This window comes from Bufo gargarizans, chromosome 6 (assembly GCF_014858855.1).
Source record: "Bufo gargarizans isolate SCDJY-AF-19 chromosome 6, ASM1485885v1, whole genome shotgun sequence".
Taxonomy (NCBI): Eukaryota; Metazoa; Chordata; class Amphibia; order Anura; family Bufonidae; genus Bufo; species Bufo gargarizans.
Window position 1 is genome coordinate 324,278,777 of NC_058085.1, and position 144,179 is coordinate 324,422,955.

At 44.4% G+C, this 144,179-nt stretch overlaps 3 protein-coding genes across 8 annotated transcripts in view; 2 read left to right on the forward strand and 1 right to left on the reverse strand.

Moving 5' to 3' along the window:
• Nucleotides 1-68,190: 68,190 nt before the first annotated feature.
• LOC122941383 (graves disease carrier protein-like) lies at nt 68,191-96,101 on the reverse strand. Of its 2 annotated transcripts, none has more exons than XM_044298598.1 (10): nt 95,950-96,101; nt 92,062-92,177; nt 90,544-90,636; nt 90,256-90,389; nt 85,002-85,065; nt 81,948-82,069; nt 79,514-79,580; nt 71,301-71,463; nt 70,280-70,348; nt 68,191-69,025 (listed from the first exon to the last, which is right to left on the reverse strand). In XM_044298598.1, exons 2-10 carry the CDS (start codon nt 92,153-92,155, stop codon nt 68,860-68,862), a joined length of 972 nt encoding a protein of 323 aa, XP_044154533.1. In that variant the 5' UTR covers nt 92,156-92,177; nt 95,950-96,101; the 3' UTR covers nt 68,191-68,859. The 2 variants fall into 2 exon arrangements, with proteins under 2 accessions (XP_044154533.1, XP_044154532.1); XM_044298597.1 differs by having other exon boundaries at nt 92,062-92,191; nt 95,950-96,088.
• On the forward strand, nt 96,016-118,335 carry LOC122941384 (biogenesis of lysosome-related organelles complex 1 subunit 2-like). Of its 4 annotated transcripts, none has more exons than XM_044298601.1 (6): nt 96,016-96,134; nt 106,964-107,092; nt 109,372-109,488; nt 115,001-115,120; nt 115,378-115,482; nt 118,186-118,335. In XM_044298601.1, exons 2-6 carry the CDS (start codon nt 107,005-107,007, stop codon nt 118,215-118,217), a joined length of 462 nt encoding a protein of 153 aa, XP_044154536.1. In that variant the 5' UTR covers nt 96,016-96,134; nt 106,964-107,004; the 3' UTR covers nt 118,218-118,335. The 4 variants fall into 4 exon arrangements, with proteins under 4 accessions (XP_044154536.1, XP_044154535.1, XP_044154537.1 ...); XM_044298600.1 differs by lacking the exon at nt 96,016-96,134 and adding an exon at nt 96,259-96,353; XM_044298602.1 differs by lacking the exon at nt 96,016-96,134 and adding an exon at nt 96,387-96,483.
• A 21,138-nt stretch (nt 118,336-139,473) lies between these two features.
• Nucleotides 139,474-144,179, forward strand: part of LOC122941461 (heterogeneous nuclear ribonucleoprotein H3-like) — a 6,454-nt gene continuing 1,748 nt past the window's right edge. Inside the window, exons 1-9 of one of the 2 annotated variants that reach the window (XM_044298729.1) lie at nt 139,474-139,616; nt 139,807-139,947; nt 140,501-140,639; nt 140,965-141,155; nt 141,316-141,402; nt 142,542-142,654; nt 142,800-142,935; nt 143,044-143,172; nt 143,284-143,387. In XM_044298729.1, coding sequence (XP_044154664.1) covers nt 139,595-139,616; nt 139,807-139,947; nt 140,501-140,639; nt 140,965-141,155; nt 141,316-141,402; nt 142,542-142,654; nt 142,800-142,935; nt 143,044-143,172; nt 143,284-143,384 — 1,059 coding nt within the window. In that variant the 5' untranslated portion in view covers nt 139,474-139,594 and the 3' untranslated portion in view covers nt 143,385-143,387. The remainder of the gene's footprint in view (nt 139,617-139,806; nt 139,948-140,500; nt 140,640-140,964; nt 141,156-141,315; nt 141,403-142,541; nt 142,655-142,799; nt 142,936-143,043; nt 143,173-143,283; nt 143,388-144,179) is intronic. The other variant, XM_044298728.1, reaches the window with a different exon arrangement.

Here is a 144,179-nt window from a genome sequence, read left to right on the forward strand (position 1 = left end):
ATTATGATGTCTTAATGTATCCGGAATTCCATTATGATGTCACAATTAGAGTTGAGCGGACACCTGGATGTTCGGGTTCGAGAAGTTCGGCCGAACCCGAACCGAACTTCATCCCGAACCCGAACCCCATTGAAGTCAATGGGGACCCGAACTTTTCGGCACTAAAAAGGCTGTAAAACAGCCCAGGTAAGGGCTAGAGGGCTGCTTAAGGCAGCAACATGTAGGTAAATCCCCTGCAAACAAATGTGGATAAGAAATGAATTAAAATAAAAATTAAATAAATAAAAATTAACCAAAATCAATTGGAGAGAGGTCCCGTAACAGAGAATCTGGCTTCATGTCAGCAGAGAATTAGTCTGCATGTCATAGCAGAGAATCAGGCTTCACGTCACCCACCACTGTAACAGTCCATTTTCATAAATTTAGGCCCAGCACCCAGGCAGAGGAGAGAGGTCCCGTAACAGACAATCTGGCTTCATGTCAGCAGAGAATCAGTCTTCATATCATAGCAGAGAATCAGGCTTCACGTCATCCACCACTGCAACAGTCCATTGTCATATATTTAGGCCCAGCACCCAGGCAGAGGAGAGAGGTCCCTTAACAGAGAATCTGGCTTCATGTCAGCAGAGAATCAGTCTTCATGTCATAGCAGAGAATCAGGCTTCACGCCACCCACCACTGTAACAGTCCATTTTCATAAATTTAGGCCCAGCACCCAGGCAGAGGAGAGAGGTCCCGTAACAGACAATCTGGCTTCATGTCAGCAGAGAATCAGTCTGCATGTCATAGCAGAGAATCAGGCTTCACGTCACCCACCACTGTAACAGTCCATTGTCATAAATTTAGGCCCTGGCACCCAGGCAGAGGAGAGAGTTCCCGTAACAGACAATCTGGCTTCATGTCAGCAGAGAATCAGTCTGCATGTCATAGCAGAGAATCAGGCTTCACGTCACCCACCACTGTAACAGTCCATTTTCATAAATTTAGGCCCAGCACCCAGGCAGAGGAGAGAGGTTCCGTAACACAGAATCTGGCTTCATGTCACCAGAGAATCAGTCTTCATGTCATAGCAGAGAGTCAGGCTTCACGTCACCCACCACTGTAACAGTCCATTTTCATAAATTTAGGCCCAGCACCCAGGCAGAGGAGAGAGGTCCCATAACAGACAATCTGGCTTCATGTCGGCAGAGAATCAGTCTGCATGTCATAGCAGAGAATCAGGCTTCACGTCACCCAACATTGGAACAGTCCATTGGCATATATTTAGGCCCCGGCACCCAGACAGAGGAGAGGTTCATTCAACTTTGGGTAGCCTCGCAATATAATGGCAAAATGAAAATAAAAATAGGATTGAATGAGGAAGTGCCCTGGAGTCCAATAATATATGGTTATGGGGAGGTAGTTAATGTCTAATCTGCACAAGGGATGGACAGGTCCTGTGGGATCCATGCCTGGTTCATTTTTATGAAAGTCAGCTTGTCCACATTGGCTGTAGACAGGCGGCTGCGTTTGTCTGTAATGACGCCTCCTGCCGTGCTGAATACACGTTCAGACAAAACGCTGGCCGCCGGGCAGGCCAGCACCTCCAAGGCATAAAAGGCTAGCTCTGGCCACGTAGACAATTTAGAGACCCAGAAGTTGAATGGGGCCGAACCATCAGTCAGTACGTGGAGGGGTGTGCACACGTACTGTTCCACCATGTTAGTGAAATGTTGCCTCCTGCTAACACGTTGCGTATCAGGTGGTGGTGCAGTTAGCTGTGGCGTGTTGACAAAACTTTTCCACATCTCTGCCATGCTAACCCTGCCCTCAGAGGAGCTGGCCGTGACACAGCTGCCTTGGCGACCTCTTGCTCCTCCTCTGCCTTGGCCTTGGGCTTCCACTTGTTCCCCTGTGACATTTGGGAATGCTCTCAGTAGCGCGTCTACCAACGTGCGCTTGTACTCGCGCATCTTCTTATCACGCTCCAGTGCAGGAAGTAAGGTGGGCACATTGTCTTTGTAACGTGGATCCAGCAGGGTGGCAACCCAGTAGTCCGCACACGTTAAAATGTGGGCAACTCTGCTGTCGTTGCGCAGGCACTGCAGCATGTAGTCGCTCATGTGTGCCAGGCTGCCCAGGGGTAAGGACAAGCTGTCCTCTGTGGGAGGCGTATCGTCATCGTCCTGCCTTTCCCCCCAGCCACGCACCAATGATGGGCCCGAGCTGCGTTGGGTGCCACCCCGCTGTGACCATGCTTCATCCTCATCCTCCTCCATCTCATCCTCCAGTAGTGGGCCCTTGCTGGCCACATTTGTACCTGGCCTCTGCTGTTGAAATAAACCTCCCTCTGAGTCACTTCGAAGAGACTGGCCTGAAAGTGCTAAAAATGACCCCTCTTCCTCCTCCTCCTCCTCCTCCTGGGCCACCTCCTCTTCCATCATCGCCCTAAGTGTTTTCTCAAGGAGACATAGAAGTGGTATTGTAACGCTGATAACGGCGTCATCGCCACTGGCCATGTTGGTGGAGTACTCGAAACAGCGCAACAGGGCACACAGGTCTCGCATGGAGGCCCAGTCATTGGTGGTAAAGTGGTGCTGTTCCGTAGTGCGACTGACCCGTGAGTGCTGCAGCTGAAACTCCACTATGGCCTGCTGCTGCTCGCACAGTCTGTCCAGCATGTGCAAGGTGGAGTTCCACCTGGTGGGCACGTCGCATATGAGGTGGTGAGCGGGAAGGCCGAAGTTACGCTGTATCGCAGACAGGCGAGCAGCGGCAGGATGTGAACGCCGGAAGCGCGCACAGACGGCCCGCACTTTATGCAGCAGCTCTGACATGTCGGGGTAGTTGTGAATTAACTTCTGCACCACCAAATTCAGCACATGCGCCAAGCAAGGGATGTGCGTCAAACCGGCTAGTCCCAGAGCTGCAACGAGATTTCGCCCATTATCGCACACCACCAGGCCGGGCTTGAGGCTCACCGGCAGCAACCACTCGTCGGTCTGTTGTTCTATACCCCGCCACAACTCCTGTGCGGTGTGGGGCCTGTCCCCCAAACATATGAGTTTCAGAATGGCCTGCTGACGTTTACCCCGGGCTGTGCTGAAGTTGGTGGTGAAGGTGTGTGGCTGACTGGATGAGCAGGTGGAAGAAGAGGAGGAGGAAGCTGAGTAGGAGGAGGTGGCAACAGGAGGCAAAGAATGTTTCCCTGTGATCCTTGGCGGCGGAAGGACGTGCGCCAAACAGCTCTCCGCCTGGGGCCCAGCTGCCACTACATTTACCCAGTGTGCAGTTAGGGAGATATAGCGTCCCTGGCCGTGCTTACTGGTCCATGTATCTGTGGTTAGGTGGACCTTGCCACAGATGGCGTTGCGCAGTGCACACTTGATTTTATTGGATACTTGGTTGTGCAGGGAAGGCACGGCTCTCTTGGAGAAGTAGTGGCGGCTGGGAACAACATACTGTGGGACAGCAAGCGACATGAGCTGTTTGAAGCTGTCTGTGTCCACCAGCCTAAATGACAGCATTTCATAGGCCAGTAGTTTAGAAATGCTGGCATTCAGGGCCAGGGATCGAGGGTGGCTAGGTGGGAATTTACGCTTTCTCTCAAATGTTTGTGAGATGGAGAGCTGAACGCTGCCGTGTGACATGGTTGAGATGCTTGGTGACGGAGGTGGTGGTGGTGTTGGTGGTACATCCCCTGTTTGCTGGGCGGCAGGTGCCAACGTTCCTCCAGAGGCGGAGGAAGAGGCCGAGGCGGCAGCAGCAGAAGAGGCCGAGGCGGCAGCAGCAGAAGAGGTAGCAGGGGGAGCCTGAGTGACTTCCTTGGTTTTAAGGTGTTTACTCCACTGCAGTTCATGCTTTGCATGCAGGTGCCTGGTCATGCAGGTTGTGCTAAGGTTCAGAACGTTAATGCCTCGCTTCAGGCTCTGATGGCACAGCGTGCAAACCACTCGGGTCTTGTCGTCAGCACATTGTTTGAAGAAGTGCCATGCCAGGGAACTCCTTGAAGCTGCCTTTGGGGTGCTCGGTCCCAGATGGCGGCGGTCAGTAGCAGGCGGAGTCTCTTGGCGGCGGGTGTTCTGCTTTTGCCCACTGCTCCCTCTTTTGCTACGCTGTTGGCTCGGTCTCACCACTGCCTCTTCCTCCGAACTGTGAAAGTCAGTGGCACGACCTTCATTCCATGTGTTGTCTAGGACCTCATCGTCCCCTGCATTGTCTTCCACCCAGTCTTGATCCCTGACCTCCTGTTCAGTCTGCACACTGCAGAAAGACGCAGCAGTTGGCACCTGTGTTTCGTCATCATCAGAGACTTGCTGAGGTGGTATTCCCATGTCCTCATCATCAGTAAACATAAGTGGTTGTGCATCAGTGCATTCTATGTCTTCCACCGCTGGGGAAGGGCTAGGTGGATGCCCTTGGGAAACCCTGCCAGCAGAGTCTTCAAACAGCATAAGAGACTGCTGCATAACTTGAGGCTCAGACAGTTTCCCTGATATGCATGGGGGTGATGTGACAGACTGATGGGGTTGGTTTTCAGGCGCCATCTGTGCGCTTTCTGCAGAAGACTGGGTGGGAGATAATGTGAACGTGCTGGATCCACTGTCGGCCACCCAATTGACTAATGCCTGTACCTGCTCAGGCCTTATCATCCTTAGAACGGCATTGGGCCCCACCATATATCGCTGTAAATTCTGGCGGCTACTGGGACCTGAGGTAGTTGGTACACTAGGACGTGTGGATGTGGCAGAACGGCCACGTCCTCTCCCAGCACCAGAGGGTCCACTAACACCACCACGACCATGTCCACGTTCGCGTCCCTTACTAGATGTTTTCCTAATTGTTATCGTTCACCACAACAACAAAAATATTATTTGGCCCAATGTATTGTATTCAAATTCAGCTGGATATAAATTTGAGGCCTAGTATTTAGGCACTGGGTGACAGGTATGGGTTTAGTGACAGAATTAGACTTGGAAATGCACAGTAGCGTGTGTGTGAAGTTATTCTGAATGACCCTATGTGCACCTTCAATATGATCTACCTTTTTAGGGATAGATTTCAAATAGCTCTGATACAGCAGAAACCACTAAATTTTTAAATTGGGAATTGTATTTCAACCCAGAACAAGAAATGTGCTTGAACGGACACTAAATAACTCGCCCAGCTACAGCACTAACGACAGATTTAGCTGGATATAAATTTGAGGCCTAGTATTTAGGCGCTGGGTGACAGGTATGGGTTTACTGACAGAATTAGACTTGGAAATGCACAGTAGCGGGTGTGTGAAGTTATTCTGAATGTCCCTATGTGCACCTTCAATATGATCTACCCTTTTAGGGATAGATTTCAAATAGCTCTGATACAGCAGAAACCACTAAATTTTTAAATTGCTAAATTGGGAATTGTATTTCAACCCAGAACAAGAAATGTGCTTGAACGGACACTAAATAACTCGCCCAGCTACAGCACTAACGACAGATTTAGCTGGATATAAATTTGAGGCCTAGTATTTAGGCGCTGGGTGACAGGTATAGATTTACTGACGGAATTAGACTTGGAAATGCACAGTAGCGTGTGTGTGAAGTTATTCTGAATGACCCTATGTGCACCTTGAATATTATATACCCTTTTAGGGATAGATTTCAAATAGCTCTGATACAGCAGAAACCACTAAATTAGGAAATTGCTAAATTGGGAATTGTATTTCAACCCAGAACAAAAAATGTGCTTTGACGGACACTAAATAACTTGCCCAGCCACAACAGTACAGCGGTAACGACAGATTTAGCGGGATATAAATTTGAGGCCTAGTATTTAGGCGCTGGGTGACCGGTATGGATTTACTGACAGAATTAGACTTGGAAATGCACAGTAGCGTGTGTGTGAAGTTATTCTGAATGACCCTATGTGCACCTTGAATATTATATACCCTTTTAGGGATAGATTTCAAATAGCTCTGATATAGCAGAAACCACTAAATTATGAAATTGCTAAATTGGGAATTGTATTTCAACCCAGAACAAAAAATGTGCTTTGACGGACACTAAATAACTTGCCCAGCCACAACAGTACAGCGGTAACGACAGATTTAGCGGGATATAAATTTGAGGCCTAGTATTTAGGCGCTGGGTGACCGGTATGGATTTACTGACAGAATTAGACTTGGAAATGCACAGTAGCGTGTGTGTGAAGTTATTCTGAATGACCCTATGTGCACCTTGAATATTATATAACCTTTTAGGGATAGATTTCAAATAGTTCTGATACAGCAGAAACCACTAAATTATGAAATTGCTAAATTGGGAATTGTATTTCAACCCAGAACAAAAAATGTGCTTTGACGGACACTAAATAACTTGCCCAGCCACAACAGTACAGCGGTAACGAGAGATTTAGCGGGATATAAATTTGAGGCCTAGTATTTAGGCGCTGGGTGACAGGTATAGATTTACTGACAGAATTAGACTGGGATATGGCCAAAAAATAACCACACTATTGCTGGTTAAATGCACTTGGTATGACAGCTTGACCAACCACACTACTGAGGGTTAAATGCACTTGATGACAGGCGCAGCTTGCCCCTGATGTAGTATATGGCCAGAAAATGAACAGACTATTGCTGGTTAAATGCACTTGGTGTGACAGCTTGACCAACCACACTACTGAGGGTTAAATGCAATTGGTGACGGGCGCAGCTTGCCCCTGATGTAGTATATGGCCAAAAAATAAACAGACTATTGCTGGTTAAATGCACTTGGTGTGACAGCTTCACCCTGATGTAGGCTTTAGCCAAAAAACAACCACACCATTGAGGGTTAAATGCACTTGGTGACAGGCGCAGCTTGCCCCTGATGTAGTATATGGCCAAAAAATAAACAGACTATTGCTGGTTAAATGCACTTGGTGTGACAGCTTCACCCTGATGTAGGCTTTAGCCAAAAAACAACCACACCATTGAGGGTTAAATGCACTTGGTCGCAGCTTGTGCTGGCGCACCACAAGACACAAAATGGCCGCCGATCACCCCAGAAAAAAGTGACTGACAAACGGTCTGGGCAGCCTAAAAACAGTGAGCAATTGAGTATCAGCAGCTCAATGACCCACAGCTGCAGATCGATCAATAATCAAGTCCTTTGGAGGAGTAAGGCCTCGTTCACACTTCAGTGTTTGGTCAGTGATTTCCATCAGTGATTTGTGAGCCAAAACCAGAAGTGGAGCCTCCATAGACATGAGGTAGAAGGGAAAGATCTGCTCCTGTTCTGTGTTTAGAGTTGCACCTGGTTTTGGCTCACAAATCACTGATGGAAATCACTGACCAAACACTGAAGTGTGAACGAGGCCTTAATCTGCCTAATCTCGCCCTACTGTCGCAGCCGCAACCTCTCCCTACGCTAATCAGAGCAGAGTGACGGGCGGCGCTATGTGACTCCAGCTTAAATAGAGGCTGGGTCACATGGTGCTCTGGCCAATCACAGCCATGCCAATAGTAGGCATGGCTGTGATGGCCTCTTGGGGCAAGTAGTATGACGCTTGTTGATTGGCTGCTTTGCAGCCTTTCAAAAAGCGCCAAGAAAGCGTCACAAAAGCGCCAAGAAAGCGACGAACACCGAACCCGGACTTTTACGAAAATGTTCGGGTCCGTGTCACGGACACCCCAAAATTCGGTACGAACCCGAACTATACAGTCCGGGTTCGCTCATCCCTAGTCACAATGTATGGTCATTAGATAGTATCTAGGATTCAATTATGATGTCACAATGTATTGTCAGCAGATAATAGTATCCGGGATTCCATTATGATGTCACAATGTATGGTCAGCAGATAATAGTATCCAGGATTCCATTATGATGTCACAATGCATGGTCAGCAGATAATCGTATCCAGAATTCCACTATGATGTCACAATGTATGGTCAGCAGATAATAGTATCTTGGATTCCATTATGATGTCATAATGTATTGTCAGCAGATAATAGTATCCAGAATTCCATTATGATGTCACAATGTATTGTCAGCATATAATAGTATCCAGTATTGCATTATGATGTCACAATGTATGGTCAGCAGATGATAGTATCCAGGATTCCATTATGATGTCACAATGTATACTCAGCAGATAATAGTATCCAGAATTCCATTATGATGTCACAATGTATGGTCAGCAGATAGTAGTATCCAGGATTCAATTATGATGTCACAATGTATACTTAGCAGATGATAGTATCCAGGATTCCATTATGATGTCACAATTTATACTTAGCAGATGATAGTATCCAGGATTCCATTATGATGTCACAATGTATGGTCAGCTGATAATAGTATCCAGTATTCCATTATGATGTCACAATATATGGTCAGCAGATAATAGTATCCAGGATTCCATTATGATGTCACAATGTAGGGTCCGCAGATAATAGTGTCCAGAATTCCATTATGATGTCACAATATATGGTCAGCAGATAATAGTATCCAGAATTCCATTATGATGTCACAATGTATGGTCAGCAGATAATAGTATTCAGGATTCTATTATAATGTCACAATGTATGGTCAGCAGATAATAGTATCCAGGATTCCTTTATGATGTCACAATGTATTGTCAGCGGATAATAGTATCCAGGATTCCATTATGATGTCACAATGTATGGTCAGCAGATAATAGTATCCAGGATTCCATTATGATGTCACAATGTATAGTCAGCAGATAATAGTATCCACGGTTCCATTATGATGTCACAATGTATAGTAATCAGATGATAGTATCCAGAATTAAATTATGATGTCAAATAGTATCCGGGATTCCATTATAATGTCACAATGTATGGTCAGCAGGTGATAGCATCTAGGTTTACATTATGATGTCATAATGTGTCCGGGATTCCATTACGATGTCACAATGTATGGTCAGTAGATAATAGTATTCAGGATTCCATTATGATGTCACAGTGTATGGTCAGCAGATGATGGTATCCAGAATTTCATTATGATGTGATGATGTATATAGAGAAGTAAGGGCCCCATAGCAAGGATCTAACCAGGCCCCCCACATAGGATAGTAGGGTTTCTGTGTTACCCTTGGACAATTTTTCCACTGCCTCATTTGCTGAAAGTTGTTCCTTTAGAGGGTAAAGTCCTGAACAAGTTTTCACCTCCAGTAGAATTAAAGATAATCCCAACTAAGACTGGGCCCCCTCTTGCCCTGGGCCCCACAGCAGTCACTTGGTCTGCTGCTATGGTAGTTACCATCGTTGCACCTAGCCTTTCTGCTGCCTTAGGCAAAAACTGAAATGATGCCCCCCCCCATGCCAAATTCTCAACCTAACCCCTTCCCTCCAGCCCTACTGTTGAAGGCATACTTGGAAAACATTATGTATAATGCTACAAAACATACTGGTTAATATAGCAATACAGTTGAATATGCAGAGATGAACGCTTCCACAATGAAAGCACTGATTGCCTAATGTCTTTCTGTTGCCCCCTACCTGGTACCTCCTGAGGCAGTCGCCTTACCTTGCCTCATTGTTGATGCACCCCTGGTAGTTACGCCCCTGGTGATTGTCCACTGACAGGGTAACTGCTCACATGCAGGGTACTAATCCAGTGTCCAGCACCAGTATAACTGACTAGTAATTAATAATTGGAATATCCATTCATATTCAATTTTTGTTAGAACTAATAGTTTCATGTAAAATAGACAAAACTGATTATCATTGTGAGAATGAACCCAGAAAAAAAAAATGCTGTACCTAATGTCTATCTGTAGAGCTGCACGTGCATTACCAGAAAATACCACTAGATGGACACATAGTTCTGACTTCTGAACCAATGTTTCCCCAAAAGGGTTCCTGGAATGGGGGATCCAGGGAAGTCACTTAAAGTTCTCTCTTTTAATATACCTGCACACATTGCAGATTACTCATGTTTTACACAGCGTAATACAGTACCATCAATGTGAATGAGACTGACCTGCCATGCAGATTTCGAGATCCACAGCATGTTATTTGTTTGTGCAATTTTTGGTGTGGATTTCACCTTTTGTGGCAAAACCACATACAATCTGCAAAAAAAACTGCAAGTAACATAGTAAAGTAGTTTGTTAGAATAAAAAAAGACATCTGTCCATCCAGTTCGGCCTGTTATGCTGCAAGTTGATCCAGAGGAAGGCAAAAAAAACCACTGTGAAGTAGAAGCCAATTTTCCTCATTTTAGAGGAAAATAATTCCTTCCCGACTCCAATCAGGCAATCAGAATAACTCCCTGGATCAACGATATATCTCTAGTAGCTATAGCCTGTAATATTATTACGCTCCAGAAATACATCCAGGCCCCTCTTGAATTCCTTTATTGTACTCACCATCACCACCTCCTCAGGCAGAGAGTTCCATAGTCTCACTGCTCTTACCGTAAAGAATCCTCTTCTATGTGTACAAACCTTCTTTCCTCCAGGCGCAGAGGATGTCCCCTCGTCACAGTCACCGTCCTGGGGATAAATAGATGATGGGAGAGATCTCTGTGCTGACCCCTGATATACTTATACATAGTAATTAGATCTCCCCTCAGTTGTCTTTTTTCTAAAGTGATTAGCCCTAATTTTGATAATCTTTCAGGGTACTGTAGTCCACCCTTTGCAGTTATTACTTTAGTTGCCCTCCTCTGAACCCTCTCCAGCTCTGCTATGTCTGCCTTGTTCACAGGGGCCCGGAACTGTACACAGCAGTGGCGCACCGACAGGGTTGGTCCAGCGGGTCTGGACCAGTCCCCCCCCCTCGAACAACCAGCGAATATTTGTATATATTTTTTTTATCCCGCAGGGCTGCACCGCCGATCACCACAGGTGGCGCGGCACTGGTTCTAGTTGCCGGCAGATGGCTGTGCTGCGGCGGGGCAGGGGAGGGAGAGGCGTCTCCCTTCCCTGTTCTTCTGATTGGCCGCAGGCACTAATACCGCCTGAGCCGGGCAGCACACAGCGGGGGACACAGGCCGGGAGAGGCCTGCATCGCTGCCGATGAAGGTAAGTATTAGTGTTTTTTTGTTTTTGTTTGGGGGGGGGGGGAGCTGGCACTATGGGGGGCATCTGGCATTTCTTACAGCCCTATTTTATTGGGGGGTGGCACTCTGGGGGTATTTATTTCTTGCCCATTTTGGGGGGGCACCATGGGGGAGAGGAGCACTATGGGGGCATCTGGGGGTTCTAAAGGGGCTTTTTTTTTAAATTGGCACATTATGGGGGCACTATAGGGGAGAGCGGCACTATGGGGCATCTGGTGGCACTATAGTGGTATTATTTGGGGGCACTTTTGGGAAGTGTGTGCTCTAAAGGGGCCTTTTTTATTGGCACATTATGAGGGGCATTATGGCATCTGGTGGCCCTAAGGGGGCATTTTTTACTGGCACATTATGGGAGGCACTATAGGGGAGAGCGGACTATGGGGCATTATTTGGGGGCACTATGGGGGAGAGGAGCATTATTGGGGCATCTTCTGGGGGCAATAAGAAGCAGCATTTTTTTACTGGCCTATTATCGGGGACACTATGGGGAAGAAGGAGAGGAGCACTATGAGGGTATTTTATACTGGCATACATTATGGGGACATTAGCTCAACTGCAAGCACTAAGCGGGGGTATTTCATGTACTGTCATATTATAAGGAGAATTATTACTACTAGGGGGTATTATGGGGAGCTTTACTACTACTGGGGGCTATGAGGAACATGATTACTAGTATGGGCACCATAGGTGACATCACTGGATGTAAGAGGTATGTGGTGCTATGTAGGAGAGGAGATGCTCCGGCTCCTCCCCCTGCCATTTGCAGAAGGAGGATTCAGAGCTGGGTGAGGACAGCCAAGGTGGGCAGCAGGCCACGGGGGAACCACAAGCCTTGAGCAGGATCTGGGGAGGGAGGAGAGCGGAGGAGCTTCCTGGCTGTAGCCAGCTGTTTATTGTATGATGTGAAGCAGGCAGTGCAGCCAGGACAGGCCTCCCTCTCCGTATGATGTGTAGACACAGGCCGCCTCAACAATAGAATTTCAGCTGTGCAGTGTTTGTTGGGAGTGGCCTTTTATATGTAGGAGGAGCTTTTAATTGGCAGGGCTAAAAAATGGCCAGGCTAAAGAATCAGTGCAGCACGCTACACGCGCCACATTTTTAATTATGAAGGGGGCTTTGAAAAATGGGCGGGCAAAAGAATTGGCACAGCACGCTACACGTGCCACATTTTTTGCCTTTCGGACCCCCCCTAGACAAAATTCCTGGGTGCTCCCCTGGTACACAGTACTCCATGTGTGGTCTGACTAGTGATTTGTAAAGTGGCAGGACTATGTTCTCATCACGGGCATCTATGCCCCATTATCTTATTGGCCTTGGCAGCAGCTGCCTGACGCTAGTTTCTACAGCTTAGTTTACTGTCCACTAAAATTCCTAGTCCTTTTCCATGTCAGTGTTACCCAGTGTTTTACCATTTAGTATGTACTGGTGACTTGCATTATTCCTTCCCATGTGCATAACCTTACAGTTGTCGGTGTTAAACATCACCTGCCACTTATCTGCTCAAGCCTCCAATCTATCCAGATCCCTCTGTAGTAGTATACTGTCCGCTTCAGTGTTAATTACTTTACACAGTTTAGTGTCATCTGCGAAAATTGATATCTTACTGTGCAGATGTGGATTTTGGTGAGAAATTCAGAGAAATTTGCACGAAAATCCACGTAGATATTCCATTTGTAAACCCGCACCTGTGTGCAGGTAGCCTAAGGGTCCATTCACACGTCCGTTTTTTCTTTCCTGATCTGTTCCGTTTTTTGCGGAACAGATCAGGACCAGATCTGGACCCATTCATTTTCAATGGGTCCTGGAAAAAATCCTATTCTTTTCCGCAAAATTCGGATCCTGGTACAATACAAAGTCAATGGATCCGCAAAAAACGGAAGATATTCGGATGTCATTACGTATGTCATCCGTTTTATGCGGATTCCGTTCCTGGAAATTAAATCCTGCCCACAGAAACCAAAGGGGAAGGGCTTTGCAGAGCTGGATCCTGTTTTTTGAAAATCAGACTGGATTAAAAGTTGTCAGGATGCCACTCTATGATGTGGAGAAATTGATTACGCTAATTGAAGAGCGTCCCAACCTATGGGATACCCGACTGGACTCCTACCATGACCGAGTCCAGAAGGAAAGGTCATGGGAAGAGATTGCCCAAGAAATAGATGGGGCTGAATTTGCTAAAGCAGACTCCAAGAAGCGTCACATCATCAGTGAGTAATTTATATATGTATATATGTCTGGTCATATTTCTTGGATGAAATGCATGTATTCAGGAATGTGATAACTATGACTCTCCAAACTACTACTCCTCCTATGACGTGCTGTCTAGAGTAGTAGTTTTTCAGCATTTGGAGAGCAGCAGGCTGACCATGCATTCCATATAGCATAAAGATCCAGCTGCATATTCATGTTTTTTTTTGCTTTGCAAACTTTTATAATCCTTACGTAAGAATTTAACTTTGCAAACCTGTGCATAGCAAGGCATTACTATACATCTGCATATGCATGCTTTTTTACTGGTTTGCAAACATTTAACCCCCCCCCCCCCCCCTCCAAGATTTTTACTTTGCAAACCTGTGCATAGCAAGGCATTAATATAACCTGTACATCTGCATATGCATGCTTTTTGACTGGTTTGCAAACATTTTAAGCCCCCAGTCCAAGATTTATACTTTGCAAACCTGTGCATAGCAAGGCATTATTATACAGCTGCATATGGCAACTTTTTTTTTTAGGCCTTGTAAACATGTTAACTCCTTATAGCATGGCTGCTCAAGCTGTGGCCATCCAGCTTTGGACAATCTACAACACCTAACATGCCATCCTATAGGCTGATAGCTGTCGCCTGTGCAGAAATGCTGGGAGTTGTAGTTTGGAAACAGCATGAGGGCCTGAGGTAGTGCATGCCTGCCTTACAGCTAATACAGTAAATTGAGTAGATTAGTGTTTGAATAGTGTGTAAATCTCAGATATGTTGGTTTTTTATAATTATGGAAAATTTAAAATATATGTCTGTTTTTTCTTCTTTTTTTTTTTTAACCTAGTCAGCAAAATAAAAAAACGCTGGTATTCGTGTCGGGACCAGTTCAAGCGGGAAATAGACCTGAGGCAAAAAAGCGGCGACGGATCTTTGGCCACAAAAGCCATACTTATATACAGCCAATTTACAATTTTTAAGGCCATTAATGGAAACTCGACCGTAAGTAATGTTTTATTAAGATTATATTTCAATGTCATCTTGATGATTATAGTTTGGTACCTTTCAGACTGGCGTTTCTAGGTCGACCTGTGAAATCAGTTTTAAGGCTCTCGCAAGCGGCTCAAGAATGATCAGTTCTGGACCTATGCATTCTGATTGGATATGGTTCCATTTAGAATGCATAAATTTGGCGCCATCATGCCTCTTTTCCGCTCAGGAGGCGGGCATCTAAATGATGTATGAAGAATTTAGGTGTGCTCCAGGAGGTGCCGAACCAAAGGGATCCGTCCTGAGGTACAATGTAAGTAAATGTGTACGGATCCTTTTGCAGTTACACAATATGGTGCAATTGTAAACGGATCCATTTCACATCGCCTTTCAATGTAAAGTCAGGAGTCCCTATTAATATACCATTGGATCAGAGTTTTCTCCAATCCAATGGTATTTTTTAACTTGAAGCATCCCCATCACCATGAGAACGCCTCTATGTTATAATATACCAGGCATGCTCAACCTGCGGCCCTCCAGCTGTTGCCAAACTACAACTACCAGCATGCCCGAACAGCATACAGCTATCAGCTTACAGCAGGCCAACGTGGGAGCTTTAGTTGGACAACAGTTTGAGGGCCGCTGGTTGAGCATGCCTAGAATATACCATTGGATGTAAGTTTGTTTGTAATAACTCAGATCCAACAGTATATGCACCCACAGAGGCGTTCCCATGGTGATGGGACCACTTCTAGTTCTATTATACTAAGAACAGTGTACATAACCGCACCAGAGTGATTAATTGTGGGGATCATAGCACCCTGTAACAGATAGGGTGTTGCCAGGCAGGCAAGGGTCAGTATGTACATTGTTCTTTTTATATTCCAAATTGAAGCGTCCCTATCGCCACGGGAAGGCCTCTGTGTTAGATTATACTGATGGACCTGAGTTTGAGCCTTCAAACTGAAATTCGATTGTATATTCTAACATAGAGGTTTTCTCATGGTGAGAGGGATGTTTTTATTTTATTTTTAATTTTTTGTCTTAAATTTTTAGTTTATAATAAAAATGTTACACTCATTGAGTGAGGAATCCCGTGGGTTTAGTTGAACTAGTTAGTCAATCTATCCGGACAGAATCAGTTATTCTCGTCTGCAAGGGGCCTATGGTATTTTCATATCCAATAGCTTGGCTAGTGACCCTGCGTCATTCTTAAAACAGATGGCAAATAGCAACTCCCACAATGGTCCTAATAAGAGGATTTCTGTATGCCGTTCTGAAATGATGGGAAATGTAGTTTTGAAACTGCTTGACGTTTCCCGGATCAGCATGTCTGTCAAATAATAATCAATTTTGATTTTTAATTTTTCTTGAATAATTAACTTTAATAATACTTTTGAAAATATTTTACAGGACCGTTGATAACCTCAGCCAAGACCCGAATGAAGTCGAAGCAGCATCTGGACCATCTTCGATTGACAATACATCTGCCCCTCCATTCACGGAAGAAAATCCACCTTTGCAAACGGTCTCTGAGGATGTCCCGGAAAATATCGCAGTGCCACAGCAGATAAACACCCAGTGTCGTTCTTCTGGTAGACGTAGGGGTCCCCCTCCCCACGATTCTGCTTTAGATACTCGAACCATTGTTGAATCAAGGGTTATGGAGTATCTAAACCAGAATCACGGTGAGAGTCCGGACGAAACCATGGTAAAAAGTTTGGTGCCCTTACTTAAAAAAATACCTGAGGAACGAAAAGCTCGGTGTCTATCTGCTGTGGCACTTTTAATGGACCTATTTGCAGGTCCCCACGAACCCATTGAAACCGTTCACAATTTGGAGCGCGATAGAGATGCAATGCTCAATTGGAGGCCTTTTGGGCAAACTTATTCCCACAATCCACCACCATCTCGGTCCTATCGTGGAGAAACCTCTACCCAGGGGAGTTATCAATATGAACATGGACACCCCAGGTCTTCAGAGGGAACTCGTCTCCCCAGTTCCAATCCCGGCCCTTTTACAAGGGAACTTTTTGATCTTTAATTTTTTCTTTAAAAAAAATATGTTTACTATAATAAATGAAATTTTTCATTAAAATATGTCTATTAATTTTTATTTAGACAATTAAAGTTAATAACATATAAATAATTAAAAAAAACTTTTGAGGTTACAAAAACACATTTCAACCAATTTTTCTTAAATGTTATTTTGAGGTATTTGAAGGTATTTAATAAAAAAAAATGTAAAAAATTTTTAAACACTATCACCAAAATCGGATATAATGATAGTCATTTGTCAAATAGTAAATACCTCAGCTCGCAAGCCCACGTCAAGGGTCCTCATTATATTGCGAGTCCCTAAACTAACAACAGGGGATCTAACTAAACTAAGAAAATGTAAATTTGTATAGTAATGTCACGGACGGTGTACAGGAAACAAGGCAAAGCAACATGTATAAACGACTCGCTGGATCCAAAAACTAAGGAACCAAGGGAGACCCCTGCAGAAGACCTGGCACTTTCCCTGGCTGCTCAGCCTATGCAAAGATCCGAATGGTGGAGGTTTGCATATCCACGAACCTTGACTATAAAGCCCTGAGCACCCTACAATAGTGAGGGGACACGACCACCGGCTCCCTACACAAGATACGGAGGGAGTCAGGGTCACCTGGGATCCAGCAAACAGAAAATAACAGATAAAGGTACAACACTTAGCTTTGAAGCAAACAGGAGGACAGAGTCAGCGTGCACACACACTCCAGGAAGTAGTATAAGCCGCCCAGAAAAGCCTTCTGGGGAAGAATTTAAAGGGAAGCAATTAGTCCAACACATGACAGCTGAGAGAGGCTAACGAGAGGAGGAGCTGAATACCACAACACAGAAACTCAAGGAGGAGGTTCTGAAAGGCCTCTGTCAGAGCTTCTCAGCTGTCTGGTTGTGACAAGTAATTTGGAAACCAGATTCAAGCTGAAATCAACGACTTCCACGGATGGCTTCCAATTGCCACGGTAATGCCCCCTCTGGACTGCTGAAAAAGTCGGCATAGAATTCCCGAACAGCTAGCCCAGCTGTTCCCGGTGGTCGAGTCCGACTCAGATCAAAATTGACAGAAGATCTGCGAATTTGCTGATATTATTGGTGATTGCTGGTGGATACCTCTGAGCCCTGGGGCTATCGTCTGTTTTATTTTCTGGTCGTTGGAATTGGAGGTTGTGTTTTCAGGAGAACTGCCCCCCCTCCCTCTCTCTATGGGATACGATAGGATGAACTGGCCCTCCTACAGCCAAAGCGTCAGTTGGAAAATCCTTGGGGCGCTCCGATATTGCTTCTGAGAGGGGAAAAATCCAAACTTTGGTGTCTGCAGACTGAAATTTAGAAGATGTGCTTATTGGGCACCCAGCAGGAAATATACTCTTCAAAGCAGAGTCTTGATAATATGTCTGGACTGTAACTGGGGTGTGTTTTATTATCACGATCGGCGTGACTATCACATACGTGACACAGAGGGAGGGAAAGAGGAAGGCCCTGCCCAAGTGAGAGGGAAGGTGGTGACCCCTGACTCACCTTGCGGCTGGCACCTGGCTGCCCTGACGTCCCTAGACGGGTTCCTCACCCGTACGCCGATCACGTGCCTAAACCCCTGGCTTTCCCTAAGATGAGCCCTAGATAGTGAACAGGGCGGTGGGAACACTAGTCCGCACCACTAGCTCTAAAGGAAAACACCAAGGGGAGGACAGACAATACAGACTAAACATATAATCCCAGGTGGGCGACAACAGGAGACAACAAAAATCCCAACAGGGATCCGGAGGGAAGCACTCTGGAACAACAACCAGGATTCACAGCTCCAGTGGGTCAGTATAGATGTCCAGGCAGGAAGCTCTATAACTGGCAACTAGAGAAGTGTGAGAGGAGAATATAAGGAGGTTGGGAGTGGCAGACAAGAAACAGCTGAGGAGGAGAAGCTACGGATCCCTGAGTGAGACAAAAAGGATTGCAAGGCAAACACAGAAAACAATCACTAAGAAACAACGTGATCTTTAGACATAGAGCGCGCAGCCACCCGCTGCGACTTCCTGACCCCGGGTATAACGGAGTCAGACGTGGCTCTTGACACCCTCGTGACAGTACCCCCCCTTTCACGAGGGGCCTCCGGACACTCAGGACCAGGTCTCTCAGGATGAGAGGCATGGAAAGCCTGAATTAACCTGTTGGCGTTTACCTCTGACGCTGGAACCCACATTCTTTCCTCGGGACCGTAACCCCTCCAATGCACCAGATACTGAAGAGAGCGGTGGACCCGACGAGAATCAACAATTCTGGATATTTGAAACTCCAGATTACCATCCACAATAACAGGAGGAGGTGGCAGCGGTGATGGTTCTAGAGGTGGAACATACTTCTTGAGTAACGACTTATGGAAGACGTTATGGATCTTAAAAGTCTGAGGTAGCTCCAGGTGAAAAGCCACAGGGTTAATGACGGCTACTATTTTATAAGGACCAATGAACCTAGGACCCAGTTTCCAAGAGGGAACCTTCAACTTAATATTCCTAGTAGACAACCACACATAGTCATTCACTCCTAGGTCCGGACCTGGCGACCGTTTCTTATCGGCCATGCATTTATATTTACCACTCATATTTTTCAAGTTAGCTTGCACCTTCTGCCATACCGAAGAAAGAGATGAAGAAAACCGTTCCTCTTCGGGAACCCCAGAAGACCCCCCCTCTTTGAAAGTACAAAATTGGGGATGAAAACCATATGCACCAAGAAATGGTGACTTGCCAGTGGATTCCTGACAGCGATTATTTATGGCAAACTCGGCTAACGGTAAATATGATGTCCACACCTCTTGGTTTTCAGACACAAAACACCTTAAATATGTTTCTAGGTTTTGGTTGGTACGCTCAGTCTGTCCATTCGACTGAGGATGGAAAGCTGAGGAAAAGGACAAGTGTACCCCCAAACGGGAACAAAAAGCTTTCCAAAACTTAGAAATAAACTGGGTTCCCCTATCCGAAACCACATCGGAAGGGACCCCGTGAAGCTTCACGATTTCACTGATAAACACCTGAGCAAGAGTCTTAGCATTAGGAAGTGCGGGTAGCGCAATAAAGTGTACCATTTTGCTAAACCTGTCTACTACTACCAAGATAACTGTTTTACCCGCAGACAAAGGTAAGTCAGTGATGAAATCCATTGATAGATGTGTCCATGGCCTATTGGGGATGAAAAGTGGCAATAAAGACCCTGCTGGACGTGTATGAGAGACTTTCGCGCGTGCACAAGTAGAACAAGTAGACACGAAATCCATTACATCCTGACGCAACCTTGGCCACCAAAAACGACGAGACAATAGCTCCAAGGTTGCTTTACTACCCGGGTGCCCAGCAAGTGCCGAATTATGATGTTCCTTTAATAGTTCAAGACGCAGGTTTAACGGTACAAACAATTTCTCTGAGGGGCAAGAGGCCGGGGCGTCCCCCTGGGCCTCTAACACCTTTCCCTCTAGAACAGAGTGTACAGCAGAGACAACCACTCCTCTTTGTAAAATAGGTACCGGATCACTAACATTACCCCCTCCAGGGAAACTACGAGATAATGCGTCTGCCTTGGTATTTTTTGCCCCAGGACGATGGGTGATTACAAAGTTAAATCTGGTAAAGAATAGCGACCACCTAGCTTGTCTAGGGGTGAGACGCTTAGCCGATTCTAGGTACAGAAGGTTTTTGTGATCCGTAATCACCGTGACGGGTGGATTGCTCCCTCTAAGAAGTGACGCCACTCTTCAAATGCCAGTTTAATCGCCAACAGTTCCCTATTTCCAATATCATAGTTCTTTTCTGCTGTAGATAACTTTTTGGAAAAGAAAGCGCAAGGACGCCATTTGCCAGGAGACGGACCCTGAGACAATACAGCCCCCACTCCCACCTCTGACGCATCTACTTCAACAATAAAAGGCTGGGAGACATCAGGTTAAATTAGAACAGGTGCCGAGGTAAATCTCTCTTTTAGAGAGGAAAATGCAATTTTAGCGGCGTCAGACCATTTAGAAAAATCAGTCCCCTTTCTAGTCATGTCAGTAAGGGGTTTAACGATCACTGAATAATTTTTTATGAACTTTCTATAGAAATTTGCGAAACCCAAAAACCGTTGTAGAGCTTTAAGGTTCTCAGGAAGATCCCAATCTAAAATTGCCTGGACCTTCCTAGGATCCATACGGAAACCTGAAGCGGATAATAGATATCCCAGGAACTGTATTTCCTGAACGGCGAAGACACATTTTTCAATTTTCGCATATAATTTATTCGTCCGTAGGACCTGCAGTACTTGCCTGACATGTACTTCATGTGTTTTCAGATCAGCCGAATAAATTAAGATATCATCTAGGTATATGACTACAAACCTGCCGATGAGATGACTAAAAATATCATTAACGAAATGTTGGAAGACAGCAGGGGCATTGGTCAGACCGAAAGGCATGACTAAATTTTCATAATGCCCCTCAGGGGTGTTAAAAGCTGTCTTCCACTCATCCCCTTCCTTGATACGAATCAGATTGTAGGCCCCCCTAAGATCAAGTTTGGAGAACCACCTAGCACCCGCAATCTGAATAAAAAGGTCAGGAATGAGAGGAAGAGGGTATGGGTCTCGGATAGTTATCCGGTTTAGCTCACGGAAATCTAGGCAAGGACGCAGGCCCCCATCTTTCTTTTTAACAAAGAAAAACCCTGCAGCCACGGGTGAAGAAGAGGGTCTGATGTGTCCCTTAGCCAGACTCTCGGAGATATAATCTTTCATGGCTTGTCTCTCAGGACCCGAAAGATTATACAACCTGGACTTGGGTAATTTTGCACCGGAAAATCGGGTTAACCGGGCAATCATAAGGACGATGAGGTGGTAGCTTCTGACAACCCTTTTCAGAAAAAACGTCCTCAAAGTCCGAAATAAATGTAGGTAGGGAAGCCATGGAGGCGATTAAGCAATTGTTATTTAAGCAATTCTCTCTGCAATGCTCACTCCACTCCAATATCTCCCTGGCCTGCCAATCCACCACTGGATTGTGCGCTACCAACCAAGGAAGACCCAATACCACAGGAGAGGGAAGGCCCTCCAGAACGTAACATGAAAGATACTCATTATGGTGGTCCCCTACCCGAAGGTGTAAGTTATGGACAATGTGAGTGAGGTTTCTCTGAGACAGAGGAGCAGAATCAATAGCGAATATGGGAATAGGTCTCTGCAGCGTACAGAGAGACAAACCCATAGTGCGGGCAAAATGGGCATCTATCAAATTTACCCCTGCTCCACTGTCTAGAAAAAAAGAAATAGACTCCGTCTTCACACCAAAAACAATAACCGCTGGCAACACAAATTGAGATGTTCGTATGGAGGAAACGTATACCCCCCGGCTGACATCCTCCGCACAGCCTGGGGTTAGTAGTTTTCCGACGGTCTTTTGTTTTTGAGAAAGGAGGGACAGACATTAATGAAATGACCCCTCCCCCCACAGAAAAAACAAGCCCCCCACCTACGGCGAACCTCAGGAGGACGGACCTGACGAGAAGTTCCTCCTAGCTGCATAGGCTCATCTAAGTCAGTACAGACTAACTGCTGCTTGGGAGAGGTTACCGATTGCTCAGGAATTTTCGATCTCTCCCTAAGACGTCTATCTATTCTGATAGAGAGGGACATAACAGCATCAAGGGAAAGGGGGGTCTCATACAGCGCCAGCGCATCCTTAACCCTTTCAGATAACCCAGAGCAGAACTGACTCCTGAGAGCCGGGTCGTTCCACTGAGTATCCGTAGCCCACCTACGGAACTCTGAGCAATATTCCTCTGCTGGCCGATCTCCCTGTAGGAGTCTCCGTAACTTCGACTCAGCCAGGGCGACTCGGTCAGGGTCATCATATATGAGACCCAAAGCCCCATAAAATCCCTCCACTGACCGGAGAGCCTGGGAACCAGGGGGTAACGAGAACGCCCAGGATTGCGGGTCCCTCTGAAGCAGGGAAATAACAATCCCCACCCGCTGTTCTTCATTACCTGAGGAGTAAGGGCGCAGCTTAAAATATAATTTGCAGGCCTCACGGAACGTCACAAATTTGTCCCTTCCCCCAGAAAATCTGTCAGGAAGAACAACCTTGGGTTCTGTAACAACCTGGTTACCCATAGCAACCGCTGGACTTGCGGTCTGCTGCATTTGCTGCTGTTGTTGGAGGACAGACGCCTTCAATCCTGCCACCTCCAAAGACAGGCCTTGAAGCTGTTTTGCCAAAGCAGCAATAGGATCCATATTGGATTCTAAGTAGAGAAAAAAAAAATTATTTTTTTTTTTCCTCAAAAAATAAGGGTCAGTTATAATATCACGATCGGCGTGACTATCACATACGTGACACAGAGGGAGGGAAAGAGGAAGGCCCTGCCCAAGTGAGAGGGAAGGTGGTGACCCCTGACTCACCTTGCGGCTGGCACCTGGCTGCCCTGACGTCCCTAGACGGGTTCCTCACCCGTACGCCGATCACGTGCCTAAACCCCTGGCTTTCCCTAAGATGAGCCCTAGATAGTGAACAGGGCGGTGGGAACACTAGTCCGCACCACTAGCTCTAAAGGAAAACACCAAGGGGAGGACAGACAATACAGACTAAACATATAATCCCAGGTGGGCGACAACAGGAGACAACAAAAATCCCAACAGGGATCCGGAGGGAAGCACTCTGGAACAACAACCAGGATTCACAGCTCCAGTGGGTCAGTATAGATGTCCAGGCAGGAAGCTCTATAACTGGCAACTAGAGAAGTGTGAGAGGAGAATATAAGGAGGTTGGGAGTGGCAGACAAGAAACAGCTGAGGAGGAGAAGCTACGGATCCCTGAGTGAGACAAAAAGGATTGCAAGGCAAACACAGAAAACAATCACTAAGAAACAACGTGATCTTTAGACATAGAGCGCGCAGCCACCCGCTGCGACTTCCTGACCCCGGGTATAACGGAGTCAGACGTGGCTCTTGACACCCTCGTGACATTTATCTATACTTGTATTACCGCTATATATCGGTTGGTAATTAAATTTTACTCTGTTACTTGGGGGGAGTAACCAGATAGTTTGTACGGCCCAAGGGCTCCGGCTTTTTGCACTGTCTTGGCACTCATTTCTCTGTCTGTCTTGTATAGTTGATAAGTATCTGACTCTCCTAACTTTGAAGGGTGGGGCTCTGTAATTATATATATGAGATATTGCTGTTTGGGAATTCTTTATGTGGTAGCAATATACTGTCAGAGATAGAAATGCCACCAAAATATCGTAAATCTGCTGGACTGACCTCCCCAAAAGGTGGATCTGGGGGGAGCCCACAGGCTCGATTAGATAAATTTTTGAAGTCACCACCACCCAAAACTAGAGGAGGGGTACAGAGGTCGGTTCCTCAGGTGGAGGCAGGCTCAGACAATATGGATCGACCAGAACAGGTATTATTAAAGACCAGATCCCCCCATAGTGAAGGCTTTGAGAGCATTAATAATAAATTGCAGGATATACTGGGAGTGGTAAACGCTACTAGTACTTCGGTTGCAGACCTGGCCTCTTCCCTCGCAGTGGTACAAGGGGACGTCACTATAATAAGAGACGAAATGACGAAGCTGAGGTTAAAGGTTAAGGAATTGGAAACTACAGTTAACTCTGTTACGGTAGAGAATGGGGTATTAAAGAACAGACTAGAAGAGGTTGATGAAGATCGTGCTTGGTTAAGAAGGAAAGTGGTAGAGCTGGAGGATAGGTCTCGCAGATATAATCTGAGATTAGTAGGTTTCCCAGAAGGGGTAGAACAGGATAACCCGCCGAACTTTGTTCAGAAGTGGTTGGTAGAAAGTTTGGGTTCAGACTATGACGTATCCTCCTTTTGTATAGAAAGGGCCCATAGAATTCCTTTTAAACCCACCCACCCCCCCAGGTGCCCCCGCTAGAGCAATTTTAGCAAAATTTGTTTGTTCTAAGGATCGTGATTGGGTTCTTAGACGCAAAAGAGAAATTTCAGAATTGTATTTTGATAGTAATCTGATATCAATATTTCCGGACTTCTCCCGAGAGACCCAAAACAAAAGAAGAACCTTCTTTGAAGTTAAAAAAAGATTGATTTCAGCTAAGATTAAGTATTCAATGTTATATCCTGCTAAATTAAGAGTGGTACATAATGATACTGTTCATTTTTTTATTACACAGGCGGAGGTGGCGCAATGGTTGGATTCTAGGGGTCTGTGAAATAGTAGGAAGAGGGGGGGAGGAGGGGGGGTAGTGGGGGGAGGTGGTGGGGGGGAGGTTTGGTGGTAGGTGAGAGGTTGATGGGTATTGTAAAATGCCTTGTCAACCATGCAGGGGGGGGTTTGGGGGTGGGTTTTAGGGAGGGATTGGCTGCTGTTCTCTGTTATGTGGTTTTGCGTGCCTCTCCGTTGAGATTAGTGATACCTCTACTCATATCATATGCCGTGTAATATCTTATGTTGGAATGTGAGAGGGCTGGGAGACAGAGTGAAGAGGACGGTGGTCTTTGACCTTGTGGTCCGCCATTTGCCCGCAATTGTGGCACTAATAGAGACCCATGCTACAGCTGATAGGATTTATACATTGAAAAGGAAATGGGCCTCTTTGGAGTACCACGCTTGTTATTCCTCTTATGCAAGAGGTGTTAGTGTGTATATTCATCGAGGGATGGAGTTCCAGCCGCTAGATAGTTCCATTGATAAAGAAGGGCGATATGTATTTTTACATGGTTATTGGAAAAGACAGGAGGTAATATTGGCGTTTATTTACATTCCCCCTCCATTTAAAGCAACGGTCCTTTCTCATTTAGGTCAATATATAGCTACCAAAAATCAATGTTCTTTACTGGTGGTGGGGGATTTTAATGCAGTCCCGGACCCTGAGTTGGATCGGTTCTCTTCACTCTCTGGGCACGGTCGCAGTGGGTCCCCGCTAACTGCTGTGTGCCAGGAGCTGGCGCTGGTAGATATCTGGCGCTACCTATATGGCAATAAGAATTTTTTTTCATGTTTTAGCCAGTCATACGGGTCCATGTCCCGTATTGATTTGGCTTTTGCAAGCCGGGACCTGTGCGGTCGGATCCGGAGGATGAGGTATGAACCCCATGGAATCTCGGATCATTCTCCAGTTTTGATTGTGTTTGTGGAGGCTCCATCCGTAGGAAGAACTTTTAAATTGAATTCGCATTGGCTCGAGGTGATTGGGGAGCAATCCCGAATAGACCAGGATATTCAGGAATTTTGGGGCTTCAACGTAGGTTCAACTCATATTCATTATGTATGGGACGCGTTGAAGGCCCATATTAGGGGGTTGTATTTTAACAAAATTCATAGATTCAGAAAGGAAACACGACAGAGGGAAAATCAATTGACAGACACAGTAAGGAGTTTACGGGGCGCATTGATTGACAGTCATAATGAACATTTCATCACTCAATTAAAGGAGGCTAACTCTCAGCTTAAGACACTTTTATATAAAAAAGCACACCACAAGTTGTTATTTCAGGGCCAGAATCGTTTTTGCGAGTCTGGTAAAATGGGTAGGTTTTTGGCTCGTTTGGTGGCCAATCAGAGAGAGGACACTAGTATAAAAGAAATTAGGAACCTACAGGGAATTGGAGTGAGATCTGCAGAAGAGATTAGAGAAGAATTTGTGAAATATTATTCTACCCTCTATGAATCTGAGTCTATGTTTAGTCGTACTGATATGGATCAATATCTCCAACAACTGGCGCTTCCCCAATTAACTATTCAGGATAGAGAAATACTGGACTCCCCCATCCTTCTGGAGGAACTCCAAGCGGTTCTTCCATCCTTAAAGTATAGTTCCTCTCCAGGACTAGATGGATTACCTTTCGAAATCTATAGGTACCATGCCAGGTCTCTCCTTCCAATCCTTCTTCGGGTCTTCAATGAATCCTGCGTACTTGGCTCTCTACCGCCATCATTCAGAGAGGCAGTGATGGTTTTGGTCCTAAAGAAGGATAAGGATCCATGCGATGTGGGGTCATATAGACCTATATCGCTTTTAAATACGGACTACAAGATTTTCGCCAAAATTCTTGCTTGTCGATTGAAGAGGGTTATAGCTGATCTGGTCCACCCTGACCAGACGGGTTTTATCCCGGGCCGCCATATTCAGTCTAGTATATATAGGGTGTTTTTGAATTTGTCTGTGGGGGGTGGTGTGGACCACTCCATCCTGTCATTAGACGCCGCGAAGGCGTTTGACAGGATGGAGTGGTCTTTTTTGTGGGCTACAATGTCTCATTTTGGTCTTGGGAACTCATTCTTGGGAATGACTCAAATGTTATATGAACAGCCGGCTGCATATATTAATATCAATGGTATTACTACTTCTCCTGTTATGATGCGGAGAGGGATGAGACAGGGTTGTCCCCTGTCTCCCCTCCTCTTCGCCCTCTTTATAGAACCGTTGGCTTGTCAGATCCGATTAGAGAGGGGTATAGACGGCTTTGGGGTGGCGGGAGTCAGCGATAAAATAAGCCTTTATGCAGATGACGTGATCCTGTTTTTAGATCAGGGTTGGAAAATCCTTCCGTATGTTATGGAGGTAATAGAATACTATGGTAAATTATCAGGATATATGATTAATTGGGCAAAGTCATCGCTCCTCCCGCTGAAGCGGAAAGCCGTAGATGTAGAGAGCCGAGTTCGTGTTTTGGCCCCCAATGATACCTTAGATTATTTGGGGATTAAGATAGGGCTTCCCATAAGTAGATATTGTGAGCTCAATCTTGCCCCAGCGCTGGATAGGGTGAGGACTAAGGTTGGCGCCTGGCGGAAATTGATACTGGCACAGATAGACCGAATCGCACTGATCAGGATGGTTATTTTGCCCATGGTTTTGTTTCCGATGTGTGCTTCTCCCATTTGGATAGAGGATATTTTTTTTTAGAGATTGGAGACTTTGATTAATGATCTAATTTGGGGCAGGAAGAGGGTACGTATAAAGCAGAGATATCTATGGTTGTCGGAGGTAGATGGTGGGCTGTCACTTCCTTTTTTTCAAGGTTATTATTTTTGCACACAGATTCAGCGGTGTTGTAACTGGAAAGAGAGTTTACTTTTACGGTATTTGAATAAAGTCATGGACAAACCAATAGAAAATATTTTTTCATGTTTAGAAACTGGGTCTATGGGAATGAGAAGAACCTTGTTGATCCCTTTCTCAATACAGAGGGTGTGGAATAGGCTGAAGGAGCTTCTTAAAGTTTCCGGCCCATTTGTTTTCACCCCTCTGTGTGGGAATGGGGAGCTGGAGGAATTTTCTAAAATTACAGAGTTTGGTTACTGGACACGTAATGGCATCAATAGGGTGTCTCACCTATTTTATTTAGGTCGATTTAAATCACCTTCGGAATTTGGGTTGGTTGATGCTTCACCATTAGATTTATTCATGTATGCACGTTTGAAACATGTATTTGAAGCCTCTAGGAATAGGGGCCGTATATTTCCACAAGAGAATACTTTTTTTGATTATTGTGACGCTCAGAAGGTGAAACTATCTCGACTATATGCTAAACTCCGAATGGCACTGGCTACTGTAACACCTTTTAAGGCCCCAGGTAAATGGGAGCAAGAGTTGAATTGCCCCTCTTTGCAGTGGCCTACTATCTGCAGGAATGTGAGAAAGGCGTCAGTATCCAGTGCTCATAGATTGATCCAATTTAAGATCCTTCATAGACTGTATTATACGCCCAAAACCCAAGGAAAGTTCCCCCAAAACAGGGATCGGGACTGTTGTTGCCCTAAATGTGGTTACGTGAATGCTGATTTTGCACATATGCTTTGGAGTTGTAGTAAAATAAGAAAATATTGGGAAGAGGTTTTCTTTGCTTTACAAAAGGAATCCTCTATGAATTATAATCCGGGGATCCTGATAGTGATCTTCGGAGACTATACTTCGGAAACGGAAGTTCCCCATCAGGTTAGGCGGATTTGGATGAGGGGATTGATGGTAGCGAAAGCTATAGTGGTCAGGTATTGGGGCTCTGCTTCCCAGCCCTCGTCTAAGGAGTGGGGTGCATACTTTCAACAAATTAAAATTTATGAGGATAGTGAAAGGAATCGGAGAGTTGCACGCAGAGCCACATAGAAATATCTAATGTATGTGTTGTATGTTGTATTTTACTGAATTGAGGGGAACAGCAGCCAATGGGGGGGGAAGGTTATTTATGATTCGTATATTTTATACATAGATGCGATGGATATGATGTTTATTGGTATAATTTTTATACTAGTGTGATTGATATTGGTCTATGTATTAACCTTATGTTTTTGCAAAACAAAATAAAGATTAAATAAAATTAAAAAAAATAAAAAAAATTGACAGAAGATGGCTCATTTTGACCAATATCTGCATCAGCAGAGGCATCATGTATCCTGGTGAAGTTGTGCAGCAGTACACAAGCCTGAATCACCAGGGTAGCATTGTCCGGATTCATCTGTATGGATGACATGAATACTCTCCACTTACTGGACAGTATTCCAAAAGCGCACTCCACATACCGACGGGCGCGAGTCAATCGATAATTGAAGATGCGCTTCCTGTCATCAAGATCGCGTCTAGGGAAGGGCCGCATCAGGTGGTGTGACAATGCGAATCCTTCGTCTGCCACGATCACAAATGGAGCCGGCGGACCTGCAGATCCGGGTAGTCTTCTTGGCTCTGGCAGGGCAAGCTGGTTTTCACGAAGCCGTTCACCCATTCTGGAAACACTAAAGATGCGGCTGTCTGAAGTGCTCCCGTAGGCCCCGATATCCACAATTACAAACTTGTAGTTACTGTCAACCAAGGCCATCAGCACTACAGAAAAATATTGCTTGTAATTGAAGTACCGGGACCCTGAGTGAGGCGGCTTCTTCACACGTATGTGCTTTCCGTCCAGTGCCCCAATGCAGTTTGGAAACTGCGCTGATTGGTAAAATCCCTCGGCGATACGAAGCCAATCTTCCGCCTTGGGGGTGGGCATCACCGCATCTCTGAGTCGCTGCCATATGACTTGACACTTATGGCAGACAATCCCAGAGATTGTTAAGATCCCAAGCAAAAATTCAAAGTGCAGCGATGCAAACGAATTTCCAGTTGCAAGGAATCTGTGGGAAAAAGAAAAAAATTATTATTTTTATTTTTATTTTAATAAAAAACCACAAAATATTCACATTACAAAAAAAACCTTACCTCAACGTGACAATAAGCCTTTGTTCAGCAGAGATGCTGCGCCGCATGCTAGTGTCCATGAAGTTAAGGTCTGGATGGAGAAACGACAAAAGGTGATCAAATGACTCCATGGACATACGGCAAAAATTTTGAAACTTGAAGGGGTCTTGACGCAGATCGTTATAAAGAGTATGAAATTGTCCCTTCTGATGTCTCTGCGCAACAATGGGATGAATCCACTGTCTCCTCCTCTTCGGTTCTTCTTCCAACATTGCTGCTTGATGTCCAAATAAACGAAATAGGACCCAATGGAACAGAACTCCAGAAATATCCTTCGGCATGTTATCGCAGTAGAGTTTGCACGGAAAAATGGCTAAACAGCAAAATTTCCACACAGAGCTCTTTACCTCACGATGAACCAAACAAAATGGCACCTGAGGTAACACATAACTAGACTTTTATTCACTTTTTTTTTTCTTTTTTTTTTTCAAAGAAATCCAAACAACTTTATTTGCTTTGTGAAATTTATACATGTTTGCGGATCCGCAAAAAACGGATGACATACGGAAACATTTTCAGGAACAACGGATCCGCAAAAAACGGACCGAAATTCGGGATATAGAAAAATACTGACGTGTGAATGTAGCCTTACAGTAAGCTTGATTTCAGCCTGCTTAAAGAGTTTTGAATGCTGTATTTGCTCCTACGCCAACTTTCTTTGAATTGAAAATATATTCCCTGTAAATAAATTAAGAAACACTGGAGTAGATTTGCTGATACTACGCTGAAGGCTAGACTACACAGTCTGAAATGGCAGATTTATCACATTGGCTGATGGTGGATCTGGCATACTTTTATGGTTCAATCAAATTTTATTGAAGCAAAAATGAAAAGGAGTTACAAAGTCACGTAAGTGAGGAAAAGGGCAATATGGCCTGAGCCCAATTATGAAGGAAACATGACTATCATAAATATGCCAATAAGTGTGACGACTCCGAACAAATAAGACCACGACAAGGGCTGAGAAACAGGGGGTAAGGAGATACAGGGGAGGGGGGGGGGGGGGACGAGGGTATGTGAAGAAAAGAAACCTGAACTCACCGGATACAACAACCAGTTTCTAGCCAAGTGTGAAATCGAGGAGAGCTTCTGAATTGCAGCCAAGGGTCCCATGTTTGCGAGTATGAACGCGCCTGATTGTGGGCCTCAGCTCTCAGCTCCTCCATCCGGACCAGAGTGTCCATAGCGTGGACCCAGGTAGATCTCCTCAGGCTATCTGCTGATTTCCACTTATGCGGTATGATCTGCCTTACAGCCTGCACAAACAGCCTAAGGGCACCTTTCTTAACAAGTTGAATTCTACCCGAGTAGATAGAGAGTAGGGCTATCTGAGGAGACGGTGCTATAGAGGTCCGGTACAAAGCGTTATGCAGAGCAAAAACATCCTGCCACAGAGGGGCGACCCCAGGACAGTCCCACCAGATGTGGAGCATGGAGCCCACTGCATCGTGGCATCGCCAACATGTATTGGGAACAGAAGGATAAAACTGATGTAGCTTGACCGGAGTCCTATACCACCGTGTAAGGATTTTATAGTTTAACTCTTGTAGGCGGCAAGAAACCGTCAACTTATGAGTGAACAAAAGGGAGCGATTCCATTGTTCAGCGGAAATGGTAACCGCTAATTCACCCTCCCAACCAGACACAAACCCCACATCCTTCAACTGTTCGGCTAATGTGCCATCCCCTACCTCCCCGGCACCGATCAGACCGTATATCAAAGATATGCCATGACAGGGTCCTGATGCTGCTGTGCAGAGTTTTTCGAAGTTAGTCAGAGGGGCGGATAGTTGCGAACCGGGAGCCAAGGAGCTTACAAAATTGCGGAGTTGAAGGTATCTGAACCAACGACCCGGGGAGTCAGAAGAGATATGCGATAGGTCACTGAAGGGTAGAAGGGTTGAGTCCCTGAATATGTCTTTAATTAAGATCTGTGAAGGGGAGGAAATCTGAAAAGCCGGCAAGGACCTAATATAAGAAGGTAGGCCAGGATGTATGGCAATAACCGTGAGAGGGCCTGGTATTGTGGCTAGTGCGGTTTTAGAAGCAAATTTACCCCAGGAATACACCAATGTCTGAAGCAATGGTGATTGCAGGGTCTGCGTAACAGTGCCATTTGCGCCGTCAGGGAGCCAAAATATCCCAGGTAAAAGGTGAGGAGCCAGGGTATGCTCAATGTCAACCCACAACTTTGAAGCCCGGTTGTGGATTAGATCTAGTATGCAATTTGCTATGGACGCCCTGTAATAGGACTGAAAATTGGGAAGGCCTGCCCCCCCCAATTGTTTTGTCCTAGAGAGAATTTTATAACTAATCCTAGCTCTGGGGCCGTTCCAAATAAAACGAGACGCTATGGATCGCAGTTGAGCAAAAAATCTATTAGGAATATTGCACGGTACCGTTTGGAACAGATAAAGTAGTTTGGGTAAGGTGTCCATCTTTAGGGCGTTTATCTTACCGAACCAGGATATATGGAGAGGCGACCACTTCTGGAGGTCCGACTCAATAGACCTAAGAAGTGGTGTATAATTAAGTTTAAAAAGGTGACTAGGGTTGGAAGGAAGAGCAATACCTAAATGTCGGATTGAATCTTTTGCAATCTTAAACGAAAACGAGTCTCGAATGTGAACCACTTCCCGTTGCTTGAGCGATATGTTCAGGATTTCAGATTTTTGGATATTTACTTTGAAGTTGCTTAACTTCCCAAATATCTCAAATTCCCGAAGGACCGAAGGGAGTCCAATCCTCGGGGAGGAGAGATAAAGGAGCAGGTCGTCCGCAAAAAGGGAAAGTTTATGTTCTACTGAGCCAACAGTTACTCCTTTTATAGACGGATTATTCCTTAGAGCATTAGCAAGGGACTCCATGGTTAGGATATAAAGGAAAGGGGAGAGAGGACACCCCTGGCGCGTTCCGTTTTTTATGGCAAAGGGCTGCGACAAGAGGCCATTGACACGGACCTGAGCTGAGGGAGAAGAATATAAGGCCATGATGCGGTTGAGCATTTTGGGGCCAAGACCTATATGTTCTAAAGTCTCTGGCATACTTTTAGACTGTCTAGTATTGGGCTTCGTGCACACAGTTGTGTCCGTAATTTAGATTTTCAAGCAACGGATCCGTAAAATACATATACCTTCTGAGTGCACGTCACATGTTTCTCACTCCCTTCACTAGAAATGACTATTTTCATCTGCAATACAGACAGGAATAAGACATTCTATCATTTTCAGAATGGCCACACAGATCTGCCAAAAATACGGATGTGTGCATGGCCCCACAGAAATGAATGGTTCAGTGTGCTATCCTCAATAAACGCGGATAAGCACACGGATGAAAAATACGGTTATGCTCATGAACCCTAAGGGTGACTTTATTACTGATTTTAAACCAGTTTTTAAGGAAAAAATTAGTTTGTTTTTTTGTAGTGCAGTTTTTTTACCCTTGAGGGGGGGGGGGGTATATAATTTTCCCCAAAAAATAAAATAATGGTAGGCATGCAAAAAATGGCAGGTGATAAAACACTTGAAAACACCTAAATAAAGGGAAAAATTATCATTTTGCCCCAAAAACGCCAAGATCGAAAAATGGTATACATACAGGTTTAAGGGCATGTCGCCACATACCACTATGTCAAAGGGTCGGCAGCTGTCCATATGCAGTTGTAAGCAGAGTCCTCTGATGTCTCTGGCATCTCTATATGTTCCTCTAACCAAATACTTTTTTAATGTGTAAATGACTCCCTAGGTGCAAGGAGAGCGATACAGTTGCACCCAGAGGCTCCCCTCCTCTGTGACGGACAGGACAGACAGTCCCTGAAGTCTCACTGGATCACGTGGAACTTAAAGGGATTCTGTCACCAGGTTTCACCCCTGTCAGCTAAACATATGCTGATGTGCAGGGCCTCATCACGATTCCTAATGTGGGCTTCTAAATGTGATCTGTAGCCTTATTTTGCTAAAAAACTGCTTTTACTAACCTGTCACTCAAATAAATAAGGTGCCCAAGGGGATGTCAAGGGACCCAAGCTGCCGGCCGCATCCGCCGCCGTTCGTGCCCAGCGCCGCCTTTCCAGACTTCTGCGCCGCCTCCTAATCCTCTGTGCCGCCTCTCGCTCTCCCTCCCTCCCCCCTCCTCCTGCTGTAAGATCTCGCGCATACAGGGGTTAAGCAAAGTGCTGGCGCATGCGCACTTCGCTGTAAGAAGCCAAATGGAGAAGTCCGCATAGGCTCATCAGGCAGAGCCCTGTGCGCACGCGCGAGATCTTAACAGCATGAGGAGGGGGGAGGGAGGGAGAGCGAGAGGCGGCACAGATGATTAGGAGGCGGCGCAGAAGTCTGGAAAGGCGGCGGCGGGTGTGGCCAGCAGCTTGGATCCCTTGACACCCCCTTGGGCACCTTATTTCTTTGAGTGACAGGTTAGTAAAAGCTGTTTTTTTAGCAAAATAAGGCTACAGATCACATTTAGAAGCCCACATTAGGAATCGTGATGAGGCCCTGAACATCAGCATATGTTTAGCTGACAGGGGTGAAACCTGGTGACAGAATCCCTTTAAAGAGACACTGTCACCACAGAGTATACTAAGTTATATTACAGTAGGGAGGAGGCACAAATAATGAAAAACACAAGAAGATACATTTGGAAGCATAACGACAGTAAATTCAGTCATTGTGTTATGAGAGAAAACAGCTCCTGCAGCCATCATGTGACTGGCAGTTCAGTGTGCTGTGTGCATACAGGATGTGCCTCAACATCCCAGGCCTGTGAGCCCTGTGTCACAGCAGTCAGAGCCTCCCGTCAGTGTTACTGCTCACAGCCACCCCTGTATATAACAGCATGATAATTCAGGTAGGCTTAGATATACTGGATAAGTGGCCCTATTCTGCTGCTAGTATCATGTATTTGATGAAGAGCTGTTTATTCAGTGTATCTAAGGGCCCTTTCACACCTGCGTTATAGTCTTCCGGCATAGAGTTCCGTCGTCGGGGCTCTATGCCGGAAGAATACTGATCAGGATTATCCTAATGCATTCTGAATGGACAGTCCGTCCTTCAGGATGCATCAGGATGTCTTCCGTTCCGGAACGGAACGTTTTTTGGCCGCAGCAAATAGCGCAGCATGCTGCGCTTTTTGCTCCGGCCAAAAATCCGGAACACTTGCCGCAAGGCCGGATCCGGAATGAATGCCCATTGAAAAGCATTGATCCGGATCCAGCCTTAAGCTAAACGTCGTTTCGGCGCATTGCCGGATGCGACGTTTAGCTTTTTCTCAATGGTTACCATGGCTGCCGGGACGCTAAAGTCCTGGCAGCCATGGTAAACTGTAGTGGGGAGCGGGGAGCAGCATACTTACCATCCGTGCGGCTCCCGGGGCGCTCCAGAGTGACGTCAGGGCGCCCCAGGCGCATGGATGACGTGATCGCATGGATCACATGATCCATGCGCATGGGGCGCTCTGACGTCATTCTGGAGCGCCCCGGGAGCCGCACGGACTGTAAGTATACCGCTCCCCCGCTCCCCACTACTACTATGGCAACCAGGACTTTAATAGCGTCCTGGGTGCCATAGTAACACTGAAAGCATTTTGAAGACGGATCCGTCTTCAAATGCTTTCCGTACACTTGCGTTTTTCCGGATCCGGCGTGTAATTCCGGCAAGTGGAGTACACGCCGGATCCGGACAACGCAAGTGTGAAAGAGGCCTAAGGCTATAATGTGTAATACTAAGCTGCAAAGCCAATGGGGGACATTTATGGCATTAAAAAGTCACCCAATAAGGCGCACAGCATCTGTACATCTTAATTTGTGACGTTTTGAGCTTCTCGGCACAGTGGTGAGGAAAAGAGGGCATGGCTTCGCTACTGCATTTACTATAACTTTTGTCAGAAAATGGCAGGAGTTATAGCTGAAGTCTACGTCAGCCTGTAGCCGGCGTAAAGTTCACTTTCTGGCGCACAGCAGGGCAGGTGCACCTGATTTTTTATTTTTTTTTAAGAGGCTTCTGCTTCTTAACAAAATCAGGCACATTTCACACCAGTGCAGGGATCTCAGATGGAAATGGCTCAGTAATGTGCATAAGTGATGCGCAGGATCCTTTTTTTTTTTTTTTTTTACAGGATCCTTTTTTTTTTTTGTTCTTATGGCAGATCAGAAAAGCAGAAAACGAAACGGTGATGTGAAACGCTGCCTTAGATAAAGGTCTTTACAAAATTTAAAACACAGGCCACTCAAGTGTTTTTCTTTTGCGATTTTGTTTATTAGGTGGCATTTTTTGTCTTTGGTTTCTTTTCAAAAACTCAGTGGGGGAGATATATCAAGACTGGCACATCCATACGTCAGTCTGAATCTCCCTGTGCTGGCGTGAGAGGCGCCTAACTTATTAAGAGGCAGATACCTCTTAACAAATCAGGCGCATCTCTGCCGTGCGCCAGAAATTTTAGCTGTAACTTACAACACTTTTACAAGTTATAGTAAATAATGCAGACGGCCTGAAGCCCCATCACTTCTGCTGAGCCCCGCCTCTTTTTTGCCACTTTGAAAAAGCGGCAGGAAGCCTAAAAAGTTGCAAATCATGGTGCACATAGTGGTATAATTAGCTTAATAAAATGTCCCTCAGTGTGCTTGAGCTTTTGCCATTTTTTCAGGCGTTTTGACATCACTTCCTCTATACAAGAAAAACACCAGGGCAGGATAGATTATCAATCGGCAGAGGTTCAACACCCGGCACATCTGCCGATCAGCTGTATGAGGAGACGGCGAGCGCAGTGTGCATGTGCCGTATCACTTCCTGCTGCTGTTGTCTATGGCAAAGCAGCAGCGGGCAGGAAGGGTGATGGCGCATGCACACTGCACGCGCTATCTCCTTATGCAGCTGATCCTACTATCTGATTTTAACTAAATCAAATTTTTGGTGACACATTTCCTTTAAGGACCAGGCCAAATTTTGGAAATCTGACATGTCACTTTATGTAGTAATAACTTTGGAACGCTTTTACTTATTGAAGCCATTCTGAGATATTCTTGTGACACATTGTACTTCATGACAGTGGTAAGTATGTTTGAGTCTATATATTTCACCTTCATTTTAAAAAAATCTTAAATTTACAAAAAAAAGAATAACAATTCGCAATTTTCTAAGTTTCAATTTATCTGCTTTTAAGACAGATAGTAAAATAGTTATTACTTTATATTACCTATATGTCTACTGTGACACAGTGAGGGGTTGTCTGGCAAGGCAGGTATTTTCCTCCCAGCATGTGCGGCTTGGCTGATTTCCAGCCAGTTGAGGTCAAATACTGGACCGGAGCTTAAGTGCCGATCCGGGTTTTGGCAGCACCTGGCTGTCCTTAAATAGGCAGCTGGGCTCAACAGAGATGTCTCTGTTTTTTGGGATCTGAGGCGTTGTGCCGTGCTGGAGGGCTGAGAGCCGCACGCTGGGGAAACAGGCCCCCTAAAGCCTGTGGATGTCACGGACGGTGTACAGGAAACAAGACAATGCAACATGCATATATATATGGATCCAAAGCTAAGGAACCAAAAGGGAGACCACTGCACAAGAGCTGGCACTTTCCCTGGCTGCTCAGCCTATGCAAAAATCCCAAAGGTGGATGGTTGCATATCCACGTACCTCGACTATATAACACCTGAACACCCTACAATAGTGAGGGGACACGACCACCGGCTCCCTACACCAGACACGGAGGGAGTCAGGGTCACCTGGGATCCAGCAAACAGAAAATAACAGATAAATGTACAGCACTTAACTTAGTAGCAGACTGGGAAATAGGATCAGCATGCACACACACTCCAGGAAAAGTATAAGCCGCCCAGTAAAGCATTATGGGGAGGAATTTAAAGGGAAGCAATCAGTCCAACTACATGACAGCTGAGAGAGGCTAACGAGATGAGGAACTGAATACCACAACAAAGAAAACTCAAGGAGGAGGTTCTGAAAGGCCTCTGTCAGAGCTTCTCAGCTGTCTGGTTGTGACAGTACCCCTCCCTCTACGAGTGGACTCCGGACACTCAGAACCCACCTTCTCAGGATGGGACCTATGGAAAGCCCTGATGAGACGAGAGGCCTTAATGTCCGTCACTGGGACCCACATCCTCTCCTCAGGACCATAACCCTCCCAATGAACAAGGTACTGAAGAGAACCGCGGACAAGACGAGAATCCACAATCCTAGAGACCTGAAATTCAAGATTCCCATCAACCATAATCGGAGGAGGAGGCAAAGGCGAGGGTACAATGGGTTGAACATAAGGTTTCAATAAGGACTTATGAAAAACATTATGGATCTTCCAAGTCTGAGGAAGATCAAGACGGTAGGCAACAGGATTGATGACAGACAGGATTTTGTAAGGCCCAATAAACCTAGGACCCAACTTCCAGGAGGGAACCTTCAATTTGATATTCTTGGTAGACAACCACACCAGATCACCAACATTCAGGTCTGGACCAAGCACACGTCTCTTATCTGCCACACGCTTATATCTCTCACTCATGCTCTTTAGATTATCCTGAATCTTTTGCCAAATAGATGACAAAGACGAGGAGAATCTGTCCTCATCAGGTAAACCAGAAGACCCCTCTCCCGAGAAAGTCCCAAACTGCGGATGAAACCCATATGCACCAAAAAATGGTGACTTATCAGAGGACTCCTGACGACGGTTATTTAAAGCAAACTCAGCAAGGGACAAAAAAGAACACCAATCCTCTTGATTCTCCGCCACAAAACAGCGCAGATATGTCTCCAGATTCTGATTGACGCGCTCTGTCTGGCCATTCGACTGCGGGTGGAAAGCAGAAGAGAATGACAACCGAACCCCCAAGCGAGAACAGAAAGCCTTCCAGAATCTGGAAACAAACTGCGTGCCCCTATCAGAGACTATGTCTGAAGGAATACCGTGCAATTTGACAATGTGATCAATAAATGCCTGCGCCAGCGTCTTAGCATTGGGCAAACCAGGAAAAGGGATGAAATGCACCATTTTGCTAAAACGGTCCACCACCACCAGAATCACAGTCTTCCCCGAGGAACGAGGCAGGTCCGTTATGAAGTCCATGGACAGATGTGTCCAAGGACGGGAAGGAATGGGTAAGGGAAGGAGAGGACCTGATGGCCATGAATGAGGGACTTTGGCACGAGCGCAAGTCTCGCTGGCTGCCACAAAACCCTCAACCGACTTACGAAGCGCAGGCCACCAGAATCTCCGAGCGATGAGATCCAGTGTGGCTCTTGCCCCCGGGTGCCCAGCAAGGACCGTATCGTGGTGTTCCTCAAAAATCTTGTGTCTTAAAGCGAGAGGCACAAACAACCTCCCAGAAATACAAAGATCAGGAGCCTCTGACTGGGCTGCCTGCACCTGTGCCTCCAATTCAGAAAAAAGAGCAGAGACCACCACACCTTCAGCCAAAATGGGACCCGGGTCTTCAAAATTCCCGCCTCCCGGAAAACAACGTGACAGGGCATCTGCCTTCACATTCTTAACTCCAGGGCGGAACGTGACAACAAAATTAAACCTAGAAAAGAACAAAGACCATCTGGCCTGTCTCGGGTTCAGACGCTTGGCTGACTCCAAGTAGGCCAGATTTTTATGGTCAGTAAATACGGTAATAGGGTGTCTGGCTCCCTCTAGCCAATGGCGCCATTCCTCAAAAGCCAACTTGATGGCCAACAATTCCCTATCTCCCACATCGTAATTTCTCTCTGCGGAGGAGAGTTTTTTCGAGAAAAAGGCACACGGTCGCCATTTGGCAGGAGAGGAACCCTGAGACAAGACCGCCCCCACACCCACCTCAGAAGCATCAACCTCAACTATGAAGGGTAAAGAAATATCAGGTTGCACCAAGATGGAAGCAAAACTCTCCTTGATATTAGAAAAAGCCTTACGCGCCTCTACTGACCAAGAAGAAAAATCTACCCCCTTTCTGGTCATATCAGTGAGTGGTTTAACAATAGAGGAATAATTCAAAATAAACTTCCTGTAATAATTGGCAAAGCCCAAAAAACGCATCAGCGCCTTATGATTCTCAGGAAGCTCCCAGTAAAGCACAGCGCGGGCCTTCTCGGGGTCCATGCGAAAACCAGAAGCGGAGAGAAGAAACCCCAGAAATTGAATTTCTGGAACCGCAAACACACATTTTTCCAGTTTCGCATATAATTTATTCTCCCGCAGGATGAGCAAGACCTGACGTAAATGTTCCTTATGAGTTTTGAAATCAGGAGAAAAAATCAAAATGTCATCCAAATACACTAATACAAATTTTCCCATCAAATGATAAAAAATGCTGTTCGCGAAATGCTTAAAAACGGCTGGGGCATTCATCAAACCAAAAGGCATAACCAAATTCTCAAAATGGCCCTCAGGGGTATTGAAGGCTCCTTCTCTGACCCTGACCAGGTTGTATGCCCCTCTTAGATCTAATTTGGAAAAGACTTTAGCCCCAACAACCTGGTTAAACAGGTCCGGGATCAGAGGAAGCGGATAAGGGTCACGAATAGTGATACTGTTCAGCTCCCTGAAATCCAGACAAGGTCTTAAAGGGAGTCTGTCACCACATTTTAGCATGTTAGACCGTTAAAATAGGGTTATGTGATCCAGCCAGAACATAAAAACGGTACCTTTGTGGTAGAAAACTGACTTTTCTTTTTGCCGAAAATGAACTTATAAGATTATGTTCTGAGCCCTCTCAAGTGCCCAGGGCGGTCTCTCAATCCTCGGAGCCCCAGGCAGGCACCTCCTAAACGGCTCATAACCCCGCCCTCCGTGTGCCTCTGCCGCCCGTTTACTCCCTCCCTGTCCTTTTCCACTGCGGCTGTGCGGTCCAAATCGTAGCGGGCGCATGCCCAATGCGATGCCCGCTCCTGGCAGGGCATTGCATTACCTACTGCGCATGCGCCCGCTACGATTTGGACCGCACAGCGGCAGTGGAAAAGGACAGGGGAGGGGAGTAAACGGGCGGGCAGAGGCGCACGGAGGGCGGGGTTATGAGCCGTTTAGGAGGTGCCTGCCTGGGGCTCCGAGGATTGAGAGACCGCCCTGGGCACTTGAGAGGGCTCAGAACATAATCTTATAAGTTCATTTTCGGCAAAAAGAAAAGTCAGTTTTCTACCACAAAAGGTACAGTTTTTATGTTCTGGCTGGATCACATAACCCTATTTTAACGGTCTAACATGCTAAAATGTGGTGACAGACTCCCTTTAAAGAACCATCTTTTTTCTTAACAAAGAAAAAACCAGCGGCAACAGGTGACTTCGAGGGTCGTATGTGTCCTTTTCTCAGACTCTCAGAGATATAAGCACGCATAGCGATCCTCTCAGGTTGGGAAAGATTGTATAAACGAGATTTAGGCAGCTTGGCGCCTGGGATGAGATTAATAGGGCAATCGTACTCCCTGTGCGGGGGCGAATCCTGAACTCCACTCTCAGAGAAGACATCCGAAAATTCAGAGAGAAAAGATGGTACAGTCTTAGTAGCAACCTCAGAAACAGATGTCGTGAGGCAATTCTCTCTGCAAAAGTCACTCCAACCATTTATTTGCCTCGCTTGCCAATCAATGGTGGGGTTATGTTTAGTGAGCCAGGGTAGCCCCAACACTAGAGGAGTAGGCAAACCGCTAAGGACGAAACATGACACATCCTCAACATGAGCATCACTCACAATTAAACGGATATTGTGAACTATGCCCTTTAATGATTTCTGAGAAAGTGGAGCGGAATCAATAGCAAAAACAGGAATATCCTTTCCCAAAGTGCGCACCTGGAAACCATGAGTTATTGCAAATTGATTATCAATGAGATTGACAGCTGCTCCACTATCCACAAAAATCTCACAAAAAATGCTCTTGCTCTCTAGCGCCACCCTAGCAGGCAGGACCAAACGGGAACTACAAGCAAACGGAAAACCTTCAATTTCCGCCTCAACCCTGCCAATAGTAACAGACGGAACATTTTTAAAAGATTTTTTCCTGTTTGTTTCTTTATTACTCCCAGAAAACTGCCTGAATCTCCTAGAGGGACAAACATTTGCCATGCGAGCTGAATCTTCTATTGTCAGAAGCAATCAACCCCAGCTGCATGGGCTCCTGCTCAGAAGGGGCTGATAGCGACCGAGACCCCTGCGCACAGAATGAGACCGCTGCACTGTCCTGGGACTGAGTATGACAGGAAGGAGATATCTCTCCTCTCTCTCTAAGACGCCTGTCAATACGAACGGCCTGAGACATAGCAGAGTCCAAGGAAATAGGCCTCTCATGAAAGGCAAATGCATCTTTCAATCCCTCTGAAAGACCATGGCAAAATTGACTTCGGAGTGCAGCATCATTCCAACCAGTATCAGCTGCCCATCTCCGAAATTCTGAGCAGTATATCTCTGCGGATTGTTTACCCTGGCATAATAGACGTAGTCTAGACTCAGCCAGAGCAATACGATCCGGATCATCATATATCTGACCCTGGGCTAAAAAGAATTCATCCACTGAACGGAGAGGCCGTGCCCCCTCCGGCAGCGAAAAGGCCCAAGACTGAGCGTTACCCCTGAGCAGCGATATAATGATCCCCACCCTCCGTTCCTCATCACCAGAGGAATGGGGAAGAAGGCGAAAATGGAGTTTGCAAGCCTCTCTAAAACGCACAAAATTCTCACTACCCCCGGAGAACGTATCCGGGAGCGAGATCTTAGGCTCAGAACAAACTCCATGAACGCAAGCTGAAACGGTCACTTGAAGCTGAGAAAAAGTCTTACGGAGATCAGCTACCTCCAATGAAAGACCCTGGAAGCGTTCAGCCAAAAGTGAAACCGGATCCATGCTTGAGACGGTTTTGGCGGCTTATAATGTCACGGACGGTGTACAGGAAACAAGACAATGCAACATGCATAAATGACTTGCTGGATCCAAAGCTAAGGAACCAAAAGGGAGACCCCTGCACAAGAGCTGGTACTTTCCCTGGCTGCTCAGCCTATGCAAAAATCCCAAAAGGTGGATGGTTGCATATCCACGTACCTCAACTATATAACACCTGAACACCCTACAATAGTGAGGGGACACGACCACCGGCTCCCTACACCAGACACGGAGGGAGTCAGGGTCACCTGGGATCCAGCAAACAGAAAATAACAGATAAATGTACAGCACTTAACTTAGTAGCAGACTGGGAAATAGGATCAGCATGCACACACACTCCAGGAAGAAGTATAAGCCGCCCAGTAAAGCATTATGGGGAGGAATTTAAAGGGAAGCAATCAGTCCAACTACATGACAGCTGAGAGAGGCTAACGAGATGAGGAACTAAATACCACAACAAAGAAAACTCAAGGAGGAGGTTCTGAAAGGCCTCTGTCAGAGCTTCTCAGCTGTCTGGTTGTGACAGTGAACTACTGGAGTTAGAACTGCTAGCAAGGTGACTTGTGTTATATAAACTTTCCATTGTGTGTGAATTAACACCAAGACTGCAAAGTTACTTGTTCTTTTGTGCAATTGCATCAAGTGTGAACTTGTATTTTGCCTCTGTACTGCGCCCGCCTACCCCATTTACCAGCGAAACCCCACACTACTTTAAATGGAGTACAATTTTAGACGCAATTTTTAGAAAATTTCCAAAACGAGCTTTTTAAAAGGAACAATTCAGTTATTAAGTCACTTTGTGGGGGCTTACATAATAGAAACTACCTATATATTACCCCATTTTAGAAACTACACCCCTCAAGTTATTCAAATATGATTTTACAAAGTTTAGGCGTTCCAGAAGAATTAAAGAAAAATAAAGGAAAAATTTCAAAATGTCACTTCTTTTTGCAGATTTTCCATTTTTAGGCCTCTTTCACACGGCCGTAGTTCTCCCGTGGCCGTATTGCAGGCCGCATACGGCGGTTCCGCAATACACGGGTCACCAGCCATATGCATTCCGCATCACGGAATAGGTCCGAAAATCCGGAGGTGCGGAACGGAAGAACGGAACTCCATGGAAGCACTACGAAGTGCTTCCGTGGTGTTCCGTTCCTTAAAAATATAGAACGTGTTCTATCTTTTTGGGGAACGGGCAGATCGTGGACCCCATTCGAGTGAATGCGGCTGCCCCACAGTCGGTGCCCTGCATTGCGGACGGCAATTTGAGGTCAACAGCATGGGCCTGGCCAGCACACGGCCATGTGAAAGAAGCCTTATCCATTGGTTCCTGCATGGCAGTATAGTTAACAGCAAAACAAAATTCAATATTTATTACCCTGATTCTGCAGTTTACAGAAACACCCTATATGTGGTCGTACACTGCTGTATGGCACATGGCAGGGTGCAGAAGGAAAGGAGCAACATATGGATTTTGGAGGGCAGATTTCGCTGGGCTAATTTTAAGTTGCCATGTTGTATTTGAAGACCCCCTGATGCACCCCTACAGTAGGAACTCCCAAAAAGTGACCCCATTTTGGAAACTACAGGAAAAAATGACAGTTTTCTTGATACTATTTTGGGTTACGTATGATTTTTTATTTTATTTTTTATTATATTTATTTATCATTTTCTTCTTCACAATAAAACAAGACAAAAGACAAGCAGATAGGGGGTAGACATTACAAATATACAAATATTCACCATCGTAAATTACAAAGGTGCACCAAGACAGTTTTTTCCCCCCCATCCAGTTTACTTTTGCTTCACAATAAATACTAAGAACCAGAAAAAGAAAAAAAAACTTTTCCCCCCCACCCTCCCCACCACCCTCTTGGTTGTCTTGGGAGTGTCCTCAAGGCGTTTCCTTTCCATGACCTCTTTTCAAGCACTTAAGTTCTCCCCTTCTTACTCCTTATTACCCATCAGTTTCACCTGGCTACTTTTCTCATATCTATACACCCTTTCAGATAGGTTTTTCCACTCTACAAAACTTGGCGGACTGTCCGCTCCCCATCCTCTAGCCAATACAACACGTGCCAACATCAACCCCTTTGCCCATTTCCTTTCGCTTACTTTATCCACCCCTATTCTTCCAGTATCTCCCAGCACTGCTATACTGATCTCCAGAGGTGCAGATTTCCCAATCTCTCTCCCGAGGTCCTGAAAGACTTGAGTCCAGTACTCCTGTACAATCGAACAAAACCAGATCAAATGCACAAAATCGGCCCTCTCCTCTCCACACTTCCAACATTTTGCCTCCCCTGTTTTGTACATCTTACTCAGAACCCTAGGGGTGATATAGGTCCGGTGGAGGATAAAAAACTGCGTCAGTCGAAAACTACTAGAGATGGTACTCTTTTTTACATTTTTATAGATACTTCTCCAGTCCAAAATTAAGGGTTCCACCTCTTGTGCCCATTTCTTTTCACTATTAAATCTGATCACCCCCCCCCCCAACCCCTTCTTTATTTTTTTATAAATCTGTGAAATTGATACTTTACTCCCTATTCCTTGAAAACAGAATTCAACAAAATCCGAGTGTTTCGTATTAAAATATTCTCTATTCTCCGTTTTATCAAATGCATGTTTTAATCTAGCATATCTAAACCAGGTGAGGCAATCTTTCTCCGTGTTTAAACCCATTTCCTCTATTGTCTTCAGCTGTCCTTCCACCACCATCTGAGACACAAACCTAATACCCTTTTTATCCCAAAATACAAAATCTTCAAACTTCTAAAATTCTTTTAAATTTAAATTTCCCCAAATAGGGGAAAACTTTAGTGAGTAATTTATTCCTAGTAGTTTTTTAACATTAACCCAAACTAAGTGTATCATATTGCTAATTGGGCACTGCCTACCCTTTATTTTTATCACCTCAGTTTCTAAAGTGCTAATGATATTATATTGGAGACCTCCTAGTTCCCCTTCCAAGTAACAACGCAGTCTATCATCCTCCATCATTAACCACTGAAGCTGAGATGCATAGTAATAACGCCGAAAACATGGTACGGACAGACCGCCATCTTCCTCATCTAGCCATAGGTATTTTTGTTTCAACCTAACCCTTTTTCTCCCCCAGATAAGGTAATTTATCACTCCTTCTAGTGCATTAAAAAAATGGTCCCCTATCCAGACTGGGCAAGAGGAGATAACATACAAAATCTGTGGTAACAACACCATCTTTATTATCGCAATTCGGTCCACTTGTCGGATTAAAAGTTTTTGCCAGATACTGTTTTTTCCCCGGACCCTTTTTAAAAGAGGATCTATATTGAGATCTAGATACTCCTGTATCCTCGAACTAACTTTAATACCCAGATATTCAAACGACTCCGTGGGTTTCAAAACTTTGACGTTTATCTCCTCCGGCCCAATTTCCTGGCCAATTGGGAGCAATACCGACTTTGTCCAGTTCACCCTAAAGCCGGAGATAGAACCAAACTGATTTACTATTTCCATCAGGTACAGTACCGCTGGTACCCCCCCATCCACAAAAAACAAAATATCATCAGCATAAAGGCATATCTTATCCTGTACACCATTTCCCCCAAACCCCCTTATTTTATCATCTGCTCGAACCTTACAAGCCAACTGCTCAACAAATATAGCGAACAATAATGGGAAGAGTGGGCACCCCTGTCGGGTTCCCCTCTGCAAAGGTATCGATTCTGATATTACTCCATTTATTTTTACCCTAACTTTTGAGTTATTATATAAAAGCTGAACCCATCCAATGAATTTTTCTCCCAAATTAAACTCATACATAACCTTCCAAAGGTATGCCCATTCCACCCTATCAAACGCTTTCTCGGCGTCTAATGACAGGATGGAATGGGCACCCTCCCCACCCATCTGCACATTCAGTAATGTCCGTCGAATATTCGTCTGGGCTTGACGTTTAGGTACGAACCCCGTCTGATCCGGGTGTATTAGCTTCTCAATAACTTTTCTTAGGCGATTTGCAAGTAATTTGGCACATATTTTAAAATCAGTATTGAGGAGGGAGATGGGGCGATATGATTCCACCTTTTTCTCATCCTTACCCTTTTTACATATCAAACTTATTACAGCTTCCGAGAGGGAAGACGGGAGTTCGCCCCTATCCATTGAATCATTTAAAACCTGCACTAACACTGGAAGAATGACATCTCCATATCTTCTGTATATCTCAAAAGGGAGGCCATCCAACCCGGGACTGGAGTTCCCCTGAATAGTTTTCAATGTCTCCCGTAATTCCTCCACTTCAATGGGGCCGTTCAACCAGTCCCTCTCCTCCTCCGAGAGTCTGGGGATCGGTACTCCCTCCAGGAAGAGTCTAAATTCTTCAGGCCCCCCCCCCCCCTCCCTCCGAGGAGTAGAGGTCCCCATAATATTCCATAAATTCGAACTCTATCTCTCCCTGGCTGGATGCCATCCCCCCATCTCTTCTTTCAACCCTATCAATCCTATTACCCCCCCTTTGATTCTGTATAAGTGTGGACAGCAATCTACCCGACTTCCCTTATTCCCTAAAATATCGTTCCCCCTCAAAAAATACTTTTTGTTGTGCCTTTTCCATCAGATAGTTCCTTAGTGCACTTTTGGCATGATCCAATTGGCCTATTAATTCAGCAATTTTCTTATTCATAAGTTCTACTTCTATTTCTTTTATCCTATCTTTTAGCTCTCTCTCCTGTTTTGCAAATCCCCTTTTCAAGCCCTTTATTTTACTTACCAAAATGCCACGTAGGAATGCTTTAAAAGCATCCCAAACATACCCTGAACCTGCTGACCCCAAATTATATTTCCAGAACTCCTCTATATCAACCCTTATATCATCTTCCTCCTTAATTAAATTCAGCCAATGTGGATTCAAACGAAACTCACGGCTTGTTCGTCTTAAGTTTGTTTTAAACAGCAGGCAAACGGGGGAATGGTCTGAAATGCTATTTACTTCATACCTCATGCCGGATATTTTATTTACTAGTTCTGCACTAACTAATGCCAAATCTATTCTAGACATTATTTTATTTCCCCGACTAAAACAGAAAAACCCAGGCTTATCATCATAGAGGTGTCTCCATACATCTATTAGTGAGAGTTCCTGCGATATTTTCCATAACATTGATTGTCGCCCAATCATATGTTTATCCTTTGGGATCACAGAATATCTGTCTAACTCATCATTCATAACATTATTAAGGTCCCCCATTATTATTATGGGGCATTTACCCCTTAAGTCTACATATTCCATCAATCTATGAATAACCGTTAAGGAAAAGGGGGGGGGGGTATATACACAAAAGCCAAAATACAAATTATACCATTCCACTGGCAGTGAAGAAATACATATCTACCCCTCTCATCTATTTTCTGGTCAAATGGAAGATAATCAACTTTGTGGTGAATGTATACACTAACTCCAGATGAGTATATGGAAAAATATGAGTGGTATTCGTACCGGGCCCATTTCTTCTTTAAACAGTTTATCTTTTCTTTTGTACTATGTGTTTCCATTAATCTCACTATAGCCGGGAGATGTCTAGTGACATTATCAAAGACCATTACCCTTTTGACCCTATCTCCAAGGCCCCGTACATTCCATGTCATAATACTACTCATTCGAATCTATCACTTGCTTTTCCTTCACTTTAAACCCTGCTAGACCTCCCAAGACAACCATTCCCCCCCTTACCCCTCCCCTTCCCCTTTTTCCCTCCCCCCCACTATCTGGTCGGTAGAAATCAAACATTTCCCCCCACCTCTTACACACGACCCCTTCCCACCCCTACCCCATACCCCCCTGAACCAATCTGGTGCCTATCATGTTCCTATTCCTTTAGCATCCAACCACTCCACTGCCTCCTCTGGAGAGCCAAAAAACCTAGCCTGATCCGGGTATATTATACGGAGCTTAGTAGGATACAACAGGGAATACTGTATCTGAGCATCGGCTAACCTCTTCTTCACTTCTTTGAACTCACGCCTTTTTGTCTCGGTGGCTCTAGAGTAATCAGGATATATCGCTATATTATTTCCGTTAAACTCAATTTTAAAACATGACAGGAGGCTTCCTATTTTGCATTAACTCTCTTTACTAACTCCACAGCAGTAAAGAAAAATGTAAAGAGTAACAAGTAGATCACTGCGCAGCATAGTATATAAGGGTCATGCTGCCTGTACACTTCCTCTTTCTTTACTGCTCCATCACAGACAGGTCAGACTTTTTGCTCCCCTGGAGCTATATTACTTCTTGTACATTTATTCTTACTATATTGTATTATTATCATTTACCTCGGGTTCCTCAGGTCCCCCTCTAGCCTGGAGTGCCTCCTGGCTTCCTCCTTTTAGCGCCATTTCCGCGGCCGTTTTCGCGCCATTTTCGCGGCCGTTTTCCCGCCGTTTTTGCAGCCGCTTTTCGTGCCGGCCCACTTCCAAATCACGGCTGGCCTCAAAAATTTAGTCCCCGGCTTACGGCCATCTTAATTTTACCTCATAACATCTCATTGGGGATTCAGTGTGACTGTACTAATTAGCTGTTACTCCTTCATTACTGGTTTTCACCCCTGTGCCTATCTCAGACTACTATTCAGTTCTCTCTGTGCCTCATGTGGCTGGGTCAGTCAGGTCAGTGCTGCTGCCTGTTTATTATTGTGACCTGCATTTAAGGGTTTCAACCCTGTGCGACCGGGGTGAGCCCCCACTATTAATACGCTGCTTATTGGGAGACTAGCTGTTGCAGTTCTCTCTAACTGGGTGAGCCCCAGTTTATAAGGTCACTACTTTACCCTGCTGGGGTTTATACTGGGCTTTGTTCCCATACTATTAAAACTGACCATACGCCTGTTCTCAAGACCTGGGTGCCCGTTTATTACTGTACCTTTCAGTGACATACCAGCCGACCCTTATCATGGAGAATTCCCAGAATGTCCCTGTAGACTTCCAGGCTATGATTAATGCAGCTGTCGCTGCCTCTGTGGAGAAGGCACTCTCCAAGGCCCGAGCTTCGGCTCCTGACGTACCTAAAACTCGCAGACGTCCACGGCACGAGTCGGACTCCGACCTGTCCGACTATCAGACAGGGGATGAATCCCGCCCTACGAAACGCCATGACAAAGGCGAGGACTATACACCCAAAACACCCAAGGGTAAGGCACCTGCCAAGCGTAAACCTGCCAAACTTCACACTCCAGCCCCGCGTCAGGAGTACTCTTCAGAAGAAGAACAGGACCCTACCCACTCCATGTCAGTGCTAGATGAGTGGCAAGCTGACGCTTCAGAGTCGGATTACGACGCATGGGGCTCGGACGAGAAGTCTGTTTCCGCTTTCATGCAGGAGACTCTCCTGGGTGCAGCCCAGGCAAGAGGTATCGAAGACACTGCTGACGCAGAACCTCCTCTTGACTCAAACACCATTATGGACCCCTCAGGTCAGGCGATGTTCGATCCTTGCAACATACGACACCCCAGATCGGGTGAATGGTCGCCTCCAGAACACCTTTCCAGGTTCATGCACCTGTGGCTCCGCAAACCTCTGGAGAAAGAGGTCCGCAACCGACTCAGGTCTGAATGCCCACGCCCTTCCCTGCCGGATAAGGTCGCTCAGACCCCAGAATTTGACAAAGTTATGACGACCTTTATGATGCGCAGTGGCAGAGACCCTCGACGGGGGGTAGAGAAAGGCCTATGGGGCGCCCAAGATAACCTACTGGATTCCGTAGGCCCCCTGGCTCGCATTATGTATCTGGCGGATGATGCCTACGCCAAAGCCGATTCCTTCTCCACCGAGGACTTCAGGGAATGGGCACATGACATTCGTGAGTGGGCACAACGTTGTTTTTGTTTCATCAGAAACGCCAATGTTACGCTCTCTTCGGAGAGACGAAAAGCAGCGTTATTCCGTATTAACGGTAAATTGGCAGACCTTGGCACAAAAGAGATTGGGCCCCAGGCACAAGGAAAACTTTTCGGTGAACCATTCCTCAAGGAATTAAACAAACATGTCAACGTGTTCACCTCCCTTAATAAGGCGCAATCCTCAATGCGCAGTGTCTTCAGGAGCAACCCTACCAGAGGGGTTTTTGGAAGGGCTGGCCGGCAACGGGGCCGTGCCGCCAGCCGATTTTGGCCTTCAGGCCGCCCTTGTGGCAGAGTCAACCATGGTTCCTGGACCTCCTGGCCTCCTCCTACATGGATCCTCTCCTCCTTCCATCCTTCCAGGACCTGCTCACGGATCCCAAAGGATGTCTCCACCCGCTCATCTTGGAAGATCGACTACCCCTGGTGGCTTGGTCTCTTTCCGGGGTTCCTGGCGAGTCAGCGGACTATCGCAGACTGCTAGGGACCTCTTATGGGACTCATGGGCCCCGGGAACTAGACGCTGCTACCTTTCAGCTTGGGCCTCCTGGTCTACTTGGTGCATGGAACGAGACTCCGATCCATTTACGGCACCTGTTCCCATGAGTCTCAATTTTCTTTCCTCCTTGTTTTCTTCTGGCCGCTCTTATCGCTCTATCAACGTCGTTCGCTCCGCGATTTCGGCAGCCCATACTCCCGTCGGGGACCTCCCGGTTGGCAAAGATCCTCTGGTCTGTCGCCTACTCCGGGGCATGCGGCTCCGCCGCCCCCCAGCCCCCAAATACCATCACCTATGGGACGTGGGACTGGTTCTTCGTTTTTTCAGGGATTGGCCTCCGAATGACCGCCTCTCCCTTCGCCAACTATCCGCTAAGTGCGCTTTTCTCCTTTGTCTTGTGTCTTTCCGACGGGTGTCGGACGTTCGGGCCTTCGATGTCGATGCCTTTGAGGTGACCCCTGAAGGAGTCACATTCCATATCTCTCGTCGCACTAAATCAGGTTCGACGTCGGTCTCTTATCCCTTTTTTCCAGACGACCCGCAGCTCTGTGTTGTTTCCACCCTTCGCAGTTATGTTTCGGTTACCTCCTCACTCCGTTCCTCTACGTCGGGTCAACTCCTAGTTTCCTACGTGCGCCCTTACGCCCCAGTCTCTGTCACCACGCTGGCCCGTTGGATCCGCTGGATCCTTTCCCTCACAGGTATAGACCCCGCTTTCGGCGCCCACTCCGTTCGCGGAGCGGTGGCTTCATCAGCCCTAATGGCAGGGGCGTCCCTTTCGGATATTCTCCGAACGGCGGACTGGTCTAGGGAATCTACTTTCCGTACCTTTTATTTTCGCACCCCCTTCTGCTGGGACATCTCTTCTTCAGCGTTAAAATTGCAAAATAGGAAGCCTCCTGTCATGTTTTAAAATTGAAGATTATGCTAGCTTTAGTGTACTAATAATCTTAATTTTAATAAAGACAGGAGGCGAGTATTTTCCCTCCCTTCTATTCCCTACCCTGACTCTTTGGGGGAGTGAATCTCAAGGTGTCGGATATGGGGCTTGATTTTAATAATCTCTCTGTTTTGGGACATATTCGGAATTTCTCACCCTAAGTATTGCCTCCCTGACGGACAGTTCTTAGTTGTATTACATACTTACACCTACCATACATTTAGCCACTAGATAATTTGCACGCTATTTGTAATGATTTAACTTTACACTATTCCGTTAAAGCCCATAAGCGTGAATAGTTACGATTCTATACCTAACCTATTTTATACTCTCCTTTCAGTGTAACCCTCTTCAGGTCGTCCACTGGTCGCTGGTTTGTTAATCTTACGACCCCATAGGATGAGATGAGCTTCGTTCGGTCTTACCTCCAACCTCGTTTACCAGAAGTCTCCTCAAGTTCTGCTCGCCAGAAACCGCTGTTACAGTTTTCGTTGAATTTCTGGATGTTCGAGCTCAACCTGGACTTTGATGTCGCTTTTAGAAAGAGGAAGTGTACAGGCAGCATGACCCTTATATACTATGCTGCGCAGTGATCTACTTGTTACTCTTTACATTTTTCTTTACTGCTGTGGAGTTAGTAAAGAGAGTTAATGCAAAATACTCGCCTCCTGTCTTTATTAAAATTAAGATTATTAGTACACTAAAGCTAGCATAATCTTCAATTGTCTGCAGTATCCTTTTAGTTCTCATTATTATATCTCTGTCCTTAGCACTTTGTATTTTAGCTAGGATTACCCTCGGGGGGGCCCCTTTTAAGGGGGGTCTCCCCGGTATTCTATGGGCTCTTTCCACTGAGAACCATTTAGATAGACCTTTATCTTTAAAACTATCCTGCAGCCACTGTTGGATAAACCCTGTTGTATCCTCTCCTTCCGTTCCCTCGGGGAATCCCACCATTCTAATGTTTGATCTCCTAGACATATCTTCCATTATAGTGACTCTCTCAAGAAGGTTTTTTTTTTCCCCTTCTATCCCCTCCACTCTTTTTTTTACACCCTCTAGATCCTTTTTCATAGTTCCGGAGGATGTCTGCAACTCCTTCACCTTTTCCCTGACTTTGTTCATATCTTCCTTTATAAAGGAGAGGTCAACCTGTACTGAAGCAATCTTAATGGTCAGCTCCTCCAGACTATGGTTAGTTTTTTGCACTGCACCCAGGATTTCCAAAAGCTTGCTATCTACCAGATTAATTCTTTCCTCCATCCCTTCTCCACTACCCACCCTCCTTTCCACCCTGCCATGCTCCTCAGGGACCGCCACTTCGTCAATATCCTTCTGGATTTCCTTATTACCTTGCAAAGAGCTCTTAATTTTTTTTTGGGGGGGATCTAAGATATTTCCACCCCCCGGCGAGGAGGTGCCAGCAGATCTTCGGTTTACGCCCTTTGGAGGCATGACTACAACCCCCGCAACAAGCACAGGTGAGCTTACAAAAAAAAAGGAGAAAACAAGCAGTTACTGAGAAAGAAAAAAAAAAAAAAAAGTAAATCAACACATAACACTTAAATATCGATTACTCAAGTGGAAACAGGTACATAATGTCATCCGTATTTGATCTATTTACGTATATATCCGGCGAACAGCGCGCTTGTCCATAAGGGAAGATGTAGTCAGCAGCCCATCTAAGGCTAACTTACAAAGATAAAAAAGGATAAATCAGTTCATAGCACTTAAGTATAGTTGCTAAAGTTAAAAAAAAAAAAAAGAGTGTAAGATATAGTCCGTAGTTCATCCACAGAAGAGCATAAGTAACTTATATATCCAATTAACAGTGCCCTCATCCACAAAGGAAAAAAAAAAAACAGGCTATATTCAGCAGTTCCTCTGATTACATATATTCTCCAACGAGTAATGCGATCAACCGCCGAGGGAAATGTAATCAGCAATTCCCCCGGTTACATGTATATCCTGCAGGCAGTAACTCATCCATACGAGAGGGTATAATCAGCAGTTTATCTGGTCACATACGTATCCAGCAAAGGTGCGCTCCTCCACATGGAAGTATACAGTCAGAAATTCATCTGGTTACTTATATCTCCGGGAAAAGATGCGCTCCTTCATTTTGAAGAGTATAATCAACGGTTCATCTGGTTACATACATACGTGTCCAGCGGGCAAAGCACTCGACCAAAAAAAAAGAATATAGTCAGCAGTTCAGCTGGTCACATATATATCCAAAAAGCAATACGCTTTCTCTTCCTCCTCTCCCTCAGTGCTCAGCTACCCCAGGCCTTAGAGTGCTATCCCATGGTTGCCAGGCCTTTTAGTAACATTTAAACACCGGTATATACCCCAGTATCCAAATTTTTTCAGTTCTCTGCACCTCCGGCGCACAGGTTCACAGGTATAACCGGGAAAAGAAACGATACCTTCTCTCTTCAGCCACCAGGGAAATCTCAACCGAAACTTTCTCACCTCACCAGGGGGAAGCAGCACCAAGCCACTCAAGGGGAGGATAACAGGAAATTTTCGCCTGCTGCTACACCGTCATGGGTCCTCTGCAGCCGCTCCTGCTTCCTCAATTGAAGCCGTCGTCATCACAAGCCCTTACTGCTGCAGCGTCGAGACATCCTGATCAAACCTGCGTTGCAGGGGATCCAAAACACTGCAGCCCCCGACGCACGAGGATCGTGAGGGGGCAGAGGCTATCTCGTGTCTACGGCAACTCCAGAACGACCGACCAAAGCCGATACAACACGCCGCTGGTTGCTGGCGTTCAAGCGCTCAAGCACCACGGCCCAGGGGGCGGGGAAGGGGCAGGAGCACGGCACGTCCTCACGTCATGCCGCTACGCCCCTGTCTGTTTTTGATTGCTCAATATTACACTTTTTTGTGAGGCAAGGTAACAAAAATGACTGCTCTGGCACAGTTTTTATTTTTTACGATGTTCATCTGACAGAACAGAACATGTGTTATTTTTAAAGAGCAGGTTGTCCAGCCAGTCAAGGAACAGGGCGTAGCGGCATGACGTGATCGTGCCGCGCTCCTTCCTCCCCCCTCACTCCTCGTGCACTACGGGTGGCAGGCGTCCGGGCAAGAGCGGCGCTCCATGGAAGCTGTTGGTCCGGGGGATGCTTAGGAGCCGTACCGCTGAGCTGAATGAGAATCCTGTGGTAGCCCTGTCCCGCTCGAACAGGAGCGGAAGAACGAGTGTGCTGGCGGACGAATAGACCCCGCGTACATAGGAGACTGCGCTCTGGATGCAGCGTGATCTGTCTGCGTTGCTGGCTGTGAGGTGCAGTGCTGCCCATCTTATCCGAGGTGTGAAGACGTGGACACCAGAGGGCTCCCTTATGAGGTGGAAAAAAGGGATGATGGTATGAATACGATTTATTTTCTTTGCTGGAATAAGTTAAATGGACTAATATTGCTGAGTAGAAGGTGCCGAGTGCCGCAAAACCCGTCCAGGGGCCTGAAGTTGCAGGATGGTGGGGGCGGCTTGGGGAAGATTTAATTAGTCCGGTTTCTTCTTAGATGCATTGTATTAGTGAAGAATGCGAAGTTATAATGGAGTATTGGAGTATCTCTAGAAATACTGGAGGTTGGCAGGACTTACTGGCATCGGATATTGGTTAAATTATTGATTTACCTATAATATTGAGTAGTATATGGGCGGGGGTCCGGGGCTCGGGATCTCAGGGGGTCAGGGCATCGGGCGCGACCCGGGATGCGGCTCTTCCTCTCGGACATGAGCTTTAATTAGGGGCAGTGATACGACACATGTGTGGGATGGGTGCTACTATGTGGGTTTTTTAATGGGACTGAGTCGGTCTTGGGTTGTGCTCTCTTAATGAGACAGTGCCGGTTTTTGGTTCTGTTTTTGTTCATATTCTTTTCAATTGCCGGTGACTGTTGAGTGATCTTTGACTCGAGTCCTTTGCTACACGAGACACTGTGGTAAACACATGTGAGTTATGGTTAAGTAGGGCATTAATACTCAACTTAACCATACGGGGATGAGGCAGTAAAACACGTGAGTGGGCTCTACACCACTGTGATAGAAGACTGCTGGACCCCCCTTTTTTTCTGTTCTATGGAAGTGTGCGATTAAAGATCGCTGTGAGTTCGCTCCGCGTGGTGTATGTGAGCACCAGATGATTCGCCACACGAGTGTTGATCCTGTCGATCGTGCTCACCTATGTTTGAGGGAGGGCGTACACGATGCGCGTTCGCTGCTTGGTAGGCCGCCTGGGCTGCGGGCCTCTGATCCCTGCCCCTTATAGATATAACAACATTAAATGAGATGTTTTACCCATCTGCTTTATTAATCTTTTGATGCCAGATGGGTCCTGCTTTCTCCCCAGGAAGTGAGATCTCCATTTGATTTTTAACATGCATATAATTATGGACACCTGCATGAAACTACATTTAATTATGCTTATAAGATTAGAATTGACGGACTTATGGATTTTATAGTATTGTAAATGTAATATTGATATGAAGTTTTTTGTATGATAATGAATAAAATATAATAAAAAAAAAAAAAAAAAAAAAAGGGGCCCTGTAGGAGGGTGCACACCTGACGGCTGTTAAAGCTGCTAGGGGCTTGAGGAGGAGGAAAGAAGGGGTAAAGCGATAAGCAGCATCGCAGAAATAGCCTCGGTCCTCAATGTGAACTTGGGGGGTATGCACCCACCCAAAATAATGGAAGCGGTCCTCAGCTAAATGGAAAGTGGAAGGCGCTTATTATCCAGGGGGCTACCTCCTCCCTCTCCCTCGCTAGGAAGAGAAGGGAAAAGAGAAAAGAGCTGAAAGATTGAGGTATTCCCTGCCTAGAGCTCTGGACTTTACCATACGACACTATTAATGATCCAGGACATTGCCATCTAAGTCGTCCCTCAGTTTAGAGTATAGAACTACTCAATTTTATCAGCTGCGTGATTGAGAGACCCGAACTGATTTTCCCTTCCCCTTTTTTTTTTTTTCTTTTTCTTTCGCCTGGACTGGTAAATGGAGAAGACCGATATAGAGGCTTTGCTGATTTGATGTTCTCTCGCCTTGTTTCTCTGCCTTTACCTCCTTGTTGGTGTGCAGTTTTCATTTGTGTATTTTTTTATTTCTGGTTCTGCAAAGATGCCAGCTAAAACATATAAAACAGAAAATCTGTGGGTACTTCCTCGCCGGGTAGAGGAAAGGGAAATAGCATAGTAACTGGTTTGGAGAAATACCTTAAATCTCCCCTAAAGAGCAGGAGTGCAGTATGGGGAAATAAGGAAAGTCAGAAAGAAGGAGGTGATTTACCCGTTTCAGATGAATGTGCTGGGGTGGATAGGTAGTGGAGAAGGGATGGAGGAGAGGATAAACTCAGTGGATAAGAAATTGGTTGAAATTTTAGGGGCAGTACAACAGTCTAATCATAGCTTGGAGGATTTGACTATGAAGATCGCATCTGCTCAGGTGGATCTCACTCTTATTAAGGAGGAGATGAATAAAGTGAGGGAAAAGGTTAAAGAGCTGCAGCTAGCCTCTGGAGGAATGAAGAGTGACATGGAAGGAATAAAGAAAAAAGTTGAAGTTATAGATGGGGAAAAAATAAATTCTGGTAGAGAGAATTACTACAATGGAAGATATGTCCCGCAGATCTAATATTAGATTAGTGGGATTCCCAGAGGGAGTGGAAGGAGAGGATACAACAGGGTTCATCCAGCAGTGGTTGGAGGATAGCTTTGACAAAAAGGCTCTGTCCAAATGGTTCTCAGTTGACAGAGCACACAGGATCCCGGGTAGACCTCCTCCAAAACGGAGTCCGCCTAGGGCAATTTTAGCCAAAATCTTAAGCTCCAAAGATAGAGATGTAATAATGAGGGAAAAAAAGAAAAATGCAGACAATAGAGTATAATGGAAGTAATATAGAAATATACCCAGATTATTCCAGAGCAACGCAGGCAAAAAGACGCAAGTTTAGAGAGGTAAATAGGAGGTTAGCTGCTGCCCAGATACAATATGCTTCGATATACCCCACTAAGCTACGCGTAATATACCACGATCAAGTTAGTTTTTTTGGCTCCCCAGAGGAAACAGTGGAGTGGCTGGATGCCAAGGGAATAGGATCATGAGGTAGGCCATGGAATACGAGAGGGGGGGGGGGGGGGGGGAGGGAATGGGCGTAGTGTAAGAGGTGGGGGAGATGTTTCATTTCGCCGACCAGCAGGGGGGGCAAGGGGAGGGAAGGAGGATGGGTAACGGGTGGGACGGTTGTCTTGATGGGTCTGATAATGATGAAAAGTATGAAATTGCAGGTGGGAGGCACACATGAGTAGGATTATTACATGGAATGTACGTGGACTGGGAGACAAGATCAAGAGGGTTATGGTTTTTGACATTGTCACTAGACATCTCCCGGCCATTGTGGGATTAATGGAGACACATAACACAAAGGATAAGACAAACTTACTTATGCGGAAATGGGCAAAGTACCAGTATCATTCATGTTTTTCTACCTACTCATGTGGAGTTAGCGTATATATCCATCACAAAGTAGATTACCTCCCACTAGATCAGAAGATTGATGACAGGGGCAGATATGTGTAAATTTTTTATTTTTATGGGTATTTCAAGGATATATACCGTGGAGTTACATCACTCCAAATTAATAAATGTAAAGATTTCTCTAAATATCTGACAAATAATATACATATATAAAAAAAAAAAATAAGAAAATTAAATAGTAACATCATTGATACATGAACAAATAAAAAAGGACAAACATGGAAAGAGTAGGGAAGGAGGGAGGGAAGGATAGGTAAAGGAAAAACAGGTAAAGGAGAAGATAATGGTTACCAGTCAAAATGGCAATTTAGTAAACCTTTTAGAAAATGGTCTATGTACAGACCTCTAAGAAACATAGAATGGTATGATTTAACGCGACTCAAAATAAACACAAATAAACAATTAAACACAGTCCCCTAAGAACAAATTTGTCTTTTCTGGTGTCAGATATGCCCATTCAATCTCGAGATGCTATTTGTATCAAGAGATGCAATATAAATTAACATCACGGTGGTATAAAACACCTGCCTTGTTACATAGAATAAATGCAGAGATTCCTGATCGTTGTTGGAGATGTGGAGGAGAGATAGGGACATACCCTCATATTTGGAATAAATGTCCTCTAATTGTTCCTTTTTGGGAAAAGATTAACAAAATTGTTAATGAGGTTTTTAAAACTAAAATGAGTTTTTCTCTACATCAGATTTTGTTTAACTGGTTGGATGTGTGTCATGCTGATATCAAGTCAGAGTTATGTATGCTTTTCCTCAATGCGGCCAAGATACTAATACCAAGGAAGTGGCTGCAGAAAGAACCCCCAACGCTGAAGGATTGGTTTCTGGAGGTCAAGAAAGTACAGAGTTTTGAAAAAATGAGGTGGACTTTAGCCCATAATGTGCAAAGATTTGAGGAAACATGGACTTCATATCTGACACCAGAAAAGACAGGGGCAGATATGTATTTATTCATTGTCAGTGGAACGGTATAGTTTGTGTTCTAGCCTTCGTGTATATACCCCCACCATTCTCCCTATATGTTATTCACTGTTTAGTGGAGTTTGCAGACTCCCGATGTAAATGCCCCATACTAGTAATGGGAGACTTTAACAGCGTTATGAACAGTAAGCTAGATAGATATTAAGTGACATCAAATGATAAATATGACACAAATCAACCAACACTTCTTAAAAGAACAACCCAGGAACTGTTATTAATAGATGTCTGGAGGTATCTTTATGATGACAAGCGAGTATACTCATGTTTTAGTCGTGGTAGTAAAATAATGTCAAGAATAGATATGGCACTAGTTAGTCCAGAACTGGTAGATCAGATATCAAAAATGAGGTTAATAGCATTTCAGACCACTCCCCGGTCAGCCCGACATTTAAAACAAATGTCAGGTTAAAAAGAAGGGAGTTTCGGCTGAACCCGCACTGGTTAAATTTGATAAATAAAGACGAAGGTATTATTGCAGATATAGAAGAGTATTGGCAAATTAATCTAGGATCTACACAAATCGGGTACGTATGGGATGCATTTAAAGCATACCTACGGGGTATTCTCGTTGGCAGAATTAAGGGCCTAAAATATTAATTTGCCAAAAAGGAGAAAGAGCTGGGGGACAAAATAAAGAAAATAGAGGAGGATCTCCTGGTAAATAACTTTTCCGAAATGGTGGCTCAGTTAGAAGAGGCCAAAATTCTATTAAAAAAAACAAAAAAAAACAAACAAACACACACTATCTGGTGGATAAGGCACAACAAAAAGTGTTTTTTGAGGGGGTCCGATATTTCAGGGAATCTGGGAAGCCAGGGACACTTATACATAACCAAAAAGGGGACAACAGAATTAAGTGTGTTGAGAGGAGAGATGGGGGGGTTAACATCCAACCAGGGAGAAATTGAGCAGGAATTTGTTAAATATTATAAGGACCTCTACTCCTCGGAGGATGTGGGGATATAAGACTCTTTCTGGAGGGTGTACATCTCCCTAGACTCTGAGGAGGACAGGGAATTGTTGAATGGACCTATAGAACTGGACGAACTTCGGGATACTCTGAAATCTATAAAGGGTAACACTAGCCCTGGGTTGGATGGTCTCCCCTTCGAGATATATAGAAGATATGGAGATGTTATTCTCCCAGTTCTCCTGCAGGTCCTTAATGAATCTATGGACGGGGTGAACTCCCTGCTTCCCTGTCGGAGGCTGTAATAATTCAGATAGGGAAAAAGGGGAAGGATGAGAGAAGGGTGGATTCATACCGCCCCATCTCTCTCCTCAACACCGATTTCAAAATATGTGCTAAACTATTGGCATATCGTCTGAAAAGAGTTATAGGAAAAATAATACACCCAGATCAATCAGGGTTTGTGCCAAAACGACAGGTTCAGACAAATATTCGACGGGCCCTGTTGATCCAGATGGGTGGGGAGGGTGCTCACTCCATCCTGTCATTGGATGCGGAAAAAGCGTTTGACAGGGTGGAGTGGGCATACCTCTGGAAAATAATGCAAGAGATGAACCTGGGGGAAAAATTTATTAGATGGGTACAACTGCTTTACCAACATTCGAAGGGGAGGATAAACATTTATGGGGAGATATCGGAGTCAGTAATACTGCAAAGGGGAACTAGGCAGGGGTGCCCACTCTCCCCATTATTGTTCGCCATATTCGTTGAACCGTTGGCGTGCAAGGTGTGAGCAGACGAAAATATCAGGGGGTTCAGGGGAAGGGGTGCATCAGACAAAATATGTTTATACGCGGATGATATCCTGCTCTTTTTGGAAGGGGGGGCGCCAACGGTGCCATACCTGATGGGGATAGTAAACCAGTTTGGTCAAATCTCTGGCTTCAGGGTGAACTGGACAAAATCGGTGCTGCTCCCAGTTGGTTATGAAATATTGCGAACGGATATAAATGTTAAAATACTAGAACCCACAGAATTATTCTAATATCTCGGAATAAAAATTAGCTCAAGGATCCAGGAGTATATAGAACTTAATATTTCCCCTATGCTTAAAAATAAAATAAGTACCTGGCAAAAATTATTGATTCGACAGGAAGACCGAATTGCTATTATTAAGATGGTCCTGTTACCGCAGATTCTTTATGTGATATCATCATGCCCTGTGTGGATAGGGGATCACTTTTTTAATGTACTGGAAGGATTGATAAATGATCTCATATGGGGGAGAAAAAGGGTTAGGCTGAAACAAAAATATTTATGGTTGGAAGAAGATGGTGGTCTGTCCGTTCCCTGCTTTATAGGCTATTATTATGCATCTCAGCTTCAGTGGTTGATGACAGATTGCGTCACTTCCTGGCGGGTGAATTCAAAAGGTCTCCAATATAACATGATTAGTGTTTTGGAGACCGGGATTATAAAAATAAAGGGCAGGAAATGCCCAATTAGCAATATGATGCACTTGATATGGGTTAATGTTAAAAAATTACTGGGCATAAATTATTCATTAAGGATTACCCCTATTTGGGGGAATTTAAATTTAGGTGAGAGTTTCAGAGGTTAGATAACTATGTATTCTGGGGAAAAAATGGTATTAAGTTTATCTCACAGATTGAGGTAAAAGGAAAGCTTAGGACACTAGAGGAAATGGGGCTTAGTATAGAATTAGACACCCTCACACAGTTTAGATACTTCCGACTAAAGCACGCATTTGATTCAACCGAGAACAAAGAGTACTTAGTCACTGAACACTCAGAATTCTGTTATCACAGTATCAGGATTAAGATATCAATTTCACAGATATATAAAAAAAAATTAAAAGGGGGCTAGGGGGTGTGATCAAGTTTAATAGTGAAAATAAATGGGCACTAGAAGTGGAGCCTAATACTCTTGACTGGAGATGTATTTATAAAAGCATAAAAAGAAGCACATTATCGAGTAATTTCCGGTTGATACAGTTTTTCATATATAATTTCTCTTTATATATTTTTTTCTTGATATGAGAAAAGAAACAGGATAAGGGAAAGGAAAGATTTTTGATGTGATCAATGATAATTATGTAACAACTGCCTGTGTATATTTTTGAACTTTTTATTGTTTATGTTTTCTGTCTTCTTGAATTTTTATATGATGAAAATGAAAATAAAAATATTGAATACAAAAAAAAAAAAAAGACTGCTGGAACAGAAAGAGGCTAAGCGGTGCAGCAACCATAACTGCTTGGGTAATGGTAGCCTATTTTACAATATAAGAATACTAGATTTGTGCAAGATGCTTCTTTTTTAGAATGCAAAGGAGCAATAAATAAAATGTTTACAAAATTAAATGATAATATCCCGGCCACTCCTGACACTCAAAAAAAAAAAAAAAAAAAAAAAGGAGCAGGTTGTTATGGATGCGATAATGCCAAACATGTTTTTTTTTTATTTAAAACAGAAATAAAAATAAAAAAAAGTTTTTTTTTTTTTTTTTTAAATCTATGTTTTTGTGTCTATTTTCTGAAAGCCAATTTTTTTAAAAAAATTTTTGCCGATCCTCTTGTGTAGGGGCTTGTATTTTTGCGGGAAGAGTTGATGTTTTTATTGGTACAATTTTTGGGTACACAAGATTTTTTGATCGTTCAATATTACACTTTTTTGGGGCAAAGTGACCCAAAAAATTTTCTGTTTTGGCACGATTTTTTTATGGCGTTCAAGATCATGTGATATTTTTATAGAGCTGGTTGTTGGACCTCATTTTTAAGTCTCTTCAAGAAAATAAAAATTAAAAATTAAAAAAATAAAAACACTAATCCTGCAACAGAAAAAGTAAAAAAAAAAAATGACAGCGTATGATAAATTGGAGTTTAATCTTATAAGGGACAGAACAGTGCATTATCAGTAACATCATTAAAAATCAGTCAAACTATAAGATATCATCAGAAACAACTTTAAACATAAATTCAGTTATAAAACATTGTTCACTTATAAAAGGTTCTATAGAAAAGATTTGTTGATCACCTTCCGAGGTATCCAAGAAGTAGATTATAACGTTAGTAGTCCTACTGCTGTTAAAGTACATCGGGCACTACATCCCATGAGAAGGATAGTTACTAAAAACAACCATCTGCATTAGGGTACCTGCACACGGTTTTTCTAGTGTGGAAATACTCCAGTTTAATATAGTACCAGACAAATTTCATGGACATTTTTCTTTCTTCATCCATGTGGAAATTGACCTACAGTGTGGATTTTGAAATCTGCAGCATGACAATTGTTTGAGATTTTTGGTGCAGATTTCACCCTTTTCAATGGACTGGTGAGATCTGCAACAAAAATGCATCGAAAACCACAAGCAATGGAAACGCACAAAGAAAAGGAATGGAAATGTGCGGATTTCCTGTTAGTAAACCTGCACCCATGTGCAGCTACCCTTACTGCAGCAATATCCAGCCCTCCACGGTTCTTCAGAACCAGCTTTGAATCTCCATAGCAGGGTGAGACCATAGGTATGTCCTCACACCCACAATTTACCAGAAAAACTGTGCACCTGTTTGCCAATGCATGTGGGCACAGCTTGATTGCATGCAGCCAACCACACCCCATGGTCTCATCCTTAGGGCTCATGCACACGGCAGTTGCAGTTTTTGCGGTCCACAAAACACTGATACCCGCCACAGAACATCCTAGCCTCTGAACTGTCCTATCCTTGTCCATAAAATGGACAAATATAGGATATGTTCTATTTCTCTGCAAAGCCACAGAACGGACATACGGATGCGGACAGCACGCGGTGTGCTGTCCACATCTTTTGCGGTCCCATTGAAGTGAATGGGTCTGCGTCCGACCCGCAAAAGATTCAGATCAGATGGGGACCAAAAATACGTGTGTGCATGAGCCCTTAATGTCATTTTTTAATAAGCTTAAAGGGTTTCTGTCATCAGAAAAATCGTTATGTAGCTGGCTGACATTAGGACGGAGCCTCTAGGTGCTGCAGCAACGCCCCACCAGCACCTAGAGGCTCATTTGCATATTATAAAAGTCATTATTTAGCGCAAATGGCGGCAGGCAGGGAGATATAAGTCATACAGCTATGTTCTGCAGACATTAGCACATCGCTAATGTCAGTCAGCTACATAACGATTTTTCTGACGACAGAAACCCTTTAAGCACCAGATCATCATAGCATTTATTGCTAATTAACTGCATTACTCATGAGGAAGAGGTCAAAATAAAAAAGGTATGTTTCCACATGTGTCTAAAGGGCATCTGTCAGCAGATCTCTACCCATGACACCGGCTGACCTGTTACATGTGCGCTTGGCAGCTGAAGACATCGGTGTTGGTCCCATGTTCATATGAGCCGCATTGCTGAGAAAAATGATGGTTTAATATATGCAAATGAGTCTCTAGGAGCAACGGGGGCGTTGACATAACACCTAGAGGCTCAGCTCTCTCTGCAACTGCTGCGCCCTGATCACACCTGGCCCTGTCAATCAAAGTGCAGAGGGCGCGGCCGTTGCAGAGAGAGCAGAGCCTCTAGGTGTAACGGTAACGCCCCTGTTGCTCCTAGAGGCTCATTTGCATATATTAGAATATTTTTTCTCAGCAATACAGGCAGACAATGGGAGCAACAGAGATGCCTTCAGCTGGCAAGCGTACATGCACCAGTGTCATAGGTACAAAACTGCTGACAGATGCCCTTCAAGTCCCTTTTGAAGTTATTGGTTTATTAGAGAAATCATCTGACAGACTCCCTTTAAAAAGTAGATTTCCAACCAATTCTTGAAATTTGCCATATACAGTGTTAATTAGAAGTTAAAGCAGCTGAAAAAAGTTGTTTTATTTACTTAAAGACAGATTGGCGTTTTTCTGGCAGTTTATGTGCAGCAGCCAGGACGTGCAGCCATGTTAGTTGTCATAGAATCTGTTAACCTGTCGGCATGTTCAACCAATACCATGGTGCGGTTTTTACAGTCACAACCAATATGGCTGCATTTCCGGTTATGAGCTCTGCAAAAATGCCCCTGCAATAAAACAGAAAAACGCATTGTAGCTTTGGCCTAAATTGTACATTTATATTTGATAACGACACCGAACCATGAAACAGACAAATGAATTGTCAATTCAAGAAGCGGCTACAGATCAGTCTGTGAAATGGAGATCAAGAATAGGGACTTACAAAGGCTTTCCATATCATTTTGATTTTTGGAAGCCCCAAATTTATCTGGCAAGTATGGAATGAGTTCCCCAATATTGTCTGCCAGAGACGCTCTTAGTAAACTTTGGACCCTCCTCTAAAAGCTCAGCATTTCCTACCTGAATATATGGAAAATAGTATTTCGAGCCTGGACAACCTGAAGCAATGAGTGAAATGTTGCTTTTCAGCAGGAGTCTTCCCCTTTGACCTGTGATCTTCTACTACTACAGAACTAGGTATTTGTTCTCTGAAATTAGCGCTGAAAATAATTGTGCTTACATGCATAATACTACGGCACAAAAGACAAAAGCAGTCTTACGGAACTTAAATACTTATGTCCTATCTGATCAGTGGGGGGTCCATCTGGTGGCACCCTTGACAATCAGCTGATTGAAGGGGCTGCAGCACTCGGGCAAGCCCTGCAACCTCTTTGTACTATACCAAGCACAGTGCCATGCATTGTATAGTGGCTGTACTTCGTATTGCAGCTCAATCCTATTTGCTTGAATAGGGCCGAGCTGCTCATAGGCCATGTGAATGGTGGCGGGCAAGAAGAGACTGTGGTGCTCACCTGAACTTCACTACCACCTCTTCAAACACCAGATTGGTGAAGGTGCTGGGAGTTGGACATCACCAATCAGAATGGGACATCAATATTGAAACTGCTGTGTGCAGGAGGACTGAGGGTCCTTTTATACAGCCAGGTCCTGCCCATAATGAGCACTGAACAATGATCTAGGAAGTCCACTAGCGATCCCCATTTACATGGATCAATGAGTACCATGTCCGAACAACTGTTAGGATAGGCTCACACTGCTGGACCCCGTTGACGATATTGGGATCGGACCGATTTCTGGCAAGAGTGCTGGGTTTTGTCCAGCAAGTTTCTGGCACTTACGCCAGCAGTCAATGGCAGTATCTGGCTCGGCTGGATGCGGCGAGTTCTTCGCTGGAACACCCTGCCGGGTCCATTTAATTCAAGTGTGAACCTACCCTTAGTGTGAGGAGTCCGGGCACATAGTTTCATTATTGTGGGCAGCACATCCCTGTTCACATAAGGGAATGTGATGCAGATACCTGATTTTATGTACCCATGTAATATTTGTGATCAGCTGCCAAACAAGCATCTCGTCATTTGCCGGCTGATTGTTGGGCGCGTATACATGCGGGAAAGATTGGGATGCAGGTTTGCAGAAATATTTGTTTGCCCAATCTTCCGCCCACGTAAAGGGCCTTAAGATGGTCATTCAAAGAATGTAAGGTTTTCTATATCTGTCCACAGCAATTAAAAGGACACAAACACCTTTGTGGATTTTTATTGGTTTGGCTGGCACCAAGGCTGGCTTATACGCATTAAAGTCGGATTATTGGAAGCAGAACAGTGACCTGCTGTCCGTCAATCATTTGCTCTAAGCCAGTCTTAGGCCTCTTTCACACGGGCGTGAGTTTTTTTGCCCGGATAAGAGCCGGGTGCGTTGCGGGAAAATGCGCGATTTTTTCTGCGCAAGTGCAAAACATTGTCATGCGTTGCACTCGCGTGAGAAAAATCGCGCATGTTTGGTACCCAAACCCGAACTTCTTCAGATGTTCTGAAGATTGTATTATTTTCCCTTATAACCATGTTATAAGGGAAAATAATAATGATCGGGTCTCCATCCCAATGGTCTCCTAGCAACCATGCGTGCAAATCGCACGGCATCCGTACTTGCTTGCGGATGCAATCCGATTTTCACACACCCCATTCACTTCTATGGGGCCTGCGTCACGTCAAAATCGGAAAATATAGAGCATGCTGCGATTTCAACTGAACGCACAAGTGATGCGTTAAAAACATCGCTCATGTGCACAGCCCCATAGAAATGAATGGGTCAGGATTTAGTGCGGGTGCCATACGTTCGCCGCACGGATCGCACCCGCACGGAAAACTCGCCCGTGTGAAAGGGGCCTTAGAGATTCTGACTGGTGAAATGTCAAAGACATAAATAGTGCCGGTCCATAATGATAAACGCATTGACACTTAGGGTAGATGTCATAAGGAAGGACTGCATCAGTTCAGCTGCAGGACGCCTTAAAGTGCCGATCTTAAGCCGAATGCACACGGCCGTGAGCGGTCCGTGATATCCTGGCCTGGCATCCTGCTGAGAGCAGGAGCGCACGGCGTCATTGGTTGCTAAGACACCGTGCGCTTCATGCCGCCTCCTCACTACAGTAATACACTCATATAGATCATACCAGTGTATTACTGTAGTGCAGCGGCGGCATGAAGCACACAGCGTCATAGCAACCAATGACGCCGTGCGCTCCTGCTCTCAGCAGGATGCCAGGCCGGGATATCACGGACCGCTCACGGCCGTGTGCATTCGGCCTTACAATGATGCTTCAGTACAGAAAGGGTAGGTTCACACTTGTGTTTAACTGATTCAACTGCCGTTCACCGCTGGATCCCATGGAGACCTGGCCAGACAAAAAAAAAAAAAAAAAAAAAAAAAAAAAAAAAACCACACAACAACAATTGTCTCATGCAATGGTTTTTGTCTGTCCGAGACCCAGCACTCATAATAAAACCGGCTAGATACTATTATAGATAATGGGATGCAGCAGCGAACGGCAGTATACAGCTAGGCTGGATCCAGTGAACTCCATCAGAGCAACGCAAGTGTGAACCTACCCTGAGGCTGGGCTCACACCTGAGCGTTTTACAGCGCGTTCCTACGCGCTGTAAAACGCTCAACAGGCAAGAACCAATGCTTCCCTATGGGAATGGTTCTCACCTGGGCGTTTTACAGCGCGTACGATCGCGCTGTAAAACGCCCGACGCCCCAAGAAGTACATGAGCTTGTTCCGGAGCCGCGTATGTCAGATGCCTGTAGAATCGCGCATACAGAGCGCGACATCCCGAACGCTCAGGTCTGAACCCAGCGTAACAGACACCCTGCTGCCAACAATAATAGTGGCAAAGGAGCAGCCACCTAACAGATGTCCTATACATTTATACACACACACCTATAGCACAAATAAGGAACAGCAAGTGTACATGTATTGTGCCAGTGATAACATATTACATGATGCTCTCAGTAGTGAAAATAAATATTAATCGTAATTTTTTCTCAAAGTGAAGATTGCGACCACTATTTCTGATTTATTACACCAGAAAGACTTGATCTGAAATGGAGTGCAACTGCATTCTGTCAGACATGTACAATACGTGGATGACACGTTACGCATATAGATTTAATCTCTTCTGTAAATCTAATCAGCCAGCTGAATTTTTTTATTCTGATATTATTTCTAGGAGATGCATCATAAATATAAAATTCAACATCTTTATAAAAATCACTCTAAAAAGGCTGTATCTTACAAAACAGAAAGTCATATTATTTACAACGGTGTTCAAATGCAAAATCTGAAGCATCCTATGCAATGGCTACACCAATGCAGCAGCCGGGGAAACGTGCTCAATTTATTGCCTGCAGCTAATTACACTGTACAGACCACTGCGCTGTAGCTGAAGATCAGACCGTCTGGTTTAGGTGCAGGACCTGTCGCATAAACTCATAGGTGGTGAAGGCTACAGACTGGGATGGGATGCAGCGGATGTAGTTGAGAGATAAGCCTCGGTATAGCCCCCTCCTTATGCCGTGCTGTTTGTAGACGTATTTAAGGGTCTGTAACATGGTCCTGGAAAAACGTTAAAGACACGTTATATACAGTTACAGTTTGTATACGGCGCTACAGAACATGCTGGTGCTATAGAAGTGAATAGGATGGTTGGCAAACACTGATTTATTTTGTAGCATTAAAGGGGCTGTCTCACTTCAGCAAATGGCATTTATCATGTAGAGAAAGTTGATACAGGGTGCTTACTAATGTATTGTGATTGCCCATATTGCCTCCTTTGCTGTCTGGATTCATCTTTCTGTGGCAATATACACTGCTCATTTCCATGGCTACGACTACCCTACAATTTTTTATTTTTTTTATCAGATAATTTGTATTAATGATTTTCAATTTATACAAAAATACACATGGAATATCAGCAGCGGATACAATAATGGGCACAAGTAATCTATTTGGACCTGTAGAAATTTATCTAGACATTTTCCAGAAGTAATAGTACAAGTTACATGTCAAGGCCCATTCATCCATATTTTAATATTAACAGTGACTACCCCACCCTTAAACCATCCCACCCTGGCAATAAAACAGGCACAGCAACCACAAGACCACCCAACAATCTAGTAGTGGTGGTCGTGCTTGCACACTATAGGAAAAGTCGCCGGCCTCTCTAGTGGCTGGGGCCGTGGGAGAGTGCACAGGACAGCACTATTTCCTATACTCCAGCACTGATAGACTGCAGGGTGGGCATAACCCCTGGAAACGAGCAGTGTCTAATGTGATGGAAACATGAATCAAGCCAGCAAAGGAGGCAATATGGACAATCACAATACATTAGTAAGTGTCTTGTATTAACTTTCTGTACATGATAAATGCTATTAACTGAAGTGAGAGCGCCCCTTTAACAAGAATTTTACCATTTTACGTTCTCCATTTACCGCCATATCCTTCTCCCTGTTTGTGTTGAGTCAGTATTTATTTAATAAATCAGTGTTTGCCAACCATCTTATAAATACGGATACCTTCATGCTCCTGCTTTGCAGTGTATATCACAGGGGCTTAATATCAGTTGGGAGCCAATGGCATCTTGGAATAAAACCGTAGGAGTCACATTCATTTGGAGCAACATGAAATATAGAAGGCACTTGCAGGCACACCAGACTGTGGACTGACCATGGACGCTGGCAAGCAGAAGCTGTTGGCGCAAATGGCAAGTTTGTGCCCTATTTTAGTTGCCATCTGGAGCTCTGTGAAAGCCTGCCAGGTAGTGAAATGTAATGGATCATGCCACGTACTGCGAGTCACGTAATTACTTACCGGCACTTTTCATTGTCTGGCAGGATAGCCGCCAACTGCATTCTCCGCCGTGTAACGTCCAATGGATAACTGTAGGGATCAAGGAGAGTAATGACTGTACCTAATGCAGATCGCAGGAGCATCTAGTATTTAGGGCAATACTGGTCAGCCTTCCTCACATGTAGCTTTCTGATGGGGCCGAAGGCTGGTGACATTCAGCCACAGCCAGGAAAGTGTCATTCACCAAAGTCACCCACAATACCTTCATGAAATCCTGTAAGTGTCAGCCAGAAGGGGGTTGTCACATTATAGACATAGGTGGCATATCACAGGGGGCTGACTGTGACCCCACCAATTGCTAAAAGAAAAAGCACTGCTTTGTCTCCTGTTGGCCTGCTCTGAAAAGGGGGGCAGACAGGAGATGAAGAGGCGCGGTGCGTCCTAAGTGCTGTTGCCGGTTTGCTCTAGCAGTCAGGGACACAGTGGTCAGAAATTGGCAGCATATTCCTGTGAAATGCCACCTTTGTGTTATATCACCAACTACGTAGATCCTTTGTAGTCCAGATTCTAAATTCATGCTGTGAACTGCACTGCATTAAGTGCAGAGGAGGAGATTTACTAAGGCGCTTACTGTGCAGCTCTTGATATCCCCTGCGCCGCCGAAGGATGCGCCTAATTTATGACGAGGCGCACACTTCAGAGTATCCTCCTGCAGTCCGTGCGCCTAAACAGAAATCTACGATAACTCAGAGCTGCCGTAGATTTCTGGCTTCATTTGTACCAGAAAACCGGCGTGAACGAAGATATCTTTGTTCCCTTTCTGAAATGTGGCCAGGGTGGTGTAAAATACAAGAGATGCGACAATTCTAGAACGAGCTTGTTTCAAGGGAGGAACACACCGAGACTCCATGCCAGAAGTAGGTTTATGTACTTTTAAAAACGGAATCTTATAGTTCACTGGGAATGAAATCTATTTGCCTCCTTACTACTTCTTATAGTATCTTACTGCTTGGATGTCACCTTGAAGTATAAGATAACTTACGAAATGGTCTGGGCAATCGCTCCGGCTACTCCCCCACATAACAAGCTAGCAGGCGTTTTCAAGACCCAAATATCTGGGTTGTCGGAAGAAGGTTTTCCCAATAGCTCTGGGAAGTGTCGCAGTCCATTGGTCTTCAAGGTTTCAAAGGTAAAAAATGAAAATCCTGTGAAATGAAAAGATATTTATTTACACTGGGCAAATACCCAAAAAAAACCTCCTTAAATGTTTCTCAAATATAAGGACACAATCATGGGAGCTTTAATCAGCAATGTACAGGAAAAATCAATGTGAGGGAACACTTATCAGAACATTGCTTGGATAAGAGCAAATTGTACCAAGCATGGTGAGCTTCACACTGAGTGAGCAAGGCTCATCAGACACAAGGTCATTGTAAGGCCTCATGCAAACGACCGTTGTTCTGGTCTGCATCCGAGCCGCAGTTTTCGCGGCTCGTGTGCAGACCCATTCACTTTAATGGGGCCGCAAAAGATGGTTACAGCACTCCATGTGCTGTCCGCATCCGTTGCTCTGTTCTGTAGCCCCGCAAAAAAAAAAAAAAAAAAGAGAACATGTCCTATATATTTGTCAGTTTTGCGGACAAGAATAGGCATTTCTACAATGGGCCGCCCGTTCCGCAAATTGCGGAAGGCATTTAACTGCTTTACCAATGGTCAGCACAGAAGACTTGACTATCAAGGGGGTAGGACTAAAGACCGGTCAAAAACAACACAAATCATATTTAAGTAAGTTGACCATATTCAAATTTCAAACACATCTGACTAAATTATATTTGAGGGACAGAAAATGATATTTCATATAAGAATTTTTGTCCGCTTCACTTCAGCAGTACAATGCCTTTGAAAATTACATCATAAATACTGTCCCTTCTGTAGCAGTCCGCACAGCTCCTATAGTGAAGGGGCCAAAAATTATTATATGAAATATCATTTTCTGTCCCTCAAATATAATTTAGTCAGATGTGTTTGAAATTTGAATATGGTCAACTTACTGAAATATGATTTGTGTTGTTTTTGACCGGTCTTTAGCCCTACCCCCTAAATTGCGGAAGGCACATGGGCAGCTTCCGTGTTTTGCGGATCCGCAATTTGCGGACAGCCAAAAAAACAGGACGGTCGTGTGCATGAGGCCTAAGGCTACTTTCACACTTGCGTTTTGAATTCTGTTTGTGAGATCCGTTTCAGGGATCTCACAAACGGTTCAAAACGGATCAGTTCAGCCCCAATGCATTCTGAATGTATAAGGATCCGTTCAGAATGCATCAGTTTGCCTCCATTCCACTCTGGATGCGGACACCAAAACGCCTGGCAATGCAATTTAAGTCAATGGGGACGGATCAGTATGCACTGACAATATGGTGCAGTTGAAAACTGATCTGTCCCCCATTGACTTTCAATGTAAGTCAGGACGGATCCGTTTTGACTTAGGCTTTTTTTTTTTTAAAGAATAATGCAAACTGATCCGTTCTGAACGGATACAAGCGTTTGCATTATAGGTGCGGATCCGTCTGTGCAGATACAAAACTGATCCGCACCGAATGCAGGTGTGAAAGTAGCCTGAGCTGAATACAAATGTTGATGTCAGAGGAGATCCTGATCCTTTTGTTCTTCCAGTAGATAAAGCACCTCCCGAGCTACTGTCTGTCTGTAGCTTTCTTTTTCCACATTTTTTCATTTTACACCCACAAACTTAAAGGGAACCTGTCACCTGGATTTTGGGTATAGAGCTGAGGACATGACATGGGCTGCTAGATAGCCGCTAGCGCATCCATAATACCCAGTCCCCATAGCTCTGTGTGCTTTTATTGTGTCAAAAAAACGATTTAATACATATGCAAATTAACCTGAGATGAGTCCTGTATGTGAGATGAGTCAGGGCCAGGACTCATCTCAGGTTAATTTGCATATGTATTCAATCGTTTTTTTGACGCAATAAAAGCACACAGAGCTATGGGGACTGGGTATTACGGATGTGCTAGCGGCCATCTAGCAACCCATGTCCTCAGCTCTATACACAAAATCCTGGTGACAGGTTCCCTTTAAATGTATTTTATGTAATAGACCAGACAATTCAATAATCCGCAGCACTCGCCGGTAAATGATGAAAATAGTGGCGATTTATTCACTCAAGCAGCCAGTATACAGCGACGTTTCGACCTCAGTTGGTCTTTATCAAAATTTATGTAATAGACCAACACAAAGTAGCAAATATGTGTGAAGTAAAAAGAAAGGGATACATGGTTTTTAAAAAAATGTATAAATAAAAATCTGGAACGTGTGGCATGTATTTGTATTCAGCTCACCTGGGTCAATACTTTGTAGGATAACCTTTTGCTGCCATTGCAACTGCAAGTCTTTTGGCGTATGTCTCTACAACAGGGGTCCTCAAACTACGGCCCGCGGCCCTCCGAGGACACTGATCCGGCCCGCCGGGTGTTTTGGCAGTTTCAGCAATTCTGGCAGGGCACAGCAGGAGAGGAGCGTTGCGCTTTCATTGCGCTCAACTCCATAGTGATCTGCATCGCCTTCCTCAGGACAGCGATACAGATTGCTGTGCTGTGGCAGGGGAGGGAGATGAGTCTCCCTTCCCTGTTCCTCTGATAGGCTGCCGGCACAAGGCCCGCAGCCTATCAGAGGCCAGTGCAGGCGGCGTGATGACGTCATCGCGCCGCTCGAGCAGTACAGAGCGGGACACAGGCCAGAAGAGGCCTGCATCTCACCGCATCGCAGATGGTAAGTATGAGTGTTTTTATTTTATTTTATTAAATCGGCCAATTTTTCTGCCACTCTTATTACTGGCACATGGGGGGGCAGCAATTGGCACTTCTTACTGGCACATTACTGGCACATGGGGGGGCAGCAATTGGCACTTCTTACTGGCACATGGGGGAGGGTGGCAGCAGAGAGGAGACTGGCACATGATGGGTGGGGGGAGAATTGGCACTTTTTACTGGCACATGGGGGGGTGGCAGCATAGAGGAGACTGGCACATGAGTGGGGGGGGGGGGGAGAGGAGAGTGGCACTTATTACTGGTACATGAGTGGCGGGGAGAGGCACTTTTTACTAGCACATGATTAGGGGCATCTATGGGGGCACCTCTTACTGGCACATTATTGGGGGGCACTATGGGGACATTTACTGAGGCCACAAAGAAGGGGTATTTTATATGGGGGGCTCTGTGTGGCACTAATATTATTAGTGGTATTATCTGTTTCTGCAGTATAGTATTGGGGAGCTCTGGATCCGCCACTGGTTCTATTCGTCTTGCTGTGCAGGCGCACCTCCTTCCAGACCTGTGAACCTCATGTGCAACTGCGTCACAGGAAGTCCGGAGAAGAAGAAAGGAGAAGGAGATGTTCAGGGGTAGGGAAATGTGTTTTTTCACTTCAAAATAAGATATGTGCAGTGTGCATAGGAATTTGTTCATAGTTAAAGGGGTTTTCCCATCTTGGACAATGGGGGCACCGCTGGGACCGGCACCTATATAGAGAACGGAGCCCCGAAAGTGAAGGAGGGCGCACTACGCATGCACAGCTGCCCTCCATTCATTTCTATGGGGCTGCCGAAAATAGCCGAGCGCTGGCTCGGCTATTTCCGTCGGCCTCATAGAAATGAATGGGAGCATGGGCAGTGCATGCGCAGTATGCTCCCATTCACTTTCGGGGCTCCGTTCTCTATATAGGTGGGACCCGCACCTAACTATATGCCCCCATTGTCCAAGATGGGAATACCCCTTTAAACTATAGTCCGGCCCTCCAACAGTCTGAGGGACAGTGAACTGGCCCCCTGTTTAAAAAGTTTGAGGACCCCTGCTCTACAAGCTTTGCACATCTAGAGGCTGAACTTTTTGCCAATTCTTCTTTGCAAAATAGCTCGAGCTCAGTCAGATTGGATAGAGAGCGTCTGAACAGCAATTCTCAAATCTTGCCACAGATTCTCAATAGGATTTAGGTCTGGACTTTGACTGGGCCATTCTAACACATGAATATGTCCAAACCATTCTTTTGCCGCCTCTACCAGGTTTTCCTCCAGGACTGCCCTGTATTTAGCTCCATCCATCTTCCAATCAACTCTGAGCAGCTTCCCTGTGCCTGCTGAAGAAAAGCATCCCTACAGCATGATGCTGCTACCACAATGTTCACAGTGGGCATGGTGTATTCAGGCTGATGTGCAGTGTTAGTTCTCCGCCACACACAACATTTTGCATTTAGGCCAAAAAGTTTGGTCTCCTCTTACCAGAGCACCTTCTTCCATGTGTCTGCTGTTTCCCCTACATGGCTTGCTTTCAAAAATGTCTTTCTTCTCGCCACTCTTCCATAAAGGCCAGATGTGGAGTACAGGACTAATAGTTGTCCTGTGGACAGATTCTCCCACCTGAGCTGTGGATATCTGCAGCTCCTCCAGAGTAATCATGGGCCTCTTGGCTGCTTCTCTTATTAGTTTTCTCCTTGTCTAGGCTGTCAGTTTAGGTGGATGGCCAAGTCTAGTTAGGTTTGCAGTTGTGCCATACTCCTTACATTTTCGGATGATGGATTGAACAGTGCTCCATGAGATGTTCAGAGCTTAGGATATAGATATATAATTTTTTTTTTTTTTTTTATAACCTAACCCTGCCTTACACTTCTTCACAACTTTATCCCTGACCTGTCAGGTGTGTTCCTTGGTTTTTTATGATGCTGTTTGATTATTCTTCTCTAACAAACCTCTGAGGGCTTCACAGAACAGCTGTAGGTATACTGAGAATACATTACAGACAGGTGGACTCTATTTACTTATTAGGCGACTTCTGAAGGCAATTGGTCGCACTAGATTTTATTTAGGTGTATTAGAGTATAGGGGGCTGAACAGGATGCCACTCTTCAGATTTGTATTTATTAAAAATTTAGAAAACAATGCATCATTGTCTTTTTGCTTTACACATACAGTACTTGCTACTTTGTGAATAAAAATACCTTTTTCCCCCATTTTTAAAAATGAAAAGCAAAAAAATAAAATGGCAGCCTTATGCATCACAAAAAAAGCTTCAAATGATTTACATAACCAAACAGGAAAAAATAAAATAAAATGGTATGGCTTTCAAAGACGCATGTACTAAAAATAAATAAAAACTATAAAAAGGAAAAATGAGTCTGGTCAGAAAGGAGGGTAAGTAACCTGGTGCTGAAACGGTTAATCGTATTACCGTATTTTTCGCCCCATAAGACGCATTTTTTTCCCCTCAAAAGTGTGTGTGTGGGGGGGAATGCCCCTGAGTCTTATGGGGCGAATATTAATGAAGTGCTTCCATTTTGGAAGCGCTCATTAGTACCGGAGGCCAGGGAAGCGGTGAAGGCTCTGTACTCACCACTTCCTGGTCCTCAGCTGTTGGCTGTGCACAGTGTGAGGGCGCTCTGTGACCTCACGCTGTGCGCGCTGGATCCCAGCACAGCAGACAGAGGAGGAGGAAGACCGAGCGTGCTGGAGGTGAGTAGCGGAGGTGTCCAGGAGCAGTGCATTTTTTATTTTATTTGCTCTGTGGCACTGGGAGCATCTGAAATGGCATGGGGGCTCATAACTGGCATGGGGGGTCTGATCTGAGGTCTGATTGGGGCTGTCAGATGAGGTCCGATTAACATTGGGGGTCTGATTGCTGGCCTGATCTGAGATCTAATGAAAAATATTTTTTTCTTATTGTACTCCTATTGTATTGTAAAACCTAGATGCATCCTCTGGGCGAAAAATACGGTATTTCATTTCACAGAGATAAGGTATAAATCTGAACTTGTTCTGTGTTTTTGACTGCACCTAGTTTTGGCTCACTATCACTGCTGGAAACCATTGACCAAACAATGACTGTGTGAATAAGGTCTCAGTGTCTGATTGGCAGGAGTCTGACAGCAGGGGCCCCTACCGATCACTAGAACAGGGGCCTGTACTCCTCATTTGCATGTGGTGGTCACGCATACACCCTGCCACTTCATTCAGCTCTATGGGTCTAACTAGACATTGCGAGCGCTTGTATTCGGCCATCTCTGGCAGTCCGATAGAGCTGAATAAAGCGGCGGAGACACAAGCGTATCCGCTGCGCCATTCCAACGGGGAGCACGGGCCCTGGAGGTCAGAACCCCAGCAACCAGACACTTATCTATCCCTTGTTCGCACTGTAGGGGATAGATAAGTTACCTTAATGGAACAACACCTTTAAGGTACAGTACAGACCAAAAGTTTGGACACACCTTCTCATTCAAAGAGTTTTCTTTATTTTCATGACTATAAAAATTGTAGATTCACACTGAAGGCATCAAAACGATTAACACATGTGGAATTATATACATAACAAAAAAGTGTGAAACAACTGAAAATATGTCATATTCTAGGTTCTTCAAAGTAGCCACCTTTTGCTTTGATTACTGCTTTGCACACTCTTGGCATTCTCTGGATGAGCTTCAAGAGGTAGTCACCTGAAATGGTCTTCCAACAGTCTTGAAGGAGTTCCCAGAGATGCTTGGCACTTGTTGGCCCTTTTGCCTTCACTCTGCGGTCCAGCTCACCCCAAACCATCTTGATTGGGTTCAGGTCCAGTGACTGTGGAGGCCAGGTCATCTGGCGCAGCAACCCATCACTCTCCTTCATGGTCAAATAGCCCTTACACAGCCTGGAGGTGTGTTTGGGGTCATTGTCCTGTTGAAAAATAAATGATTGTCCAACTAAACGCAAACCGGATGGAATAGCATGCCGCTGCAAGATGATGTGGTAGCCATGCTGGTTCAGTATGCCTTCAATTTTGAATAAATCCCCAACAGTGTCACCAGCAAAGCACCATCACACCTCCTCCTCCATGCTTCACGGTGGGAACCAGGCATGTAGAGTCCATCCGTTCACCTTTTCTGCGTCGCACAAAGACACGGTGGTTGGAACCAAAGATCTCAAATTTGGACTCATCAGACCAAAGCACAGATTTCCACTGGTCTAATGTCCATTCCTTGTGTTCTTTAGCCCAAACAAGTCTCTTCTGCTTGTTGCCTGTCCTTAGCAGTGGTTTCCTAGCAGATATTCTACCATGAAGGCCTGATTCACACAGTCTCCTCTTAACAGTGGTTCTAGAGATGTGTCTGCTGCTAGAACTCTGTAAAGAAGAACCTAAAAAAGGGGGTCAGTCAGCACATACCAAACCGCAGGAGCGCATTGCTATAGCAGGGAACAACATAGAAAGACAAAAAACATGCAATGCGACAATTGACTGCAATATAAAGTACAAAATTGCATAATAATAACAAGTGCTACACAATAAGTGTAGCACTTGTTATTATTATGCAATTTTGTACTTTATATTGCAGTCAATTGTCGCATTGCATGTTTTTTGTCTTTCTATGCTAGAACTCTGTGTGGCATTGACCTGGTCTCTAATCTGAGCTGCTGTTAATCTGCGATTTCTGAGGCTGGTGACTCGGATGAACTTATCCTCCGCAGCAGAGGTGACTCTTGGTCTTCCTTTCCTGGGGCGGTCCGCATGTGAGCCAGTTTCTTTGTAGCGCTTGATGGTTTTTGTGACTGCACTTGGGGACACTTTCAAAGTTTTCCCAATTTTTCGGACTGACCTTCATTTCTTAAAGTAATGATGGCCACTCGTTTTTCTTAACTTAGCTGCTTTTTTCTTGCCATAATACAAATTCTAACAGTCTAATCAGTAGGACTATCATCTGTGTATCCACCTGACTTCTCCACAACGCAACTGATGGTCCCAACCCCATTTAGAAGGCAAGAAATCCCACTTATTAAACCTGACAGGGCACACCTGTGAAGTGAAAACCATTTCAGGTGACTACCTCTTGAAGCTCATCAAGAGAATGCCAAGAGTGTGCAAAGCAGTAATCAAAGCAAAAGGTGGCTACTTTGAAGAACCTAGAATATGACATATTTTCAGTTGTTTCACACTTTTTTGTTATGTATATAATTCCACATGTGTTAATTCATAGTTTTGATGCCTTCAGTGTGAATCTACAATTTTCATAGTCATGAAAATAAAAGAAAACTCTTTGAATGAGAAGGTGTGTCCAAACTTTTGGTCTGTACTGTATACGGGCACCTTAAGTCAGTAGCCCAGAAAGAGTTCCCAGTATATATGCAGACAGCAAAGTGTGAGCAATGAAAGAAAATTATAGAAATTTCCTAATGATTACTAGTCTTTATAAGTAGAGGTTTCCAGAGTAACATACCAGCATAAGGAGCCATTCCCACAATGGTAGGTAGAAGTCCTCTGTAATAACCACGAAATCCTCCTTCCTGCAATAAGTAAAAATTAGACCCAAAGGCATTCCCTCCCCGGAAGCAGCCATGGCGAAACAAATGATAGAGCACAACTCCCTCCCTAGAGGATACATAAGTAATATGTACAGTATGTAGTACCGTAAGGGTTTCTGGTGTGTGTAATAAACATAGAATATGCTTACATATTAGATGTATTACTGACTATGTTGTATCTGTGACATCCCATTGCCAGGCTTTTTTCATTACTTATCATGGGATATGGATACCTCACCTCAGGGGGTTTCACCTATTGTATGTACCGCAATTATTTTTAGCTTGATCTAAAAAGGCAGTATTTTGTCTATAATGTTTGTATTTGTACACACTTGTGTTCTGTATAGTTTGTTTCTAGGTGTGTTTTGACTTTTTATGGGTCGTATACAGCACTTTACATTTTTGCCTTTTTTGTAGTTTTTTTTGTACATGGGTGTAGAATTGAAATTAGAACACTATGATCACTGGAGGGCCTCCTCTGAGACCCCCACTGATCTTGTGAATTGAAGGGATGAAGCTTTAAAACTAGGGTGTGGGGGGGGGGGGGGGGGGCGTCTTACAGGTCAGACCATAACAAAGTCATGGCGTATCCTAGACGTATGCCATCACCTTATAAGATGGGAATGCCCCTCTAAAGGGGTTCTAAACTGCACAAGAGCATTTACTGCTCACACTGATGAAAAGTCTGAGGGGACAGGTTAAGGGCTCATGCACATGGCGCAAGTATTTTACGGTCAATAAAACATGGATCCCGTCCGAGAGCATGCTGCCATTTCTTTTTTTTTTTTTTTTACTTTCGATAAATATGTCCAATCCTTGTCCACAAAACAGACAAGAATAGGACATGTTCTATTGTTTTTCGGGGGCCGCGTAACGGACTTACAGATGCGGACAGCACAGGGGTGTTCTGTCCCCATCTTTTGCGGCCCCGATGAGATGAATAGGTCTGCATCCTATCATTCATCTCAATACGGCCGTGTGCATGAGCCCTAAAGCTTCTCAATGACTTCAATGCAAGCAGCGCAGAGGTCATGGCTATAACTTATAGTTCATAATGTAAAATGGGTTTCGTATTAAAAAGGAAAAAAAAACACAATAAACAACCATAAATTATACCAATATTAACCCGTTCCTGATGCAGCCATTTTCCACTTTTTACTTCCTGCGTTCCAAGAGCCATAACCTTTTTATCTCTATTCAAGAAGCTGTACGAGGTCTTGTTTTTTGCAGGACACGCTCTAATTTCTAATGACATTTCAGATTTCACACAATGGGCGCGGTGGACTCAGTTCTGCCACTGTTTTGTGCGTTTCGCTTTTATGCTGTTGTCAAACTTACATGTGAACTTTATTCTACAGGTCAGTATGATTATAGTGATGCACAAAAAAAAAAAATTATAATAATTTATATAAATAAAAAATTATATATATTATACTTTTTATTATAATTATTTGAATTGCCATAACTTTTTTAGATTTCTGCCTGCATAAGGCTACATTCACACGAACATATTTTGTTTCCGTGTCCGTTCAATTTTTTTTTTTTGCAGATAGGATGCAGACCTATTCATTTCCATGGCTGCGCAAAAAATGAGGACAGCAAACCGTGTGCTATTCGCATCCGTATGTCCGTTCCGTAGCCCCGCAAAAAAAAATTAAAAATAGAACATGTCCTATTCTTATCCGTTTCGCGGATAGGCATTGTTACAATGGATCTGCAAAAAAAAAAAAACGGATGCCATACTGACGTCATCCTTTTTTTTTTTTTTTTGCGGATCGCAAAACACATACGGTCCTGTGAATGTAGCCTAACTGTGTGGAGGACTTATTTTTTTTACAGGGCGATCCTTAGTTTTCATTGATACATTTTGGCGTTTGTATAACGTTTTTGTTACATTTTTTTTATTGTTTATTCAGTTTTATTTGTCCATTAGTTTGTTTATTTAGCTTTATATTAATGGTAAATTCACTGTGTTCATAGGTCTTAACAACTATGAAAGGCCTTGATAAGGCCCCGGGCTACCATTGCAATCGAATAGCTCTCGTGATCTCATTATAGGGGGCTGTTCAGTCATGGGGAGCAATATGCCCCTGGAAAGTAACTGCTCAGAGGAAATGGTTGCAACTGCCCACGGCATCTGAGGGGTTAAAAGTACACGATCGCAGTTGTCTCTGATCACGTACTCTGCCGGCGGAGGTCTGTAAAACAACGGGCACCCACTAGCTAAGGAGGCCGATATGTTCCTGACCAGGCACCATCTTTAAAGACCAGACATCTGCTGTACATTATGCGGCGGATGTTGGGAAGGGGTTAAAGTATTATGGATAAACCACATTAAAAATCACTTACCCTTGTGTAAATAGTTTTGAACGTGTGGATAATGCCATTGTATCCAAGCTCTCCTTTCACTTGAAATGCAAGACGTGCTCTGACCATATCGAGCGGATAGGTAAAAATGACAGCAGTGATTCCTGAAACATCAACAGCATCAACAGCAATTACTGAAACAGCATGACACAAGCATTCTCAAATGTTAGGGCCCATTTATACAGGGATTGGGAATAAACCGTTCAGTCTGATTGATGCCTGCTCATTAAAGCTGCATTCGCACGCAGAGAAAATCTACTACGATTGTTCAGCCCCATACGGATTCATTTTTTTGTCGGCAGCACATCCCTGTTTACACTGGACGACGTGCTGCACAAACGAAGGATCACCCAACAAACAAGCATCTTCTCATTCGTTAGGCGATTGGCAGCACATTCACATGGAGCATTTATGAAGAATGAGCATTCATACAAATGTTCTTTAGTAATCACCGTCCCCATAATCTGTTCATGTAAATAGGCTCTTAAAGGGTTTGTCCAGGATTTTAAAGAGGTTATCAAAGTTCTGTAATGCCCCCTATATGGATTACAAATCCGATCTAATAGGCTGAAGCCTCAAGCAGGCTTCGGTGCCTATTAGGTGACTATACCAATACAGGCCACTAGGTGGCAGCATTGTATTGGTATAGTGCAAATGAAGTGTTCGATTGTGTACATCAATGAACACAATAGGCAATCTAATGATTGGCAGTTATTGTCACCCAAGGTGACAAAAAAAAAAAAAAAAATTTAAGTTCAAATCACCCCCCCCCCCCCCTTTCCTTAAAATAAAAATACTTACATAATTAAAAAAAAATAAACATCATGGGCATCGCCACGTGTGAAAATGCCCATACTTTTAAAATGTAAAAATATTAATGGCATACGGCAAATAGCGTAACGGGGGGGGGGGGGGGGAAGAAAAAAGAAAAAAAATGGCCAATTTGCCATTTTTGGTCACTTCGACTACGCAATAATTATTTTTTTTTAGAAAAAGTGATCAAAAAGTCACACACGCTTCAAATTGGTATCACTGAAAAGAACAGATTGTCCCACAAAAAATTGGCAAAAAGTTATAGGGGGTCAGAATATGGTTATAAAAAAAAAAGTTTTCCCTCAAAGGTTTTTTTTTCCAGTATTAAAACGCACAAAAAAATTATACAAGTGTGGTATCGTTGTAACCGTACTAACCTGGAGAATGAAGATAAAAGGTCAGTAAATAGTGCCATTAGAAAGTACAACTTGTCCTGCAAAAAATAAGCCCTCATAAGGCTATGTGAATGGAAAAATAAAAAAAAAGTTAGGACTATGGGAAGGCGGGGAGTGAAAAACGAAAATGCAAAAATGGAAAATCCCAGGGTCCTTAAGGAGGTTAAAATCTAGACGTGTCAGACAAATTCAGAGTTCATATTTGGAATCAGTGTGCTCATTTTAGTACAAATCACATGTTTTTGTCTCAGTAGCAAAATAAATGTTGCGCGGTGTATAGAACTTGGATAACCACTTTAAAGGGTAACTGTCATGTTTTAAAAAAAACTTTTTAGTATAAGTTGCTGCTGCAGCAGCATTATGCATAAAGCACTCTTTCGTTTATTCACATACCAGTGTTTTCCTTGAGTTGTTTCTTTAGTTATAGCTGTTCAAACATAATGAGGACAATATGAGGACCTTCTCAAGATGGCTCCTTTGCCAGTTCTCTGAGGCCAAAACTGCTTTCCCTCACTTCCCATACACACTTGCTGTAGCCCCCAGCTTCCTGGCAGCCAATCAGATTTGAATACTGAGAGACACGCCTCCTTGCTCTGAAGCCTAATGCAGGCATGCAGTGTGAAGGACCGCCCCTCAGTCTTCTTAGCCAGAGACAGACAAGCCATCAGTGGAAAAGGACAGGGGACATTAAAGAAAGCTGTTTTTATAAGGTAATTACAGATCTTTTGACAATTATTGACAGACTTAGGTATACATGCCTAGCTCTGGTAAACTAGCAAATAAAAAAACAAATATGACAGTTACACTTTAATATTGATGGCCTATTGCCAGGGATGGGCAAACTGCGGCTCTCCAGCTGTTTTAAAACTACAACGCCAAGTTTGCCCAGTCTGCTTACAGCAGGGCATGATGGGATTTGTAGTTTTACAACAGCTGGAGAGCCGCAGTTTGCCTATCACTGGCCTATCCTAATGATGGACCATCAATATCAGTTTAGCGGGGGTCCGTCTCTGCACCAATCAGTTGTTTTCAGAGTAGCATCAGAACTACACAGCTCCGTTCAACGCGCGGTGGATGGTGCTTGTAACCGAAGCGGCTCCCATTCATCTCAATGAGAGCAGCGCTGCAGTTATCAGCCCTGTCCACTTCAACATGAATGGAGCTGTGTAGTTCCCACACGGAGCTACGCTGAAACGGCTGATCGGTGCGGAGGCGGACCCCCGCTAAACTGATATGGATGGTCTATCCTGAGAATATAAGGGAAGATTTACTAGTATATTCCAGAAGCAAGACTGTTAACTTAGAAGGTCTTAAACTGCGCCACAGTTATCATATTGACCGATACTGGATGATAAATCTAGACATTTTAAAAGGTGCGCCAGGCCTGTGATGGCTAACCTCCCGCACTCCAGCTGTGGTAAAACCAACTCCCAAGATGCACACTTGCTTGGCTGTTTCCAGAACTTCACAGAAATGAATGGAGCATGCTGGGAGTCGTCGTTTCACCACAGCTGGAGTGCTGAAGGTTAGCCATCGCTGGCCTAGTCTAACTTTACGCCACCTATTAGTTGGCTTGGTTTTGCGCCAAAACGGTCCACTGGAGCCTGACCCTCTGGCGGAGAAGTCACAAAAATAGTCTACATCCTTGCTTCCTCTATATGCTGAGGGTTAAGCAGTTTATGTCAACTCACGTCCAGATTAAAAATAAAATATTAATAAATGATAACCAAAGAGAATCCATATGTTTTCTTAATGTGTGCTGCAGGTGTAGTTACAAACCAGAATTACATCTGCCCACTCTGCGCCATATAATATACTGGTACTGTACCTGCCATGGAGCCAGCCATTAATCTGTGCAGAAGTTCAGATCTGCCAATTTTGGCACGCAGCAACTACAAGGTAAATATAGGCGAGTTAATTTGGCAAATCTGAGAATGAATCTGAAATTTTTGGGCATATGTGACAAAAAGGAAGCAAACAATAGGTTTATATAGCCACACAGTAGAGTTACTTCAGGCTAAAAACCTTTAGGGTTCATACACATCCGTGTGGATTCCGCAGATGGCCCCAGACCCATTCAACTCCGTAGTGCTTTCGTGGGGTTCTGTGCCTCCGTTCCGTACCCGACCTTCCGGATTGCGGACCCATTCAATTGAATGGGTCTGGTGCAAAAACGTCCGGGGCCCTTTCATGTGAATGTGCCTTAAAAGGGTTCTCCAGGACTTAAAGGCTATGTACCATATACCTTTGGCAGAATTTTTTATTTTATTTTATAAATTGCATTGTACTCATTTTTAAATCATTTTTATATTGGTCTTTATTAAAAATATAGTGTCCTTTCTTCTGTACAGAGCTGACATGCTCTAGTAGCACCCTGTGAATTTTCTGTCTTTTAGGGACTCCTTATCTCTGACAGTTTAAACAAACACTCTTTATAGCTGAGTTTTTATCTTACTGATAAGAATATGGCTTAAATAAGTGTTTATGACTTATAAGTAGTTTAGAGATAAAATTTATTAGATGCACAAAGCCAAAGTATTAGTCACACAGATAGAAAAACTGTTAACCCTTTGTGACAGAATAGCTCAATATTTTTAATAAAGGCCAATTGAAAAAAAATTATTTTTAGCCAAAAATGAGTAACATGCAATCAGAAAAAAAAAAAAAAATGCCTCCACAAAGGTGCACATAGCCCTTAAAGGGGTTTTCTCACTTTAGCAAATAGCATTTATTATGTAGAGGTAGTTAATACAAGGCACTTACTAATGTATTGTGATAATCCAGCCAGCAAAGGAAGCAATATGGACACATTTTTCTATCACATTATACACTGCTCAGTTCCATGAGTACGACTAGGGATGAGCGAATCGACTTTGGATGAAACATCTGAAGTCAATTTGCATAAAACGTTGTTAGAATACTGTACGGAGCGAGCGCTCCATACAGTATTAGAATGTATTGGCTTCTATGAGCTGAAGTTATTACTTCACGAAGTCTCGCGAGACTTCGAGTAATAACTTCAGAAATTAATTTCTACTGTTGAAAACCTTTTAACCGAACTCTGTTTCGGTTCCAAGTGGTAAAAGGTTTCTTACAGTAGAAATTAATTTGTGAAGTTATTACCCAAAGTCTTGCGAGACTTTGCAAAGTAATAACTTCAGCTCATAGGAGCCAATACATTCTAATACTGTACGGAGAGCTCGCTCCATAGAGTATTCTAACAAAGTTTTATGTGAATTGACTTCGGATGTTTCGGATGCACACTATAGTAAAAAGCACCAGCCTATGTGTGGTCCCACGCTCCCGGGCACCAGACAAATCACAATACATTAGTAAGTACCTTGTATTAACTTTCTCTTACTAATGTATTGCGATTGTCCATATTGCCTCCTTTGCTGTCTGGATTCATTTTTCCATCACATTATACACTGCTCGTTTCCATGGTCATGACCACCCTGCAGTCCATCAGTGGTGCTTTTGTTTGCACACTATAGGAAAAAAATATATCTATCAGCCTCTCCGGTGAGCGGGACCATGGGAGCTCTCATAGGCTGGTGCTTTTTTATAGTATGCAAGCACGGCCACCACTGATGGATTACAGGCTGGTTGTAACCATGGAAACAAGCAGTGTATAATGTGATAGAAATATGAATCCAGCCAGCAAAGGAAGCAATATGGATAACAACAATACATTAGTTAATGAAAAAAAAAATCCTTTTAGTTACTGCTGATCTTTCCTTAGGATAGGTCATCAATATCAGATCAGTGGGGTCCGAGCCCAAGGCATTCCAGTCGATTAGCTGTTGGCAGGAGCTCCAGGCACCAGAACTACTGAGCTCTATTCTCTGTGTACTGGCTGCACTGCTGCTCCTATTCATACAGACCTGCTTATTTCAGCAGTTTGTAAAAGGTGCATTTAGACGCACCAATAATTGTCCAGATACTGGGAACGACCGTTCCTGATCACGTGGCTGTCTAAATGTGTCACCAATCACCCGATGAATGAGCAAAACGCTTGTTGTTCATCGGGCGATCCTGTCGCTCATGCAGGCACCACCGATCATGGCTTCTGAGCAGCAGATCGGGTGGTCTAAACAGCAATCTGCTGCCCAGAAACAATGATTCTGTATGAGGAAGACACAATAGCAACCCCCCATCCTCCAGTGAAGAAGATCGCCGCATGATTGAAAGCTTTGCTCTTCCCATGATCTATATGGTGTGGTCTGCAGTTTCAATGGGTCAAAACTCCTGTCAGACTCCCATTAATATGAACATCCACCCATGAATTTTGTTTCCTCGCCTTTATCTAAATAGGTCACAAATATTTGCAATATGTTTTTTCAGATGCAGAGATTTCAGATAAAGAAATTCAACCCCCTAAAAAAGGTCTTATAAACCTCTTTCAGTTCACCATCTAAAATTGCATTTCAAAGCGGTCTTCACAAAGGGGATTGGCTAGCATGTGTAAAATATGGTGGAACCGAGAGTCTGTCACAACAAATCTTTGGGTGGTCTTCTCATAGAGGTGGTTGTTTGCAGCCACCACTACGGGGAGCTTAATCCAGTCTGCTTATACCCCAAAAAAGCAATATGCAGTAAGCTCATAAGCTCCCCCTAGTGGTGGTGACATGCAGACAAAATATTTGTAGCTGTAAAACTATTTAAAAGGGGTTGGCCACTTTCTGGCTTCTTGTGACCCATGTGTAGGTAAGTTGACTACATGGCACTTACCAATATATAGCCTTTGTTGATATTCTGCTATATTTCACAAGCCATGCCCCCTTATTAAGCAAATCTGTGCTGTCCACATAAAGGTCTTGTCCATAAGATGGCCGGTGGCGGAGAATCATGTGACCAGACATCTCTCAGCCTCCTCCATTCAAACACACTGCACCAAAACCCCAACGCTGCAAGTGCAGACGGCAGGTTCAATGTACAATGTATTTGAATGGAGGAGACCTCACATTAAAGGCGATTTGCCATGACCCTCCATCAGCAGCCAGTTTATGGACAGGACCTCTGTGTGGACAGCACACAAGAGAAGGTAAACAAGGGGGCAGACCTTATGACGTATAGAAAATGGCAGAGAATTTCATCAAAGTGCCATATAGTCATCTTACAAACACATTGGTCAACAGTAACCAGAAAGTGGTCAACCCCTTTAAGAAATGAATAATCCATAAATGCTGGATCTAAAAACAACATGATAACACAAGGTGGGGTTTCACTTTAAGCATAGTCAGTCAACAACAGCTACTTGCACAGATATTTGTGATTAGCTGGAAGAAATAAGTGTTGTAATGCTGACAGAATATCACGTGGCACATTTTATAGTTACAAAGTTCAGCAGTGATCGGGATGTTCGGTCAAACAACATGTAACCTTCAGTCAACAAGTTCTCCTTGGGATAAAATGCTTACTGCATTCCTACACTGCCGAAGATCACAAGGAAAACTATTCAGAAACCCTTCATTTCAGTCTTTTAGGCGTATTTTCTACATTTAAATGCAACCAATTAGAAATGACACATAAATATGATGTCCGTGGTAAAGCCATTGATAGCCCGTATCGTCTCATTTATTACATCACCAGACAAGCGAGATCAGTGGGATATGGAATACATATGGGGAGATTTATCATAGACGGGGCTATGATAACAGGCACGCGAGTCGTACACCTCCTCATACATTAGGCGCAGCATATGGCAGCCTGTGCACCCACACCGATATCTACGTCAGCCCCTGGCTGGAGTGGATTTCAATGTTCTTCTACCCCAGAAAACTGGTGTAGAAGATGATGAAAGTGGCAAGGCTGGCGGAGAAATGTTCAGTTTAAAACGTTGCAAACTTGCAGTGTGCGGCTTTGATGCCATAAAAGTGGCAGAGTTTAAGGATAAATCTGGCCTATAATGCGTGGTTGATCACTAACCCTTCTTAATATAAAGTTATACAAATCTGCCTGGGAAATTCAACAGCGGCAGAATTACTGTATTTTTTGCTTTTATAAGACGCACTTTTTTGCCCTCAAAGTGTGTGTGTGGGGGGGGGTGACTGTGTCTTATAAAGCGAATCTGTCGAAAATCAAGCCGGCCAACTGTATTGCAGGAGCTTTTAATTAGCCTGCGATTTACCGTAAGTGTGTGGCGGGAGGCTGCAGTTAAGCATTCAGTGAAGCTGAATGCCGCCAGCCTGCACACCCATAGTACACCGCTGCTGCCTGGGTCCACTCCATAGAAGAGGAGGGGAGAGCAGTTCTCCTCCTCCGCTGCTGCCTGCATGTAGGTAATGCTGATTGGTGGTGTGCGCCGGCTGGAACTTCCGCCTCCACCAATTAGCTTACCCCCTCCCTCCACTCCGGGCATGAGCGCCGTTGCCACAGACCACCAATAGAACTTCAGTGAGATAGGAGGGAGGAAGGAGTTGCAGGGGCCTCCGTCGCCCTGTTCTATCCCCTGTCACCTAAAGTCCCTGGTAAGTGACAGCTCAGGGGCGGACGTAAAAATTAACTGTGTTAAATGAGACCCCCCTCATCCAAAAGAATGCACCCATGTACTGTATTACCATCTTTAGGACGATGATACAGTTGAATACTGTGGAGAGGGCAGCAGTATTTTGAGCCGCACTGTGGTATTTGATTCTGCTGCGGTGGTACGTTGTGCTACACTATGGCATTACAGGCCCTGCCTACTTCTGTCGCCCCCGCCTACTTCTGTCGCCCCCGCCTACTTCTGTCGCCCCCGCCTACTTCTGTCGCCCCCGCCTACTTCTGTCGACTCCTGTTTTCTATCAATTTAGTCCTGCCGACAACATGGGGCCACTTTAAGTTGCCAATCCACCCCTGGATAAATTTCAGCTACTGAAGAGAGACAACCCCTTTAAGGCAGTTTTCTGATCTGGATCCACATGTGGATGTATTTTAAAGTGGACTTAATAAAAAATATATTGCTTTACAGACTTTCCATTGAAGTGCTGGAATTTATTTTCCTCTCTGAATTACTGCTGTGGGCCCTGCTCTTCATGTTCTTCCGTGCGCAAGGAGAGTGGCGAACTGGTAACAAACTGACAAAAATGAAAAAAAAGTACCTTTTTATACTTGTCGAATGCCATAAACTGTATGGCGCCATAGGGAAAGATCCTGACCATCATGGCTCCATTTCCTTTGTACAATCCCAAGAAACCTTCATTCTTTTTGATGGCAAATACAGTGGCCAGAACGCCTACAAGCAAGTAAAATGGTACAACGTGTGAAATATTTTCTCTGTGGTAAACCGCATTTCATTCCATTAGCTTTGTCAGGTCCCTTTAAATTATAAAAGCCACCAATGGGAAAATTACTCAATGCCATTAAATCCATTAGGACGTTTTTCTTACCCAAGTGTCTGTAGTGGACATTTTGTGCTTGCAACAGAATCTTCACCCTGTCCAGAGGTGCAATGGTGGATTTCGCGCAGCAACTTGCAACGCCTAGATAAAAATGGACAGAAAGTGTATTACCGTTATTTTATTCTACGCTGATAGACCTAACTTTAATAACAGTCACGCAGGAAAAGTCCATAAGATCTACTATTTTGCTGATAGAAGAAAGAAGACATGGGCGTCATGGCCGCTAAGGCTACTTTCACACTTGAGTTTTCCGGTACCGAGATCCAGCAGAGGTTCTCAATACCGGAAAAAATCCTTTCCGTTTAGTCCTCATGCGTTCTGAATAGAAAGATCTGTTCAGGATGCATCAGGATTTCTGTTCCGTCAGCATTCCGCTGCAAGCTGCCGTTTTGTGTCCAGTCATAAAAATGGGAAAAAGCTGATCTGTTTTTTTTTTAGAAGCCTAAAAAACGGATCCGATACCTATTGACTTTCAATGTATTAGCACCGGATCCATTATTTATTTTCAGTTTTGATTTTACACACCCGCATCCTAACGGAACGGATGCATCCTGATGTGCAAAATCAAAAAACGGATCCTCTGCTGGATCTCAATACCAGAATTAACAACGCAAGTGTGAAAGTAGCCTAAAGGGGAATTACCTAGGATTCAAGTGTAGTGGGAGACGTTTGTTTTATCAAATGACTGGTTGAACAGAGCCTTACCGCTTTATTTGGGACAATATCCACACTTCCATTTAAATCAATATCAGCAGCGCCCCCCCCCCCCAATCATCTCTTTGAAGAGAATGCAGCGCTCATACAAGTGCCGCCTTCTCTTCACAGTTTACCTGCTCGCCATGGACATTACAGCAAGCAGGTGTAATTACACCCAAGCCGTTCCATCACCTGTTCAAGTGGATAGGACGGAGTCCTCCCATTGAAGTGAACGGGATGGCGGAGCTGTAATGGCAACTGCTCGCCGCTGAGGAGACGACGTACAAGTGCTGTGCTCTCTTCAAACCGATGATCGGCGGGGGTGCCGGCAGTCAGACCCCCACCGATCTGTTATTGATGACCTATCCTGAAAACAGGTCATCAATAAAACAAAAGAGGACAACCCCTTTAAGTGGTTTTTCATCTTTTAGATATTGATGATCTATTTTCTGGATTGTCATCAATATCAGATCAGTGGGACCCGACGCCCAGCACCCCCACGAATCACCTGTTAACTGCGGCTGCTAGACACAGAACAATGGACAGAGCGGGAAGCAGAAGACTCTGTCCATTGTGTAGTATTTTTTTTCCATCCCTATGCAGACAGACAATTTGAGAAGTAGATATTCCTCAGAATAGAGAATTTCATGAGAAATGGACGCATTTTCTAACTGCATGCCGCCATTGTTTCCTACAGCCATTCTGCATTTCTTTTACCGTATCAGACACTTCCTTCTTGGTCAACCAACTTATATTTAGGTTCATAAAACATTTAGTTCTGTATTGTTAGGATAGGAAAGTGTGTTTTACCTCCTGCCACAAACGACCTAAGCCAATAGAAGTCTCTGTATCCTGGGTTTTGCAGTCTGCTTTTAGATGGAGTGATGGCGGCTTCGGAAGTCATCTTGATCAATAATGCATGTTTCCTTTATAGAAAATACTGGAGAATAAAATGACTGGAAATGTTAATAAAATCACATTACAAAAAGTATTGGAAATGTTCTTATATTTCAATAGTCCCTGTCGGTGCCACGCACTCTGTATAAATCAATAGCGCCGGTGAATAGAAGAAGCTTTGTAACTTATCAGAGAAAAATGCCTCCTTTACCGCTCCCCGTTATCCAACATCCTCTGATGAAGGCAGATTTACACCGCACAACTGTAGGGCCAGTAACGGGTAACAAACGTCAGTACAAACGCTCATTCCCGATAATCTGCCCATGTAGAGGGACTGCCGATCACCCAATGAGCGAGCAAGCACTTGTTCATTGGGCGAATTCATGGTTGATGCAGACACCAGGGACCCAGAAACAATGATTCAGTATGAGGACAAGCAAAGGCATTAGCTCATTCCCATACAGGGGAGGCGATTGCTTCATGTAAAAGCAGCTCTCACCTCTTCTGATGAGCAGACAATTATCAGTAAGGAACCCTTCCTTCCTGACAATTTTCTGCTTGGTGTACTCATGCACACAAATTATTTTTCGTTTTCCGTGTCCATTCCGTTTTTTTTGCAGACTGCATGCAGAACCATTCACCACAATGGGGCAGCAAAAAAAATAAATGACTCCGTCTGTATTCCGTGTCCCCATGTCCCTTCCGCAAAAAATAGAACATGTCCTATTATTGTCTGCATTACGAACAAGGATAAGACAGTTCTATCAGGGGCCGGACATTACATTCTGAAAAATGCAGAATGCCCCCATCTAGTATCAGTGTTTTGCGGATCGCAAAACATCCAGCAGTGGTGTGCATGAGCCCGCAATGTTTATTTAAAGGGAACCAGTCACCAAGAAATGCACTGCCATCTGCCGACAGCATGTTATAGAGCAGTTGTACACGCCGGGACGTCTTTTCAGTGACTGACAGCTATCTACATATACACACATAAAAGGGAATGCTATCAGTCACTGATAAGATGGCCCCCGTGTACAACAGAGCTCAGAAGGAGCAGAGATTTAAAGGGAATCTGTCACCAGCGACCTCCCTATCAAACTGTTCGCATAGACACATAGTTGGGCTCCCTCACCCGCCGCAAACCCCTTCTATGCTGCGGTCATCGCTGACCGCGGCATAGAAGGGGTTAATCCGCCAGCATCGGCTTTTACAGCGATGCCGGCGGATACAGCAGGGGCCCGGCTATCAGGGACTGCCGGGCCCCTGCAGTGATCGGGCATGCACCGCTTCTGTCCCCGCCCGATCACCATGATGTAATAGTACGTCAAAATGCGGCAAGTCACTTGCCGCCATGACGTACTATTACGTCATATGTCGGGAAGAGGTTAAAATGCTGTTTTACTGTTTGCTTATCCAAGGCCCCATTACCAAGTTGTGAAACTTTTGCCTAATACGCAAATTAGGCTTTTGGTGCAATAGGGGTGTTACCATTGCTGTTGTTGCATCCAAGCTCCACTCATTTTTGTGGCCTGCCCCACCCTCGTAGCTTAGCCTGTCAATCAAAACAGAAAGGGAGGGGTTGACCACTGAAAGCAGCAGAGCTTGAGTGCAACAAGAGGAATGGTGATGCCCTCATTGCACCAAATGCCAAAAGTATCATACTCGAGAATGGAGCCTCAGATCAACAAGGAGAAACAACATTTTAAATCAGATGGACCACAGCTATTTGTGCCACACATCAGTAGTTTAGGCTGGGGCTACACGGCAACATTTGTCGCAGTAATGTCGTGCAGCATTTTTTGTAATGATAGTCTGTGCAACTGTCATGTTGCAGTCGCAGTGTGACACCATAGACTATCATTACAAAAAAAAGGTTGCGCGACATTCGCAGTTTAGTTGTACCCTTTTGTCACGCTACAAATGTCACTGTGTAGCCGTGCCCTTAAGGAGGCTGCAGCAACCGGACACAGATTGCCAAGGAAATTGCATCCATTGGTTAGCGGCTGAATGGGACTGAGCTGCGCCTAGACCCTGTGAATGATATACATGATGGGGGTCCCGGGTGTCAGAACCCATCGATCAGATTCTGATGACCTGTCCAGAGCATAGGTCAGCAATTTCAAACAATCGGACAATCCCTTTAGGGTTGAACAAGTTTTACAAGATTCCTGTCCCTTTAACTAGACCTTGAAATATTTACAGACAAACAGGAAAGGGAATGAGGCATGGCTACAGGCACGGTCATACGTTATAAGGTCAGGGCACCACATTCAAATACAGGATGTGAAATCCAGTCTGCACCACTGAGGCAACACAGGTGTCCATGCGTCACAGGCCAGGAAACGTGGGAAGTGCACCAGAAAAACGGCGTGTGCACCGTGCGTCATACTTGTGAACAACGGCCAAGTCATTTTCGAAAAAGCTAATTTTTATCTCGAATATCGGCACTTCGAGAATATTTAGAATATAATTGTGCTATATATGCGTTATATCGAATATTCGTCATTTTTTCCATCTGAACACATGATTTTTCCCGCTTCTTGCTTGTAACAAGCAACTGTAAGGGGTTGTCTGGGTTCAGAGCTGAACCCGGACATACCCTTATTTTCACCCAGACAGACCCCCTGAGGCTAGCATCGGAGCATCTTATGCTCCGATGCACTCCCTTGCCCTGCACTAAATCGCGCAGGGCAAGGTCTCTTTTGTTTTCAATAACACACTGCCGGGCGGAAACAAATATATAGCTCTATATTCTATAGTGCTATATATTCATTTTTGACCCACGCCTGCATTGATCGCTTAAAGGGAACCTGTCACCGGGATTTTGTGTATAGAGCTGAGGACATGGGTTGCTAGTAGTGATGAGCGAACTTCTGTTTTAAGTTCGGCGTCTAAAGTTCGGCTTCTGGTTAGCAGAGAATCCCGATATGGTTCCCGATATGGATTCCGACTTCCGTTGTGGTCCGTGGTAGCGGAATCAATAATGGCCGATTATTGATTCCGCTACCACGGACCACAACGGAAGTCGGAATCCATATCGGGAACCATATCGGGATTCTCCGCTAACCGGAAGCCGAACTTTAGACGCCGAACTTAAAACAGAAGTTCGCTCATCACTAGTTGCTAGATGGCCGCTGTCACATCCTCAATACCCAGTCCCCATAGTTCTGTGTGCTTTAATTGTGTAAAAAAATATATTTGATACATATGCTAATTAACCTGAGATGAGTCAGGGACAGGACTCATCTCAGGTTAATTTGCATATGTATCAAATCAGTTTTTTTACACAATAAAAGCACACAGAGCTATGGGGACTGGATATTGTGGATGTGCTAGCGGCCATCTAGCAGCCCATGTCCTCAGCTCAATACACAAAATCCCGGTGACAGGTTCCCTTTAATATTTGCGTATTACGCGATTACCTTGACGATTTTCGAGTAAAAAAAAAAAAAAAAAAAAAAAAAAAAAAAGGTAGAATATAACGAATATTCAAATTCGAGATTATTCGACGAACATTCTACAAAATATTTGTGAAATATCACGAATTCGAATATGACCCCTGCCGCTCATCACTAGTCATAACGCCAATTCCAGGCTGGAGGGCACAATGGTAATGACCCTTTAGAGGGCATTCATTAGTGTGTGCAATATCGTTAGGGCAATGCCAGACAACCAGGAGAGAAGCCATGCCAACCACTACCAGAGGCTGTATGCCAGCCCCAGGTGCTAATGACAATGCTAGAACATGCATTCAGGAACAGTTCAGACAGACAGGAACCTGCCGCACACATTATGTCTTACCAGCAAGTCACAGCTCAGGAAATGACATCACATGCCAGGCACAGCCAGGGCTCTATATTGGGCAAGATCCGCTCCAGCCACCTACATGCTGCGGTATTGCCCACAGCGCCCTGTAGGGGTGACTGCCACACAGACCAGGGCTTTAACAGATCACCCGTAACGTCTGCGCATTCGCACTAGACAAGGTGATTTCAGGACTAATGATCCATTTTGTCGGAGACTAGCTATTACTTTAACCTAACGAGATAGGGCATTGCCAAAATGGCGCAGGAACGCAGACACGCTGCGAGGCAGAGGTTGTTCCCTCTTACTTCCGAACCTAACGTTCTGTGCTATAGGGGAGGGGGCGTGTCTGAGCACGTGACGGGATGTAAATACGGAAGTAGCGCGCCGCTACCCGCTAGGTGAGACTAGTGACGGCCAGGTGTGGATGTACAGCGGCACGCACGTATTTCCTGTGTATGCGGGGCCGCATGCTGTCTGTGCAGGCTGTAACCGTGTGCGGTTTACAATGAGTATTGGATCCTGTGCTGTGTATGTGATGCTCTGTAGCTTGTGTGGGCTCAATAGTGATATACACGATACATAAAAGGGTTCTCCAGGACTACAAAAAGATGGCTGCTTTCTTCCAAAAACAGCACCACACCTGTCCACAGGTCGTGTGTGGTATTACAACTCTGCCCCATTCACTTCAATGAAGCTGAGCTGCAAATCCACACACAACCTGTGGACAGGGGTGGTGCTATTTTTGGAAGAAAGCGGCCATCTTTTTGTAGTCCTGGAGAACCCCTTAATGTTGCCGGAGTCTCCTGATCGCATTGCTGTATGTGCGGTTTCTGTACCGTGGCGCATGGATTCCTGCACACGTGGTCAATTGTCTTAACTATTATTGTGAAAGGGTTTGTCACAGGACAGACCTTAGTGGCATATTGCTAGAGAATGCCACCGATATTTGACCATCGGCGTCTAAGTGGCATGAGGTGACGTGACGTGGCGTTGTGGTCCCCTGTACTGCTGACACTTTTTCAGTGGTCAGACATTAAAGGGATTATCTGAGAATTCTTTTATATTAATAGACTATTCTCATGATAGGTCATCAATATCCTATCAGCAGGGGGTCCGACTCCCTCCGCCGATCAGCTGTTAGAGTAGGGACAGCAGATCCCCGTTGAATACTGCGGTTTTTCATAGCTCACCTCTGTACTTTGTATAGCGGCCGTGCTTACTATCTCATCTTGGCCTCATTCACTTTAATGGGGCTGAGCTGAGCCTAGGCCACATGACTGATGAACGCGTTGTCACTTGGCCTAGGAAAAGCCGCGCCACTGCTTTCTCAAACAGCTGATCGGCAGGGGTCCTGGGTGACAGACCCTTCTCTTACCTGATATTGATGACCTATCATTTCAGCTGCAGAAAATCTGCAGCAGATCGGGAGGAAGACAACCCCTGGGGCCCTAACCTGTGCTCCTCAAAAGAAAAAAAAACACTTACCTGTCTGCAGACCCACCACTGTCCCGTTCCTGCGCCTTTCAGGACTAGGAAGTGTCTTGGTCCCTTGACAACTGCAGCCACTCACAAGCCTGAGGGGTCACAGAGGCTTGAACGATGGATGCATCACTGCTGTCATGGGACCAAGCCGTTTCCTGGTTCTGCAGGGCCCAGAAACAGCAGCAGGACAGCGGACAGGTGAGTGGGGGTTTTATGTTCAGAGGCACTGATTAGGAGTAAGACCCCAGGGGTTGTCGGCTCCTACAAGGGGCGAAATATCCGTGGCAAAATCTGCAAGTGTTACATGTGGATTCATCATGGATTTTGGTGCAGCTTTCACACTCACCATTGCAAAGGATGAAGCTCTGCCAAATAACTGGAAAGATATGAAACCCACACCACAGATCAATTTACGCTGCAGATTATTATTTTCCATAGTGGTTAGATGAGATTTCCTAAAGTCCCATCCACTTTGTGTGTGGCAAATCCACAGCATCAATACCAGCAAAGGCCCCATTCACATGGCCGTAGCACCGCCGCGCCCCTGTTGTGGACTGCAAACCTCATGTCTGTAAGACATGGCACTGACCATATGAACTCCGCATCGCAGTGTGCAACATGGGCACGGTGGCACTACTGCCGTGTGAATGGGGCCAAATCCAAAGAGTTTACACACTGTGTGGATGTCCCCCAGGCCGAAACCTCCCGCTGCAGAAACCAGACCATTGCTGCCAGAATTGCACACATGCCGGCATGAGAAATGGGAAGGCTCCCTTACTGTGTCAGAACAAATCCAGAAGTGAAGAAGACCAAAGCACGAAGAGAAATAACGGCAGCTATCATAATCAAAGTATATCAGCAAGTTTTAGCAGTTTGCATTTTTAACACATTTAGGGCTCTTTCACACGACCGTATCAATGGGTCTGCATCCGTTCTGCAATTTTGTGGAACGGGTGCGGACCCATTCATTTCAATGTCTGCATCCGTAGTTCCGTTCCGCAGCCCCACAAAATATATAGCGCATGTCCTATTCTTGTTTGCAACAAGAAGCGCCGGCCCTGTGCGTTCCGCAAAATGTGGAACGCACACGTCCGATGTCCGTGTTTTGCGGATCCACAATTTGTGGACCACAAAACACAGCATGGTCGTGTGAATGCACTTTTAGGGTGATTTCAAACTACGTCTTCTGTGCAAAACTGCTGCATTTTTAGTGTCCTTTTTAAAGAAGCACTCGCAAAAATCTTTATTCTCTGACCGGTTAGAAAGTTACATGATGTAAACTGTAGTGAAGGTAATCCTTTTACCAGTGGCTGTATTTGTGAGTTATAACCTCCCTTCTGATCCTCAGCTGTGTCATGTGACCAGCACTCTGATCTCCAAATTAAAAAGCATCTTATGTGTGGACAGTAGGCCGGTTTCTCTGTGTATACCTATGGGAGCCTCAATGTCATTCTCATAGGAAGGAATAGGGAAGTTACTGACTTCCTGTCCTGCATCCAGGCTCATGCACACGACCGTCTGATGTTTTGCGGTCTGCAAATTGCGGATCCGCAAAACACTGATACCGGCTGCGTGCATACCGCATTTTGCAGAACAGCTGTCCTCTAATAGAACAGTTCAATCCTTGTCAGTAATGCAGACAATAATAGGACATGTTCAACTTTTTTCCAGAAGGGCCATGTGGACATACAGACAAGTAATGCACACAGAGTAATTTCCGTTTTGTTTTTTTTGCGGCCTCCTTGAAGTGAATCACTCCGCAAACGGTCAACAAAAAAATAGACACAGAAAAAAATACGTTTGTGTGCATAAGTCCTCAGTTGGAGATCAGTGGTGATCGTGGGGGTGCCAGGACTTGGACCCTCACTAACCTGATATTGATTTTTTTTTTATTATTTTCCCCATGCTTCCACAACGGCACCACCGGGAGGATATCCCGCCTTCTCAGGGACAGGAAACAACTGTGAGATCAGCCAATAAAGGGCCCCCTCCCTCTTACCTTTTCCAGTTGTTTTCTGTGCCTCTGAAGGTAGGATCGTGAATCAGCAGTAAGTGCAGGGCCTTTCAGGTTTGTTAACCCGGCTTGTCCGGAGGGCCGCTGCAGGAGGAGGGGTCGCGGAGCAAAGCAGTGCGCTCCTCCCTCCTCTTGGTGTAAGTCCAGTGTGTGTCGGCATTCCCGGCCTTCTTTTCCCGTGTTCCGGTGGAACCGGCAAGGCAGTGGAAAAGGGGGCGTTCCTTTGGGCCAGGGACGTTCATGTATACTCTAGTCGCGGCGACATCAGGACAAAAGCGTCAGCGTCATGACGCCAACCAGGAAGTAAAAGGGGAGAACGCCGGTCCTCACATATTCTCCCTTCCACAGTGGACAGCAATTCCTTGGCAGAATGTCTCTACAGGAGACTGAGACCACCCGCAAATCTACTGATGCCTCCAGGCCCTCCAGTCGGTAAGCCTCCTCCCTGAGGACTACGTTATTATATGTTCACTGTCCTCCCTTATGTGCACAAAAGACTCTTCCTCCTGGGTGACGGTTCTCTATTAGGCCTATCTTTTATAGATCTAAAAAGTCCTCTGCTTTCCTTGTGTCTCCTAGGAGAGAGAAAGCATTAAAGGGGAACCGTCCCAAAAGAAGTGTGCTTATTGTTAAAAAAGGTCTCTCGGCTTCTTCCAAAAAAAAAACTGTGCCCAAGATGTTCTAACAGGGTAGTCTCTGAAGAAACTCCTTCCCTTGTAGAGAGCCTGAGGGCCATGATTAAAGATGAAGTCGTGGCGGCGGTTGAGGCAAAAGTGTCCGCCATCCCTTCTAGGGCCTCCACTTCAAATACCCTTACTGAAGAGAAGGCTTCTGACTTCGATGAAGGGGAAGTTTCTTCTGACACAAGCTTTAATGTCTCAGAAAATGCTCCGGGATGGCCGCTCTGTTCAATTGAAGAGACTGAATCTCTATTAAAAACTATCAGAGCGACAATTAATTTGGAAGAACCTAGAGAACCTATGTCAAAGACCAAATGTTTGCGGGGCTTGTGGACAGAAAAAAACTTGTTTTTCCGGTTCACAACAACATTAAAACTCCTTTACATGAGTGGAAGGACCCTGAGAAGAGGCAATCTGCTTCAAAAATGTTTAAAAGAAAGTATCCATTTGCTGAAGAGGATTCGACTTCTTGGGACAAGCCTCCTAAGGTAGACGCCCCGGTAGCGAGGATTTCCAAAAAATCAACACTACTGTTTGAAGATCTAGGGCTGCTCAAGGACCCTATGGATAAAAAATGCGAGTCCCTCCTTAAAAAAACCTGGGAGTCCTCAACAGCCATGTTAAGGCAAGGAATATCAGCGACCTACACGGCTAGGACTCTGTCTTTGTGGCTGAGACAGCTGGAAGAACACATCGAGTCGGGCACTCCCAGGGAAGACATTCTAGCTTCCATCCCGATGCTCAAACAAGCCTCTAACTTCTTGGCAGATGCCTCAGCTGATATGGTGAAGCTATCATCTAAGACGGCAGCTCTTTCCAAGGCCTCCCGCAGAGCAATCTGGTTGAGGTCATGGTTGGAGACACTGCATCTAAAATACAGTCATGTCCATAAATATTGGGACATCAACACAATTCTAACATTTTTGGCTCTATACACCACCACAATGGATTTGAAATGAAACTACCAAGATGTGCTTTAACTGCGGGCTGTCAGCTTTAATTTGAGGGTATTTACATCCAAATCAGGTGAACGGTAGTAGGAATTACAACAGTTTGCATACGTGCCTCCCACTTGTTAAGGTAATGGGACAATTGGCCTCTCGGCTGTTCGATGGCCAGGTGTGTGTTATTCCCTCATTATCCCAATTACAATGAGCAGATAAAAGGTCCAGAGTTCATTTCAAGTGTGCTATTTGCATTTGGAATCTGCTGTTAACTCACAAGAGGAGATCCAAAGAGCTGTCACTATCAGTGAAGCAAGCCATCATTAGGCTGAAAAAAACAAAACAAACCCATCAGAGAGATAGCAAAAACATTAGGCATGGCCAAAACAACTGTTTGGAAAATTCTTAAAGGGAACCTGTCACCGGGATTTTGTGTATAGAGCTGAGGACATGGGTTGCTAGATGGCCACTAGCACATCCACAATACCCAGTCCCCATAGCTCTGTGTGCTTTTATTGTGTAAAAAAAACGATTTGATACATATGCAAATTAACCTGAGATGAGTCCTGTCCCTGACTCATCTCACATACAGGACTCATCTCAGGTTAATTTGCATATGTATCAAATCGGGTTTTTTTTACACAATAAAAGCACACAGAGCTATGGGGGCTGGGTATTGCGGATGTGCTAGCGGCCATCTAGCAACCCATGTCCTCAGCTCTATGCACAAAATCCCGGTGACAGGTTCCCTTTAAAAAGAAGGAACGCACCGGTGAGCTCAGCAACACCAAAAGACCCGGAAGACCACAGAAAACAACTGTGGTGGATGACCAAAGAATTATTTCCCTGGTGAAGAAAACTCTCTCCACAACAGTTGGCCAGATTAGAAACACTCTCCAGGAGGTAGGTGTATGAGTGTCAAAGTCAACAATCAAGAGAAGACTTCACCAGAGTGAATACAGAGGGTTCACCACAAGATGTAAACCATTGGTGAGCCTCAAAAACAGGAAGGTCAGATTAGAGTTTGCCAAACGACATCTAAAAAAGCCTTCATAGTTCTGGAACAACATCCTTTGGACAGATGAAATCAAGATCAACTTGTACCAGAGTGATGGGAAGAGAAGAGTATGGAGAAGGAAAGGAACTGCTCATGATTCTAAGCATACCACCTCATCAGTGAAGCATGGTGGTGGTAGTGTCATGGCGTGGGCATGTTTGGCTGCCAATGGAACTGGTTCTCTAGATTATGTTTCCTACCATGTGATGGCAATCGCGTCTTTGGCACCGCATTAGACGACATCCTAGAAAAAGCTTCGGACAGAAAAAAGGTGTTCCTGACGGAATCAAAAATTTTTCGCCAGAGACGCTCCTTTTCGCCCCCAAAGACATAATAGATTTGACCAGAAGAAAAAAAGAACCCGGTTCTTCCTGGCAATCTTCTAAGGGGTAAAATAAAGGTTTCTTGTTCAACCCTGATAAAGCCGCACGTCCTTCCTCCCAATGACGCCAGAAGGCCTGTGGGGGGAAGATTGAAACACTTTTATCCGGCCTGGGAAAGAATTCATGCCTCCCCTTGGGTACTCTCAACCTTAAAAGAAAGGTACCGTTTGGAATTTCTGCATCTCCCTCCAGACAGGTATCTGGAAAATCATGTTCTAAAAGGAGAAGATCAAGTAGCGATGGACCAGCAGATCGCTCTGTTGTTACAAAAGGGAGCCATAGCACAGGTCCCACTAAAGGAACAAAGGAAGGGATTTTACTCTTCAATCTTCCTAGTAATAAAGCGAAATGGTTCTTTCCGAGCAATAATAAATCTGAAGAAATTGAACAAGTACATTGTATACAAGCAATTCAAGATGGAGATGGTAAAATCTGTAATCAATCTTCTATCAAAGGATTGCTTTATGATTACATTAGACCTCTTAGATGCCTATTACCATGTCCCAATCAACATGGACAATCAGAAATATTTGAGGATGGCAGAATGGTTCCAGGGAAGAGTGCATCATTTCCAATTTTAAATTCTGCCATTTGGCCTTTATTCGGCCCCAAAAATCTTTACAAAGATTATGGGGAATGTAACAAAATTCTTTCACCTGGCAGAAATCCTACTGATTCCGTACTTAAATTACTTCCTAATTGCGGCACCAACAGAGAGTCTCCTGTGGTTTCAGCTCCAGACAGTGGCAGACAACCTTTCAGCTCTAGGGTGGATCATAAACCAGCAGAAATCTTGTCTTCTTCCCTCACAGAGGAGAATTTTCCTGGGAGTACTGCTAAACTCTCATCTGATGTCTTCTTTCCTTCCGGATAAGAAACGCGAAGACCTAATCCAGAAAATCCAAAAATTTCAACAGCTAAAGACATGCTCAATCATTGAGATCATGACAGTGCTAGGTCTCATGACTTCCACTATTCCATCAGTGAAATGGTCACAAGCCCACTAGAGGGTCCTTCAGTCGTTTCTGTTGAGAGTTTGGGACAAGAAGCAAACCTCTTTAAACAAGAAGGTAAAGATTTCGACAAAGGTGAAAGCCTCTCTTTCTCAGTGAAAAAGACGGGAAAATCTACCCTGAGGAGTAGAATGGCGACAATCAAATCAGGTAGTCATCACAACCGATGCCAGCAAGCAGGGTTAGGGAGCCCACATGGAGAGTGCCATGAAGCAAGGCCTTTGGAAGGCAGAACTGGAAAGAGCTTCTTCCAACATGCGGGTACTGAGTGCAGTTTGGCAGGCCCTAAAAGCTTTCGCTCCCGCGGTTTGATTAAAGCATGTAAGAATTGTCAAATCAGACAACACCACCACAGTTGCTTATCTGAACAAACAGAGGGGAAGCAGGAGTCTCTCTCTCTCCCTAATGACAGAGAAGATCTTTGGATTGGCCGAGGTTAACCTCTTGTCCCTTTCAGCCGTCCACATAAAAGGTAAGGAAGACTTTTTAAGCAGAGGCCAACTAAAAGAAGGAGAATGGAGTCTGAATCCAGTAGTGTTCAGTCAGATCTGCGCCTAGTGGGGTCCTCCAGGGATCAATTTGTTTGCCTCGAGAAAAAACAGGAAGGTAAAAAAAAGTTCTACTCCCTGTCCATCCAAGATCGGCCTCTGAAAGTGGCTTTTTCTATCTTGCCTCCTTACCTAACAATTTTTGATGATAGAATTGTTTTGAGACATGCCCCAGAATTCCTCCTAAAGGTTGTGTCTAGGTTTCACTGTCAACAACAAATCTCCCTTCCTTTTGTTCCCAGGCAGTTTCGATTAAAGATAAGTTATTCCACAACCTGGACGTCAGAAGATGTGTGCTACAGTACCTTGAATCTACATAGAACCTGAGAAAATCAAACCAGTTGTTGATTCAATATCTGGGACTTAATCGGGGGTTGGCAGCTGGCAAGGCATCCATAACTTGGTGGATTAAGTTGTGTATTGTTCTGGCTTATGAGAGAGAGGGAGTTTCTCCTCCCATTAATCTGAAGGCTCATTCCACCAGAGCATTGGCAGCGTCTTGGGCGGAGGTTGCCTCCGCTTCTCTGGAAGAAATTTGTCGGGTCGACACTTGGTTGAACCCTTCTACTTTCTTTAAGCACTATAAGTTAGATATTTCCGTCAACAAGGACTTATCCTTCGGTCGAAAGGTTTTGTCTGCAGTTGTCCCCCCCCTAATGTTTACTCTGTTAATACTCCAGGTGGTGCCGTTGTGGAGGCGTGGGGAAAAGATGATAATTACTCTTACAGGTAATTGGATTTTCCTTTAACCTCCACACGGCACGAGGAATTCCCACCCAGTCGCTCTGTTGTTCATATAACTGAAGTAAGTTATGTTTTGGTTGTATCATGTTAAACTTTATTAAATTGTTGCAACTACTTCTGAGTCCTAGGTTATTAACTGGAGAAGGTAAGAGGGAGGGGGCCCTTTATTGGCTGATCTCACAGTTGTTTCCTGTCCCTGAGAAGGCGGGATATCCTCCAGGTGGTGCCATTGTGGAGGCTAAAGGAAAATCCAATTACCGGTAAGAGCAATTATCATCTTTTAGGCCTCGTTCACATCTCTGATGAGTACAATGAGGTCCAGTGGTAATCTGTCCAATTTTCACCATAAATGATCTCTGAAACGGAGATGTGAATGCAGCCTTACTTATATAGCGCTGACATATATCACAGCTCTTTACAGACAGTATCATTGCTTTCTGTCTTCAATGGAGCTCACGGTCTAAGTAAGGCTGCCTCCACATCTGTGTTTTTATATCTGGCAGAAGAACAGCCTGCTGGAGTTCACCTCATCTGGAATAGCTGGACAGGGCTGTGCACCACTGGATCCCCATTGCCTTAAAAAACCTGTGCATGCCAGTACAACACAAATGTGAATGTAGCCTTACCTATCAGTATGTCTTTGGAGTGTGGAAGGAAACCTGAGAACCCGGAGGAAACCCACACAAACATGGGGAAAACATACAACCTCCATGCAGATGTTGTCCTTGGTCAGATTGGCCATGATTTGGGCCATCAGTCATTAAACGTAATAACCATAGTGCTGTTATTTCATAATAATAATACATTAGGAGCTCATTTATTGAAATGAAAAGCAGAGGCAGATCATTTATTCAGTGGCTTTTGAGCATAACCATGATGCACACACTGATGTCACTTTCCCCCCACTTCATTCTGACTTTCTGATTCAGATTTATTTTATTTTTTGCCAAAATGTTGCATTCTCCCTTTGTGAGATGTGACATTTCTTTATCTTGTGACATTTACTATAGACAGAATAATAAGACTTGGAGGCAATGTGCACACAGTCTCGTCACGCTTGCCGAAAGGTTTATGTCAATTGTATGATACTATCGCCCTTTACTGCAGCTCTCTGTGTCCTATACTAGTATTTTATACCAATTATTAGTCTTTTTATCCTGATGGTTTTTCTGTAAGAATCAGACAAACCATTTGCTCTCTCTCCTACATAACTAAATTGTTCTTATATTGGGTGGTTCACAATTTCCGAGGTACAAAATCTAAAATCGGAGTGTGGGAGGATTATAAAGGCTGATATACCCAAGAATGTATACTGACGGTGTAATGTAACGCCATATCCCTTTCTCCCTGCACAGTGGTGTCCTCCACCTGGCTTTTCAGGGGTACTGCAGTGAAGTGAATGGGGCCGGCTGTCTCCCTCTGCACGGCCAGTTAGGCCGAGGGCACCAGGTGTGCGAGGAAGGGGCCACAGCACTGAACCAGCAATGTAGATGTCTTCATCCTCTGAGACCACAGAGCGATGGAATACCCTAGTTATTTACTAGTTAGAGAAGATGAGAATACCCCTTCAATCCTTCGCCACTGGTGTGACTGGAAAAACCGTGTCTACTGTTAGCAATACTCGGCTGCTTTTCTGTTCCAAGCCGGCTGCCATATGTAAACAATATGGCCACATCATCCATGGGGTTTGTGCTGTATGCGCTTTTGTATGCCAAGACCCTGCACGTGATAGGGTCACATGACCAGTTGGATGTGTGTTGCATTACAATTTTGCAAAAAAAAACTAAAAAAGAAAAACGCCTTCAACTTAAAGGAGTTGTCCAGGATTAGGAAAATATTGCTTCTTTCTTCTAGAAACAGTGCCACCCCTGTCCAATGGGTTCATTGAAGTGAATGGAGCTGAGCTGCAATACCTTACACAACCTGTGGACAGGTATACAGCTGTTCTTGAAAGAAGTCAGACATGCTTTCCTAATTCTGTAAAACCCCTTTAAAGATGTAAGTTTGATAATATAATTAGACAAAAATTTTACAACAAAGAGTATAAAACACAAAACCTTGAATAAGCCTTCATACTGCTTTCTTGATGTTATCTTAGTGGCTGTTTGTTTTTCTACAGTAATCAAAATGTAATTTTCCACAGAACATTATTTCTTCTCAAGGCCACTACAAGCATTTCTTGGTATGGCAGAACCAGGGGGAGCAGAGAAGTTATCTTCAGAGGAGCAGTCAGTAGTAGCACCTCCTGCATCTCAGCCTCCAACATCACAAGGTGAAGCATGAAGTCATTTGTTCATTTTAGTTTCCTTAAAGGGGTTTTCTGTGACTTTTATACTGATTCTTTATCCTCTGGCAGGTGATCAATATCTGGTCGTTGGGGTTCCGACACCCCGACTCCCACTGATCACCTCTTTGAGAAGGCATCGGGGCTTGCAGTAGTTCTTGCAGCTTAGCCTAGGCCAGTAATGTCTAACCTTCGGCACTCCAGCTGTGGTGAAACTACGACTCCCAGCATGCTCTATTATTTCTATGGTATTCTGAGAACAGCCAAGAAAGAGTGGGCATCTTGGGAGTCCTAGTTTTACCACAGCTGGAGTGTCAGAGGTTAGCCATCACAGGCCTAAGCGATATGATGTCAGGTTCATTGGTTACATGGCTTAGGCACAGCTCAGCCCCATTGAAGCTATACAATGTACGGCACTGTGCTTGGTGAGCAGCGAGAAGGCCGTGGCGCTACTGCAAGTTCCAGTGCCTTCTCGAACAGCTGATCGGTAAGGATACCGGGTGTTGGACCCCCACCGATCAGATACTGATGGCCTATCCAGAGGATAGGTCATCAGTATAAAAGTCTTGAAAAACCTATTTAAATCATCACTGAGCTTTCAACAAACTTTACATTAATCAATAGTACAGCGTGTATGCATGAGAAATAACACTATTTCTGGCCATTATATCACTTGTCTCTGGCACTTTTTAGCAGTTTTCCTCTGTCCTTGCTGAATATCTGGTTTGCAGTTCTCTCAGACATGGTTGGTGGAGACTAGCTGCCATCCACTGCACACTCAGAAAGTAGAGGAGAATCTCCTTCCTAACCTTTACTCAGAATCAGCCCCAGGATGATGAAAGATATTACAGTACTAACCTGTATGCTTGTGAATGTAGCACTTGGGCTGAGTTATAACCTGCCTACATAGCTGTGCAGTCTCTGGTACGCAGCTAATTATAGGATAACTAGACATTTTTCACTGTAAAAACATACTACCCTAGTTTTACATTAGCAATTGAAATCCGGCAGGCTGTTCCTGCTGATCTCTCTGCAGTCTAGCATTGCCGTAAACTAAAGCATCACTGTCCGGCCCCATTAACTATATAATGGGGGCTGGCGGAGATCCGTTGTAAGAAAAGCTAGTAACCATTTAAAGACTATGAATAGCCTTGGGTCATGTTATTTTACTTAAATGCACTTATAGTTGGCTGAAAAAAAGATGTTTGCAGTACTTTTTTGTACTTCTATGTAGCACAGTACATAGCAGGCTGCAGAATGCTATTTACTGTGAAATCTGTCGTCTGATGGCTTGGTCTGTAGTCCCTCTCTGTCCTCTCCTGAATGATCTTATAAGCTGATTAATCACCAAAGCAAAGTTAAACTTTGTTCAGTGGTATGCAAGAAAACAAAATAAAGTCTACTGTATGAGGCAGAGTTATCAAAAGTTGCTGTGGGCAACTGTGCCAGTTATTCTTTCCTGATAAATTTTCCCCTGTTTTTTTCTTGTTAGGGTAAAAAAAAAACTGATAAAAAGAAGAAAGCTAATGTAAAGTGCAAAGCAAGATCAAAAGATTTAAAGGGGTTATTCAACCCCTAAAATGATTCCCCCCTTCCCCCAATGCCCGGGCACCTCATATAGATTATACTTGCCCTGCTCCTCGGCACCTGTGTTGCTCCTGATGCCCGCACGGCCGCCGATGCATCTCCCCGTCGCGCGGATCAAAACATCCCGCAATGGGGACGAGCTTTCCTAGCATCACCTGCGATTCTATGGAGGCTTGTCCCCATCACTGCATGCTATTGGCTAACATCCGCTGTTTCATTCATTCTCTATGGGACTGTCAAAAATAGCAGAGTACAGAGCTTGGCTATGTCTGGCAGTCCTATAGAGAATGGATGGAGTGGCAGCACTCCATTCCTGTGGATAGCGGATAACTTTTAAAGGGTATCTGTCAGCAGATTTGTACCTATGAAACTGTACCTATGTATCTGCATTGCTGGAAAAAAAAAATGACATTTTAATATATGCAAATGAGACTCTAGGAGCAACGGGGGCGTTGCCATTACACCTAGAGGGCCAGCAAGTGAAAAGGTGATGACTCCTGGCCTTGTCTGATATGAACATGGGAGCATCACAGATGCCTTCAGCTGCCAACCGAACATGCAACAGGTCAGCCAGTTTCATAGGTTCAAACCTGCTGACCGATGCCCTTTAAAACTTGACCCGACCCATTTATATCTTGTGTAGTGTAATAATCCTTACAAATATATTTCATGCACTTTAGATGATTCTACAGTCGAAACGGCAGAAGAGGCGGTGGAGCCACCAGAAGCGGATATCAATGAGCTTTGCAGGGATATGTTTAGTAAAATGTCATGTTATCTCACCGGTGAGCTCGTAGGTAAGTGGCATAATACATATATCTGTTATTATAGACATGCTTATCTGTTTCCGTAACTCCAATAGAAGAGAATCGAGAGAACCACATAGATGTGTGGACACCTCTCCATTCAGCCTGTCTGAATAAAGTGGCCGCCTCACAACATGAGAAAAGGCTCGCGATACCCCAGTTCTCAACAGAAGTGTGAGATTCAGAATCAGGTCATACCGCTATCAGGTATTTATGGCACATACTGTGGATATGCCATAGCAATATACCTTTGAATAAGTTCTCTCATAAAGCCAGTCCCTGTCTATATGCTAAATGTGAGGTCCATTCAGTAAACCCAGAGAATAACAAAGAGATGACCACTTTTTGAACTGTATAGTTAAAGGGGTTGTGCACCTTCGGGGGACCTGTGAAGAGAAGCATACTTAGCTGCTTCTCTGTGCTGGATCCCTGCTCACCCTCTCCCCGGCCTTGGCTGCTCTGCCGCACTCAGGCTGTAGACTTCTGTTTTGACGCCACTGCAGCCAATCGCTGGCCCCAGTGATGACCTGCTCCCCTTGTGTTAAATAAAATGTAAAATAGTAAAATGATGCAAGGGCACCAGATGACTGCTGCGGCCAATGATTGGCTGCAGCAGCGTCAAAACTGAAGTTAAAGGGGTATTCCCATCTCAGGCAATGGGGGTATATCGCTAGGATATGCCCCCATTGTCTGATAGGTGCGGGTCCCAGGCTCCTACAACTAGAACGGAGCGGGGAGAGCTGTGGCTCCCCACTGCTCCCATAGAAGTGAATGGGAGCACACCACGCCCGCGCCCTGCTCCCATTCATTTCTATGGGGCAGACGGAAATAGGCTCGGCTATTTTCGGCAGCCCTATAGAAATAAATGGAGGGCGGCTGCGCATTCATTAATTTCTCTGCTCCGTTCTCATTGTAGAAGGTGGGACCCGCACCTATGAGACCATGGGGGCATATTCTAGTGATATGCCCCCATCGTCTGAGATGGCAAAACCCCTTTAACATCCTAGTAGCTCAGCAGAGCAGCCGAGGATAGGAAGAGAAGGAGACGGGAGCCAGTGCTGGAAAGCAGGTAAGTATGCTTCTTTTCGCAGGTTTGCTGAAGAAGGGGGGTTTGACAAAACCTGCCCTGAAGGTGCGCAACCCCTTTAAGGCTAATTTCACACGAGTACGTTTTCTGTCTAGATTCAGTCCGTTTTGTGAACAGACAGCATCTGGACTGAATCCCGACTCACTCATTTCAATGAGTATAAGCACATGAGCATCATTTTTACTGACCATATATCTGTTCAGAAATGATTGCAACATGTTCTATCTTCATCTGCTTCTCACTCAGGACTAGTCCTTTCAAGTCGGTGGAAAACAAATGACAGCACGTGCATGTCTTCCGGATGCAGTCCATCATTGACTGATGGTTGCTAGAAGATGTTGGATGTTATTATTTAGTTTTTCTTCAAACCAATGCAAAACGTTTGCAAGGTGGGCGAACAAAACGGATACACAATCGCAGAAAAAACTGATTCAACTTGCATGCAAAATCAGCAGTTTTTTCACTGAACAGACTCTGACACGATCTGTATTGCTCGTGTGAAAAAGGAGCCTGAAGGAGCCAAACCAAAATTGTGTTCACAGCATCCAGATATTTGTTTTCCATAGCACACGTCTTGTCGCTGACCAGTTATAACTAGGGATGAGCGAATCCACTTCGGACGAAACATCCGAAGTCGATTCTCATAAAACTTTGTTCTAATACTGTACGGAGCAGGAGCTCCATATAGTATCAGAATGTATTGGCTCCGATGAGCCAAAGTTATTGCTTTGCAAAGTCTCGCGAAACTTCACACAATAACTTCATAAATATATTTGTACTGTAAAAAAACATTTCCCGAACTCGGGTTCGGTTCCAAGGTACCATTTGGAACCGAATTCGAGTTCGTCAAATGTTTTTTCACAGAACAACTTAATTTATGAAGTTATTACCCGAAGTCTCGCGAGACTTCACAAAGCAATAACTTTGGCTCATTGGAGCCAATACATTCTAATACTGTACGAAGCATTTGCTCCATTCAGTATTAAAACCTACAGAAGAAACGAACTAAGTACTATTATCAAATATCATAAATACTTTATTTACAAAACATGATATATATATCAAGGACCTAGTCATTAAAAACCAAGTGGACAGAGAAAAACGCCACCCTGATGGGACATAGGCTACAGACAGTGTTTTCATAAATTAATATATATAATGAATCAATAAATATCACAAAGGTAGGTCACATATAATTACATAATGTATACATGGGGGACAGCAGGTTAACAGAATAATACCCACTAGTCGAAAAGAACGTCAGAAATCACCACAACTTCTACCCATATAGCCTGATATCATTATAGAAATAATGCATTTGTCTTCACATGTATTTAGCACCATTGTTTTTAATTTTACATGTGTTCCTAATCATATTTTCTTTGGCACGGTGTGCATTATTATTTATCTTCATGGTTTCCTCATTTTTGTTGATTTCATTTCTTGCTAGTGAATTGATCTCATTTATAGTCATCTTTTATATAGATTTGACATCCATTGTGACATACTATGTAGCACATCGCTGCTCTTAATCACTATACACTTGTGTATATCACTGTTTTATATATAATGCCTATTTTTGCTTTATCAGTTCCATTATTTTTGTTTCATTATTATTTTGAATTTCTCCTTTTCATTCTCATTTCTCACTTCTTAATTTTTTTATGTGGCCAATCAGGTCAATATATTATGCATGTCCCTTGATTAAGTATTTGTGTAGAATACATGTAAATATAATATGAATTACACTGATAAGTATTTATTTATGATAGAAATATAGATATACAGTACAGACCAAAAGTTTGGACACACCTTCTCATTCAAAGAGTTTTCTTTATTTTCATGACTATGAAAATTGTGGATTCACACTGAATGCATCAAAACTATGAATTAACACATGTGGAATTATATACATAACAAAAAAGTGTGAAACAACTGAAAATATGTCATATTCTAGGTTCTTCAAAGTAGCCACCTTTTGCTTTGATTACTGCTTTGCACACTCTTGGTATTCTCTTGATGAGCTTCAAGAGGTAGTCACCTGAAATGGTCTTCCAACAGTCTTGAAGGAGTTCCCAGAGATGCTTAGCACTTGTTAGCCCTTTTGCCTTCACTCTGCGGTCCAGCTCACCCCAAACCATCTCGATTGGGTTCAGGTCCGGTGACTGTGGAGGCCAGGTCATCTGGCGCAGCACCCCATCACTCTCCTTCATGGTCAAATAGCCCTTACACAGCCTGGAGGTGTGTTTGGGGTCATTGTACTGTTGAAAAATAAATGATGGTGCAACTAAACGCAAACCGGATGGAATAGCATGCCGCTGCAAGATGCTGTGGTAGCCATGCTGGTTCAGTATGCCTTCAATTTTGAATAAATCCCCAACAGTGTCACCAGCAAAGCACCACCACACCATCACACCTCCTCCTCCATGCTTAACGGTGGGAACCAGGCATGTAGAGTCCACCCGTTCACCTTTTCTGCGTCGCACAAAGACACGGTGGTTGGAACCAAAGATCTCAAATTTGGACTCATCAGACCAAAGCACAGATTTCCACTGGTCTAATGTCCATTCCTTGTGTTCTTTAGCCCAAACAAGTCTCTTCTGCTTGTTGCCTGTCCTTAGCAGTGGTTTCCTAGCAGATATTCTACCATGAAGGCCTGATTCACACAGTCTCCTCTTAACAGTTGTTCTAGAGATGTGTCTGCTGCTAGAACTCTGTGTGGCATTGACCTGGTCTCTAATCTGAGCTGCTGTTAACCTGCGATTTCTGAGACTGGTGACTCGGATGAACTTATCCTCCGCAGCAGAGGTGACTCTTGGTCTTCCTTTCCTGGGGCGGTCCGCATGTGAGCCAGTTTCTTTGTAGCGCTTGATGGGTTTTTGTGACTGCACTTGGGGACACTTTCAAAGTTTTCCCAATTTTTCGGACTGACTGACCTTCATTTCTTAAAGTAATGATGGCCACTCGTTTTTCTTTACTTAGCTGCTTTTTTCTTGCCATAATACAAATTCTAACAGTCTATTCAGTAGGACTATCAGCTGTGTATCCACCTGACTTCTCCACAACGCAACTGATGGTCCCAACCCCATTTATAAGGCAAGAAATCCCACTCATTAAACCTGACAGGGCACACCTGTGAAGTGAAAACCATTTCAGGTGACTACCTCTTGAAGCTCATCAAGAGAATGCCAAGAGTGTGCAAAGCAGTAATCAAAGAAAAGGTGACTACTTTGAAGAACCTAGAATATGACATATTTTCAGTTGTTTCACACTTTTTTGTTATGTATATAATTCCACATGTGTTAATTCATAGTTTTGATGCATTCAGTGTGAATCTACAATTTTTATAGTCATGAAAATAAAGAAAACTCTTTGAATAAGAAGGTGTCCAAACTTTTAGTCTGTACTGTGTATGTATGTAAAAAAAAAAAAAATATATATATATATATATATATATATAATCTGCACTATATGCAATCACTTGCCTGTCACTTTATTCTATTTATATGTTTTTTTTATTAGTGTTTATTATTAATTTTCACAACTTTATTAATTTTATATGAGCACATTAATATTTTAAATATATGCAATGGGTAGGCACAGAGTATTGTCCCTTTAATAATAATGAAGGAGCTGTGATGACGGTGATATGCTTGTACACTGACCGCCAGTAGAGGGGGTGTTTTTCCTTGTGCTGGTGGCCTGGTTTGTTTCCCTCCTCCCCTGGATGTGTGCGCGCGGCCCCTCCCGCCCGGCGTCTTGACGTCGATCCACCAAGTCACGTTGTCACGTGGCGGGGGTGTGGCGATGTGATGCCGGCCGGGGGGGACGGGACCGTGCGCTGCGATCCGCTCACGGCGCAGCCAGCTGGCTTCCAGGTGAGTTAGGGAATGAATTAGCAGGCAAGCGTTCTATTGGGGGGGGAGGGGGTTATAACCTATGTTCCACAGCTATGGCGTTACCCCCTGACGAAGGCACGCCGAAACGTGCGTTGGGGTAGTGCCATCCTGTTTGCTGACATACGGCACTTGTCTTGGTAGGTCTCTCTTTATTTCTATAATGACATCAGGCTATATGTTCACTTGGTTTTTAATGACTATGTCCTTGATATATATCATGATTTGTAATGAATAAAGTATTTATGATATTTGATAATAGTACGCATCAGCTTCGTAGCTGGTACTTGTGATTCTTTATAGGTTGACCCTCGTATTGTTGCCACAACATGGGTTGTATATGCTGATTTCAGACTGGGCATGATGGTCCCTTTTTTTTAATTTTTTGTATTCATACAGTATTAGAACAAAGTTTTATGCGAATCGACTTCGGATGTCCCTAGCGAATCGACTCATCCCTAGCTATAACCTTTTTGGCTTCTGTTACTTATTTTTAATCTTTCCTAAATTGCTGTTTCAGCCACAAGTGAAGACTACAAACTTCTAGAAAATATGAATAAGCTCACGTGTTTGAAATATATGGAGATGAAAGATATTGCTGGAAATATCAGTCGAAATCTCAAAGACTTGAATAAAAAGTGTAAGTACAATATTACATGTTAAGATACAGTAGACACCTTTTATTTCCTGCAGCCAGATGCTGACAAGATATCTGCCTGTTCTTAAAATCTCTCAGGCATTGCACTAAAGGCCTAATTTGCATATTAAGAAGAAGTATTTCCTAATATTTCTATAGTCTGGAACTGGAAGGACTACTGATCCAAGGGTTATATAAGCTACTATGGTCAGCCCTGCAACCATTTGACCGAAAGATCTTCTATATGTTTTGTCCTGTAGATGCGAGTCTCCAACCATACCTTGAACAAATAAATCAGATAGAAGAGCAAGTGGCATCTCTAGAAAATGCAGCGTACAAGCTGGATGCTTATTCAAAGCGATTAGGTAAGTTCCAATGACTTCTACTTGTAGGTAACGCCATTTTGTCATTGTACAAACAGAATTCTTAAAGGGCATCTGTCAGCAGACTTGTACCTATGACACTGGCTGACCTGTTACATGTCAGGGTCTCTAGGAGGTGAGACTAGCCGGGTCTGTATTGTGTATATGTTGTGAATCATGTTTTTTTTGTCTAGGTGTGGGAGCCACATGGCTTGATTTTGTATTTATTTATACGTGTTTTTCCATCCCACCTTTTCCACTACTTGCAATGCTATAACTTGATGTGTTTTGTGCACTCTCCATGTGGTTGTGTCTGTCTTTGCCAATTTATGCATCTATATTATTTATTTAAAGATTTCAATAAAGATACATTTTTGGATTTACATGTTTGTATTATCTGTGTATATGCTGAGTGTCTGGGTTTGTCCCATGTAGGAGCCTATTTATTCTTGACACTTGTGTTCTATTTGTATTGTACAGCCGCATTCCGATTTTGTGTTTTATTGCTCATTGGTATCTTACTGGCCAGTTCTGTGTATCAAAGCATCTGTCAGCAGATTTGTACCTATGCGTTTTTGAGGGACCGCGCGTTCCCTATCCAGAAGGTTGCACCTCTTCAATCTCGAACCATCCAATATTTAAGACACAAGCAAGTAAATAAGGTCCCAGTGTCACCAAACCAAGGTTCCTATGGGATGTCAGAAAATATGCATATAGTGAAGCACTGCAGATCACCAATAAATCCTTGTGTAGTTGTACTCACAAGCACAGCTTGATATATAGGCACATCTTAAAACTCCACGGCTCTCCTTTTTTCCCTCGTCCTTCACCACCAGTAAAACAATCAATCGCTCCAATAGTGAAGCACCGCTAACAAGGTCGGTGTATAAAAAGATTTATTATACTCACAAACATGAGATAAAACAAGTAGTCAAGGCTGTCTTTAAAACTCTGCCCGACCCGGGCTCCGACCTCCACGCTGTTAAAGCGTTGAGCGAAACCCGGGTCGGGCAGAGTTCTAAAGACAGCCTTGACTGCTTGTTTTCGAGATTGGATGGTTCGAGATTGAAGAGGTGCAACCTTCTAGATAGGAAATGCGCGTTCCCTCAAAAAACGCATGGTCTGAACTGTGATCTGGACCCACTTCACATTTTGGGAATCGCTGCGACACACCATTGCCATAGGTATTGGGACTATATTTTCTTTATAGATTTGTACCTATGACACTGGCTGACTTGTTACATGTGCACTTGGCAGCAGAAGGCATCTGTGTTGGTCCCATGTTCCTATGTGCCTGCATTACTGAGAAAATGTAACTTTAAATATATGCAAATGAGCCTTTAGGAGCATTGGGGGCGTTGCCGTTACACCTAGAGGCTCTGCTTTCTCTGCAACTGCCACGCCCTCTCCAGTGTGATTGACAGGGCCAAGCAGAGATCATCACTTTTACAGTGGCCGGCTCTGTCAGCAGATTTGCACCTATGTAACTGGCGGACCTGTTGCATGTGCGCTTGGCAGCTGAAGACATCTGTGTTGGTCCCATGTTCATATGTGCCCGCACGTCTTTGATAAATTCCCCCAATCATTTCAGCGGTTAGCAATCGGTGGCACTCCCAGCATGCTTAATTCCCTTTTTGGGGTTTCGCTCTGGTAGATAGGGTAAGCGGACGCAGTACAGACGCAAAACTTCAGTGTTTATTCACACTTGAGGCAAATGCACAAAACAATGCGTTACTTTGCAGTCTTGGTGTTACTTCACACAAATCGGAAAGTTCCTATAAGACAGGTCACCTTGATGGCAGTTCTGCCTCCCAGCAGTCCACGGCAGGATTTAGGGGGCCTGTTTCCTCGGCCCATGGATCTCAGCCCTCCAACCTGGCACCAAACCTCAGATCCCAACACAGAGATCCTGCTGCTGAGCCCAATTGCCTATTTAGGACAGCCAGGTGCTGCCAAAAACCCGGAACGGCAATTAAAATCCAGCCCGGTATTTGCCCCACCTGGCTGCAAATCAGCCCAGCAGCACACGCTGGGAGGAAAATACCTGTTTTCCCAGACCATTCCTCTCACTGTGTCACACCTTAAAGAGGACCTTTCACTCGTATACAAACTAAAAACTAACTATCTGTGGGCAGAGCGGCGCCCAGGGGTCCCCCTGTAATTACTAGTATGCCTGGGCGCCGCTCCGTTCGCCCGGTATAGGCTCCGGTGTCTCAGCGCCGTCTGTTGTATTGGACTGATTTTTTGTAGGAGGCGTGTCCCTTGCTGCAGCACTGGCCAATCGCAGCGCACAGCTCATAGCCAGTCTATGAGCTGTGTGCTGCGATTGGCCAGCACTGCAGCAAGGGACACGCCTCCTACAAAAATCAGTCCAATACAACAGACGGCGCTGAGACACCGGAGCCTATACCGGGCGAACGGAGCGGCGCCCAGGCATACTAGTAAGTGCAGGGGGACCCCTGGGCGCCGCTCTGCCCACAGATAGTTAGTTTTTAGTTTGTATACGAGTGAAAGGTCCTCTTTAAATAGGAATACCGAGAACAGACTAGCAAGAGTGCATGCTGGGAGATGTAGTGTTACAACAGCTCTAGTGCTGTAGATTGCTGAACCCTGCTGGATCTTTGTATTGCCTGCAATTACTATTATAGTGTCCTGTAGTATCATGTTCATGAAGGTTTTATTTTATATTTTTTCTTTATCTTACAGAAGCAAAGTTCAAAAAACTGGAGAAGCGATAGTCACATTTCCACACAACACTACTGCAAAAGTCCTAATGCCAAAGGAGGATTTGTATGTCATTATGCCAGCCCTGTCAATGCTTTTTACTAGGAACCTAATAAATATAACCTCATATTATCTTTTATGATTAACCTCCTTTTATTAAAAGATTTGACCAACCTCAACAGCAGTTTTACTTATAGCCCCACAACTGCTCCGAAAGGAAGAAAAGCCACTTACCTATTCACCGGCTCTTCGTTCTGGAGCCAAGGGTCCGGTCCCCACTGTTTCGCTCCCCTGTGGACCAGAGGTGTGACAGCCCATCAGTTGTCACTTGCACAGCTGTAGCGGTCAGATGCCACTTGGGGATATATGTCCACTGAGGCTAGCGAATGGCTGCAGCGATGCATGTGACCACGGACGGGATATCAGACTTCTAGTCCACAAGGGACCTAAAGCAGCAAGGAAAGACGGGACCGTTAGAGCTGGAACAGAGCAATGATTAGTAGGTGGGTGGCTTTTTTCTTTAGGTTAAACACATGTTGGCCATAAATAAAATTGCTGTGGGAGTCAGGTAAACCCTTTAAAGGGACACTTCTGTCAGAGGGGTATTTTTGTTTTAAGTCAATATAAATAGAAGAGTTTTTGTTTTTTCTTTGGCTCTTTAACTCTTTCATTTTGCCAGTACTTCACATTGTGGAAGTAACTCCCTATGAGTAAATAAGCCTTGGAATATGACCAGGGAAAATGTCGAGCCAGATATTCTACCGTTACTCCCACCCATGAGCTGTTTGAGCAGGCTGTGGCGCTGACCGCCTTTCCCTAGGACAGTGATGTCACATTCATTGGTCATATGGACTAGACATAGCTTAGTCCTATGCAAGTGATTGGGCCAGGGCTGCAATACCAAGCACAGCCAGTATACAGTGTATGGCACTGTGCTCACCAGAGGGCCTCTTCAAACAGCTGATTGATAGGGGCGTCAGGAGTTGGGCGCCTATTGATTAGATATTGATGATCTAGCCAGAGAATGGGCCATTAATATTAAACTCCCAAAACTGCCTTTAATTCAGAATTGACACAAACATAATACAGAAGTATTTTCCGCTTCTGTTACTCCTCTGTCCTACAACCCGACTAATGGTTTGACTAACCCCAACTTGCAGCATCCATGCTATATGCGGAAAATTTGGGTTAGTTAAACCTGCGGTCAGACTGTAACGCTCAGGAGTAATATGGATGGAAAATATACCCCTATTATATTTATGTGAATCTGGCCTAATACTCACCGGAAATTGTGGTTGAAAAAAATTAACAGGTTGAGGTATCATAAACAACTGTGGCTAAAAGGAAACAACTGAGTTTAAAGTACGGTAACTCGAGTAATTATAGGACCTATGGAATAAAAATTTGAAAATATAATTGAAACTATTCAAATTCTTTCTTTCCCATTTTCTCAGTCTTTCTCCACCATAATCTGTCCATTTGCATCCTGGTTGTTTGCATCCCTTTATTTGCAACTTTTTGATAGCGAGTTCACACATAGGTTTTTGCTGTTGTTTTTTTTTTTTTTTTTTCAGTAAAAGTGCCTTTTTTTTCTTTTTTCTTTCTTTTCTGGCTTATTTTCAAAAACACAGCATTGACTTTTTTTTTTTTTTTAAGTGTTTTCACACACCTTCTCTATAGTTAAAAACTTGATTAGGAAAAAGGTAGTGGTAAGACGTTTTTGTTGTTTTATTGGTAAAAAAAGATGCCTGAGCCATATTCTTGTGTAGAGACCCTAAGGCCCCTTGCAGACGATCGTGTGTCACACAGCGAGTCCGCAGCGCAGCTCCTGGCCTGACCTCCCAGCGCTGCCGGTTTCACATAGCATTATATTAATTTATGATGTTATGTAACCCTTACAGTTCTGGAATGTATTGGATAACGCTGACATTCTGCTGTCACTGCAATACAACACATTCCAGAACTGTAAGGCCTCTTTCACATAAGCGTGGCGTGTGAGGGCCCGATAAGATGCGGGTGCGTTGCGGTAAAATGTGCAATTTTTCCGCGTGAGTGCAAAGCGTTTTAATGCGTTTTGCACATGCGTGAGAAAAATTGCCATGTTTGGTACCCAAACCCGGACTTCATCACTTAAGTTCAGGTTTGGGTTAGGTGTTGTGTAGATTTTATTATTTTCCCTTATAACATGGTTATAAGGGAAAATTATAGCATTCTTAATACAGAATGCAAAGTAAATTAGGGATGGAGGGGTTAAAAAAAAAAAAAAAAAGTTAACTTACCTGCTCCATAGCTGCCGGTCTCTGTTCTATCTTCAGGACCTGGCAAAAGACCTGTGGTGACGTCGCTGTGCTCATCACATGGTTCATCGCCATGGTGAAGGACCATGTGATGTGACATCACCACAGGTCCTTAGCCGGCAGCTCAACATTTCAGAAGAAGACAGAGATCCGCAACTACGAGATCAAGTGGACTCGGTGAGTAAATTTTTTTTATTTTTAACCCCTCCATCACTATTTTACTTTGCATTCTGTATTCAGAATACTATTATTTTCCCTTATAACCATGTTATAAGGGAAAATAATACAGACCGGGTCCCCAGCCCGATCGTCACCTAGCAACCATGCGTGAAAATCGTTCCGCACTTGCTTGCGGATGCTTGCGATTTTCACGAGGCCCCATTCACTTCTATGGTGCCTGCGTTGCGTGAAAAATGCAGAATATAGAGCATGCTGCGATTTTCACGCAACGCACAAGTGATGCGTGAGAATCACCGCTCGTGTGCACAGCCCCATAGAAATGACTGGGTCCGGATTCAGTGCGGGTGCAATGCGTTCACATCACGCATTTCACCCAGCTTCGTAAATCAATATAATGCTATGTGACCCCGGCAGCGCTGGGAGGTCAGGCCGGGAGCTGCGCTGCAGCCTCACAGCGTAACAAACGCTGATCTGCAAGGGGCCTAAAAGTCACATTTTATAAATGAGTACACCCAACAGAGGGTGGGGTTCACAAATAGGTTTTTAAAAGTATTTTTGTACTTTAGTGTGTTTAGAGGCGTTGTTTGCGGTAAAAACACCAGCTTGAGATATTAGCTGACAGTCTATGGGAAATATTTATTCCAGGACACATACAGCATGTTGAAGCTTGTGGCGTTTTGAAATCTTCTCTATAGGGGGAAAAAACACTAGAAAAAAAAAAACATTAAAAGGTTCATGCATTTGTTTAAAAAACGCCACTAGACGCATCCTAAAAACCTCATGCAGCATGGAAAGAAAACACAAGTGTGGCGTTTTTTCTTTTAGTGAACAAAAAATGACAAAGCAAAGTCATGTGTAAAGGGGCCCTTAGCGTGGATTCAGTTTTTAAGTGGAGTTTTCAGTACAGTTACACTTTTTATTTTTTTTATGAAACGCCAACTCCAGATGTTAACTGAAAACGTATAGGAGATAGACTGCTTGGGTCTTGTCACCTGCAGGTGCTGTGTCGCAGCGGTGGTGGTCGCCATGTAGTGCTGCGCCAAGTTAGAGTAGGTTCCCTCTTGACAGAGGTCCCTGTGACGTGGTGAGTGGGCCTGTGCATTTTGATCAACGGGTCTGCAAAGTGCCTCATGTAGATGTTTATAAATTACCGGTATGCTGAGAAGAATTAGATCAACGCTTAGCATGTCGATGTGCCATCCATGTCTTCTTCTCCAGTCTAGTGTTTAGGAGATATGAAATTCAAGACATACAACGCATCATGTTAAAGGGGTTGTCTCACTTCAGCAAATAGAATTTATTATGTAGAGAAAGTGAATACCAGGCACTTACTAATGTATTGTGATTGTCCATATTTCCTCCTTTGCTGGCTGGATTAATATTTCTCATCACATTATACACTTCTCATTTCCATGGTTATGACCACCTTGCAATCCAGCAGAGGTGGCAGTGCTTGCACACAATAGAAAAAAGCGCCAGCCTATGTGCACTCCTATGTTCCTGGTCAGCAGAGAGGCCAGTGCCTTTTTTCTATAGTGTGCAAGCACGGCCACCTCTGATGGATTTCAGGATGGTCATAACAATGGAAACGAGCAGTGTATAATGTGATGGAAAAATGAATCCAGCCGGCAAAGGAGGCGATATGGGCAATCACAATACATTAGTAAATGCCTTGTAATAACTTTATCTACAGCAGCAGTGAACAGGAAGGGAGACGGCACATGTGCACCGTCTCCAGATACAGTTAATCAGCGGGGTTGCCGGTTGTTGGACCCCCACCGATCTGATATTGATGACCTATCTTGAGGATAGGCAATCAATAGTAAAAGGCCAGACAACCCATTTAAGGCGCTTTTTTTTCCCCTCTTCTTTGTGGGATAAAAAACAGTTGAAAAAAATGCCACCCACAAATTTGTATTGAGGAAAAAAGGCATAAAAAACACAAGCAGTATAAGTGGCTTTCTATGGCTTTTTCCAGTGGCAAAAAAGTGCTAAAGCAAATTTGTGTGTGGAAGAAGCATTAGGGTCCATTCACACGTCCGTTTTTTCTTTCCTGATCTGTTCCGTTTTTTGCGGAACAGATCAGGACCAGATCAGGACCCATTCATTTTCAATGGGTCCTGGAAAAAATCGGACAGCACAATGTGTGCTGTCCGTTTCCGTTGTTCCGTTCCGCATGTCCGTTTAAATATAAAACATGTCCTATTATGTTACTGAAAAATCGGATCCTGGTACAATGCAAAGTCAATGGTTCCGCAAAAAACGAAAGACATTCGGATGTCATTCCGTATGTCTTCCGTTTTTTGCGGAATCTGTTCCTGGAAACACATAGCAAATATTAATATTTTTTTCAAAGAAATCCAAACAACTTTATTTGATTATTGAAATGTATACATGTTTCCGTTTTTTACGGATCCGCAAAAAACGGATGACATACGGACACATTTTCAGGAACAACGGATCCGCAAAAAACTGACCGAAATTCGGATTATAGAAAAATACTGACGTGTGAATGTAGCCTTAAAGTGACTTTCCAAAACTAACAATTCAGATTCTTTTCAAGTATCAATCTCTAACCCTGCTTTCACACCTGAGCGTTTCTCAAACACGTGTTTTACGCGCATTTTTGTCGCGCGTCTTTATGCGCGTTTTCTGTAATAGTAAACGCGCGTTTGACGCGCGTTTGTGTCATTGACTGCAGTGTCCTATGGCCACAAACGCGCGTCAAAACGCCCCAAAGAAGCTCAAGTACTTGATTATGCGTCGGGCGTTTTACAGCGTGATCGTAGGCGCTGTAAAACGCCCAGGTGAGAACCATTCCCATAGGGAAGCATTGGTTTTCATGTGTTGAGCGTTTTACAGCGCGTTTGAACGCGCTGTAAAACGCTCAGGTGTGAACTTAGGGTAAGGCTAGGTCTACACGACGACATTTGTCGCTCAACATTTTGTTGCACTAATGTCGCACGACAATTTTTATAATGGCAGTCTATGGTGTCGCACTGCAACATGCGACATACTGCGACGTGACAGTCGCAGAAAATCCATTCGAGATGGATTTCTCTGCGACTGTCGCGTCGCAGTCGCAGCATGTCGCATGTTGCAGTGCGACACCATAGACTGCCATTATAAAAATTGTCGCGTGACATTAGTGCAACAAAATGTTGCGCGACAAATGTTGTGCCCTATCTGTCGCGCGACTTTTTGTCGCGCAACAAATGTCGTCGTGTAGACCTAGCCTAAAACTTTTTTTTTTATTTTTTTTTATTTATTTTTTTACACTTTAGGGGGTAACCAGATTTACCTTGGGTAACTTGTTATATAGCTTTTACAGTTTCCTTCCTGGCCTCATGACTTGTCATCCAAAAAAAACAGTTGCATTTGCACATATAATATAACACTCTTGCTTTAGTACAGTCCTATTTACTATTCAGGAATGAACTGACTTCCAAAATAGCAATAGCAATGGGCACAAGATGATCGAAGTTCAATAGAAAAAGTTGCACAACTACAATAATAATTTATACGTATTAACAATTGATAAAATTATCTTTTTTTTTTTCAATCATAATTTTGTGCACTTACACTGAACAGTATTTGACCACCGGAATTGTTTGAATCTTTAGGCATCATTCATACATTCTGGATTTGATGTGGATTTTGGTGCAGATTTGGTGCATGAAGATTAATTTGCTACGGAAGGCACAGCTCTTCTTTTTTTAACCATGGAAAAAATTGGTCATTCAGAAACTCTGAGGGAGATTTATCAAACTGGTGTAAAGTAGAACTGGCTTAGTTGCCCACAGCGACCAGTCAGATTCCACCTTTCACGTTTTACAGCTCCTTTGCAAAATGAAAGGTGGAATTTGGTTGCTATGGGCAACTAAGCCAGTTCTGCTTTACACCAGTTTGATAAATCTCCCCCTATATACTTTGTCGAGGTCATTTTCACACCTTCGGGGACCCTAAAGGGGCCTATCAGCTCTCTCCCCATGTTTCTACCAGGACTCCGCCACTTCCTTGCTGATGTTGCAGCCTTGTGGGGACATGGTGGCCATCCACCAACCATCCACTACTCCATCCATCTGGACCATCCAGGGTTGCGTGGCTATCATGTATGTCTGGACCCACTTCAACTGTTTCTTGACACAGTCCTGACCTCAGTATCTGAGGAAAGGGATTTAGGAGTAATTATTTCAGAAGACTTAAAGGTGGGAAGACAATGTAATAAAGCAGCACGAAATGCCAGCAGAATGCTTGGATGTATAGGGAGAGGTATAAGCAGTAGAAAGAGTGAAGTGCTTATGCCGCTGTACAGAACACTGGTGAGACCTCACTTGGAGTATTGTGCGCAGTACTGGAGGCCATATCTCCAGAAGGATATAGATACTCTAGAGAGAGTTCAGAGAAGAGCTACTAAACTAGTACATGGATTGCAGGATAAAACTTACCAGGAAAGGTTAAAAGACCTTAATATGTATAGCTTGGAAGAAAGAAGAGACCGAGGGGATATGATAGAAACTTTTAAATACATAAAGGGAATCAACTCGGTAAAGGAGGAGAGCATATTTAAAAGAAGAAAAACTACCACAAGAGGACATAGTTTTAAATTAGAGGGGCAAAGGTTTGAAGGTAATATCAGGAAGTATTACTTTACTGAGAGAGTAGTGGATGCATGGAATAGCCTTCCTGCAGAAGTGGTAGCTGCAAATACAGTGGAGGAGTTTAAGCATGCATGGGATAGGCATAAGGCCATCCTTCATATAAGATAGGGCCAGGGACTATTCATAGGATTCAGATATATTGGGCAGACTAGATGAGCCAAATGGTTCTTATCTGCCGACACATTCTATGTTTCTGCTTGCAAGCACTGGTTAGGGGTGGCTGAATAGTAGGTTTATGCACAACTGCAAGCCTCTGGAGGATCCTACACCTTGAGGTTCGCGGGACTCTACCAGCAGCTTCAAATACCTGTTTGCTGCTTTGTAATTACATTTTAGCAGCTGCTCTCTTAGGCCTCATGCACATGACTGTTGTGTGTTTTGCGGTCCGCAAATTGCGGATCCGGAAAACATGGATGGTGTCCGTGTGCTTTCCGCAATTTGCGGAAAGACACGGACAGCCATTGATATAACTGCCTATTCTTGTTCGCCAAACGGACAAGAATAGGACAGGTTATATTTTTTTGGCGGACCACGGAACGGAGCAACAGATGCCTACATCTTTTGCGGCCCATTGAAGTGAATGGGTCCGCATCCAAGCCGCAAAAACTGCGGCTCGGATGCGGACCAAACCAATGGTCGTGTGCATGAGGCCTTAATCTGATGAATTTGTCTGGCAGAAACCTTCCTCAATATGCCTTTACCTGCCCTTCTGTGCTCTGAATCAGCCACAAATCTCTTCACAGTACGATGATCACGCTTAAGTTTTAATGAAATCTAATGTTTTCATACCTTGTCCAAGGCGTTGCACTATTTAATGTATTTTTGGCAACAGAGAGATCCTTTTTTTTTCCATATTGTTTGCAACCTGTGGCCTGCTTAAAGGGAACCCGTCATCACCGTTATGCTTGCCATACAAACGGCAGCATAAAGAAGGGACAGGTGGGTTGATTTCAGCAGTCTGTCATTTAAAAGTTAAAAGTAAGTGGTTGCCGAGAACCAACATCACAATCATTGCAGACTGGGCCTGGAGAAGAGTCACGGCCACCTGAGAAGAGTCCTGGTCATTCATAATCTCCTGCTCTCCCCCCACCGGCTGATGACTGACAGTCTTCCAGATAGTTTTCTCCCTTTCTCTCTAGGAGAGAACTGCCAGTCATCAGCAGGAGATTATGAATAACCAGGAATCTTCTCAAGTAGATTTCACTCTTTTCAAGGCCTGGGCTCCAATGATTATGATGCTAGTTCTCAGCAACCACTTATTATTAGCTCATGAGTGACACACCCCTGAAATCAGTGCATCTGTCGCTATATTATGCTGCCCTCAGTGAGATCAGCATAAATTTGATGACGGGTTCCCTTTAATAATGTGGAATGTCTTTAAAGGGGTTGTCTCATCTCAGAAAATGTTTGATAGTTGCAGGTGCAGGGCAAACTCACCTTTCCAGCAGGGGGCCTCTGGACACTCTACAACACGTCCATGGTCCCGCGCTGCACTGACCTCCTGACGTACGCACGCCGTGACTTGACGCGCTGTGTGACGTCAGTCGCAAAGCAGCGCGGAACGATAGTGTCGGCAGCGCCCCTGCTGGAACGGTAAGTTGGTGCACCTAACAGCCCGGGTGCCTGGAGTGTACAGCGTCACAGCAACCAATGACGCTGTGCACTCTGGGTGTCAGGAGGAGCGGGGGGGGGGGGGGGGGAGAGCAGAAGGCGCTGGGGGATAGTGGAGCTGATGGCAACGGGGGAACTGATGCACTTGGGCTGATCACACACGGGGGAACGAAGGGTGTTGGGGACTGATGGTGTGGGGGGGGGGGTCTTTATAAAGGAAAACAGTCTATTCATTCATTTTTTATGATTGTTTACTGCAGCCCTAGTCCTAGTGGTGGGACCAGCACCTATAAGACAATGGGGGGCATGTCCTGGCAATATGACCCCATTGTCTGAGATGACACAACCCCTTTAAGTAGTTTTGGTTTAATTGGGCTCACCTGACAAACTAATTATCACAGGTGTTTGAGATTCATTTCAGTGATCCAAAGAGCCCCGAGACACAATACCATCCATGAGTTTCATTGAGAAACCAAAAAAAATGATATCTTTATGACACTAAAATTCTATATGCATAATAATGTGCAACGTGGTGTGACAGCGAGCAGGTGAACAATGGAGGCAGGCCAGCGCAGCCTTCTCTTCAAGCGATCTGATATACAGATAAAATTCGAAAAATTAAAATATTGTGCAAAGTTCATTTATTTCAGTATTGCAACCTAAAAGGTGAAACTAACATATGAGACTCATTACATGCAAAGCGAGATATTTCAAGCCTTTATTTGGTATAATTTAGATGATTATGGCTTACAGCTTATGAAACCCCAAAGTCACATTTTTGAGGTCCCCTTTGCTCAGGGGCTATGGATTAATTAGCTGACTAGAGTGTGACACTTTGAGCCTAGAATATTGGACCTTTTTACAAAATTCAAATTTAAGCTGCATTAATGCAATTCTTTTTAATTTGCAACACTGAAATAAATGGACTTTTGCACGATAATCACATTTTTTGAGTTTCACCTGTAGGTCATCAATATCAAAATCTCGGAAACCCCTTTAAGGATTATCTGAGAGGAAGATAAGACACCAGGTCCATTTGTTTGGTCTTGGCGCTGAATTTTAAAATCCACAGCATGTTCATTATTGCCACGGATTAGCTCCATTGTGTTACAATAGTGCTAATCCATGTGTCTATGCACTGGACAACCCACAACAGAAAACTATTTTAATTGTGGATCTTGGATTATCTAGGAATTTCAGGTCAGATTTTCTTATGTGAACATAGCCTTTAGAGAGTATTATATCCATACATGACACCCAAAAGAAAGGAAGGCTGTTAGGAAAGGAGGGTCACTGGAGTTAAAACCAAATTAGGGTTTAGGAGGGAAGTGTTCTCAATAAAAAGATAGTATTGAGCGAAGCGAGCTTCGGATGCTTCATCCGAAGTCGCTTTGTTCAAAACTTCGGAATAGGGCTAAAACAATTACTCGATTGAATCGAGTAATTCGACAGAAAAAAATTCCTCGATGCAAATTTTTAGCATCGAGGATTCGTTTGTGTCATGTGACCACGGAGCAGGAGTGAAGCGCTTGCTATTACTCACCGCCCCGTAGTCACCTGCCACCCCGTACAGCGCTGCACTGGATCCTGACACATCATCAGGTCATAGTGCACATAAGCGCGCACTATGACCTGACACTGTCTGACGTAGGACGACAGTGCAGCTCGCGGAGAAGAAGATGTAGTAGCTGTGGAGCCACGCCCCTACAAGAAAGTATTTTATTTCACTGGTGCTTGGGACATGGCACTGAAGGGAGACAGATGGCAATGGAGGCACTGGGGGAGGGGGACATGGCAATGGATGGCATGGAGAGGCAGATGGCACTGGGGCAGTGGGGGACATGGCATGGAGGGGCTGATCTGATGGAAGTGGGGGACATCACATGGCAATGGAGGCACTGGGAGCTTTATGGCGCATAAAAGGTAGTATTTGATTTTAGGACCCGTCTTACAGAGATCGCCTTGATGTTCGGCAGACGGGCTCAAATGGTTTTGTACAAAATGTATTTGCCAAGCATCTCACTTTATAAATAAGCGTAGCATTAGCACTATAATAATTTTTGTGACTATGGAATTATTGTATTTTATCTGGTTTGCAGAGTGTTGTTGCATTGTCTTTTTTTTCAGCCATGGCAGCGTGCAACTGTGCACTGGGAGGTGCTGACTAACCCCCTTTTCTTTGCAGATTTACAATGCTGGAGATGTGGCACTCCAGCGAGTCATTCACTCCTGATTAGCCTGTCTGCCCCATAGGCTAATTTTAATTAGTTTCAGTATAAGGCCTCATGCACACGACCGTATTTTGTTTCCGTGTCCGTTCCGTTTTTTTTGCGGATAGGATGCGGACCCATTCATTTCAATGGGTCCGCAAAAAACGCAGACAGCACACCGTGTGCTGTCCGCATCAGTATGTCTGTTCCGTTGCTCCGCAAAAAAAATTGTGCATGTCCTATTTTTTTCTAGTTTGCAGACAAGGATAGGCATTATTACAATGGGTCTGCAAAAAAATGGATGCCATACGGAACTGCATCAGTTTTTTTTGCGGATCCGCAATTTGCGGACCGCAAAACACATACGGTCGTGTGCATGTAGCCTAAAGCTGTGGCCTGCTCTCACTACATTCATTGGAAGCTGTCTGGCACAAGGAAAGGTATGAAGTGGGCTCGGCATGCATGTTGGTACCTGCATCCTTTGGAAGTAATGGAGGCCAATTTGGCGCCAAAAATGGTAAAAGGCAAAGTGGACCCAGCATGCATGCGGATCCAACACTTCCTGAGCTTTATGGCGGCCATTATGGCGCCTAACAGGTAGTATTTAGTGTTAGGACCCGTCTTACATAGATCGCCTTGGCGTTCGGCAGATGGGCTCAGATGGTTTTTGTACAAAATGCACTTGCCTTGGAGGCATTGGGGGAGTGGGGGACATGGCAATGAAGGGGCTGATAGCACTGGGGGAACTGAGCTGATGGCACGGAGGGGGGAAGCTGATGGCACTGGGGGAACTGATCGCACAGGGGGGAACGAAGGGTGTTTGGGACTAATGGCAGGGGGTCTGATGAGTTTTTATAAAGGAAAACAGTCTATTAATTCATTTTTTCTTATTAGAGTACTCGATTAATCGTAAAAGTAATCAATAGAATACTCTTTTTCTCAAATAATCGTTTACTGAAGCCCTACTTCGGAATAATATCTCCATACAGTATTAGAATGTATGGGCTCCAATGAGCCAAACTTAGTTATTCACGAAGTCACGCGTGACTTTATTGAATAACTTTGGTAATTGATTTTTAAAGTGGGAAACCACTTTAAAAATTGAAGCCAAACTCTGGTTCGGTTCTGACTAGAACCTCGTAACCGAAGCAGAGTTCGGTTTCAAATTTTAAAGGGAGTCTGTCATGAACATTTCACCTTTGTAACCCTTCCCATAGCTTTCTAGCATCTTTACAGTTAATAAAAATGTTACCTTTATGATCAATCCTGGACTAAAACCAGCAAAAAAAATACTATGACTTCGGTAATTGATTTTTAAAGTGGAAAACTACTTTAAAGGGAGTCTGTCATCAACATTTCACCTTTGTAACCCTTCACATAGCTTTCTAGCATCCTTACAGTTAATAAAAATGTTACCTTTTTGATAAATCCGGCAAAAAACATCTTAGTAGCATATGCAAATGAGGGCTCGCAAGTGCCCAGGGGCGGCGTTACCCTGGTAGGTGCCCAGCTAGCTCAGCCTTTTCTTCGCTTCCCTCTGCCCGCCCATCCTTTCCCTCTGACCGCCTATCTACTAACTTCTTGTTTCGCCGAGATCCCGCGCCTGCGCACTCAGGCCGGCGCATGCGCACTGCGATGCCCATTCCTTGTACGGCACCATAGTAATTAATGCGCATGCGCCGGGTTTGCGCCGTTAGCTGGCGCATGCGCATTATTACTGTGATGCCGTACAAGGAATGGGCATTGCAGTGCGCATGCGTCGGCCGACGGACTGAGTGCGCAGGCGCGGGATCTCGGCGAAACAAGAAGTTAGTAGGTAGGCGGGTGGGGGGAAGTGAAGAAAAGGCTGAGCTAGCTGGGCACCTACGAGGGTAACGCCGCCCCTGGGCACTTGCGAGCCCTCATTTGCATATGCTACTAAGATGTTTTTTGCCGGATTTATCAAAAAGGTAACATTTTTATTAACTGTAAGGATGCTAGAAAGCTATGTGAAGGGTTACAAAGGTGAAATGTTGATGACAGACTCCCTTTAAAGTAGTTTTCCACTTTAAAAATCAATTACCGAAGTCATAGTATTATTCCGAAGTTTTGAACAAAGAGACTTCGGGTGAAGCATCCAAAGCTCGCCTCGCTTAACACTAAAAAATAAACACAAGAACAAGGGGATACAATCTGAAGTTAGCTGGGGGTAAGATCAGGAGGGAAATGTTGGCAGGAAAGAGTGGTTGAAGCTTGGAACAAACTTCCAGCAGATGTGGTTGGGAAATCTACAGTATGTGAATGTAAATATACCTGAGATACAAACACGTATCTGATCGCTAGCGGAGGAGACTGCTGCTTTACATGCACTGATCTCCTCCAGAGTATGGGGAGGAGTGATCGCTAGTGCCATTGCTCTTCTCCATACTGTCTCGTTGTTTCCCAGAAGCAGATCGTCTTTACACAGCATGATCTGCCACCGGGACACAAAGATTTTTATGCTGCACTAACGATCCAATTAACCGATGAATGAGCGTTTTGCTTGTTCATCGGGTAATTGGCGGTACATTTACACCGCCCGATCATTGCTAAAGAGCATTACTATGAACGCCTGTTAGGCTGGTTTCACACGGGCGTTGCGGGAACATGCGCGATTTTTCCGCGCGAGTGCAAAACATTGTAATGCATTTTGCACGCGCGTGAGAAAAATCACGCATGTTTGGGATCGGTGTTCTGTAGATTGTATTATTTTCCCTTATAACATGGTTATAAGGGAAAATAATAGCATTCTGAATACAGAATGCATAGTAAAATAGCGCTGGAGGGGTTAAAAAATAATATTTTTTTTAACTCACCTTAATCCACTTGATAGCGTAGCCGGCATCTCTTCTGTCTGTCTTCTGTGCTGTGTGCAGCAACAGGACCTGTGGTGACGTCACTCCGCTCATCACATGATCCATTACCATGGTAAAAGATCATGTGATGGCCGGAGTGACGTCACCACAGGTCCTGTTGCTGCACACAGCACAGAAGACAGACAGAAGAGATGCCGGCTACGCTATCAAGTGGATTAAGGTGAGTTAAATTTTTTTTTTATTTTTTTTTAACCCCTCCAGCGCTATTTTACTATGCATTCTGTATTCAGAATGCTATTATTTTCCCTTATAACCATGTTATAAGGGAAAATAATAATGATTGGGTCTCCATCCCGATCGTCTCCTAGCAACCGTGCGTGAAAATCGCACCACATCCACACATGCTTGCGATTTTCACGCAACCCCATTCCCTTCTATGGGTCCTGCGTTACGTGAAAAACGCACAAAATAGAGCTTGCTGCGATTTTCACGCAACGGACAAGTGATGCGTGAAAATCACCGCTCATGTGAACAGCCCCATAGAAATGAATGGGTCGGTATTCAGTGCGGGTGCAATGCGTTCAACTCACGCATCGCATCCGCGCGGAATACTCACCCGTGTGAAAGGGGCCTTAGTGATGATCTTTTAAATTCTCAGCCCAAGTAAAGGGCCCTTAAAGAGGTTGTCTCATCACAGACAATGGGGCATATCGCTAGGATATGCCCCCATTGTCTGATAGGTGCAGGTCCCACCGCTGGGATCTACATCGAGAACGGAGCGGGGAGAGCGGTGGTTGGACGACCCAGGGTTTCCCGGGGTCCGGCCACCACCAAGCGCTCTCCCCATACATGGGAATAGGAGCAAACCGCGCTTGCAGAGCTGCTGCTTCAAATTATTTCAATGTGATCTACGGAAAAAGCCAAGCCAGTGCTCAGCTATTTTCGGTGGCCCTATAGAAATGAATGGAGAACGGCTGTACACGCGCAGTGCGCCCTCCGCTACCTTTCCACGCCCCCCATTGTCTGTGATGGAAAACCCCCTTTAAGATTAGAAAAAAAAGAAATAAGGGCAGACTAGATGGACCAGGTGGTCTTTTTCTGCCCATAATCATCTATGTTTCCAAGGAGGAATACTGGGTGCGATGCAAATCAGGTACACTACTACACAATGGTGTCTTGGTACCAACAGGACAGGTAATATTACCATAACACAAGCATAGATTACCATATGTAAGGTGTCAGGACTGGTATTCAGAGTCAGATACTGGTGGAAGAGAAATCATTTGTGTGGATGCATGGTGTACACCTCTGTGTTATGTATACACTTCTATGTCTGTTGCAAATTAGCAAATCCACTGCAGTATATTTGCTTTACTGGTACCAGGTCCAGTTCCACCAATCTACATGTGACATACCTGGTATTGCTAAAATAGAGAGCGGGTGAATTTTCTTGTTTGTTTTCCTGATGTAAAGGTAGATTTAGACGGCCAAATAATTGGGCTGATTATCGAGAACAAACATTCCTGTAAATGCTCATTCCCGACAATCTGCCCGTGTAAAGGTGCCGCCGATCACCGGATGAACGAGTGAAATGCTCGTTCATTAAGTGAAACTGTCGTTTGTGTAGACAAGTAGATTATCGTTTCTGGACATAAAATCGTGCTGTCTAAACAGTGATCTGCTGTCCAGAAACAATGCAGCTGTATGAGGACAAGGGATTGCAATAGAAATCCCTCATTCTCATACTGTGGAGGAGATCGCTGCATGTAAATGCAGCAGTCTTCTCCACTGAACGAGCAGCTGACTATCGGGAAGGAACGGATTCTTCCAGACAATCGGCACGTCTAAATCCACATTAACAGGACATGATTGAAATATATGATGTCCTCAGAGACTGGGGATGTATTCACACATGCACTAATGCTGCTGGATTTTATCACTTCCACACTGTACTGCCCCAAAACCTAGTCTTCAGGGCATGCTGCTGTATTTGTCAAGTCCCCCCCCCCCCCCCCCAACATTGAGTTCAATATTTAGAAATAAAAAATGGGTACAACAACCCAAGTGGGAAATTCACAATTGATATAGTTGAGCCAATTTTTTCAGACGGTTCTTTTTGACTTATCCAAATATCCTACATAAGAGGGTAAAGCATGGAGGCTGCCAAAAAAAAAAAAACAATCATGAGCTAAGGCTCAGTGCACACTATGTCTGAGCTGTACGTTTGATGTGTACGCAGGGAAAAGATGACTGTGGAGATGAAAAACATATCCATAGGACCGTATTCACCCGAGGGACCCCAATCGAGAGCCCTCTATCATGCCGGTAGGCACAGCAGACTGCACTTTTCTATACAGAGGCAAATTTGGTGAGCATTTTCCCTCTGCTGATTTTCAACACCTATATGTTAGATACACTGCTATAATACCAAAAGACTCAACTTATATATAGCACTTATATGTTCTCTTGGATATTCTTAAAGGGGTTTTCTCATCTCAGACAATAGGGGCATATCGCTTGGATATTCCCCCTTTGCCTTATAGGTGCGGGTCCCACCGCTGGGACCTGCACCTATATCTATACCGGAGCCCTGAAAGTGAAGGAGGGCGCACTGCGCATGCGCAGCTGCCCTCCATTCATTTCTATGGGGCCTCGAAAATAGCTGAGCGCTGGCTCCGCTTTTGCCATCTGCCCCATAGAAATTAATGTGAGCATGGGCCGCGCCCTCCCATTCACTTTTATGGGAGAGGCGGGGATTAGTGCTTGGTGGTGGATGGACCCTAGGAAATCTGGGGTCCTCCAGCCACAGCGCTCCCCACTCCATTCTCAATATAGGTGCGGGTCCCAGCACCTATCAGACAATGGGGGCATATCCTAGCGATATGCCCCCATTGTCTAAGATGGGAATACCCCTTTAAGTAAAAATCACTTGCCAAACATATGTATAATAATACATTTCTCTATAAGGGTCAACGTGCACAAGTTCCACGTGAACTTCCGGGTGGATTTCTGCACCCAAATTGCAATAAATAATAGCGTTTTTTGGTGCAGATTAGATGCGTTTTTGCCGCAGATCTTATAAAATGCTCTGATGCTCCACTCAGAGGGGCTGCCTGGGTGGAGAAGGGGATACGTCCAGGTTCAGCTCTGAACCCCTTTAAAAGCAATGCAAGAGGGGACCAAACACTATATATATATATATATATATATAAATTTCTTTTTTTCATTCACAGCTGGTGCAAAATAACTATTGTGCCAATACAACATAATAAACGGTTTATTCGCTACAATAGTTCAGTCATAATGCAGTATTGATGGTGTATGTATAAACCACCGTTAATTACATTTGATTATAGCATAGTGCTAAGAAATACACCAGTCTTAGCATGTTACCAACTAAGTGGCAACATAACAGGCACAGGGTAACCAGGACCCCTCAGACCCCTGTATTACCCCACAGCTCCTTCAGAGGATACTGAGTAATTCTAGGATATGGAATAGCACATTATCACTGAACTATAGTACTGGATATACAGTTTAGGGCTCATGCACACAAACGTGTCCGTTCCGTTTTCTTTGCAGACGGTATCTGGAAACATTCATTTTAATGGGTGGGCAAAACAAACAGACAGAAGTTACTCCGTGTGCATTCCGTTTCCGTATGTACATATTTCCGTTCCGCAAAAAAATAGAACATGTCCTATTATTGTCTGCATGACTGACAAAGATAGGACTGTTCTTTTAGGGGCCAGCTGTTCCGTACGGAATGCACCCGGACGTCATCAGTATTTTTTGTGGACTGCAAAATACATACTGCCGTGTGCATGAGTCCTTATGTTGTACATTGGCACAATTTTGCACTAGCTGTGAATATTTTAAAGGTAGGTTCTTGCTTGCTTTTAAAGGGGTTTAGGGCGTGTAACAGGGTTGTCAGAGTGTTTAACTGATCGTGGGGGTCCAACACCCAGCACCCTTGCTGATCAGCTTGGTGCTCAAGTGAGCACCATGTCTTCTTTGGCCAGTGACTATCCTTCGTCGGGCGCAGCTTAGACCCATTCAAGTGAATGGGACTGAGTGGCAGTACAAAGTACAGTCACTATACAATGAAAGGCACGGTGCTTTGTAAATTAGCTTTTATACATGTAGAGAAACACAATGGGCTCCACTAAAATGGCGCCGGAGGAACAAGACAGGAAGTAACACCCCTCCCCCTCTCTCTCAGTTTACGTGCCAACAGACGTCCTTGCGTCACATCCTGTCTTGCCTTCCCGCTTTCGAAGAGAGACGGTTGTGACGTCAGCGCGCACAGCGTCTCGTCCGCGAGTAGTGTGTGTATGAAAGGAACGCCCCGCGCTCTCGGCCAGTCTCTCCTACAGTAACCACACCGTCTGCAAGTCCTCCAGGTAAGTGGCTCCCGATTGTTGACTGAATGCTTGGCTGTGAATACTCGGCGGCGCCGTCGTCTGAATAGCGCGGCGTTTATTCAACGAAGGCTTCCGGCCTGTTCCTCTTCACGCTCCAGTGTGCGGCTCGCGCAGTAACGACCGGGCCGCCGCCATTTTGTGCCGTCTTGTAGTACAATAGCGACGGGTAACGCACTCGGGGAGTGCGGCGGGAAACCCGCGGTGACTGTAGTTAGAGGCGCCGTGCCTGGGTGAGGTGATTGTGTGTGTGTGTGTGTGTGTGTGTGTGTGTGTGCGCGCCATCGCGCGGTTTCCGGTCAGCCGAGCCGCCTCAGTCCGCACCCCCACTGGTTTGCCGGGAGAGTGCGCAGCGCTTTATCGTTGCGTTACACAGCGCCGTTTACGCTGCGGTAATGTGGATCGGACATAATTGAGTGTCATGCGGTTCTCCTGTGTAACCCGCACGTGTCGTGGGTTGGGCCTAGAGATCGCAGTTCTCCCCGCGCATGTCATGTCGGCTGATGGCTGCATATACCGGGGCGGAGAGGCGGCAGCAGCGCCATGTGCGATCGGGCGTGCTGGATGCGTGATCAGGAAGTGTAGTCCGTGCGGGGAGGACTTCCTCTATGCTTTGTTAACCCCGCACAGATCTGGATACCGGTTATCCCCGCAGCAGAGGGCCCGTGTCTGGGGGTGCGTGCTCGGCTTCCCCAGCACTCTGCTCAGTGCTATGGTGTATGCTGCGCTATGTAAATGATAGTCCCCAGCAGAGGTTCTGCTAGAACAGGGGCTCTCCAGTACCGGAGACTGCTGCTAAACAAATGTATAAGGAGAGACAACAGTGCCCCCCATAGTAGTAATGCCCCTTCACAGTAATAATGCCTATTGTGCCCGCTCCCTCCTGTGTTTAAAAAAAAAAAAAAGGTACCTACTCACCTTGTCTGGTTTCTGAAGCTCAGATCCCTCTGAAGCACTATGTGGGCGCCCCTTATGCCGATTTGCATCCCCTTCAAAGTGCTACCCAAACATGTCTGGGCTGTTTAGTGACAGAAGTTACAAATTGGTTTGATCCATTATACAAACCCTGTATGTCACAAATTTATAGAAATTTAGGTTCTTGCTTGCATTTTGCACCATAAAGGCCTCCTGCACACAAACGTGTGTGCCCTGTGGTCTGCAATGCACGAGCATAAATGTGGTTTTCCAAATAAGAGGCAGCACTCCAATGTGAAAAGACCCGAGGCAGAGGGGAATAAAGTGGGTCTTTACACTTGAGTGCTGCCTCTTTTTTTGGGGGAAAAAAAATACTACCGTTGATTACTACTTTGCCTGTGGTCGGAGGAATTTGCACCAGGATTCACCATATAGTGCTGTTTTATTTGGGGTGGGGGGGGTATGTGTGTGTATGTATGTATATAGATATATATATATATATATATATATATATATATATATATATATAATATTTTTTATTTTTTTACACACAAACATGGCCGTGTCTGAATGGTGGCCTGCAGATGTTTCATGTATTGACTGTAGACGGTGAGCTGTGTGAAGATACTGGGTCTGTATGTGGCAGAACTACCTGCTGTGCCTTGTTAATGTTCATTTCCCTTCAGAGCTGTAACCATGTCAGACGAATGCATCGTGAGAGTCCGAGGACTGCCGTGGTCCTGCACTTGCGAGGAGGTGCTGGAGTTTTTCTCAGGTAATGCACACAATGCGGATGTTTGTTCTGTGAAGGAATTCCTGTTTCTCAATCTCGGGCATTTAAACAATGGGACATAAGTATCAGGACAAAGGTGCCCACAGCGAGTACTCAGCGAAGACCTCAAAAAGTCAATACTGGCTTTATAGAGGTTTTCTAAGTCTGTCCCATAGTGTAGCCCCCTTCCACAGCCAACTTTTTAAGTGAATGGGGCGGAGGAGCTGTCTGCACTGGTGAGCAGAAAACACAGCGCTGACGCGATCTGATACTGCCTTATCCGGAGGATAAGTCATCAGTATAAGAAAGCGGACAACCCCTGTGGATGCTGTGGCCGACTAAACCTATTTTCCTTTGCACCAGTTGTGATAAATCTCTCCTTAAAGGGAACCTGTCACCGGGATTTTGTGTAAAAAAAAAAAAAAAAAACGGTTTGATACATCTGCAAATTAATCTGAGATGAGTCCTGTCCCTGACTCATCTCGCGTACAGGACTCATCTCAGGTTAGTTTGCATATGTATCAAATCGTTTTTTTACACAATAAAAGCACACAGAGCTATGGGGACTGGGTATTGCGGATGTGCTAGCGGCCATCTAGCAACCCCTGTCCTCGGCTCTATACCCAAAATCCCGGTGACAGGTTCCCTTTAAGGGCTGTATTACACCTGCAGAGGGTCGGCCAGATCATTGCTAACAGATGTTTGTAGGAACGCTTGCTAGTGGTGATCTGCCTGTGTAGGGTGCTGCCCAAACATGCTTGTTCATTGGGCAATTGCACGGCAGATTGTGCCATCTATTCACACTCTGCTCCCAGCAAATAATCAATCTGGATGGAGTTAGCGATTTCTCCATGTAATAGCAGCAGTCTCCTCCACTAATGAGCCGGTGATTGGCTGGGAGGAACACTTCCCTTCTGACAGTCCTAATGCTCGTCTGCAGGTCTAATACAGCCCCTAGTCTGTGCTACATTATCAGGAGGACAGAAAATATTTGGGTGGGATGGAGGTGGTGCTGCTATACATGTACAATATGCATGAGCCGCAACTATATTATCTTCTAGCTGTATCATAGAGGGGCTTCTTTAATAGTCCCTCACTCCCCTGTCCACACGGGTGGAGTAAGGGGTCTGTAAGTACACCTGTGCTGACATTCTCTTAGGCAGCACTTGCAGACCTGGGGGGGGGGTCTTATGCCATAATCGCACACATTCCCTAAGAGTGACACCACCCCTTTAATATTGTTGGGCAGGCTATATATTGCACTGGCAGATGGAAAAGATTGCCCACTTGGGACTTTTTTTTTTACCCTAAAATTTGTGTATTTATAAGCCCAATGTGCACGGTTTTATTTGTAGACTGCGGTAATTGCGGATGGAGTGGGCGGCATTCACTTCACAACGTCCAAGGAAGGCCGTCCTAGTGGCGAAGCCTTTATCGTACTGGAAACGGAGGACGATCTCAAGAAAGCATTGGAGAAAGACCGCAAATACATGGGCCACAGGTACATTGAAGGTAAGGACTGCTGTAGAGCAAGCACTCGGCCTTATCCCAGAAATTCAGTCCGTGCTTCTAGTGGAGCTGCTTATCAACCGCCCCCCCGACAAGACCAGCAAAGGAAGCCCTGGGGTCTTGATAAATCTTTCCCTATGTATTTCCTTCAGGAAATTGACAATGTAGTGTTTTTTTTTGTCCCCTGTTCTAGTTTTTAAATCAAACAACACTGAAATGGAGTGGGTTCTGAAACACAATTCCAGTGACGGGGAGTCTGAGACCGACGGCACGGTCCGACTCCGTGGTCTTCCATTTGGCTGCAGCAAGGAAGAAATTGTGCAGTTTTTCTCAGGTACTTGTAGCTTCATAATGCTTGATTTGCTGTAGTTAAGCCTTGACATTGAATGTTAATTAGGACCTAAATCAACACAGCTCTTCGTTATTGAGAATCCATTGTACCGTAACCTGCTAAGTAAGAAGCTTACAGTGTAATAACTGGTAAATGGTTTATATGGCTCACTTACACCAGCGTGTTACATGTCCATGTTCTCTTCCATATTTTCTTTTTCTCAATAACAGGATTTTATCCTAGCTGTAGGACCTGTTTTCCTTTATCTGCTGGGATCATTTTCTGTTTGTTTTTTTTTGTTTTTTTTATATATATATATTTCTATATTTTCTATAAAGAATGAATTATGGAACTAAGCATTGATCATGCATTGCGTGAGTGAGCCCTAAGTAACTTGTAGAAATGTTAATATTGCGGGGTGGCGGGAGCAAAGCATTAATAATTGAGCTGATGTTAGGCTATTGGGATTTTTAAAGTTGTTAGTATTGTTAAGATGGGTTTGTTGCAGCCTTTAACACTGTTCCCCTTGATGGGGTTATTTGTCCTTGGGTTAAAGGGTTGAGAATCCTGCCAAATGGGATAACATTGACGATGGACTACCAGGGGAGAAGCACAGGGGAGGCCTTCGTGCAGTTTGCTTCAAAGGAGATAGCAGAAAATGCTCTGGGGAAACACAAGGAAAGAATAGGGCACAGGTGGGGATGGACAGAACGGGACGGTTATCTCTGTTTTGTTTCATGTTTTCTTTATTATTTTTGGGCTCCATGGTGGTGGGAGGGGGTTCTGATTTTTATTTTTTTAATCGTAAATACAGTCAATTCAAAGTGATATCTACTAATTTTCTCCAAATGCTTTCTTTGAGAATCAGCTTTCCATTTTCTGAGCTCTTAAAACTCGGTTGTGCAGATGCCTGTAGTACCGCTTATACATTCAGTGGAGCCACTATATAGATTTTATTAAAGGTAGGCGCTTTTATTTAACCCTTACTGACATTTCTTTTCTCCAACACCTCTGGCATAGATACATTGAAATCTTTAAAAGCAGCAGAAGTGAAATCAGATCATCGTATGATCCACCCAGAAGGATGATGGGGGGGCAGCAGCGCCCTGGCCCGTATGACAGGCCAATGGGAGGTCGTGGTGCTTATTACGGAGGAGCTGGCCGTGGTAACATGTATGATCGCATGCGTGGTAGTGGAGGTTATGGGGGTGGTAAGTAAGAATAAGACTTCATGCTTGCAGTGTGTGTGTGTGTGTGTGTATGTGTGTGTGTATATATAATTTTTTTTTTCAGCAAATACATTATAGTTGTCTTAATTTCATTGAAATATATTATACGGTTTTAATTTTAGTTGAAATCTTATCTATTTAGGTTATGGAGGATTTGAGGAGTACAGTGGGTACAACAACTTTGGTTATGGGGCAGATGGTTTTGACGATCGACTCAGAGAAAGCAGAGGTATGTCCGAAGAAGGTATGGTTTGACGCCGTGTACTTTGCAGTTAGATTCAAAGCAATGACTCAGATCTCCAGTATTTAGAGGAAACCAAAGTTGGGTTCTCACCACATTTGTGCCAGATGCACAGACACATTATGAGCAGGCACTCTTTTCTCCCCCTACATTTATTAGGAAAATGTGAAGACGTTAATCCTTAATCTTTCTAAAAGTACAGTTGTATAATGGGACTGTCGGAAATAAGTCGCCCTCCGGCTGGATGTGAACGGTCTCTGACTTGACTAGCAGATATCTACTCTTTTATAGGAGAAGCTTTTATTGAGTATGAAAAATATGGAGTGGTCTGATCACCCCCTTTTCTTCATCATCTTTACCAAGAAGATCAGAGCAGATTTTAGCATAATTTGCACAATTAAAAGCAGGATTGTTACCTCTGTATTTCTGAGACTAAGCGTGCCCATTAAGCTAAATCTAATGACTTTGGTATGACTGCCTATCTGGTCTCTTTGGAGGGTGCCCTGATGTTTTCCAGATGGCAGATATTCTTGAGTGGTTCTCATGTCCCTATTACAGAACACCTGCTTGTTTGGCCAAGCCCAGCGTGTGTATGACTGGGTCGGGGGAATAGCTGACTTAACAGCTAACTTAAAGGGGTTATCCAGGTAAAGGTAATGTCCACATTATGGACCATCATATCACACTGGCGGGGTCCAAGCCTCTGAGTGCAGCCAGGTTCCAGCAGTTTCCAAGCACAGTGCTGTACATAGCATAGCGGCTGTGCTTAGTATTGCAGCTCGACCCCATTGACTTGATTGGGGCTGAGCTGCAACTAGGCCATATGACCAGTGTACAGTGACGTCACATTGCCTAGGAGGAGACCACAGCACTTAGTGCACTGGCTGATTCTAACAGCTGGTCAGCAGGGGTGTCGGACCCCTGCCAATCTGATATTGATGACCCATCCTAAGGGTAGGTAATCCATATAAATTACCAGACAACCATTAAGTAGCCCGTTATTAGTAATAATGGTAATATGATTTGGGTATGTTGCAAAATTGTGCTCCCAGGGATAAGGTAAAGGCCATATTAGGAAAATGACCAAGTTGGTAATTGAAATTAACGCATACAACCATTTTCCTTAGGTATTCCCCAAGGTTACCCTGGAGCTGGAGATGCAAGCTCAGGTTTTCACAGCGGGCACTTTGTTCATATGCGCGGCTTACCATTCCGTGCCACTGAAAGCGACATTGCCAATGTAAGTAGTTTGGTGCTTGAGATATCTTTGTGGTTTAAGTATAGTAGAACATTGTAAATTTTAGCTGAGAAACTTGTCAGAAATGTCTGCCTTTTCGCATTACCCCAAAGAGCATAAATGATGCCTGAACATTTTGTACTTGTAGTTCTTCTCCCCACTTACACCAATCAGAGTTCATATTGACATTGGAGCAGATGGTAGGGCCACCGGAGAAGCTGATGTTGAATTTGCAACCCATGAAGATGCTGTAGCAGCCATGTCAAAAGACAAAAACAATATGCGTATGTAGACGTCTTAATTTGTATATTTTTATTTTTTAGTTAACGAGTTACATAAATTCTTGAGCAATTCTGCTGTAAAGCCCTCATTTATGTGTCTTTTTCTTACAGAGCATCGGTATATTGAGTTGTTCCTGAATTCAACAGCTGGTGGTGGTGCTGGAATGGGCGCAGGCATGGGTGCAGGCATGGGCGCAGGAATGGGTACAGGAATGGGATGTTACGGTCGGGAAGCTCTAGGTATGTTGTATGCACTAACCTGCTCTATAGTGTTGGTGTACTGTTTTTTTGGTTGCCCCTCAGTGTCATGCACCTGTAGTCACCTTTAGTTGTATTTTATTTTTCCCTCAGATGGCGCAGGATATGGTGCTGTAGGGAGAATGGGAATGACGGGCAACTACAGTGGATGTTATGCTAACCCTGATGGTCTCGGTGGTTATGGTAATGTATGACAGGTTACTTTCTTACTTTTCTAATTATAGTATTAATATTGCTGATAAGACTCAATGGGGGGTTGTTTGTTTTGTGTTTTTTTTTTTTTTTTTTTTTTTTTTTTGTGTATGGTATTAGTAATTCTGTCCCAGCATTGTGGTAAATTTAAAGGGAAGTCATCGGGATTTTGTGTATAGAGCTGAGGACATGGGTTGCTAGATGGCCACTAGCAGATCCGCAATATCCAGTCCCCATAGCTATGTGCTTTTTTTGGTGGAAAATGAGTTGATACATATGCAAATTAACCTGAGATGTGTCCTGTCCCTGACTCAGACAGGACTCGTCTCAGGTTAATTTGCATATGCATCAAATTTATATTTTTATTTTTCTTCGCCAATTGAAAAAAAAAATTTAGCTCAAAATTGATGAATGCCCCCAAAGGTGTACATTGCATTAAAGGGTTTGTCTCTTCAATAAATGGCATTTATCATATTTATAATACAAAGCACTTCATAATGTATTGAGATTGTCCGAGTTGCCTCCTTTGCTGCCTTGATTCATTTTTTGATCACTTTATACACTGCTCATATCCAGGGGTTACAACCACCCTACAGTCCATCAGCGGTGGTTGTGCTTGCTCACTATTGGAAAAGGTGCCGGCCTCACTGGTGCATATAGAAACTTCCTATAGTGTGCAAGCATGCCCTTTGCTACTGGATTGCAGCATGGTGGTAACCCCTGGATATGAGCAGTGTGTAAAGCAATCCCCAAAATGAATCCAGCCAGCAAATGAGGCCGTATATTTAGTAAATGCC

Coding starts and splice junctions, on each gene's coding strand:
- LOC122941383 (XM_044298598.1), bottom strand. CDS start 92,155: ATGACTTCCGAAGCCGCCATCACTCCATCTAAAAGCAGACTGCAAAAC. Junction 90,637..92,061: donor TAGGTCGTTTGTGGCAGGAG/GTAAAACACACT, acceptor ATTTTTATCTAG/GCGTTGCAAGTTGCTGCGCG. Junction 69,026..70,279: donor CCAGACAATGAAAAGTGCCG/GTAAGTAATTAC, acceptor ACGTTTTTCCAG/GACCATGTTACAGACCCTTA.
- LOC122941384 (XM_044298599.1), top strand. CDS start 98,191: ATGAGAAATGGGAAGGCTCCCTTACTGTGTCAGAACAAATCCAGAAGT. Junction 98,288..106,963: donor CGGCAGCTATCATAATCAAA/GTATATCAGCAA, acceptor AATTTTCCACAG/AACATTATTTCTTCTCAAGG. Junction 107,093..109,371: donor TCAGCCTCCAACATCACAAG/GTGAAGCATGAA, acceptor CATGCACTTTAG/ATGATTCTACAGTCGAAACG.